The sequence below is a fragment of the Rutidosis leptorrhynchoides genome, chromosome 5 (genome assembly GCF_046630445.1).
Source record: "Rutidosis leptorrhynchoides isolate AG116_Rl617_1_P2 chromosome 5, CSIRO_AGI_Rlap_v1, whole genome shotgun sequence".
NCBI classification, from domain to species: Eukaryota; Viridiplantae; Streptophyta; class Magnoliopsida; order Asterales; family Asteraceae; genus Rutidosis; species Rutidosis leptorrhynchoides.
This window is the reverse complement of record NC_092337.1, coordinates 363,155,943-363,300,121: the sequence shown is the minus strand read 5'-3', so window position 1 is coordinate 363,300,121 and position 144,179 is coordinate 363,155,943.

The window sequence follows — 144,179 nt, the reverse complement described above, 5'->3', positions numbered from 1 at the left end:
ACTCCTGTTCAGTAGCTTTAGAAACAAAAGCCTGATGGCCTGTAGCTGCCTTAACATGAGCCTTACGCATATCAAGGATATAGAGATCCTTGCATCACGGAGTAGTCATCAGAATCATGTCCTCCGGAATAACGAACTCTTTTCTCAAAATATAACAAAACTTATCATCAAAAGCAATAGTATATTTCTTATCAGCAACTTGTGAAACAGAAAGCAGATTGTTCGACATCTGCTCTACATAATTAACTTTATCAAAGCTGACATTCTCATTAGCAATAACACCCTGAGCAGTAATAAATCCTCCTTCACTACCTGCAAAAGAAACTGGTCCTCCATCCACTGTTTTCACACTAGAAAGCAAAGACAAGTTCCCTGTCATGTTCCTGGACGCCCCACTATCAACAATCCAAGTACTGCAGCGTGGATTGTAGGCGACCTGTACATTAAAATAAGAGGATTAGTTAGAGAGGGCCAACCATGCCCGAATGGCAGTGGGTTTCCCATCAACACCAATAACTGGCAATTCTACCCATTGTCCTTTAGATCCAAAAGGACCTTTAGTACGTTGAACACTCTTTACTTCTGATTTAGGTTTCCAAACTGTGTTATTCGGTAAAGGTTTTCTATAATAGTCATTGGTTTGAAAAATCCTTTTATCATTTGTTTGCACTGAAAAAGAATTAAACTCTGGTGAAGGTGATCTCCTATTAAAGGACCGATTTGGACTAAAATCAACCTTCCTTCTTGGTGTCTGTCGAATGCGTCTACAATTCATAGCCCTGTGTCCCAACCTCCCACAATTAAAGCAGTTAACATTATCAAAATCATGAGAATTAAACACTTTGCGTCTAATTGGTGAAAACTGTCTCCTAGGTGGTTCAGTATATTGTCTAGTAGTAGGGGATGACGATACTTGTTGCGTAACAGTATGTCGACGACCCGGCGGAACATACTTGGACACACCCCCAGATTTGGAACTCGCCTCTGTTGGTGATTGTTCTATCTTAGGACCTGATTCATTTATCCTGCCCTTACTGACAAACTTAGGTGACACTCCCTGGGTGTTCTTCTTCTTATTCTGTTTGGGAGTCACAGTTTTCTTAGACTGAGCCTTTTGACTCTTAGTCATCTTACTTGCCTTAACAGGATTTTTCAGAATGGTAACTGGTTTAGTGACAAGCTCAAATGGTTTGCTGTCTTTCTCAGTGTCGATATCAGTATCTGACTCTGTTTCATAGACAACATCTAAAGATTTCTTCGACGCAACTATCTTAACTGTACTCTCAACAGGTGCTTCTTTAGGCTTACCATATTCTAGTTCTACAACAGCACCCTTACTTTTCTCAACTGGTTTGTTAATATACTCACCTAAAAGTGGAGGGGCAACCTGGTTGTAACCTAAACCCTGCTGTTTAGGAGGATTCAAAGTCTATTTCACATAAGACATCCTCTGCCAATTGTCGATCCTAGCTTTTTCAGACTCGTATTTCAACTTAAATGAATCCCTTTCAGCCTTAAGGGTCTCTACCTGTCCCAAATACATAGTAATCACTTTTCCATCATCTATAACCGTTGATTTTAAGTGACCCACCTGATTTTCTAAAGACTTAATCACATCAACATAGTCTTTCTGTTTATTAAGGTAGAAAAGTGCATCATCATAGTTCTTTTTATTAGTCTGATTCTCCAAACTTAAATTCTTAAGGTCAACTCTAAGCTTAGGACAGGTCTCACATGTAACGGATATCTCATTAAGCTTTGTGATAACACACTCAAGCCTCTCAATTTCCTGTTCATAACCAATGCATTTAGAACAATTAGAAACTGAGTCATTACATACCTTATCGTTACCGGATGTGTTGGCCATAAATGCATATTTGTTGCTTCCAACCTGAGTGTCTTCATCTGATTCTGACTCAGACTCTGAACTTGTACTATCCGCGTAATCAGCTTCATAACCTCCTTTGTTCTCACTGTTGTCTGAACACACTGGACTCCGAACTGTAACAATCTTCTCGTCACCACTCTTAAGATCACAATTGAGCAAGTGTCCCAACTCTTGTCTGAACCAAGTACCAACATGACAACTTCTTTCTTCATCCTCATCGGAAGAATCAGTCGTAAACTCAAAATCTGATAGGTCTCGAGCTTGGCGAAGCTTATCATACAGTCGATCTTTAATCCTCTTTCTGAGGCACAACTTCATAATCTCCTCAGCTCTTTTCATTCTAGCATCACATTTGCACACATAGCAGGTGCAATTCGGATTATCTTTTCCAGTACAACCTGCATTTCTCCTAGCAATTCTTTCTTCTTTAATTTCAGCTTCAGTTCTACCTACAAACACAACATTAGCTTGATGTGTATCTGCCGTGATGGACCAGTCACACACTTCATCAGCATACGTGGTCGTCAAGGCCTTAGATTGAATAGACCCCGAAGATTCTTTCTCAACAATAACATGTTGTGGAGTAACTGAAATGGTTGTATTGTGAAAAGGATCAGAAAAACCAGTCTTGGGTGGCCTCGTGCAAGTCTTCTTAAAATGACCAAGCTCATCACAATTGAAGCATCTAACCTTTGACATATCAAAACCAAACTTCGAATCTCGATTCAAACTCAAAGACCTCTGTCCGGTTTTCTTCAAGTACTTCCTAGCCCGTCTAACAATGCTACCCATGCAATAAAGTATATCCATCCTTTCGATAAAGTCCTCATCAATCTGATCATAGTCTTCATTTTCAAGATGACTATTAATCACTTATCCACTAATCATATCGTTATATGAGTTAACAACAATAGCTGCCAGAGCCATATCTTCCTAAATTGATTCGATGGGCCTCTTCCTGATATTCTCAGTTTGAAACATAGGAGTCTGAGTCTGAGTCTGTTGAGAAGGAGAATTCTGAGTCTGAGCTTGTGATTTAGCATTAAAGTAGCCAGACTGAGATTGTGGAGCAGACATTTGAGAAGCATTTGTTGTAATATAGGCTGTTTGTAATGGAGCATGACCAGAAGATGAAGCTAAAGTGGATGCAGAAGCAACTACCGAACCAAGTCTCTCCCTCTTAGCTTCTACCTGAATATCCTTCTCCATCAACTTAGAAGTAAAAGCTGTCAACGTTAACGTACGACCTGATGTGCTGTACATGTTCTGAATCTTTTCAATCTCATGGTCCCACTTTTCTGGAAGACCATCTTTCAACACCCTGACTGCCTTATCATCAGGTACATCAATCCCATAATCCGCCATCTCTGCTACCAGTAAACGATATCTCTCCAAAGTTTGTCCCAGTGACTCTGATGGAAGAGCAGCAAATGCCCTCCATTCATCCTTCAATACCTTACCTTTTGTTGCCCGATAAGTAGCAGTACCCTCTGTTACGGTTTTTGAACTGCTGGAAAATCTCCTTTGACAATGCTTGCGTTAGTTAAGCATAACATCTACACTCAAGATTATATTGTTCACGCTCTGTAGGACTAAACTGTTGAGTTTCTTTGGGTTTACCATCACCTCCACAAGGCCAAACAAATGGATTCTCAATACATTCCCAAAGTCTAGAGTCAACACCATTTAAGTAAATAACAAACCTAACTTTTCAGTCCAAGAAGTCTTTAAGATTGTCAAGTCGAGGTACTTTATTTGTCGATCCAGATTCGCTTTCATTAAGTAACAGTTTTTGTAGTCCAGGTGCAATTACTAACGCGCTATATTCATTTGTCACTTGTTCATTAGTGTCCGACATGTTAAATGATTAAGTTTGAAAATAAAAGATTAATTAAGATTCTGATTAAGTCACACGGTCGACTATCTCTGACACACGGTCGACTGTATAAGACACACGATCGATTGTACTTATCACACGGTCGATTGTCTAACAAAATTTTGGCAGCACTTCGTTACTATATAAGCCTTGGTTATTGCAAACACACACGGCCGATTGTCTAACTCTCACGGTCGATTGAAACTCTCACATGGTCGAGTGACAAACTCACACGGCCGACTGACTTAGGGAATCTGGCACGGCTCTAGTAAAACTCACACGATCGGTGGAACAATACACACGGTCGATCTTAGGACTCACTCGGTCGGTTGTCAGGACACACACGGCCGAGTGTGTTCTTGACAGAAGCTGGTCGACTATTAGGGTTTTCTAGACAAAAATCGATTTTGCAATCGATTATGGATGGAAAACTCAAAAACAACACGTAGATAACGAAAATAAGCACTCCAGAAACACCTTTTGACAATAAAAACACTAACAATAACGTGTAAACACAGATTAATAGACCAAAAACCTAAAAACACCAAAAACACAAACTTTGACCCAAAAAACGATTTGATCAAGCAAAAACCAGAGACTCCAGCTCTGTTACCACTTTGTAGACGATGATTCTATGGATCTTAGGTCGCTTGAACTCTAAACTAAAGGCGGAACACAATAGAATAGAGGTAAATCGAGATACGGGTCGTTTCGGGATCGAATTGGTCGAACCTAGTGCAAAACCTAGATTAGATCGACACCTAGACGATGTATTTCGGTGGTATTCGGTGGTATTAGATCGAGTAACCTCATCAAAGAAGTCTAAACCCGTATATATACTGCAAGTCAGACACACTCGGTCGAGTGTGTCTGTCAGTCGGTCGACTGACTTACACAGTCGGTCGAGTGTGTACACACACTCGGTCGACTGTGTGCAGTTTAACATATTGATTATTTAATAATCTAAGAACGCACAATCACCATAGTAATCAATAGTCACTAGTAAATAACATTATTACATAACCGAATGTACTAAATGTAAGAATAAACTACGGCTGGGGATTCATGCACCAACAAAATCACATAGAACTCCTTCTGAGTTCTGCAGATCGAATCCGACCAGTATTTCCACCTATAAATATCAAAGGAGTTGACAAATTTTGTCACTAAAAGAATCTTGAACTCCCAATATTTCAATGCTCACATAATTCATATACCTTCAGAATCTTGACTTTTTGAAGATGGTAATTAATTCACCCAAACTTTAGCTTCAACATCTTCTAAACAATTTATAGATGTCAAACAATGTTTAGAATTCTGGATTCTGAATCTAAAAACCATTCATAGCTAGGTACAAGAAGTTTATATCGTAGTTGCTCGACTTCTTGAAATAATAACAATATTAAAGTTAGATTCGGACAGATGAAATGAATAACATTAATTAGTATTGCATGCAGGGTCTAAATTTCAATCTACATTAACGCTAAGGGGGCAATCTTGCCTATGTATCGGTTGGGTTGGGTTTGCGTTGGGTCAAAAATTGGTTTAAATCAAAATGGGTTTGGGTCAAACCGGGTCAGATTTTTGAAGCGGTCTAACACGTTGGGTCGAACCCGGGTCAGGTTGGGTCAGGTCCAGACTCATTTTTACCCTTAAAGTTTTACAAGCTGCTTTCTACTTGCTTCTTCAATCTTCATGATTTGCCCTGTGTACAGTTGTTAACAGTTTACAATGTGATCAAAATTTCAGATTTAAAATGAAATCAGATTACCTCCATGAGTTGCCCAACCAAGATTACCCACTCAGATTATATATTCTTCAGATTTTCAAAAAATGTTTGGATGTTGTAAACTGCAAACATGCAACCACATTGTATAATACAGAATATACATAAAATATATAATGGTCAAATTTACCAACATTACCAGGACCGAAACCTTTTTCACATTTTAGTGAACATCCAAATCCCATTTAGCATAAAAAAAAAAACATTATTTTTACCTGCATTTCCCTCCTACACATTTTAGTATGCCAAAATTTTATAACCAGCTAATAGTATACGTATTAAATTATTCCAAATACAAACATCTTTCTCCTTCATAACATGGATTAATTAAAGTCATGTATAAATTGAACCTTTACACCATTTGCACTCTAAAAGAAAAGAAATAAAAACATAATTTTGCGTACCAAGTTTGAACTCGAGACTCAAATCTGTTAACATCAAAGCAAATTGGATATAACCGCCTTGGCTGAAAATTTTTTTTGGAAATTTTCGATGCCAAGCTATATAGATTGTTAGAAAATAGGAGGTTATGTATATTATTTGTGGAAGAGATGATTGATGATTTAGAAGTTTGATTGATATTGAAAGCTTTTCTTTTATTGCTTATTGAATTGCTTTGTTGCTTGATTACAAATGAGGGGTGAAGCCCTCTATTTATACTACTCAATGGAGTAGTCTAGAATACTTCACAATCTACTAGCATCTAGATATTTCTTAGTATTATGATACTTCTAGACCTAGATATTTTATAAGATCATTCTACACACTTTGTCTACTACATTTTACAAGAAGTTTCTACATAATGGATTATGATCTTGATCCAAAAGACTTGATACTTGCAAGCCCAAATCCAAAACACATAGCCCAAAATCAAGTTTATTTTCCAACAGCCCCCCTTAAACTTGATTTCGTTACTCCGAGCATATTCCGTAATCTCTGAAACGTCTCGTGTTTTAGAGGCTTTGTGAAAATATCAGCAAGCAACTTGGTCAAGTAACTTCGCGTACTTTATCTGCACCTCTTTATTTGTAACACACTCCCTTATGTAATGGTATTTTGTATCGATGTGTTTGCTTCGATCATGAAAGACTGGATTCTTTGCTAGAGCAATCGCAGACTTGTTATCCACATATATCTCCGTAGCTTCCTTTTGAAAAAACTTAAGCTTATTTAGTAACTTCCTGAGCCATATTGCATGACAAGTGCACGATGTTGCTGCTACAAACTCAGCTTCACACGTTGACAGAGTCAAAATGGGTTTCTTCTTCGAGCTCCATGTAAATGTCGTATCTCCCATATAGAACACGAAACCACTCGTACTCTTACGATCATCTATGTCTCCAACCCAATCACTATCACTGTATCCAACTAGCTTGAAGTGATCAGAAGGCGAATAAAACAGGCCATAGTCAATCGTACCTTTGATGTAGCGAAGTATCCTCTTGGCCGCCTTCAAATGATTTATTGTAGGTGCTTCCATGTATCGACTTACTAGTCCAACTCCGTAGAGAATATCTGGCCTCGTGCAGGTTAGGTACCTCAGACTTCCAACCAAACTCTTGTATTGTGTTGGGTCCACCAAGTATCCTTCATCATCTTTTGACAATTTGAGATTGCAATCTACCGGTGTGTTCATTGACTTGCAGTCATTCATCTTAAACTTCTTGAGCACCTCATTCACATAACCTTCTTGGGATATGAATATTCCTTCTTTCTTTTGTTTTACCTCAATCCCAAGATAGTAAGCCATAAGTCCAATGTCGGTCATCTCGAACTCCCGAACCATTGCTTTCTTGAACTCCTCAAACATTTTGGGATTACTATCGGTGAATATCAAGTCATCCACGTATAGGCACACAATCATAACATCTCTATCATTGCTAACTTTGGTGTAGAGGGCATGCTCATGGGGGCATTTCGTAAAGTCATTCTGCTGGAAATACTTGTCTATCCTGCTATTCCATGCCCGAGGCGCTTGCTTTAACCCGTATAAGGCCTTTTTCAATTTTAGCACCTTATTCTCTTGGCCTTTCACGATGTATCCCAAAGGTTGTTCTATATAGACTTCTTCTTCTAAGTGGCCATTAAGGAACGCGGATTTGACATCCATTTGATAAATCTTCCAATTATGTTGAGCCGCAAGTGAGATTATCAATCTCATAGTTTCTAGACGAGCGACGGGAGAAAATACCTCATCATAGTCTATGTCGGCTCGTTGACTATATCCCTTCGCCACCAACCTTTCCTTATATCTTTCAAATTCACCTTTGGAATTCTTCTTAGCCTTGTACACCCATTTTACACCAATAGCCTTATGTCCCTTTGGTAGTGTGGCAAGATCCCACGTATTATTCTTCTCGATTGCTTGAATCTCTTCGTCCATAGCATGTTTCCACTTTTGGATTTTTGCTGCGTCTTCATAACTTATTGGCTCACAATCGGCAAGAAGGCAGAACAATGATAGATCCTCCATAGGCTGGGTTACCTCGTACAACTCCCTAATGCTCCTTGTATGATGTTGTAGCCTACTTGATTCTCCTCCTGATGTTGGTGTCACTTCATTAGGTGTAGTGGTTGGAGTACGTGGAGAGTGCGGAGATGTTGTACTAGAAGGTTCTTGAACTTCTAGATATTCTTCGTTCCTTGCAGTACTTTCGAATGGATAAGGGAGAAAGTCGTAGTTCTCCTCTTCGGGAACATTCCAATCCCATGTTGCTTCTTCATCGAACACACCACATCTCGACTTGAGATTACTTTACCTGTCTTGGGATTGTATAACTTGTAACCCTTCGAACTTGAGTCATAGCCCACGAATATAAGCTTCTCGCTTTTATCATCAAGCTTTGTCCTCTTCTGATCTGGCACATGAGCATATGCCACACTTCCAAACACTCGTAGGTGTGAGACGCCAGGCTTCCTTCCACTCTAAGCTTCAATGAGCGTTTTGTTCTTGACACTCCTAGTGGGCGAGCGATTTGCTAGATAGATCGCACAGTCCACTGCCTCAGCCCAAAACTTCTTAGGCATCCTTTTGCTTTTTAACATACTCCGAGCCATATCAAGAATGGCCCTATTCTTTCTTTCCGCAACACCATTTTGCTGAGGTGAATACGGAAGAGTTAAAGGACGTCGTAAGCCATTGTTATCGCAAAATTCCTTGAATTCCTTGGATGTGAACTCCCCTCCACAATCGGATCTCATCGTCTTTATGGTGAGACCACTTTGATTCTCCACAAATGCTTTAAACTTCTTGAACATTCCAAAAGCTTCCGACTACTCTTTTAGAAAATAGACCCATGTCTTTCGACTAAAATCATCAATGAATAGAAGAAAATATCTATTTTTACCAAAAGACGGTTGGCTTATGGGTCCACACACATCCGTGTGAATAAGCTCTAGAGGTTTCTTCGCTCTACTAGAAGTTTCTGTTGGAAAACTATTTCGGAAGTGCTTTCCTAGAAGGCATCCCTCACATATTTGATCCGGATGATTAATTGGAGGCAAACCCTTCACCATTCCTTTACTTGATAATAATTTTAAGCCTTCAAAATTTAAGTGCCCGTATCTCATGTGCCAAAGCCAAGAATTATCTTTGAAACATGCTTTTAAACATCTTGGAATGTCATGTTGAATATTTAGTATGAACATCCTATTCGTTGACATTGGCACCTTAGCAATCAAACCTCCTTTTTGGTCTCTTAAAGAAAGGGTATGATTTATCATGTGAATATCATAGCCTTTCTCTAAGAGTTGTCCAATACTCAGTATATTCGTCTTCATATTGGGGATATAATACATGTTAGAGATAAATTGATGTCTTCCATTTTTCAAGAAGATGAGAATCTTACCTTTCCCTTTAACCAGGACTTTAGAGGAATCTCTGAAGGTGATATTTCCACTTGTTACCTCGTCTAACTCTACAAACATGATTTTATCACCGCATATATGGTTGCTTGTACCAGTGTCAAGATACCACAAATTCGATTTTCCGTTGTCTTCACCTTTGCATGCTAGTAACAAAGTGTTTTCCATGGCTTCGTTATCTTTTTGTGCAAAATTTACTCTTTTTTGCACGTAATTGTTTGACTTCTCGCATTCCGAAGCATAGTGGCCAAATTTATGACAATTATAGCATTTGGTTTGAAAATTGTCATACCTTGGCCTTCTACTTGTGTAGCCTCTCCCGCGACCTCTTGTCGGGTGAAAATTTTGACTTCTTTCTTCATTTCTGTAAGAACTATAACCTCCACGTTTGATATATCCTTGTCCTCGTCCTCGGCCACGTACTTGACCACGACCTCGTTGACTCGTTTGATGAGTCTTTTCACTGCTCTCTTCGTTGAAAGAGAGATTTTCTTGTAAAGCTTGCTCCAAAGGCTCCTTATTTTTTTATTGAACCTCTCTTCATGGGCTTGTAGTGAACCCATGAGTTCATCGATAGTCATTGATTCTAGATCTTTAGATTCTTCGATGGCTACGACTATATAGTCGAATTTTGAATCTAATGATCTAAGAATCTTCTCAATGACTCTTACGTCACTTAGAGTTTCACCATTCCTCTTTAATTGATTGACAATTGCCAAGACTCTTGTAAAATAATCAGAAATTGATTCTGAGTCTTTCTTATTTAAGGATTCGAACTCACCTCGTAGTGTTTGTAGTCGAACATTTTTCACCTTATCAACTCCCTTAAAAGAATTCTCCAAGATCTCCCATGCTTTCTTGGCGGTGGTTGCACTTGCAATTTTCTCAAAAGCTCCATCATCTACACTTTGTTGGATGATGGAAAGAGCCTTTTGATCGTTGGTCTTCAATAGTTTTTTCTCCTTGCTGAGAGGACCTTTTTCTGCAGGTTCCTCATAGCCTTCTTCCACAATCTCCCGTAAGTCTTGTCCACCTAGAAAGGTCTTCATTTGGATGCTCCATCGATCATAATTATCCTTTGTGAGGTGAGGAAATGTGATGACATTGTTGGCCATCATCTTGTCAAACCAAGCTATGATACCAATTTGTTAGAAAATAGGAGGTTATGTATATTATTTGTGGAAGAGAGGATTGATGATTTAGAAGTTTGATTGATATTGAAAGCTTTTCTTTTATTGCTTATTGAATTGCTTTGTTGCTTGATTACAAATGAGGGGTGAAGCCCTCTATTTATACTACTCAATGGAGTAGTCTAGAATACTTCACAATCTACTAGCATCTAGATATTTCTTAGTATTATTATACTTTTAGACCTAGATATTTTATAAGATCATTCTACACACTTTCTACACACTTTGTCTACTACATTTTATTTTACAAGAAGTTTCTACATAATGGATTATGATCTTGATCCAAAAGACTTGATACTTGCAAGCCCAAATCCAAAACACATAGCCCAAAATCAAGTTTATTTTCCAACATAGATCAACTCATACAACAGAATTTTGTCATTAATACCTCTAACTAAAGTCCCTGATCGAATGAAACCCTAGTAGCCAAAATTAAAGATTTTGATGAAAACTCAATTATTCTGCTCGTTTTCTTTTCTCCGTCGACCCGTTTGATAGACTTATTGGACCTGAAAGAAGGCTAGTGATCAGTCGTATTGGGCCTGGACCCATTATGGATTATACGTATATATTTAGTAGACCCAACAGAATTTATATATTTAGTGAATCCAACAGAATATCCATACTTACCCGCGGGACCTTTTAACTACTTCATCCGTCTCATATTGATAGTCATGTTTTGATTTTAATGATCTTTTCTTTTCAGCTTTGTTTTTAAATTTTTATTTGTATAAAATAGTATTTGATAAAATTTATATCACTTTATTGGTTTTTGATTATATTTTTACTTGTATAACATTCATAAAGTATTATATAACACACACAAAATAATTTTAAGAAAAAGTTGGAAAAAAAACTGGACTATTAAATGGGACGGAGCGAGTATTTTTTTTTCAAGTGTATATATAAAAATAAAAATTAGACGGATAGTCGATTTAATTTGTACTAATTTTAATCCGTAAAATCCCTTTGGTTTGTACCATGCTTTAATTTAGCGTTTCAGTTTCGAGAAACTGAAACGCAAAACTGAAACGAAGAATTGAAAATCAAAATTAAAAACTAAACCGTAAACCATGGAGCTGAATAAATTAATCCCCCTCGTGGCCAAGGAGGTTCACCCGCGATGACTATGGGCTTGCCACAGAGCGGGTACTCGCCCCTAAGATTAGTCGGCTCACAAAGCGGGTCATGAACTCAGATATACCCAAAAAATTAAAACGCAAAAATGAAAGTGATAATGAAATGCGAAACTAAAACACATGTGAACCTTAACCGTGATATCGAAACGTGATACTGAAACGTGAAATCGACTCGCGAAACGGAAACGCAAAACTGAGTCATGAAACTGAAATCTCAAAATTCAAACATGAAATTGAAACGTGAAACATGAGCTTGACATGGTAAATCAAATCATGGGCCGTTTATGAACTGTGAGAGATTTATGGGTGGTGAAGTTGTGTTCCTACTTTTTAGTTAGATAATAGTAATTCTCTTATTTTCCAATTCTTAGTGAAAACGAAAATTTATGTTTTCTTAGTTGTGATTTGTGAAGCTTTTGTAATCTCAGTTTATTATGGTGAAACAATACAGAAAATTGCTCCATCTCCTCTCCAATTTCTCATTCAATTTTGTGATATATTTTCGGCAGTTCATATTGATATCTCTCAGTGACTGCAAATTTCTCTGGAAAATTGCCACGCAAAGCTACTTTCTGATATACTCATAAAACAAACTTTTGTCATCATCACCTCTAAATACTTGAGGGTAACTGAATTTTAAGAGAGAAATAAGGTCCCGACAGAATGAAATCCTAGTAGTCAAAATTGAAGATTTTGATGAAAACTCCGTTATAATTACTTAATAAATATATGTTGTATTAATTGGATTTCCGAGTTTTGTTGTCATAATCAGATTTTGTTATGCTCTGTGTTCTTTTCTCCATCGACCAAAAAACATGCTACTGTAAATTTATTCATATTGGGCCTGGACCAACTTTTGGATTATGTATATTTTTAATTTAATGCTCATTTAAGAACTAACTATAACGATTCACCCTTAAAAGAAAGATATTTTCAAAATGCCCTCGCAAGTCACAAGGTCACCCTGGGATCGTGCGACTCGTGATTTGTGAGTCATGGTGGAGGAAATTCAGTCGCGGACTAGAGTTTACGGTCATGACCAGAAAACAACGAGTCACAAACTCGTAGGGTCTAGTCATGCGAACCTTGCGAGTTGCTGCATTAGTGGATTATTTATTATTACTATGGAAGAAAACAAACATTACGCTCACAAACGTGTTTACTTTTGTTCAACCTACGTTTGTACGACATTGTGTGTCGGTTACAAATGGTTACCAACCAATAACGTTCACAAACCCTTTTATGTCGCAATTTCGTCAATTACTAAACATTAAACATCAAACACAAACCACCACCGTCGTCAACCACCACTACCGCCGTCAAATACCACCACCGCCGTCAAAAACCTACAATTTCAAGAATTCTTTAAACAATCAATGTGAAAACTTAAAGATTCATCGACTCTAAAGAACAAGCTCAGAGATATTGATCTTGTGAAAAACACCTTGAGAAAAGAATAAAAGATTATATTTAGACAGACGAGCTTTGGTTTGTGATTAGATCTTAGTTGTTCGGGTAACGATCAGGGTCTCGTACATCGTATGCTTCAGTTAGGTTGTGACAGACCAAGGGGTGTTGATAAACACGTAGAGGAGCTGATTTATGGTTCAGTGTCAGTAGTAGGTATTGTATTCGGTTTAGCCGATAAGAGTTCTGTCTGGTTACACGTATCAAATTCGGCCAAAATACAGACTTTTCAGACTTTATTACGCCTACACTGAAGGGAAAAACCCAACCTATTAGGGTTCGTTGTTTCGCTACCCTTCCACCCCAACAGTCGATAACGATACAGGACGTTGCCAACCGTTTGACTAACGTCGCAGCTGATACCAGCGACGATGATCAAGTGCGGCTGACACTTATACTGGGTTTTGAAACGAACATCGACATTTATTCGAAAAACGACACATTTTTCTAAATTTACTGACTGACATCATCTACCGTTGTACTGTGCGGTGCCCCAAGAATTTGCAAGGCGCAGTACAATTGAAAACAGACCAAACAAAAGTTTCAACTATTCGTCCTAGATCATGCTTTACTGCGCGATGCGCTTAGCCGATTACAACCTCCACGACGCGCACTAACACATGCAGCATACATGCACTTTTAAAACAAGTTTAATTAATTCCGGATTATAAACAATAATGCACAAGTCATACAATAATCCAAACCCCGTTTTAATGCCATCAAGATGTTATAATAACAATATCAATCAATAGTCGAGTTCATGTAACAACCCAACTCAAGAATCGACACGAAATAATTTTTTTTTTTTTAATATAGGTCAGGCTGGCCTGACAGGCTTAACCCGCGGCGCGGTCAGCCCAGCCATGGCGCGGCTTAACTCAAATTCAGAAAGTCAGAACCAGCAAAACTCTCGACATCCAAAACATGTCTTAGCCTGAGGCGCGCCCATAAGGGTCGCGACGCGGCTCATCTCTGTTGCTTATTCTTACTTAACAAAATCACAAAAGTGCCAATTTCCACAAGTGCAAGATCCAACATTTCAAATGGCTTCATGCCACATCAATAAGCAAAGTTTACATGTTTTAAGACTCCCATTCAAATATTTGACCACTTTAGCGACCCGTCAAAGTACACTTGACGACCATCGTTATCTTGGTCCCACAGCTTGATCATAACTCTATATGAATTTAATAAATAACCTTGCATTCTTTATTTAAAAATGATTTCATATAAAGAAAACCTATCAAAATATGTAAGTTTAGAAAAACCATACATTATTACTTAACCAAAAGTTGACCAAAACAAAGTCAACAGCATCCACTATTAAATGTATCAAAAGAGAATGCAAGTTATTGTTTAACAAAAGCTACCATCATAAATATGCAGACTCTCTAAACACAGCGGAAGCAATCAATCATGAACCTGAGAATAAAACATGCGAGTAACTGTCAACAAAAAATGTTGAGTGAATTATAGGTTTAATATTGCAAACAATATTTAATTTAAACCGTAAAAATTTATGTTTGAAAACATAAAAACTCCTTTTTGGACCACAAAATTATATGCTAGAAAACATATAAAAACATTATTCCATTTACTGTGAGCCACCTGGTAACCACTTAACCATTTATTTACCCTTGCCAAACACAATAAATAATATACACCGAACAAGTGTATCTACAACAAAATACGAAGTACTAAACATTCCGATTATAAATTGCTAGCGCGACTAGCTCGAAATGGGGTTGTCAAACCCGATAGATCTATCCGTAGGATTCGCGTTCACCAGTAGAACCCAGTGATTACAGTTACCAGACTAGGGAATATTTTTGTTCAACTCACAATGAATAATTTAAACCAACTTCCACTTGTGTCCAAAATATAAAATAAATTGCATGTATTCTCATCCCAAAAGATTTAAAATAGAAAAATGGGACTATAACTCACCTTAATAGCAACGAAGTAACCACACAAATATGCGAACAGCAAATGAAGTAAAGTGATCAGGAATGATCACAACGCCGACCTATAAATAAAGCAGGTCGATATAAATAACTAACTTAGGTCAAGTCTTAGTATGATAGCTATTGTACATGTTGCAAGTAGACATAGAACAACACTCAACATGCATCGGTTTGATCGGAACAGCGTACGGACACACACTTTCTATTTTTAGAAAGTTTCTATTTTTAGCAGGTTTCCATTTTTGGAAAGTTTCTATTTTAGGAAAGTTTCTATTTTAGGAAAGTTTCTATTTTTGGAAAGTTTACAAATTTAGAAAGTTGCTATTTTTAGAAAGTTTTTAAGTTAGGAAAGTTTCCTTATTTAGAAAGTCAACAAAAGTCAACTGAAAGTCAAAGTCAACCGAAAGTCAACTCAAAAGTCAACCTTGGTCAAACATAGTCAACATTAATTTTTAAAGTGTAAGTTGTAATAATAATATAAGTTATAATGTTAATTAAAGTTAAATATGTATAATTATGTCATAACATAAGTTTAATTAGATTAAAATGAATTATTAAAGTTAACATAAGTTTAAATGATATAATTAATATAACATAAGTATTTAATTAATTAATTAAATATTAATCATAATATAATTATTATTAATTAATAATAAATTTTAAATCATATCATAAGTATTATTAATTAATAATGAATTATTAATCATATCATAAGTTTCTAATTTTAATTATTAAATCATAAATATTTAATAATTAAATTATAATTAAATAATAACTAAGCCTTATAATAATTAAATAATTAATTAATCCTTATTATAAGTCTCATTATAATAATCTCATAATATAAGTTTAATACTTATCATAAGTATTTTTCATTAATAATAAAAGTATTATTAATCATAAGTTTAATTAAAAGTTTAATTAAATCATAAGTAATAATTAAATGATATAATAAATATATATCATAAGTCTTAAATTATAATAATTAATTTTTATATCATAAGTAATTTAATAATAATGAAAATCATTATTTATATCATAAGTCATAATTAATAACCATAAGTTTTAATTAAAAGTTCATCGGGTCATAACTTAAGCCCCGGGAATCAGTTTTCGGCGAGTCTTATATATATCTTCGCCTAACCAACCCACTCAACACATTAGTGTGCTCAAGAACAGTCACCAAGTCGTGACTTACAGCCCTTAATCAGTTTGGACCTTTAATCCGCTCAAAAACGTGTTTTAGTCATAACGGGTGATCCGTGGCTCGGATTAAGATGACCCGAACATGAAAGTTCATCCCATCATCAATCCTAACACACAAGTACACCCTAAAGACTCCAAAAATGGTCACAAAGTCGGACCAAAACTGATTCAATTCGTTTTCATAAATTTATCTCAACAAAACACCATTTTAATAATATCTAGAGTTCCGGGAATCGAAATGACATGAATCCGGATTCTAAAATTAATGTCTTGATGAGAGGAACTCATCTAGATACTTTAATTTCACTTTTAAATCAGTTGCATAATCAGAAATGAACGAAAAAAGAAATGAACGAAAAAGCTGCTGTCCCAAATTAATCAAACCGAAAACATGTATAATCGAGCAATTCTACGCATACAATCAGCAATACAATAACATGTAAGCATCATACTATCAATATAACATCAAAATACAGAAAAATAAAGAAAAATTAAAAATCTAGGGTTAGGGTTTATACCCTAATCAAGAATCAAATGGTATAGATGTGTAAAGGAGATCGCGTAGAATCCGATTATACTAAAAGCCCTAAATTCCAAGCTAATATTTGATTGAAGATGATGATGATATGGTGAGTGTGGGTGATGGCAAAGAAACAAAAAAAAGAGGAGAGAAAAGCTTGCTAGGTTAAGAAACAAAATAAGGGAATGAATTAATTTGAGATTAAAATGGAACTAGTCACAAAATTGCAAAAACACCCCTCCCTTAAAGGGTTCAGCCGAAATATACATGAGGGTGGGCCCCACTAGCCCAAAATGCTATAAAGTCAAGAAGCTTGTGGCCTGAACGCCCGACCGAAGCCCGAAACGCGAAAACGCTACTACGCGATTGATTTTTCGGAGAGATAACAAATACACGACAAAGAAAATATATAAAAACTATATATATTCATATGACATCAAAATATCATATTTAAAATAATTAGGATTTAAAAATCCCAAAAGCTCGACCGTTGGTTTGAAAACCGAAAAGATTCGCCGGATAGAAATCCGCGACACGTAGAAACGTATAACTTAAAATATGAATACAAATATTCATTTAACACATAATAATTAATATATAGACAAAATTGCTGAAATAGTCCCTGTCGTTTGTACCAAAACGCTGGTTTAGTCCCTGTGCTTTTTTTTTGATGGATTTGGTCCCGGTGGTTGGTAAAAGTTGCTGATTTAGTCCCTCTGACCGACGGCCGTCAAAAAATGCCGTTAACTTCAGTCATGTGCCAGACATGTGAGGGTATTTTAGTCAGTTTCTTTCCTTTATTAGTAACATTGCTGAAATGGTCCCTGTAGTTTGTACCAAAATTGCTGAATTTATCCCTGTGATTTGTACAAAAATTGTTGAATTTGTTGAATCTTCATCTTCCCCAATTTTTGTTAAATCTTCTCTTCCCCAATTTGTTAATCTAAAACCAACACCAATTTATATCTCAACAATTAAATTCATAACCCACTTATTTTGTATTAACAAAAAATTTATCAAAAATCATAAAGTGAGTTCGCTGTTCTTTTCAATGAAACTAATATACCCATTCCCCATCCATTACACCTGTTACATTTTCTCCATCTACCTTTTATTTCCTAATAAAAATAATATCAAAGCTATGAAGACCAACTGAAACCCCAATTAAAATTCATAAATTACAATCACAAATACAATTTTACAGTTACAGTTTACAAAAGGCTATTTGTTCTTATTAATATAAAGAAGGCCATCGGTTGATGTTTGTAATCACCACCGACACTTGCGGATTTGAAGATATAATTATGTTTACCATCGTTCAGAACCACCATAGTTCAAATCGTTCAGAACCACCATCGTTCACTATCATTCAGACCCACAATTTGTTTTAGATCTTGTACTGCTCTACCAGATTTGTCTAGACCTCACCGGATCTTGTCAAAACCACCATCACTTCATCTTGTAGGATCTATTTCTCGATATCCTCCTCCGGTACTAGTAGCTTAGAGATCTGGAAATCGACCACAGCTACCGGCGCACCACCTTCGCCGGAGAAGAAAAGGAAATGGTGCGTTTGTGATTTTTGGTATACTCCATTGAATGAATGAATTTTTGTGTTCTTGAATTTGCTTCCAAAAGTTTTGGATCTAAGATGGGTTATTTTGATTTTCAAGTTTAAGGTATTTGTGTTTAAGCTTTATTGTAATTTTAATTTGATACACACTTATTTGATGTAGTTCGTGAGGATCTGCACATGAACGTGATTTTAAATTGATGAACACATTTAAATTTATTAGTTTGTATACATCTTAAATTTGTTCCTGGTTCTTTATTCAAGTAATCGATAGAGTTTACTCCGTATTACTTATGAGATTATGGCTAGTTTTAGTTTGAGGTTGAGGTTGATTTTGTTTTTGATATTAATTTTAATTTTAATAGTTCCAGATTCAAACACTGATAAAAGATAATAAAAACAGGGTTGAGTAAGGGATCTTAATTGAAGTGATTTGAATTTAGCGATGGATCAATTCAGCAACTTTGTTACAAACCACAGGGACCATTTCAGCAATATAGTAAATAAAAGAAAGAAACTGACTAAAATACCCTCACATGTCTGGCACATGACTGAAGTTAACGGCATTTTTTGACGGCCGTCGGTCAGAGGGACTAAATCAGCAACTTTTACCAACCACCGGGACCAAATCCATCAAAAAAAAGCACAGGGACTAAACCAGCGTTTTGGTACAAACCACAGGAACTATTTCAGCAATTTTGTCTAATATATATATTATTACAAAAATAAAAATATAGGTCATAGAAATGGCGTGGCACGAACAATAGTTAACGGTCGTTAAATAATTAACGGTAAAAGATAACCGAAAAAGTAGGGTCGTTACAACCACCGAGCATCATTTGCTCATTACAATTCAAAATATAAGTTTCGACCACACAAAAAAAAGTTTAACTTCCAAACGACACTTAGAGCATGGTGTTTGGGGTTTAAACTACCCGTATCTTGGTCGAACTTCCAAAAGCTAAATCCCCCGAGAGTCACTATTTCAACCGAATACCTTTGCCCTTATCCACGCCGGAGCCTAAAAAGGTAAACAACGAGAGGGTAAGCTATCGCATAGTGAGTGCAATAATTATACATACACATATATAACTCATCTATTTGCAATCGCACCCACCAAATACCTCATACGAAAATATAACTCAAATAGCATGCCATCATACTCATAATGTTAACAACTCGTACACTATCACAACACCACATTAGCATATACTCAACACAATATATATATATATATATATATATATATATATATATATATATATATATATATATATATATATATATATATATATATATATATATATATATATATATATATATATATATATAGCATGCTAAACAATACCCAACAACTTAATATGGTTAACCATAAACGCTATGGTGCTACCGGCTCATGGTTTACACCATACGTAATGCTATGACGCTACCGGCTCGTGGTTCACACCACTACGCATTTGAGTCTCACTCCTTTATAGTGCTACCGGCTCATGGGTCACACTTTGGCGCTACCGGCTCATGGTTTACGCCTCATTTTATAGTGCTACCGGCTCGTGGTTCACACTTGATGCTACCGGCTTGTGGTTTACATCATGACACTCATCACATACATGCTATGTTACTACCGGCTCGTGGTTCATACCATAACATTCACAAATAAATACGCCATATACATATACGCATAATTACTCCACTCACCTTAACGCCTTTGGTGAGATAATCAAGCTCGCAACCTTCAATGCGACGTACCTATTACATTATGCATATAATCAATCATACAATCAAGTTGGTCAACCAACTCACTCGCCATTCTAGTGTCATTTTGACCCATTTCAAGGTCAACACACCCATTTGGGTCATCAACATACCCAAATAACACCCAAAGACTCAACAACAAAGTATGCTAGTGCTTTCACTACACATTTAAGACCCATAAACACATTTAACATTTCAAAACCCTAAGTTAGTCATCTTTGAGTCCTCATGACCCAAACTTACCCAAAAACCCCCAATTCACTAGCAAATGGGTTTTATGTTCATCACTAACCCAAACCCTAACCCTCAACTAATTAAAGTAAGGAAATCGAGGTTAAAACTTACTACCACAATCAAAACGTAGCTATTTACGAGATGCACGACTTTAACACTTGCACTTTAACCCGAAACAAGCTTCCGCCTTCCTTGATTGAGCATTTCTCACACTAGAACCTTCTCTCTCTCTAGAATTTATGTGGAAAGGAAGAGGTGGTTGAAAATGGAGTAAATGATGGTCTAAATCTGATCTTGGGGCTTTAAATTCGTCCCCCAAGTCAAATTACCAAAAAGCCCCTTTTTAAATATCTTCAAAAAGGAAGCTGGCCCATCAGACACCAGCCGCGCCGCGGGCCTTTAGGCCGCGCTGAGGGCCTTTAGGCCGCGCCACGGCCCAAAACAGAAAAACTAGGACGCCAGCATTTATATATATAATTTTACGAAACGGTTTCGGGTCTTACAGTTCAAGTAACCATCGGGGCCTTGATGACCCATTCCAACAACACAAGGTGTAACAATGACCCAATAAAAAGTTTTGACGCAAAACGCAAGACTAGAGCGTGGGTTTTAGGAATAGCTACCCAAACTAAGAAAATTCTCAAAATACAAGTCTTGTTAGCCCGCCAAAACCTCCAAGTAAGCTAAACATCCATCTTACCCTTGTCTTTCTTTAGCCCGAATCTAAAAATAAGATAAACAATAACGGGTAAACTTACGCTTTATGCTAAAAACGAACATATATTTCATAGCATTATTCCCCAAGAAAGACAAGCTTTTAGTTGCAATTGTTCTATTTAAAAGTGATATCCGTTTAAATAATAAAAGGTGAAGACAAAAGACAGATTCGACGAATTGAAGACGCAAACGACCAAAAAGCTCAAAAGTACAAAATACAATCAAAGAGGTTCCAATTATTGATAAGAAACGTCTCGAAATTACAAGAGTACAAGATTCAAAACGCAAAGTACAAGATATTAAATTGTACGCAAGGACGTTCGAAAATCCAGAACCGGGACATGAGTCAACTCTCAACGCTCGACGCAATGGACTAAAAATTACGAGTCAACTATGCACATAAATATAATATAATATATAATTAATTCTTAAAATTAATATATATATTATAATATATTTATAAATCGTCGGTAAGAAAGAAGCCAAAGGAGGGTGAGCTGTATTTTCAAACTCCGCGACTCGCGGAGTTTGAAGGCAAAAGTTGCCGCGAGTCGCGGAGTACCCCTGAACTCAATTCCCTATAAAGCCAACCGAATTCTGATCATTTTGAATATCCATAATCTATCTCTCTCTCAATATATACGTAAATATATATATATATATAATTTATATTTTAATTTTAATTTTAATTTTAATTTTAAATCCTAATAATAAGGGTATGTTAGCAAATGTTGTAAGGGTGTAAGTCGAAATTTTGTCCGTGTAACGCTACGCTATTTTTAATCATTGTAAGTTATGTTCAACCTTTTTAATTTAATGTCTCGTAGCTAAGTTATTATTATGCTAATTTAAAACGAAGTAATCATGATGTTGGGCTAATTACTAAAATTGGGTAATTGGGCTTTGTACCATAATTGAGGTTTGGACAAAAGAACGACACTTGTGGAAATTAGACTATGGGCTATTAATGGGCTTTATAATTGTTTAACTAAATGATAGTTTGTTAATGTTAATATAAAGATTTACAATTGGGCATCCCTATAAATTACCATATACACTCGATCGGATACGATGGGCGGGGTATTTATATGTACGAATAATCGTTCATTTAACCGGACACGGGAATGGATTAATAGCCACTAGAATAATTAAAACAGGGGTGAAATTATGTACAAGGACACTTGGTATAATTGATAACAAAATATTAAAACCTTGGGTTACACTCAGTCGACATCATGGTGTAATTATTAAACAAAGTATTAAAATCTTGTTACAGTTTAAGTCCCCAATTAGTTGGAATATTTAACTTCGGGTATAAGGATAATTTGACGAGGACACTCGCACTTTATATTTTTGACTGATAGACTGTTATGGACAAAAACCTGACGGACATATTAAATAATCCAGGACAAAGGACAATTAACCCATGTGCATAAAACTAAAATTAACACGTCAAACATCATGGTTACGGAAGTTTAAATAAGCATAATTCTTTTATTTCATATTTAATTTCCTTTATTTTATATTTAATTGCACTTCTAATTATCGCATTTTTATTGTTATTGTATTTAATTGCACTTTTAATTATCGTACTTTTTAATTATCGCAGGTTTATTTTATCGCACTTTTATTATTCGCAATTTCATTATCGTTATTTACTTTACGCTTTAAATTAAGTCTTGTATTTATTTATTATTTTACATTTGGTTTTAACTGCGACTAAAGTTTTAAAATTGACAAACCGGTCATTAAACGGTAAAAACCCCCCTTTATAATAATAATATTACTTATATATATATTTGTATTTTTATAAAAGTAAACTAATATAGCGTTAAGCTTTGTTTAAAGATTTTCCCTGTGGAACGAACCGAACTTACTAAAAACTACACTACTGTACGATTAGGTACACTGCCTATAAGTGTTGTAGCAAGGTTTAAGTATATCCATTCTCTAAATAAATAAATATCTTGTGTAAAATTGTATCGTATTTAATAGTATTTCCTGCTAAAAATTAATAGTATTTTATACCACTTAGCTTTAACCATCAAGTATTTTTGGCGCAGCTACCGGGGAATCGCTTAAAAGCCGGAAGCGCAACGCTAATAAAAAAAAGATTTTTATTTTTAGTTTACTTTTATAAAAATACGTTTTTGTAAAAAAAAATACGTTTTTAATTATTCGAAAATATAAAAAGAAAACAAAAATATAAATATTTTTAAGAGTTTGTTAAATATTTAAAGTTTTATAAAGTTTCTTTATTTTTATTTTATAAAAATATAAGTTTTATTTAAATATTTTGTTTTTATTTAAAACATAAAAAAAACCGAAAAAATATATATATATATAAATCTAGTTTTAAGATTTTTATTTATAAAATTAAAAAGTAGTTCTATTTTTATTCTAGTTTTTAAAATATAAGTTTTTATTATATAAATATTTTAGATTTTAAAACAGAAAATATAAAACAGAAAATATAAAATAAAAAAATAAAAAAGAAAAACGCGTCGAATTTCAAAACTGTACCTGAGTTGAATTTTGAAACCCCGCGACTCGCGGAGTTTGAAGCATCGAATACCGCGACTCGCGGAGCAGACCTGACACGGGTACACAGGAACCCTAATTCGCATTAATTATGGGTTTTATTAATTTTAATTAATTTTAAACCCTAATTAGTTTATTTATATTATATTGTTTAGTTTAGTTTTTATTTATTTGTTTTATTTAGTTAAATTAGTTTAAATAAAATATAAAATTAATAGTTTTAATAAATAAATAATATAAAAATAATATTTTTATAAAAATTTGTAACTTTTTACAACTTTTTGTATATTTTTATATTTTGTCCCTTTTTAATTGTTTTAGCGTAATATTTGTATTTTTCGCTCATATTTAGTTTTAAACTTAGTTTTTGCCATAGTTATTTTTATTTCTAGATATTTAGGCTTTGCCGTAGAATTCCTTAAGTGTTTTTCTTTAGACTAAGATTTAGGTACTTTAGAATTTTGCGACGCCTTTTTAAGTTTTAGTTTCTTTTTAAGTTATTTACATTTGGGATATAGTTTTTCCTGTAAGCTTTAATATTTTTAGACGACTTTTACCTATGTATCAATTATCATTCCAATTAGTAATCTCAATTTGCGATTATAATTTTAAGTTAGTTGTAGTAATAAGGTTAGGTTAGTCAAGTGTTTTTAAGTGTTATAAGTTTCTTTTATTTTTCCATCACCTTTTATTTTTCAACCATTTTTCTTTTTCGACCTTTTTCGACGAACTCTTTTTCTTTCTTGTTTCTCGCTATTCTAGTTTTAGGACATAGATTTTTATTCTACTTCTTATCTAAATTTCTTAAAATTATGAAAATTTATTTTAAGTGGTTAAATTGATAGACATCAAAATTTTCTGGTTCGTAGTAATAGTTGGATTTGTACGTGGACCGGGTTATTGGAGCCAAACAGTCCTCAATTATATTGAGACCAAACGAATCCTGCCCCTCTGCTGCATCTTTTGGCTATTCGAAACGTGGGCAAAATCAGAAAAGTCTATTGATTGGATAACTTATTATAATTTTTCTTTCCTTTTAAAAACTAATAGGATATTCAGTGAATGCACCGAGCAAGACGTTCACCACCTTTTGTACGTTCACCACCTGTAACTAGATCAAGACATTTAGCAAATATTACCGCCGTTGATTTTTCTTTAGAATCGTCATCCAGTCGACCAAGTACTCCAGTTCAAATTTCCGATAATCCATTTTTTGAACCCGACCTCACAATTGAGAATCCGGAGAATATTCAGGGACGATTCATAGATCCTGAACCATTAAATTTTCCTCCGGAACTACCAATCATTCAAACAGAGATTGTTGAGGAACGAACCATTAAATCAGAATCCTCTAGTGATTCCGATTCAACAAATTCAATTATGGAAGTAACAGAACCTTTAAGTATGGAAGACCGAATAAGAGCTAAACGCACTGGCCAAGGTCACGCAATTACTCATCCAGACATTAATGCGCCAGATTATGAAATCAAAGGGCAAATTCTACACATGGTGACTAATCAATGCCAATTTAGTGGTGCGCCTAAGGAAGATCCAAATGAACATCTACGTACCTTTAATAGGATCTGCACACTATTTAAAATAAGAGAAGTTGAGGATGAACAGATATATCTTATGTTATTTCCCTGAACTTTAAAGGGAGAAGCCAAAGATTGGTTGGAATCATTACCTGAAGGGGCGATTGATACATGGGATGTTTTAGTTGAAAAATTTCTTAAACAATTCTTTCCTGCATCTAAAGCCGTAAGACTTCAAGCAGAAATTGTTACGTTTACACAGAAGCCGAATGAAACTCTATATGAGGCGTGGACAAGATTTGGAAAGTTATTAAGAGGATGTCCGCAACATGGTTTAGACACCTGTCAAATAGTACAAATATTCTACCAAGGATGCGACATCACTACAAGGAAAGACATAGATATAGCAGCTGGTGGTTCTATTATGAAGAAAACTGAAACTGATGCTTACAAAATTATTGATAACACTGCTTCCCACTCACATGAGTGGCACCAAGAAAAAGATATCGTTAGATCATCTAAAGCAGCTAGAGCCGATTCTAGCCATGACTTAGATTCCATTTCCGCAAAGATAGATGCTGTGGAGAGACGAATGGAAAAGATGACTAAAGATATTCACTCGATACGAATTAGTTATGAGTAGTGTGGAGGACCACATTTGACAAAAGATTGTCTCAGTATTGAATTAACAATGGAACAAAGAGAGAATATTTCATACATAAACCAAAGGCCTGGAAATAATTATCAGAATAATTATCAACCGCCAAGACCGATTTACAATCAAAATCAGAATTATAACAGAAATATTCCATACAACAACCAACAAGGTCCTAGCAATCAACAATTATCCAATAATAATTACAATCAGCAAAGACGTAATTTTCAAAACAAACCACCACAACAAACCAATGATAAAAAGCCGAATTTAGAAGATATGATGACGAAGCTAGTTGAAACTCAAACGCAGTTTTTCACATCTCAGAAACAAACTAATGAACAAAATGCTCAAGCATTTAGAAAATCAACAAGCTTCTATTCAAAATCTGGAACAAGAAGTAAGTAACCTAGCAAGGTTAATAGGTGAAAGAAAACCAGGAAGTTTACCTAGTGATACAAATGCTAACCCCCGGAATGAAACAGCTAAAGCCATTACCACAAGAAGTGGTACAACACTTAAACCACCTGAAATACCTGTAACTTCTGATGAAGCTATTCCTACTCCACAAGAACCACAACCTGATCAAGATAAGGAAAAAGAACCGGTAGTTGAGAAGGATAATGAAGATAACACAGTTAAGGCTAAACCTTATGTTAAACCATACCAACCACCACTTCCTTACCCGAGTAAAATGAAGAAAGAGAAACTTGAAACCGAGCAATCCAAATTCTTGGATATGTTTAAACAGATAAATGTAAATCTTCCTTTCATTGATGTGATTTCAGGAATGCCTAGATATGCTAAATTCTTGAAAGATCTAATCTCAAATAGAAAGAAAATGAAAGAACTCTCGGCTGTTACTATGAACGCTAATTGTTCAGCAGTATTGTTGAATAAGATACCAGAAAAACTATCTGATCCAGGAAGTTTCACAATTCCATGTTTTCTGGGTAGTCTTAGTTCAATAGAAACATTGGCAGATAGGTGCTAGTATAAATCTAATGCCGTATTCACTATACGCTAAACTAGACCTTGGAGAATTGAAACCAACCAGAATAAGCATACAACTAGCCGATAGATCAATAAAATATCCTAGAGGGATAATGGAGAACATGCTAGTTAAAGTTGGTACTTTAGTATTTCCAGTAGATTTTGTTGTTCTGGACATGGAAGAAGATTCTCAAGTTCCTCTCATATTAGGAAGACCATTCTTAAATACGGCTAAAGCAATGATAGACGTGTTCGGTAAGAAATTGACCCTAAGTATAGAGGACGAGAGTGTTACCTTTTCAGTTGATAGAGCAATGCAATAACCACAATCTGCAGATGATACATGTTATTATATTCAAACTATAGATGCACATGCAGAATTATTAGAAGAATTTTCAGAATTACAAGGAACAGGAGAATGTTCTTTAGGAGAAAGTAATGAACCAATTGATGAAGCTGAAATGTTAGCTACACTTATAGCTGATGGATATGAACCAACAACAGAAGAAATTCAAATGCTAAAAGAAGAAGACAGATATCGATAAATATCATCGATAGAAGAACCTCCGAAATTAGAGTTAAAGCCACTTCCAAACCATTTGGAATACGCTTATTTACATGGTGAATCTGAATTACCTGTAATAATATCGTCTTCTCTTACTGAAAATGAGAAATCACAACTCATTTCTGTGTTGAAAGCTCATAAACCAGCCATTGCATGGAAGAATCATGATATTAAAGGAATAAGTCCTTCATATTGCACACATAAAATCCTTATGGAAGAAGGTCATAAAACGTATGTGCAACGCCAACGAAGACTAAATCCTAATATGCAAGATGTAGTTAAAAAAGAAATTATTAAACTGCTAGACGCAGGTCTAATTTATCCAATCTCTGATAGTCCATGGGTAAGCCCAGTTCAATGCGTGCCTAAGAAGGGTGGCATGACTGTCATTACAAATGAGGAAAATGAGCTTATTCCTACTAGGACTGTAACAGGATGGCGTGTGTGTATTGATTATAGAAAATTAAATGACGCCACCAGAAAAGATCACTTTCCCTTACCTTTCATTGATCAAATGTTGGAAAGATTAGCCGGAAATAGTTACTATTGTTTTCTAGATGGATTTTCCGGATATTTTCAAATTCCAATAGCACCCGAAGATCAAGAGAAAACCACATTCACGTACCCTTATGGTACTTTTGCTTACAAACGCATGCCATTTGGACTTTGTAATGCCCCTGCAACCTTTCAAAGGTGTACGATGGCGACTTTTCACGACATGATAGAAGAATGCATGGAAGTTTTCATGGATGACTTTTCAGTCTTCGGTGATACATTTGAATCATGTCTAGTTAATCTGGAACGAATGCTTATTAGATGCGAACAATCAAATCTAGTTCTTAATTGGGAGAAATGCCATTTTATGGTTAAAGAAGGCATCGTTCTTGGTCATAAAATTTCAAAAGAAGGAATTGAAGTGGATAGAGCTAAAGTAGATGTAATTGCTAAACTTCCACATCCCACCAATGTTAGAGGAGTTAGGAGTTTTCTAGGGCATGCCGGTTTTTACCGACGTTTCATAAAAGATTTTTCTAAAATTGCCACTCCTATGAATAAACTCCTAGAAAAGGATGCTCCATTCATCTTTTCAGATGAATGTATCAAATCTTTTAATATTCTTAAAGAGAAACTCACTAATGCGCCGATCATGATAACACCAAATTGGAATCTACCATTTGAACTAATGTGCGATGCAAGTGATTTTGCAATGGGAGACGTTTTAGGACAAAGGATTGAAAAACGATTTCAACCTATATATTATGCTAGTAAGACGTTACAAGGAGCACAAACGAACTATACAACTACTGAAAAAGAACTCCTTGCTATTGACTTTGCTTTTGACAAATTTCGATCATATCTCGTTCTAGCAAAAACGGTGGTCTATACCGACCATTCTGCTCTTAGATACCTATTTTCAAAACAAGATGCTAAACCAAGATTAATCCATTGGATCTTACTCTTACAAGAGTTTGATATTGAAATCCGAGATAAAAGAGGAGCAGAAAATCTCGCCGCTGATCATCTTTCTCGTCTTGAAAATCCCGAATTAGAAGTTCTAAATGAATCGGCCATACAAGACAACTTTCCTGATGAATATCTATTGAAGATAGATTATAAAGAAATTCCATGGTTTGCAGACTATGCAAACTACTTAGTATGTGGATTCCTTGAAAAAGGATTATCGTACCAAAAACGAAAGAAATTCTTCAGTGATATAAAACACTATTTTTGGGAAGATCCACATCTTTTCAAAAGTTGTCCCGATGGAATAATACGCCGATGTGTATTTGGAGATGAAGCCAGTAAAATTTTAAACCATTGTCACACAGGACCAACAGGAGGGCATTATGGGCCTCAACTAACAGCAATAAAAGTTTATGATGCTGGATTCTATTGGCCTACAATTTACAAAGACGCACACCTTCTTTGCAAATCCTGTGATGCTTGTCAAAGGGCCGAAAAAATAAGTCAACGTGATGAAATGCCACAAAATTTCATACAAGTATGTGAAGTATTTGACATTTGGGGTATTGACTTTATGGGTCCATTTCCAAAATCTCATAATAATCTATATATACTCGTAGCCATTGATTATGTATCTAAATGGGCAGAAGCACAAGCTCTCCCAACTAACGATGCACGAGTTGTAGTCAACTTTTTAAAACGTCTTTTTGCAAGGTTTGGAACACCGGAAGCTTTAATAAGTGATCGGGGTACTCATTTCTGTAATAATCAACTTAAGAAAGTTCTTAAAAGATATGGAGTAACTCATAAAATCTCCACCGCATATCATCCACAAACAAGTGGACAAGTTGAAAATACCAACCGAGCTTTAAAACGTATTCTAGAGAAAACCGTAGGATCAAATCCGAAGTAATGGTCCATTAAATTGGAGGATGCACTCTGGGCTTTTAGAACAGCCTACAAAACTCCAATTGGAACCACACCTTTTAGACTTGTTTATGGAAAAGCATGTCATCTTCCAGTAGAAATTGAACACAAAGCATTTTGGGCTTTGAAGACATGTAATCTTGATTTACATGAAGCCGAACGTCTACGATTAAGTCAACTAAATGAATTAGAAGAATTAAGACATGAAGCATACGAAAATTCGTTAATCTATAAAGAAAGAACGAAGAAATGGCATGATAAAAGAATCAGAAGTTCAAAAGAATTTAAAGAAGGAGACAGAGTTCTTCTTTTCAATTCACGATTCAAGCTATTTCCTGGAAAATTGAAATCAAGATGGTCTGGACCATTCATAGTCAAAAGAGTTTTCCCATACGGAACGATAGAATTAATAAATTCAAATGGGATTGAATTTAAAGTTAATGGTCACAGAGTTAAACATTACATACATGGTCCGATGGAAGAAGACAATGAAGTTAATCACAATTTCGATACCACAGCTAACTAAGTATAGGGGGTTTATGTATTTCTGTTAGAGTTAGATTGTCTGTTTTCGTGTAGTTCTCGAAAATGGAACCCGAATGGTCTTTCCCTAGCAGACCCTAAAGAACTAGTCTTCTCCCCCCATTCTGAATTTTTATATTTTTTAGGTTTTTACAAAATGAAGACTACCTGTGAACTAAACCATGGTCTAATGCTACACGCTTTGATCACTAAACGTAATAATGACACACTACCAAGTGAAATAGTATCAGTAATCAGAGAAAGATTGGACGGAGTTAGAAAAGAATCCAGATGCGAAGATAATAAGTTACAATTTGGTAAAGGAAAATCAAAATCCGCAGCGAAAAGAAGAGCACGACACCTAGAAAGATGTCACAAATGCGGAAAATGGTCACATGGAGGTAAATGTTCAAATAATCAAACCTATTCAAATACCGAATTTGTTACTTTATGCAGAGACGGACCGTTCATATGTTTAGAAGAAAAAACACTGAATGCTCGAGGTTACGCCTATGTAGCCATGGAAAACCAATTAAACCGACTATCTTATGAATTGGATAGATCATATAACTAAGAAATCTATTTCACAGGTATGTTCGTATAGTTTTTTTTTATTTTTATTTTTATTTTTAACCTTTTGATAATAAACGCTAATTTGTTCGCTATAAAGTATTAAATTGGTATTGTAAAATTAGGTTTGGCGACCGAAATTATTGATATCATTCAAAAATTTATTACATCACTGCGAAATTTAACGTTTATTCTTAAGGTATAAATATCTTTAATCAATCAACCCAAAATATTCCAAAAATTCGTCATGAGTTAAATTAGGTCATGGAACCGAAATTACTTTACCGAAAAGAGGGGCGCATATTTTTGATAATATTTGATTGATTAAAGTGGGATAAAAAGCCAAAAAGATTTTTAATTTTATTTTTACCATGTTTTTAAAATTAATATATAAATCTTAAATTAATATTGTAAACTTTGTAAAAACAATATATTTAAAATTGTAAATATTTGAAAAATTAATATAAGTTTGGTTTGAATTTATAATATGAATTTTTAAATTAAGTTTGGTGTGAATTTTTAATTTTTAAAATATGAATTTTATTTTTATGCATTTTAAATTGTAAGTTTGGTGTGAATTTTTAATATTAATTTTGAATTTTATATTTAAATTGTGTGAATTTAAAAACAAAAATTTACTTTATCTCATTAAGTTAAAAATATGATTTTTAAAATTCGTCGTAAGTTGAAGACTAGGTCTTTGAACCGAAATTGCTTTACCCAAGGGAGGGACGAGAACTTTTATTATCATTATTTTTAATCTTATTGAATTAAAGTATGCCAAAAACATTAAAAAAAAACAAAAAAAAATCTAAGCTTTTAAAACAATCGCTTGAAAAAGACAAATTTTAAAATTTTGTTGAGGGACGGACTAGGACATCGATTCGAAACGACCGCGTCCTAAATAACAAGGGAAACAAAATTTTAAAATTAATTACTTAATTGTTTTAAATAGTATAAGATGTTAAAAAAAAAATAAAAAAAAATATAAACAAACTCAGCGATTCGCGGAGTTTGAAGGTTCAAACACCGCGACTCGCGGAGGGACCGAATTACAAAAAAAAATAAAACGCAAGAACAGCTCAGTTGCACACCACAAAAACGAAAATACTGCGAAAATAACCCGAAAAAACCCGAAAAAGACCTCCCATATTCACAATTTTTCACCGTTAATCATCAAATCTTTTACTAAAATCATGTTGAGAAGGATGCTATCAAGGAATTACTCAAGAAAAACGGTAAATTTCTACACCTAAACACCATTTAATTCGAAAATTAGTGTTCTTGAGCAATTTTATACCCAATTTGATTTTGATGCTTTTTAGTGTAATTATGCTTAAATTGTTTATGTATTATGCTTGTATAACCTAGATTGATGCTATTTAACATGATTAGAAGCCTTAAACTTCAAATTTTGAGTAATCTAGGGTTTGTGTTCTTGACCAATTTGGGGCTTTTTGATATAAACAGATTATGGCCGATTTTTGTCATGAATTGTTGCTAAATTAAATAGTGTAACATGTTTAGGTAGTTAAATGATCCAAACTTTGAGCCTAAACATGATTTTGAGAATTAAAGTGGACTTTTTCAAGTCTAAAATTCATGAACTTGATTTTTGAGAGATAATGCCATTTGAAACTTGTTTAATTGCTAGTGATGATTATTTTGACATGTTATTTGAGTTGAATGCTTATGAACTTGGTAAACATTTTCGTATATGCTTATTTGAAAAAGTGTAGATTTGATGAAAATATGAAAATGAGCTTAAGTTTGATATAAATTGATCATGTCATTGTAATTATTTTGATTGATGATTTTTCTGACATTAATGCATATTTGGATGCACAAAAATTGTGTTTGATGTGTTTTGCAGACTGAAAGGGGTGAATCTTCATCCCAAGCTCGCAATGCTCCTGCTGAGAATGCGGAACAACAGGAGGTGGATAACTACTACAAACAAGATATACCTCATCCAGTCATGACATTTTCTGATATGCACTTGGAAGATTTGCACCCGAACCTGAGATTTGACAGACTTTGGATAGATTATCCAAAATACCAAAGGGGTTTGCATACTCTTCATTCTAAAGTTGTTGAAGTACCTAGGGTCATAGAATGGGGACCATTAGAAGCTGTAGAATTGGCCGGGCCAATTAGGGAATTACTTGCACAGAGGTATGGTAATTCTACTTTTAACGACTGGGTACGTTTATTCACCATGCGTAGACCTGTATATAAAGTATGGTGTGAAGAATTATTGTGTAGTATAGAATTAAATGATCGGGTAGCTAGTTTAACCGGTCGATCTTTTATTAGATTTTTGTTAGGAGGTTCGATGCGCCACATGTCTTTACTAGACATGGCTCAGGCTTTACGTATATATACGCCTGAGGAGTTAGCATCTGCCGATTGTAGAGGGTTGATACTAAATGTGTAACACCCTAGGCAAATCCCACATCGCCCACGAACATGAGTGATCATGGGATTATAAGGTAATACTCACGCTTAAATGACACAACGCGTTTTGGGATCACAGGCTGAGTAGAAGTGCGAGTACATTGTGGTTAAGCGTGCTCGGGCGAGAGCACTACCAGGATGGGTGACCTCCTGGGAAAGTGCTTCTCGTGTGTGGTCGCTAAGAAAAAGCCGTGCGCCTGCGGGCAAAGCGGACAATATTGTGGTCATGAAAAGCTGGGGTGTTACAGAATGGTATCAGAGCCACTCATGTGCCGTTGGGGGTGGTGGGGCAAACCTCATCGAGGACGATGAGTCCCTAAGGGGGGGTGAATGTAACACCCTAGGCAAATCCCACATCGCCCACGAACATGAGTGATCATGGGATTATAAGGTAATACTCACGCTTAAATGACACAACGCGTTTTGGGATCACAGGCTGAGTAGAAGTGCGAGTACATTGTGGTTAAGCGTGCTCGGGCGAGAGCACTACCAGGATGGGTGACCTCCTGGGAAAGTGCTTCTCGTGTGTGGTCGCTAAGAAAAAGCCGTGCGCCTGCGGGCAAAGCGAACAATATTGTGGTCATGAAAAGCTGGGGTGTTACAAAATGGTAGAAAGATAGATGAAAATTTTGATACACATGGTGTATGGAGTCAAATGACAAGCCATCACCGATTCAAAGGGGGAAATTACTCTTATTTGGATATAGATAGAGCTGAATTAAGAGTAATTCATAGGTTTTTAGCTAATTCGATTACATAAAGAGGTAAGAACAAGGAAAAGGTAAATGAACAGGATTTGTTTTACCATATGTGTATTCGAGACCCACAAAGCGCTGTAAGTATACCTTATTGTGTGGGTTATTATTTATCAGCTATGGTTAGGGGGATGAGACCGCATAGCATAATAGGAGGTGGTATATTTATTACTTTGATTGCTGAATATCTCGGTGTGGATATAAGTCGGGGGGGATTATTAGTCGAAGAACCAGAACCCCGCGATACAATAGGTTTAAATGTATACCATGGTGCGAAAGTTTTGAAGAGGCGATATAACGCTGCAGTACAATACCATGGTAGACATCCAAAGGTTGAGAGAAACCAACAGCAAGGTAATGTAGGAGGGGGAAATGAAATGCAAGAAATGCAAAGGTTTATAGCTTCACAGGAGTACGAAAATGCTAGACATAGAGCATTTGAAGATTGGCAAGTTCATCAAAACCAAATCATAGCTTATTGCCAACATATAGGTAGAAACTATATTCCTACTACAAAGCCCATATTCCCTCCCTGGTCTATAGAGATTCAACCACCGTATCCTACGTATAACCCAGCCGATGCATTTTATAGCACCTATGGTTATGCATGGAACCCCTTCTGGTATCAGTATCATCCCTAGTCTACTTAGTTTTTATTTTATTTTATTATTTGTAATGTTGCTACATTTAATACTTATGTTGGATTTGTAATAGTTTTATTATTTTCTAACTTTTATTCTTAGATTTTAATAATTTTTGAATGTGGGGTAATATACCAAACTTTAAAAATATGTATATATGTTTGCAGTTTATCTTATGTACACAACAGGGTAAAACAACGCATTTTCAAAGACTGGCATTAAGTTCAGCAAAAGCAACTAATTTTGACGACAAGATGCAAAATATATGTGAAATAACAACAAGACGGAATGAACAAATGATATGCACCATTTATCATTCAGCAAGCAAACACAAATATGTTTGGAAACTTTGGTAAAATTTAATCATTTTCACACAAATCACCCTCAATAATTTAAATTGTTACTGATTTCTTGCAAATGAGGGCATTGCAAGATCTTAAGTGTGGGAAGGGGTTAAATTCTTTCGGATTTTAAAATTTTTATCTTAAACACTGGGTTACCATTAAAAATACTAGTAAAGCAGTAGTTGTATTAGAATCTAGTGCTCTCTGATAATAAAGAACAGCCCTAGTCTTATATACTGACTACCCAATTCTAGTAAAATTTTTCAAAATTTTCAATTAAATGAACTCAAAATCATGTTTATACATATTTATGAACGATAAAACTAGGTTTTAACACCGAAATTATTGTTACCTCGGAAAGGACATAAATTGAGAAACAAACCAAAATGTTAAAATTCATTTAAAATGGAATAGAGGACAATAAAAAGGAAAATAAAAGCCAAGTGTGGGAAAATTTACCAAGTTATCTTAAACATATGTCACATATATCTGTAACAAATAACTGAAAATACTTTTGCTTTGGACTAAACTAAACTGTTTTACCCAAATGAAAGAAAAGAAGAGATGGATCTACACGATGAATCAATTCCATCATTAAAAGGAAGTAAAGTCTTCCGAAAAAGACATGCGCTTCTTGATTTAGGTCAAGAAGTTGTCGTCCAGACCAGCTGTAGTTTGACGAAAAATCTAGAAAAGCCATCACTAAAATCAGCAGGAAATCCACGGACCTCAGCATTAAACAGGGTCGCCAAGTGGTCAGATTTATCCTAACTATGAGAAGGATTTATCTCGTACAATGGGGGGGCACCATGCAAATTAGCTGGATAAGACTAATGAATCAGATCCCCAGAAAGGATAATCTCCTTAAAAGATCAAAAATCAGCTTTTAAGCCTGATATTACTCAATCCTTGAGATTGACCTTAAAGATTGAGAATTACAAACTCATGGAATTCAATGATATCTAAACTCGAGCCTGAACGAGAAAATATTTTGATCAAAATTACAAACCGATTTGTTTTCTAAAAACCCATTTTCAATGCGTTCATTACCATTGAACGTAAAATCCTAGGAATTCACCTGGAATTCATTAGGTCACCTGAACTAAATCGGGTGTCAACCGTAAGAACGGTGGTTGCATAGCATGGTCAAGGACAGGACCTTGTGCCAGATCGAAAAATTATAAGGGTGAGCTTTATTATTGCTCCTACCAAGGATAGTAATTGCGTCCGACACATTATAGACCATAATTAAAAGCATGTCAGGGGACATTGCCTTAACAGTTGCTTGTTCAATGCTTTCCTTTACAACCGGACGGTAGTTTACCGAAAGGTAATATACGGGACAAGTAAATTGGACGTGTTGCTTTCCAAATACAAGGTTAGCAAGTGGGTGACACAAAACCATAAGTTTTGAGCTAAAATTTTCAAATCTGAAACCCACCAAACCTACAAAAATATTTTGCAAACACCGGTGAAGGGTTATTCCGGAAAACTTATCTAGGGTAAAAACTAGATTTAATTTTCAAAATATCAAATGTTTTCATAAAGATCCAATTTCCTTAATGGATCTAAATTTTTATAGTCATGTGGGACTGTAAACCATATCGTTACTACCATTGTTTATACCGCCGTATAGAAATCACTGATGTACAAAGTGTGAAGAATAAAGAAGTGATTCTAGTATTTCAAGACGATATTGCTTGAGGACAAGCAACACTCAAGTGTGAGAATATTTGATAATGCTAAAAACGAACATATATTTCATAGCATTATTCCCCAAGAAAGACAAGCTTTTAGTTGCAATTGTTCTATTTAAAAGTGATATTCGTTTAAATAATAAAAGGTGAAGACAAAAGACAGATTCGACGAATTAAAGTCGCAAACGACCAAAAAGCTCAAAAGTACAAAATACAATCAAAGAGGTTCCAATTATTGATAAGAAACGTCTCGAAATTACAAGAGTACAAGATTCAAAACGCAAAGTACAAGATATTAAATTGTACACAAGGACGTTCGAAAATCCGGAACCGGGACATGAGTCAACTCTCAACGCTCGACGCAATGGACTAAAAATTACGAGTCAACTATTCACATAAATATAATATAATATATAATTAATTCTTAAAATTAATATATATATTATAATATATTTATAAATCGTCGGTAAGAAAGAAGCCAAAGGAGGGTGAGCTGTATTTTCAAACTCCGCGACTCGCGGAGTTTGAAGGCAAAAGTTGCCGCGAGTCGCGGAGTACCCCTGAACTCAATTCCCTATAAAGCCAACCGAATTCTGATCATTTTGAATATCCATAATCTATCTCTCTCTCAATATATACGTAAATATATATATATAATTTATATTTTAATTTTAATTTTAATTTTAATTTTAAATCCTAATAATAAGGGTATGTTAGCAAATGTTGTAAGGGTGTAAGTCGAAATTCTGTCCGTGTAACGCTACGCTATTTTTAATCATTGTAAATTATGTTCAACCTTTTTAATTTAATGTCTCGTAGCTAAGTTATTATTATGCTTATTTAAAACGAAGTAATCATGATGTTGGGCTAATTACTAAAATTGGGTAATTGGGCTTTGTACCATAATTGGGGTTTGGACAAAAGAACGACACTTGTGGAAATTAGACTATGGGCTATTAATGGGCTTTATAATTGTTTAACTAAATGATAGTTTGTTAATGTTAATATAAAGATTTACAATTGGGCGTCCCTATAAATTACCATATACACTCGATCGGATACGATGGGCGGGGTATTTATATGTACGAATAATCGTTCATTTAACCGGACACGGGAATGGATTAATAGCCACTAGAATAATTAAAACAGGGGTGAAATTATGTACAAGGACACTTGGTATAATTGATAACAAAATATTAAAACCTTGGGTTACACTCAGTCGACATCATGGTGTAATTATTAAACAAAGTATTAAAATCTTGTTACAGTTTAAGTCCCCAATTAGTTGGAATATTTAACTTCGGGTATAAGGATAATTTGACGAGGACACTCGCACTTTATATTTATGACTGATGGACTGTTATGGACAAAAACCTGACGGACATATTAAATAATCCAGGACAAAGGACAATTAACCCATGGGCATAAAACTAAAATTAACACGTCAAACATCATGGTTACGGAAGTTTAAATAAGCATAATTCTTTTATTTCATATTTAATTTCCTTTATTTTATATTTAATTGCACTTCTAATTATCACATTTTTATTGTTATTGTATTTAATTGCACTTTTAATTATCGTACTTTTTAATTATCGTAAGTTTATTTTATCGCACTTTTATTATTCGCAATTTCATTATCGTTATTTACTTTACGCTTTAAATTAAGTCTTGTATTTATTTATTATTTTACATTTGGTTTTAACTGCGACTAAAGTTTTAAAATCGACAAACCGGTCATTAAACGGTAAAAACCCCCCTTTATAATAATAATATTACTTATATATATATTTGTATTTTTATAAAAGTAAACTAATATAGCGTTAAGCTTTGTTTAAAGATTTTCCCTGTGGAACGAACCGGACTTACTAAAAACTACACTACTGTATGATTAGGTACACTGCCTATAAGTGTTGTAGCAAGGTTTAAGTATATCCATTCTCTAAATAAATAAATATCTTGTGTAAAATTGTATCGTATTTAATAGTATTTCCTGCTAAAAATTAATAGTATTTTATACCCCTTAGCTTTAACCATCAACGCTTAGTAAATGTAATAGTTACATGTAAATAAACACAAACCACAATACACCATACATAAAACGAGTATCAAATTGCACCAACTAGCATGATGATTTCCTCAATCGAATACTAACTCATTCATAACGATTTTGAATGCCATGTCACCGGGTGGGCGCCCAAACGTCATTCAGTGACTAACACATAGTCTCATGACATCAAGTGGTCTAACACATAGTATAACAACCCTCATTTTTCCACTCTGTAATGACTATAACGCCCCTAGGGTTCCATTGTTGTTTCGTAAATTTTTATTAGGGTTGTTATCCGGACATATTAAATGAAGTAATTAATACTCGTAATTAATGAACTAAACCCTAAACCTAATTATTTAATGTAAACCCTAACCCTAATAATAATAATAATAATATTATTATTATTATTAAATGTATATACTACGTATTAAAATGTATATAATATATATTTGATATTGCTCCAAACGAACATATATTTAGCAGCAATATCATTCCAATATATAAAATTTTTAGTTGTAATTGTTCTGTTTTTAAGTTGTAATCGTTTAAATAAATAAGTGCGAAGACAAAAGGCGAAAACGAAGATTTGAAGACGCAAACGTCCAAAATGCGTAAACGTACAAGTTAAACTCCAAGTGGTTCAATTTATTGATGATTATCGTCTAAATATTGATAAAAGTACAAGTCGTGGAATGCAAAGTGAAATGTCCCGTTCTTATTGATTAAAAACGTTCCATATTAATTGATTTCGTTGCGAGGTTTTGACCTCTATATGAGACGTTTTTCAAAGACTGCATTTATTTTAAAACAAACCATAACCTTTATTTCATCAATAAAGGTTTAAAAGCTTTACGTAGATTATCAAATAATGATAATCTAAAATATCCTGTTTACACACGACCATTACATAATGGTTTACAATACAAATATGTTACAACAAAATAAGTTTCTTGAATGCAGTTTTTACACAATATCATACAAGCATGGACTCCAAATCTCGTCCTTATTTAAGTATGCGACAGCGGAAGCTCTTAATAATCACCTGAGAATAAACATGCTTAAAACGTCAACAAAAATGTTGGTGAGTTATAGGTTTAACCTATATATATCAAATCGTAACAATAGACCACAAGATTTCATATTTCAATACACATCCCATACATAGAGATAAAAATCATTCATATGGTGAACACCTGGTAACCGGCATTAACAAGATGCATATATAAGAATATCCCCATCATTCCGGGACACCCTTCGGATATGATATAAATTTCGAAGTACTAAAGCATCCGGTACTTTGGATGGGGTTTGTTAGGCCCAATAGATCTATCTTTAGGATTCGCGTCAATTAGGGTGTCTGTTCCCTAATTCTTAGATTACCAGACTTAATAAAAAGGGGCATATTCGATTTTGATAATTCAACCATAGAATGTAATTTCACGTACTTGTGTCTATTTTGTAAATCATTTATAAAACCTGCATGTATTCTCATCCCAAAAATATTAGATTTTAAAAGTGGGACTATAACTCACTTTCACAGATTTTTACTTCGTCGGGAAGTAAGACTTGGCCACTGTTGATTCACGAACCTATAACAATATATACATATATATTAAAGTATGTTCAAAATATATTTACAACACTTTTAATATATTTTGATGTTTTAAGTTTATTAAGTCAGCTGTCCTCGTTAGTAACCTACAACTAGTTGTCCACAGTTAGATGTACAGAAATAAATCGATAAATATTATCTTGAATCAATCCACGACCCAGTGTATACGTATCTCAGTATTGATCACAACTCAAACTATATATATTTTGGAATCAACCTCAACCCTGTATAGCTAACTCCAACATTCACATATAGAGTGTCTATGGTTGTTCCGAAATATATATAGATGTGTCGACATGATAGGTCGAAACATTGTATACGTGTCTATGGTATCTCAAGATTACATAATATACAATACAAGTTGATTAAGTTATGGTTGGAATAGATTTGTTACCAATTTTCACGTAGCTAAAATGAGAAAAATTATCCAATCTTGTTTTACCCATAACTTCTTCATTTTAAATCCGTTTTGAGTGAATCAAATTGCTATGATTTCATATTGAACTCTATTTTATGAATCTAAACAGAAAAAGTATAGGTTTATAGTCGGAAAAATAAGTTACAAGTCGTTTTTGTAAAGGTAGTCATTTCAGTCGAAAGAACGACGTCTAGATGACCATTTTAGAAAACATACTTCCACTTTGAGTTTAACCATAATTTTTGGATATAGTTTCATGTTCATAATAAAAATCATTTTCTCAGAATAACAACTTTTAAATCAAAGTTTATCATAGTTTTTAATTAACTAACCCAAAACAGCCCGCGGTGTTACTACGACGGCGTAAATCCGGTTTTACGGTGTTTTTCGTGTTTCCAGGTTTTAAATCATTAAGTTAGCATATCATATAGATATAGAACATGTGTTTAGTTGATTTTAAAAGTCAAGTTAGAAGGATTAACTTTTGTTTGCGAACAAGTTTAGAATTAACTAAACTATGTTCTAGTGATTACAAGTTTAAACCTTCGAATAAGATAGCTTTATATGTATGAATCGAATGATGTTATGAACATCATTACTACCTTAATTTCCTTGGATAAACCTACTGGAAAAGAGAAAAAATGGATCTAGCTTCAATGGATCCTTGGATGGCTCGAAGTTCTTGAAGCAGAATCATGACACGAAAACAAGTTCAAGTAAGATCATCACTTGAAATAAGATTGTTATAGTTATAGAAATTGAACCAAAGTTTGAATATGATTATTACCTTGTATTAGAATGATAACCTACTGTAAGAAACAAAGATTTCTTGAGGTTGGATGATCACCTTACAAGATTGGAAGTGAGCTAGCAAACTTGAAAGTATTCTTGATTTTATGAAACTAGAACTTTTGGAATTTATGAAGAACACTTAGAACTTGAAGATAGAACTTGAGAGAGATCAATTAGATGAAGAAAATTGAAGAATGAAAGTGTTTGTAGGTGTTTTTGGTCGTTGGTGTATGGATTAGATATAAAGGATATGTAATTTTGTTTTCATGTAAATAAGTCATGAATGATTACTCATATTTTTGTAATTTTATGAGATATTTCATGCTAGTTGCCAAATGATGGTTCCCACATGTGTTAGGTGACTCACATGGGCTGCTAAGAGCTGATCATTGGAGTGTATATACCAATAGTACATACATCTAAAAGCTGTGTATTGTACGAGTACGAATACGGGTGCATACGAGTAGAATTGTTGATGAAACTGAACGAGGATGTAATTGTAAGCATTTTTGTTAAGTAGAAGTATTTTGATAAGTGTATTGAAGTCTTTCAAAAGTGTATAAATACATATTAAAACACTACAGGTATATACATTTTAACTGAGTCGTTAAGTCATCGTTAGTCGTTACATGTAAGTGTTGTTTTGAAACCTTTAGGTTAACGATCTTGTTAAATGTTGTTAACTCAATGTTTATAATATCAAATGAGATTTTAAATTATTATATTATCATGATATTATCATGTATGAATATCTCTTAATATGATATATATACATTAAATGTCTTTACAACGATAATCGTTACATATATGTCTCGTTTAAAAATCATTAAGTTAGTAGTCTTGTTTTTACATATGTAGTTCATTGTTAATATACTTTATGATATGTTTTCTTATCATAGTATCATGTTAACTATATATATATATATATATATATATATATATATATATATATATATATATATATATATATATATATATATATATATATATATATATATATATATATATATATATATATATATATATATATATATATATATCCATATATATGTCATCATATAGTTTTTACAAGTTTTAACGTTCGTGAATCACCGATCAACTTGGGTGGTCAATTGTCTATATGAAACATATTTCAATTAATCAAGTCTTAACAAGTTTGATTGCTTAACATGTTGGAAACATTTAATCATATAAATATCAATCTCAGTTAATATATATAAACATGGAAAAGTTCGGGTCACTACAGTACCTACCCGTTAAATAAATTTCGTCCCGAAATTTTAAGCTGTTGAAGGTGTTGACGAATCTTCTGGAAATAGATGCGGGTATTTCTTCTTCATCTGATCTTCACGCTCCCAGGTGAACTCGGGTCCTCTACGAGCATTCCATCGAACCTTAACAATTGGTATCTTGTTTTGCTTAAGTCTTTTAACCTCACGATCCATTATTTCGACGGGTTCTTCGATGAATTGAAGTTTTTCGTTGATTTGGATTTCATCTAACGGAATAGTGAGATCTTCTTTAGCAAAACATTTCTTTAAATTCGAGACGTGGAAAGTGTTATGTACAGCCGCGAGTTGTTGAGGTAACTCTAGTCGGTAAGCTACTGGTCCGACACGATCAATAATCTTGAATGGTCCAATATACCTTGGATTTAATTTCCCTCGTTTACCAAATCGAACAACGCCTTTCCAAGGTGCAACTTTAAGCATGACCATCTCTCCAATTTCAAATTCTATATCTTTTCTTTTAATGTCAGCGTAGCTCTTTTGTCGACTTTGGGCGGTTTTCAACCGTTGTTGAATTTGGATGATCTTCTCGGTAGTTTCTTGTATAATCTCCGGACCCGTAATCTGTCTATCCCCCACATCACTCCAACAAATCGGAGACCTGCACTTTCTACCATAAAGTGCTTCAAACAGCGCCATCTCAATGCTTGAATGGTAGCTGTTGTTGTAGGAAAATTCTGCTAACGGTAGATGTCGATCCCAACTGTTTCCGAAATCAATAACACATGCTCGTAGCATGTCTTCAAGCGTTTGTATCGTCCTTTCGCTCTGCCCATCAGTTTGTGGATGATAGGCAGTACTCATGTCTAGACGAGTTCCTAATGCTTGCTGTAATGTCTGCCAGAATCTTGAAATAAATCTGCCATCCCTATCAGAGATAATAGAGATTGGTATTCCATGTCTGGAGACGACTTCCTTCAAATACAGTCGTGCTAACTTCTCCATCTTGTCATCTTCTCTTATTGGTAGGAAGTGTGCTGATTTGGTGAGACGATCAACTATTACCCAAATAGTATCAAAACCACTTGCAGTCCTTGGCAATTTAGTGATGAAATCCATGGTAATGTTTTCCCATTTCCATTCTGGGATTTCGGGTTGTTGAAGTAGACCTGATGGTTTCTGATGCTCAGCTTTGACCTTAGAACACGTCAAACATTCTCCTACGTATTTAGCAACATCGGCTTTCATACCCGGCCACCAAAAATGTTTCTTGAGATCCTTGTACATCTTCCCCGTTCCAGGATGTATTGAGTATCTGGTTTTATGAGCTTCTCTAAGTACCATTTCTCTCATATCTCCAAATTTTGGTACCCAAATCCTTTCAGCCCTATACCGGGTTCCGTCTTCCCGAATATTAAGATGCTGCTCCGATCCTTTGGGTATTTCATCCTTTAAATTTCCTTCTTTTAAAACTCCTTGTTGCGCCTCCTTTATTTGAGTAGTAAGGTTATTATGAATCATTATATTCATAGATTTTACTCGAATGGGTTCTCTGTCCTTCCTGCTCAAGGCATCGGCTACCACATTTGCCTTTCCCGGGTGGTAACGAATCTCAAAGTCGTAATCATTTAACAATTCAATCCACCTACGCTGCCTCATATTCAGTTGTTTCTGATTAAATATGTGTTGAAGAGTTTTGTGGTCGGTATATATAATACTTTTGACCCCATATAAGTAGTGCCTCCAAGTCTTTAATGCAAAAACAACCGCGCCTAATTCCAAATCATGCGTCCTATAATTTTGCTCGTGAATCTTCAATTGTCTAGACGCATAAGCAATCACCTTCGTTCGTTGCATTAATACACAACCGAGACCTTGCTTTGATGCGTTACAATAAATCACAAAATCATCATTCCCTTCAGGCAATGACAATATAGGTGCCGTAGTTAGCTTTTTCTTCAATAACTGAAACGCTTTCTCTTATTCATCATTCCATTCAAATTTCTTCCCTTTATGCGTTAATGCAGTCAAGGGTTTTGCTATTCTGGAAAAGTCTTGGATGAACCTTCTGTAGTAACCAGCTAGTCCTAAAAAATGGCGTATGTGTTTCGGAGTTTTCGGGGTTTCCCACTTTTCAACAGTTTCTATCTTTGCCGGATCCATCTTAATACCTTCTTTGTTCACTATGTGACCGAGGAATTGAACTTCTTCCAACCAAAATGCACACTTCGAAAACTTAGCGTACAATTCTTCCTTCCTCAATACTTCTAACACTTTTCTCAAATGTTCACCGTGTTCTTGGTCATTCTTTGAGTAAATAAGTATGTCATCAATGAAAACAATGACAAACTTGTCAAGGTATGGTCCACACACTCGGTTCATAAGGTCCATGAACACAGCTGGTGCTTTAGTTAAACCAAACGGCATAACCATAAACTCGTAATGACCGTAACGTGTTCTGAAAGCAGTCTTTGGAATATCATCTTCTTTCACCCGCATTTGATGATACCCGGAACGTAAGTCAATCTTTGAATAAACAGACGAGCCTTGTAGCTGATCAAATAAGTCGTCGATTCTCGGTAGTGGGTAGCGGTTCTTGATGGTAAGTTTGTTCAACTCTCGGTAGTCGATACACAACCTGAATGTACCATCTTTCTTCTTGACAAACAAAACAGGAGCTCCCCACGGTGATGTGCTTGCTCGAATGAAACCACGCTCTAAAAGTTCTTGTAATTAGCTTTGCAGTTCTTTCATCTCGCTGGGTGCGAGTCTGTAAGGAGCACGAGCTATTGGTGCAGCTCCTGGTACAAGATCTATTTGAAATTCAACGGATCGATGTGGGGGTAATCCCGGTAATTCTTTCGGAAATACATCGGGAAATTCTTTTGCGACGGAAACATCATTGATGCTCTTTTCTTCAGTTTGTACTTTCTCGACGTGTGCTAGAACAGCATAGCAACCTTTTCTTATTAATTTTTGTGCCTTCAAATTACTAATAAGATGTAGCTTCGTGTTGCCCTTTTCTCCGTACACCATTAAGGGTTTTCCTTTTTCTCGTATAATGCGAATTGCATTTTTGTAACAAACGATCTCTGCTTTCACTTCTTTCAACCAGTCTATACCGATTATCACATCAAAACTCCCTAACTCTACTGGTATCAAATCAATCTTAAATGTTTCGCTAACCAGTTTAATTTCTCGATTCCGACATATATTATCTGCTGAAATTAATTTACCATTTGCTAATTCGAGTAAAAATTTACTATCCAAAGGTGTCAATGGACAACTTAATTTAGCACAAAAATCTCTACTCATATAGCTTCTATCCGCACCCGAATCAAATAAAACGTAAGCAGATTTATTGTCAATAAGAAACGTACCCGTAACAAGCTCCGGGTCTTCCTGTGCCTCTGCCGCATTAATATTGAAAACTCTTCCGCGGCCTTGTCCATTCGTGTTCTCCTGGTTCGGGCAATTTCTAATAATGTGGCCCGGTTTTCCACATTTATAACAAACTACATTGGCATAACTTGCTCCGACACTACTTGCTCCGCCATTACTCGTTCCGACACCATTTGTTCCTTTCGTTCTGTTAACCCCTGGTCCATAGACATCACACTTCGCCGCGCTATGACCATTTCTTTTACACTTGTTGCAAAATTTGGTGCAGAACCCCGAGTGATACTTTTCACACCTTTGGCATAGCTGCTTCTGATTGTTGTTGTTGTTGCGGTTATTATTGTTGTTAAGATGATTGTTGTGGTTGCTGTTGTTGTTGTTGTTGTTGTTGTTGTTGTTGTTGGGCCGTTTGTTGTAGTTGCGATTGATGTTGCGATTGTTAGGATAGTTGTTGCGATTATTGTTATAATTGCTGTTGTTGTTGTATTGGTGATTCTTATCACCGTTTTCCTCCCACTTTCTTTTGACTTGCTTCACATTGGCCTCTTCAGCAGTCTGTTCTTTAATTCTTTCTTCAATCTGGTTCACTAGTTTGTGAGCCATTCTACATGCCTGTTGTATGGAGGCGGGCTCGTGTGAACTTATATCTTCTTGGATTCTTTCCGGTAATCCTTTCACAAACGCATCGATCTTCTCTTCCTCATCTTCGAATGCTCCCGGACACAATAGGCACAATTCTGTGAATCGTCTTTCGTACGTGGTAATATCAAATCCTTGGGTTCGTAACCCTCTAAGTTCTGTCTTGAGCTTATTGACCTCGGTTCTGGGACGGTACTTCTCGTTCATCAAGTGCTTGAATGCTGACCACGGTAGTGCGTACGCATCGTCTTGTCCCACTTGCTCTAGATAGGTATTCCACCATGTTAACGCAGAACCTGTGAAGGTATGCGTAGCGTACTTTACTTTGTCCTCTTCAGTACACTTACTTATAGCAAACACCGATTCGACCTTCTCGGTCCACCGTTTCAATCCGATCGGTCCTTCGGTTCCATCAAATTCCAAAGGTTTGCAGGCAGTGAATTCTTTGTAGGTGCATCCTACACGATTTCCTGTACTGCTAGATCCAAGGTTATTGTTGGTATGTAGCGCAGCCTGTACTGCGGCTATGTTTGAAGCTAGAAAAGTATGGAATTCCTCTTCATTCATATTCACGGTGTGTCGAGTAGTCGGTGCCATTTCCTTCAAAATAGTCAAATGGAACAAGTTAATCATACAGAATATCAAGAGTAGTTAATAGTATTTCGTAGCATAATATGAACTCATTTATAAAAGCTTTTTCTTCATATTAGCTTTTTATAAGTTTAAATTCGGGTAGTACCTACCCGTTAAGTTCATACTTAGTAGCTAATATACAATTCAACTACTACAATTCTATATGAAAAACTGATTATAATAATATTTCGCGTTCAAACTTTTATACAATATTTTACAAACTTACAATACCGCTTATTTTACATAAAGCATGAAATATAGCACACAATAACTTTGATACAAGATAGTTGTGAAGATAATTCTAGCTAGTACACAAGTCGTTCAGCAAAGGCAATAAAGACACGTAATTCATACGTCCAGAAACAAGTCATGCATTCTGGTTTTACTAGGACTACTTCCCATCCTTGGTCTTGTGGAACATAACCGTTATGGCCGTTGATAAGACAGCGTGTTGTAACGTCGTCAAAGGGACGAGGGTTACGTAATGTCCAACAGTCCCGTAACAATCTAAAAACCTCATTTCTTACCCCAATTACCGACTCCGTCACTTGTGGAAACATTTTGTTTAATAGTTGTAGGCCGATGTTCTTGTTCTCACTTTGGTGAGAAGTGAACATTACTAATCCGTAAGCATAACATGCTTCTTTATGTTGCATGTTAGCCGCTTTTTCTAAATCACGAAGTCCAATATTCGGATATATTGAGTCAAAATAATTTCTTAACCCATTGCGTAAAATCGCATTTGGGTTCCCCGCAATATATGCGTCAAAATAAACACATCGTAACTTATGGATTTCCCAATGTGATATCCCCCATCTTTCGAATGAAAGCCTTTTATAAACCAAGGCATTCTTGGAACGTTCTTCGAATGTCTTACAAACTGATCTCGCCTTAAATAGATGTGCCGAAGAATTCTGACCGACTCTAGACAAGATTTCATCAATCATGTCTCCGGGTAGGTCTCTTAAAATATTGGGTTGTCTATCCATTTTGTGTTTTTATACTGTAAAATAGACAAGAGTTAGATTCATAAAAAAAATACTTATTAATACAAGCAATTTTTACATATATCATAAAGCATAAGCACACTATATTACATATATTACACCACACGAATACAACTATCTTATTCCAACTCGCTTGTTTCTTCTTCTTTGGTTTTGGTTCGTTTTGCCAAGTTTCTAGGGATATATGATGTTCCCCTAATACGAGCCGTCGTTTTCCACATTGGTTTAGAAAAACCTGGTGGTTTAGAGGTTCCCGGGTCATTGTTACAACTTAAGGACTTCGGGGGTTGACGATACATATAAAGTTCATCGGGGTTGGAATTAGATTTCTCTATTTTTATACCCTTTCCCTTATTATTTTCTTTTGCCTTTATAAATTCAGTTGGGGTAATTTCTATAACATCATCGAAATTCTCGTCGGAATCCGATTCATCGGAGAATTGGTAATCCTCCCAATATTTTGCTTCCTTGGCGAAAACACCATTGACCATAATTAACCTTGGTCGGTTGGTTGAGGATTTTCTTTTACTTAACCGTTTTATTATTTTCCCCACCGGTTCTATTTCTTCATCCGGTTCCGATTCTTCTTCTGGTTCCGATTCTTCTTCCGGTTCCGACTCTTCTTTCGGTTCCTCTTCGGGAACTTGTGAATCAGTCCACGAATCATTCCAATTTACATTTGACTCTTCATTATTATTAGGTGAGTCAATGGGAATTGTTCTAGAGGTAGACATCTATCACATAATATCAAACGCGTTAAGAGATTAATATATCACATAATATTCATATGTTAAAAATATATAGTTTCCAACAAAATTTGTTAAGCAATCATTTTTCAAGTAAACACGGTCGAAGTCCAGACTCACTAATGCATCCTAACAAACTCGATAAGACACACTAATGCAAAATTCTGGTTCTCTAAGACCAACGCTCGGATACCAACTGAAATGTCCCGTTCTTATTGATTAAAAACGTTCCATATTAATTGATTTCGTTGCGAGGTTTTGACCTCTATATGAGACGTTTTTCAAAGACTGCATTTATTTTAAAACAAACCATAACCTTTATTTCATCAATAAAGGTTTAAAAGCTTTACGTAGATTATCAAATAATGATAATCTAAAATATCCTGTTTACACACGACCATTACATAATGGTTTACAATACAAATATGTTACAACAAAATAAGTTTCTTGAATGCAGTTTTTACACAATATCATACAAGCATGGACTCCAAATCTCGTCCTTATTTAAGTATGCGACAGCGGAAGCTCTTAATAATCACCTGAGAATAAACATGCTTAAAACGTCAACAAAAATGTTGGTGAGTTATAGGTTTAACCTATATATATCAAATCGTAACAATAGACCACAAGATTTCATATTTCAATACACATCCCATACATAGAGATAAAAATCATTCATATGGTGAACACCTGGTAACCGGCATTAACAAGATGCATATATAAGAATATCCCCATCATTCCGGGACACCCTTCGGATATGATATAAATTTCGAAGTACTAAAGCATCCGGTACTTTGGATGGGGTTTGTTAGGCCCAATAGATCTATCTTTAGGATTCGCGTCAATTAGGGTGTCTGTTCCCTAATTCTTAGATTACCAGACTTAATAAAAAGGGGCATATTCGATTTTGATAATTCAACCATAGAATGTAATTTCACGTACTTGTGTCTATTTTGTAAATCATTTATAAAACCTGCATGTATTCTCATCCCAAAAATATTAGATTTTAAAAGTGGGACTATAACTCACTTTCACAGATTTTTACTTCGTCGGGAAGTAAGACTTGGCCACTGTTGATTCACGAACCTATAACAATATATACATATATATTAAAGTATGTTCAAAATATATTTACAACACTTTTAATATATTTTGATGTTTTAAGTTTATTAAGTCAGCTGTCCTCGTTAGTAACCTACAACTAGTTGTCCACAGTTAGATGTACAGAAATAAATCGATAAATATTATCTTGAATCAATCCACGACCCAGTGTATACGTATCTCAGTATTGATCACAACTCAAACTATATATATTTTGGAATCAACCTCAACCCTGTATAGCTAACTCCAACATTCACATATAGAGTGTCTATGGTTGTTCCGAAATATATATAGATGTGTCGACATGATAGGTCGAAACATTGTATACGTGTCTATGGTATCTCAAGATTACATAATATACAATACAAGTTGATTAAGTTATGGTTGGAAATGATTTGTTACCAATTTTCACGTAGCTAAAATGAGAAAAATTATCCAATCTTGTTTTACCCATAACTTCTTCATTTTAAATCCGTTTTGAGTGAATCAAATTGCTATGATTTCATATTGAACTCTATTTTATGAATCTAAACAGAAAAAGTATAGGTTTATAGTCGGAAAAATAAGTTACAAGTCGTTTTTGTAAAGGTAGTCATTTCAGTCGAAAGAACGACGTCTAGATGACCATTTTAGAAAACATACTTCCACTTTGAGTTTAACCATAATTTTTGGATATAGTTTCATGTTCATAATAAAAATCATTTTCTCAGAATAACAACTTTTAAATCAAAGTTTATCATAGTTTTTAATTAACTAACCCAAAACAGCCCGCGGTGTTACTACGACGGCGTAAATCCGGTTTTACGGTGTTTTTCGTGTTTCCAGGTTTTAAATCATTAAGTTAGCATATCATATAGATATAGAACATGTGTTTAGTTGATTTTAAAAGTCAAGTTAGAAGGATTAACTTTTGTTTGCGAACAAGTTTAGAATTAACTAAACTATGTTCTAGTGATTACAAGTTTAAACCTTCGAATAAGATAGCTTTATATGTATGAATCGAATGATGTTATGAACATCATTACTACCTTAATTTCCTTGGATAAACCTACTGGAAAAGAGAAAAAATGGATCTAGCTTCAATGGATCCTTGGATGGCTCGAAGTTCTTGAAGCAGAATCATGACACGAAAACAAGTTCAAGTAAGATCATCACTTGAAATAAGATTGTTATAGTTATAGAAATTGAACCAAAGTTTGAATATGATTATTACCTTGTATTAGAATGATAACCTACTGTAAGAAACAAAGATTTCTTGAGGTTGGATGATCACCTTACAAGATTGGAAGTGAGCTAGCAAACTTGAAAGTATTCTTGATTTTATGAAACTAGAACTTTTGGAATTTATGAAGAACACTTAGAACTTGAAGATAGAACTTGAGAGAGATCAATTAGATGAAGAAAATTGAAGAATGAAAGTGTTTGTAGGTGTTTTTGGTCGTTGGTGTATGGATTAGATATAAAGGATATGTAATTTTGTTTTCATGTAAATAAGTCATGAATGATTACTCATATTTTTGTAATTTTATGAGATATTTCATGCTAGTTGCCAAATGATGGTTCCCACATGTGTTAGGTGACTCACATGGGCTGCTAAGAGCTGATCATTGGAGTGTATATACCAATAGTACATACATCTAAAAGCTGTGTATTGTACGAGTACGAATACGGGTGCATACGAGTAGAATTGTTGATGAAACTGAACGAGGATGTAATTGTAAGCATTTTTGTTAAGTAGAAGTATTTTGATAAGTGTATTGAAGTCTTTCAAAAGTGTATAAATACATATTAAAACACTACATGTATATACATTTTAACTGAGTCGTTAAGTCATCGTTAGTCGTTACATGTAAGTGTTGTTTTGAAACCTTTAGGTTAACGATCTTGTTAAATGTTGTTAACTCAATGTTTATAATATCAAATGAGATTTTAAATTATTATATTATCATGATATTATCATGTATGAATATCTCTTAATATGATATATATACATTAAATGTCTTTACAACGATAATCGTTACATATATGTCTCATTTAAAAATCATTAAGTTAGTAGTCTTGTTTTTACATATGTAGTTCATTGTTAATATACTTTATGATATGTTTTCTTATCATAGTATCATGTTAACTATATATATATATATATATATATATATATATCCATATATATGTCATCATATAGTTTTTACAAGTTTTAACGTTCGTGAATCACCGATCAACTTGGGTGGTCAATTGTCTATATGAAACATATTTCAATTAATCAAGTCTTAACAAGTTTGATTGCTTAACATGTTGGAAACATTTAATCATATAAATATCAATCTCAGTTAATATATATAAACATGGAAAAGTTCGGGTCACTACAGTACCTACCCGTTAAATAAATTTCGTCCCGAAATTTTAAGCTGTTGAAGGTGTTGACGAATCTTCTGGAAATAGATGCGGGTATTTCTTCTTCATCTGATCTTCACGCTCCCAGGTGAACTCGGGTCCTCTACGAGCATTCCATCGAACCTTAACAATTGGTATCTTGTTTTGCTTAAGTCTTTTAACCTCACGATCCATTATTTCGACGGGTTCTTCGATGAATTGAAGTTTTTCGTTGATTTGGATTTCATCTAACGGAATAGTGAGATCTTCTTTAGCAAAACATTTCTTTAAATTCGAGACGTGGAAAGTGTTATGTACAGCCGCGAGTTGTTGAGGTAACTCTAGTCGGTAAGCTACTGGTCCGACACGATCAATAATCTTGAATGGTCCAATATACCTTGGATTTAATTTCCCTCGTTTACCAAATCGAACAACGCCTTTCCAAGGTGCAACTTTAAGCATGACCATCTCTCCAATTTCAAATTCTATATCTTTTCTTTTAATGTCAGCGTAGCTCTTTTGTCGACTTTGGGCGGTTTTCAACCGTTGTTGAATTTGGATGATCTTCTCGGTAGTTTCTTGTATAATCTCCGGACCCGTAATCTGTCTATCCCCCACATCACTCCAACAAATCGGAGACCTGCACTTTCTACCATAAAGTGCTTCAAACAGCGCCATCTCAATGCTTGAATGGTAGCTGTTGTTGTAGGAAAATTCTGCTAACGGTAGATGTCGATCCCAACTGTTTCCGAAATCAATAACACATGCTCGTAGCATGTCTTCAAGCGTTTGTATCGTCCTTTCGCTCTGCCCATCAGTTTGTGGATGATAGGCAGTACTCATGTCTAGACGAGTTCCTAATGCTTGCTGTAATGTCTGCCAGAATCTTGAAATAAATCTGCCATCCCTATCAGAGATAATAGAGATTGGTATTCCATGTCTGGAGACGACTTCCTTCAAATACAGTCGTGCTAACTTCTCCATCTTGTCATCTTCTCTTATTGGTAGGAAGTGTGCTGATTTGGTGAGACGATCAACTATTACCCAAATAGTATCAAAACCACTTGCAGTCCTTGGCAATTTAGTGATGAAATCCATGGTAATGTTTTCCCATTTCCATTCTGGGATTTCGGGTTGTTGAAGTAGACCTGATGGTTTCTGATGCTCAGCTTTGACCTTAGAACACGTCAAACATTCTCCTACGTATTTAGCAACATCGGCTTTCATACCCGGCCACCAAAAATGTTTCTTGAGATCCTTGTACATCTTCCCCGTTCCAGGATGTATTGAGTATCTGGTTTTATGAGCTTCTCTAAGTACCATTTCTCTCATATCTCCAAATTTTGGTACCCAAATCCTTTCAGCCCTATACCGGGTTCCGTCTTCCCGAATATTAAGATGCTGCTCCGATCCTTTGGGTATTTCATCCTTTAAATTTCCTTCTTTTAAAACTCCTTGTTGCGCCTCCTTTATTTGAGTAGTAAGGTTATTATGAATCATTATATTCATAGATTTTACTCGAATGGGTTCTCTGTCCTTCCTGCTCAAGGCATCGGCTACCACATTTGCCTTTCCCGGGTGGTAACGAATCTCAAAGTCGTAATCATTTAACAATTCAATCCACCTACGCTGCCTCATATTCAGTTGTTTCTGATTAAATATGTGTTGAAGAGTTTTGTGGTCGGTATATATAATACTTTTGACCCCATATAAGTAGTGCCTCCAAGTCTTTAATGCAAAAACAACCGCGCCTAATTCCAAATCATGCGTCCTATAATTTTGCTCGTGAATCTTCAATTGTCTAGACGCATAAGCAATCACCTTCGTTCGTTGCATTAATACACAACCGAGACCTTGCTTTGATGCGTTACAATAAATCACAAAATCATCATTCCCTTCAGGCAATGACAATATAGGTGCCGTAGTTAGCTTTTTCTTCAATAACTGAAACGCTTTCTCTTATTCATCATTCCATTCAAATTTCTTCCCTTTATGCGTTAATGCAGTCAAGGGTTTTGCTATTCTGGAAAAGTCTTGGATGAACCTTCTGTAGTAACCAGCTAGTCCTAAAAAATGGCGTATGTGTTTCGGAGTTTTCGGGGTTTCCCACTTTTCAACAGTTTCTATCTTTGCCGGATCCATCTTAATACCTTCTTTGTTCACTATGTGACCGAGGAATTGAACTTCTTCCAACCAAAATGCACACTTCGAAAACTTAGCGTACAATTCTTCCTTCCTCAATACTTCTAACACTTTTCTCAAATGTTCACCGTGTTCTTGGTCATTCTTTGAGTAAATAAGTATGTCATCAATGAAAACAATGACAAACTTGTCAAGGTATGGTCCACACACTCGGTTCATAAGGTCCATGAACACAGCTGGTGCTTTAGTTAAACCAAACGGCATAACCATAAACTCGTAATGACCGTAACGTGTTCTGAAAGCAGTCTTTGGAATATCATCTTCTTTCACCCGCATTTGATGATACCCGGAACGTAAGTCAATCTTTGAATAAACAGACGAGCCTTGTAGCTGATCAAATAAGTCGTCGATTCTCGGTAGTGGGTAGCGGTTCTTGATGGTAAGTTTGTTCAACTCTCGGTAGTCGATACACAACCTGAATGTACCATCTTTCTTCTTGACAAACAAAACAGGAGCTCCCCACGGTGATGTGCTTGCTCGAATGAAACCACGCTCTAAAAGTTCTTGTAATTAGCTTTGCAGTTCTTTCATCTCGCTGGGTGCGAGCCTGTAAGGAGCACGAGCTATTGGTGCAGCTCCTGGTACAAGATCTATTTGAAATTCAACGGATCGATGTGGGGGTAATCCCGGTAATTCTTTCGGAAATACATCGGGAAATTCTTTTGCGACGGAAACATCATTGATGCTCTTTTCTTCAGTTTGTACTTTCTCGACGTGTGCTAGAACAGCATAGCAACCTTTTCTTATTAATTTTTGTGCCTTCAAATTACTAATAAGATGTAGCTTCGTGTTGCCCTTTTCTCCGTACACCATTAAGGGTTTTCCTTTTTCTCGTATAATGCAAATTGCATTTTTGTAACAAACGATCTCTGCTTTCACTTCTTTCAACCAGTCTATACCGATTATCACATCAAAACTCCCTAACTCTACTGGTATCAAATCAATCTTAAATGTTTCGCTAACCAGTTTAATTTCTCGATTCCGACATATATTATCTGCTGAAATTAATTTACCATTTGCTAATTCGAGTAAAAATTTACTATCCAAAGGTGTCAATGGACAACTTAATTTAGCACAAAAATCTCTACTCATATAGCTTCTATCCGCACCCGAATCAAATAAAACGTAAGCAGATTTATTGTCAATAAGAAACGTACCCGTAACAAGCTCCGGGTCTTCCTGTGCCTCTGCCGCATTAATATTGAAAACTCTTCCGCGGCCTTGTCCATTCGTGTTCTCCTGGTTCGGGCAATTTCTAATAATGTGGCCCGGTTTTCCACATTTATAACAAACTACATTGGCATAACTTGCTCCGACACTACTTGCTCCGCCATTACTCGTTCCGACACCATTTGTTCCTTTCGTTCTGTTAACCCCTGGTCCATAGACATCACACTTCGCCGCGCTATGACCATTTCTTTTACACTTGTTGCAAAATTTGGTGCAGAACCCCGAGTGATACTTTTCACACCTTTGGCATAGCTGCTTCTGATTGTTGTTGTTGTTGCGGTTATTATTGTTGTTAAGATGATTGTTGTGGTTGCTGTTGTTGTTGTTGTTGTTGTTGTTGTTGTTGTTGGGCCGTTTGTTGTAGTTGCGATTGATGTTGCGATTGTTAGGATAGTTGTTGCGATTATTGTTATAATTGCTGTTGTTGTTGTATTGGTGATTCTTATCACCGTTTTCCTCCCACTTTCTTTTGACTTGCTTCACATTGGCCTCTTCAGCAGTCTGTTCTTTAATTCTTTCTTCAATCTGGTTCACTAGTTTGTGAGCCATTCTACATGCCTGTTGTATGGAGGCGGGCTCGTGTGAACTTATATCTTCTTGGATTCTTTCCGGTAATCCTTTCACAAACGCATCGATCTTCTCTTCCTCATCTTCGAATGCTCCCGGACACAATAGGCACAATTCTGTGAATCGTCTTTCGTACGTGGTAATATCAAATCCTTGGGTTCGTAACCCTCTAAGTTCTGTCTTGAGCTTATTGACCTCGGTTCTGGGACGGTACTTCTCGTTCATCAAGTGCTTGAATGCTGACCACGGTAGTGCGTACGCATCGTCTTGTCCCACTTGCTCTAGATAGGTATTCCACCATGTTAACGCAGAACCTGTGAAGGTATGCGTAGCGTACTTTACTTTGTCCTCTTCAGTACACTTACTTATAGCAAACACCGATTCGACCTTCTCGGTCCACCGTTTCAATCCGATCGGTCCTTCGGTTCCATCAAATTCCAAAGGTTTGCAGGCAGTGAATTCTTTGTAGGTGCATCCTACACGATTTCCTGTACTGCTAGATCCAAGGTTATTGTTGGTATGTAGCGCAGCCTGTACTGCGGCTATGTTTGAAGCTAGAAAAGTATGGAATTCCTCTTCATTCATATTCACGGTGTGTCGAGTAGTCGGTGCCATTTCCTTCAAAATAGTCAAATGGAACAAGTTAATCATACAGAATATCAAGAGTAGTTAATAGTATTTCGTAGCATAATATGAACTCATTTATAAAAGCTTTTTCTTCATATTAGCTTTTTATAAGTTTAAATTCGGGTAGTACCTACCCGTTAAGTTCATACTTAGTAGCTAATATACAATTCAACTACTACAATTCTATATGAAAAACTGATTATAATAATATTTCGCGTTCAAACTTTTATACAATATTTTACAAACTTACAATACCGCTTATTTTACATAAAGCATGAAATATAGCACACAATAACTTTGATACAAGATAGTTGTGAAGATAATTCTAGCTAGTACACAAGTCGTTCAGCAAAGGCAATAAAGACACGTAATTCATACGTCCAGAAACAAGTCATGCATTCTGGTTTTACTAGGACTACTTCCCATCCTTGGTCTTGTGGAACATAACCGTTATGGCCGTTGATAAGACAGCGTGTTGTAACGTCGTCAAAGGGACGAGGGTTACGTAATGTCCAACAGTCCCGTAACAATCTAAAAACCTCATTTCTTACCCCAATTACCGACTCCGTCACTTGTGGAAACATTTTGTTTAATAGTTGTAGGCCGATGTTCTTGTTCTCACTTTGGTGAGAAGTGAACATTACTAATCCGTAAGCATAACATGCTTCTTTATGTTGCATGTTAGCCGCTTTTTCTAAATCACGAAGTCCAATATTCGGATATATTGAGTCAAAATAATTTCTTAACCCATTGCGTAAAATCGCATTTGGGTTCCCCGCAATATATGCGTCAAAATAAACACATCGTAACTTATGGATTTCCCAATGTGATATCCCCCATCTTTCGAACGAAAGCCTTTTATAAACCAAGGCATTCTTGGAACGTTCTTCGAATGTCTTACAAACTGATCTCGCCTTAAATAGATGTGCCGAAGAATTCTGACCGACTCTAGACAAGATTTCATCAATCATGTCTCCGGGTAGGTCTCTTAAAATATTGGGTTGTCTATCCATTTTGTGTTTTTATACTGTAAAATAGACAAGAGTTAGATTCATAAAAAAAATACTTATTAATACAAGCAATTTTTACATATATCATAAAGCATAAGCACACTATATTACATATATTACACCACACGAATACAACTATCTTATTCCAACTCGCTTGTTTCTTCTTCTTTGGTTTTGGTTCGTTTTGCCAAGTTTCTAGGGATATATGATGTTCCCCTAATACGAGCCGTCGTTTTCCACATTGGTTTAGAAAAACCTGGTGGTTTAGAGGTTCCCGGGTCATTGTTACAACTTAAGGACTTCGGGGGTTGACGATACATATAAAGTTCATCGGGGTTGGAATTAGATTTCTCTATTTTTATACCCTTTCCCTTATTATTTTCTTTTGCCTTTATAAATTCAGTTGGGGTAATTTCTATAACATCATCGAAATTCTCGTCGGAATCCGATTCATCGGAGAATTGGTAATCCTCCCAATATTTTGCTTCCTTGGCGAAAACACCATTGACCATAATTAACCTTGGTCGGTTGGTTGAGGATTTTCTTTTACTTAACCGTTTTATTATTTTCCCCACCGGTTCTATTTCTTCATCCGGTTCCGATTCTTCTTCTGGTTCCGATTCTTCTTCCGGTTCCGACTCTTCTTCCGGTTCCTCTTCGGGAACTTGTGAATCAGTCCACGAATCATTCCAATTTACATTTGACTCTTCATTATTATTAGGTGAGTCAATGGGAATTGTTCTAGAGGTAGACATCTATCACATAATATCAAACGCGTTAAGAGATTAATATATCACATAATATTCATATGTTAAAAATATATAGTTTCCAACAAAATTTGTTAAGCAATCATTTTTCAAGTAAACACGGTCGAAGTCCAGACTCACTAATGCATCCTAACAAACTCGATAAGACACACTAATGCAAAATTCTGGTTCTCTAAGACCAACGCTCGGATACCAACTGAAATGTCCCGTTCTTATTGATTAAAAACGTTCCATATTAATTGATTTCGTTGCGAGGTTTTGACCTCTATATGAGACGTTTTTCAAAGACTGCATTTATTTTAAAACAAACCATAACCTTTATTTCATCAATAAAGGTTTAAAAGCTTTACGTAGATTATCAAATAATGATAATCTAAAATATCCTGTTTACACACGACCATTACATAATGGTTTACAATACAAATATGTTACAACAAAATAAGTTTCTTGAATGCAGTTTTTACACAATATCATACAAGCATGGACTCCAAATCTCGTCCTTATTTAAGTATGCGACAGCGGAAGCTCTTAATAATCACCTGAGAATAAACATGCTTAAAACGTCAACAAAAATGTTGGTGAGTTATAGGTTTAACCTATATATATCAAATCGTAACAATAGACCACAAGATTTCATATTTCAATACACATCCCATACATAGAGATAAAAATCATTCATATGGTGAACACCTGGTAACCGGCATTAACAAGATGCATATATAAGAATATCCCCATCATTCCGGGACACCCTTCGGATATGATATAAATTTCGAAGTACTAAAGCATCCGGTACTTTGGATGGGGTTTGTTAGGCCCAATAGATCTATCTTTAGGATTCGCGTCAATTAGGGTGTCTGTTCCCTAATTCTTAGATTACCAGACTTAATAAAAAGGGGCATATTCGATTTTGATAATTCAACCATAGAATGTAATTTCACGTACTTGTGTCTATTTTGTAAATCATTTATAAAACCTGCATGTATTCTCATCCCAAAAATATTAGATTTTAAAAGTGGGACTATAACTCACTTTCACAGATTTTTACTTCGTCGGGAAGTAAGACTTGGCCACTGTTGATTCACGAACCTATAACAATATATACATATATATTAAAGTATGTTCAAAATATATTTACAACACTTTTAATATATTTTGATGTTTTAAGTTTATTAAGTCAGCTGTCCTCGTTAGTAACCTACAACTAGTTGTCCACAGTTAGATGTACAGAAATAAATCGATAAATATTATCTTGAATCAATCCACGACCCAGTGTATACGTATCTCAGTATTGATCACAACTCAAACTATATATATTTTGGAATCAACCTCAACCCTGTATAGCTAACTCCAACATTCACATATAGAGTGTCTATGGTTGTTCCGAAATATATATAGATGTGTCGACATGATAGGTCGAAACATTGTATACGTGTCTATGGTATCTCAAGATTACATAATATACAATACAAGTTGATTAAGTTATGGTTGGAATAGATTTGTTACCAATTTTCACGTAGCTAAAATGAGAAAAATTATCCAATCTTGTTTTACCCATAACTTCTTCATTTTAAATCCGTTTTGAGTGAATCAAATTGCTATGATTTCATATTGAACTCTATTTTATGAATCTAAACAGAAAAATTATAGGTTTATAGTCGGAAAAATAAGTTACAAGTCGTTTTTGTAAAGGTAGTCATTTCAGTCGAAAGAACGACGTCTAGATGACCATTTTAGAAAACATACTTCCACTTTGAGTTTAACCATAATTTTTGGATATAGTTTCATGTTCATAATAAAAATCATTTTCTCAGAATAACAACTTTTAAATCAAAGTTTATCATAGTTTTTAATTAACTAACCCAAAACAGCCCGCGGTGTTACTACGACGGCGTAAATCCGGTTTTACGGTGTTTTTCGTGTTTCCAGGTTTTAAATCATTAAGTTAGCATATCATATAGATATAGAAAATGTGTTTAGTTGATTTTAAAAGTCAAGTTAGAAGGATTAACTTTTGTTTGCGAACAAGTTTAGAATTAACTAAACTATGTTCTAGTGATTACAAGTTTAAACCTTCGAATAAGATAGCTTTATATGTATGAATCGAATGATGTTATGAACATCATTACTACCTTAATTTCCTTGGATAAACCTACTGAAAAAGAGAAAAAATGGATCTAGCTTCAATGGATCCTTGGATGGCTCGAAGTTCTTGAAGCAGAATCATGACACGAAAACAAGTTCAAGTAAGATCATCACTTGAAATAAGATTGTTATAGTTATAGAAATTGAACCAAAGTTTGAATATGATTATTACCTTGTATTAGAATGATAACCTACTGTAAGAAACAAAGATTTCTTGAGGTTGGATGATCACCTTACAAGATTGGAAGTGAGCTAGCAAACTTGAAAGTATTCTTGATTTTATGAAACTAGAACTTTTGGAATTTATGAAGAACACTTAGAACTTGAAGATAGAACTTGAGAGAGATCAATTAGATGAAAAAAATTGAAGAATGAAAGTGTTTGTAGGTGTTTTTGGTCGTTGGTGTATGGATTAGATATAAAGGATATGTAATTTTGTTTTCATGTAAATAAGTCATGAATGATTACTCATATTTTTGTAATTTTATGAGATATTTCATGCTAGTTGCCAAATGATGGTTCCCACATGTGTTAGGTGACTCACATGGGCTGCTAAGAGCTGATCATTGGAGTGTATATACCAATAGTACATACATCTAAAAGCTGTGTATTGTACGAGTACGAATACGGGTGCATACGAGTAGAATTGTTGATGAAACTGAACGAGGATGTAATTGTAAGCATTTTTGTTAAGTAGAAGTATTTTGATAAGTCTATTGAAGTCTTTCAAAAGTGTATAAATACATATTAAAACACTACATGTATATACATTTTAACTGAGTCGTTAAGTCATCGTTAGTCGTTACATGTAAGTGTTGTTTTGAAACCTTTAGGTTAACGATCTTGTTAAATGTTGTTAACTCAATGTTTATAATATCAAATGAGATTTTAAATTATTATATTATCATGATATTATCATGTATGAATATCTCTTAATATGATATATATACATTAAATGTCTTTACAACGATAATCGTTACATATATGTCTCGTTTAAAAATCATTAAGTTAGTAGTCTTGTTTTTACATATGTAGTTCATTGTTAATATACTTTATGATATGTTTTCTTATCATAGTATCATGTTAACTATATATATATATATATATCCATATATATGTCATCATATAGTTTTTACAAGTTTTAACGTTCGTGAATCACCGATCAACTTGGGTGGTCAATTGTCTATATGAAACATATTTCAATTAATCAAGTCTTAACAAGTTTGATTGCTTAACATGTTGGAAACATTTAATCATATAAATATCAATCTCAGTTAATATATATAAACATGGAAAAGTTCGGGTCACTACACAAAGTACAACATATCTAAGCATACGAAAAGACGTTCAAAAATCCGGAAAACCGAGCATCAACGCGCGAGTCAACAGACCTACTATTACAAGTCAACTATGCACAAGAATATAATATAATATATATATAATTAATATAAATTATATATATTTAAATAATATGTCGACAAGCTAGTGTACAAAAATAATTGGAGCTGGACAGCCTGGCCATGCGAGTGCATGAGAAATGCACTAAAACCCCATGCACTTGCATGAGTCCATGCGAGTGCATGGGAAATACACTAAAATCTCATACGAGTGCATGGGCTTCAGGATCACAAATTCTTCTATAAATTGGCTAGTTTCTGCTCGAGTAAACACTTACACCATCCAACTTACTCTCCCTCTGTAATATATATATATATATATATATATATATATTTTATTTATATATATATATATAATAGTATAATATATATATATATATATATATATATATATATATATATATATATATATATATATAATAGTTTAGTTTTATATTAGTTAGTTTGGGTAATGTAAACGGTTATTTTACGGGTTTAAAGTCGAAATTCTGTCCGTGTAAAGCTACGCGATAAATAATCATTATAAGTTAAATTCTCCTTTTTAAATTAATGTCTCGCAACTAAGTTATTATTATGCTTATTTGAGCCGAAGTAATCATGATGTTGGACTAAATATTAAGACGGGGTTATTGGGCTTTGGACCATAATTGAGGTTTGGACAAAAGACCGACACTTGTAAAAATTGGAATATGGGTTATTAATGGACTTTATATTTGATTAATATAGAGATTTACAATTTGATATATTTATAAATAGCCACATACGCTCGATCGGGTACGGTGAGAGGGATATTTATAAATACTAATAATTGTTCATTTGACCGGAGACGGGGATGGATTAATAGTCAATGGACTCATTAAAACAGGGGTGGATTACATACAAGAGTAATTGGTGTAATTGTTAACAAAGTATTAAAACCTTGGATTACACGCAGTTAATAACCTGGTGTAATTATTAACAAAGTATTAAGACCTTGTTACAGTTTAAATCCCTAATTAGTTGGAATATTTGACTTCGGGTATAAGGGTAATAGGATGGGGACACTCGCACTTTATAATTATGACCGATGAAAATAATCCCGGACAAAGGACAATTAACCCAGGGTAATAAATTAAAATTAAAACGTCAAATATCATGATTACGGAAGTTTAAATAAGCATAATTATTTTATTTTATTTCTTATCGCAATTTTAATTATCGTCATTTAAATATCGTTATTTATTTTACGCACTTTGATTATAGTCATTTATCTTTTCGCTTAAAATATAAAATCGATAAACCAGTCATTAAACGGTAAAACCCCCTTTTATAATAATAATAATTGTAATATATATATTTATATTTTGTACAAATATAGTTGTTTAAAATATAGTGTAAAATAAGCCGTCTCCCTGTGGAACGAACTGGACTTACTAAAAACTATACTACTTTACGATTAGGTACACTGTCTATAGTGTTGTAGCAGAGTTTGGGTATATCCATTCTATAAATAAATAAATAACTTGTGTAAAATTGTATCGTATTTAATATTATTTGGTAATAAACTATAATAGTATTTCGTACTACACCTCGCACACATCAAGTTTTTGGCGCCGCTGCCGGGGAATCGGCGAAACGCTATATTTTTAATTTATATTTGTAAAAATATAATTATAAAAAAAAGAAAAAAATAAAAAAAAAATTATTTTTAAGATTTTGTTTAAAATATATAAAATTAAAAAGTATTTTTATTTTTATTCTTGAAAAGTATTAAAAAGTCTTTATAATATTTTGTGAAAAAAAATCAAATAAATATAAAAACTGATATTGGGCCAAGCCTGATTTAAGCCCATAACAAACCTGGACTGCTATGCCATGCGATCGCATGAGAGTGAGGCAGGAAACCCATGCGATCGCATGGGTAATCTGACAGTCAAAACCTTAAATCATTTATTACTGGCAGTAGGTTTTTATTAATTATTATTATTATTATTATTATCTAACCTAATTAGGGTTTTAATTAATTAATATATATTTATATCTAGTTTTAATATAATTTGTAATTTTAGGTTTCATTATTATTATTAATTATATAGATTAATATTTTTATATATAAAAATTATATTTTTATTTAAAGTTTATTTTTATCACTTTCTTTTCTTTAAAATTTTAGACGCTACATTTTTAGTTTTTCGACTTTAGTTTTTGACAAGTTATTATATTTTTGTACAAGCGATTAAATTGATAGACACCAATTTTCTGATTCGTAGTAATAGTTGGATTTTTTAGCGGCGAGTTGTGGACTTCCGATTTAAAGGGTCCTAGCTACCTGCTGCATCTATTGGCTATTCGAAACGTGGGCAAAAGCAAAAAAGTCTATTAATTTGATAACTTATATAAATTTTAGTTTTATAACTAATAGAATAATTAGTAAATGCACCACATTGTAGCTAAAATTTGGTAATAAGTGCATTATGGAAAATCTCGAAAATATTTTGGAAACTCTTTCTGATAACCAAAATCAATTAAATCGATACTCTCACACGGGTGTTGATGACAATTCGTTCGGTCAATCTTGGATTGTCACGACCCCATTTCGATCCCGAAATGTGATGTGATAGGTGTCCCAGTTATAGTTAACGATTTCTAAAGACGACAGCGGAAACGTTTTTATTTCAACACACAAGTACAAGTTTTGAGTTACATGTCGGGACTTAAAAGTAAAGTACAACAATTACAACCATAACATAACAAAGTACAACACTTAAACATAGTGCATGATGATTTATTTTTAAAACGACGTCTCGACATCCTGACGACATCCCAAAAGCCAACCTGAATGTATGCGGACTCCTGCTTAAGGACCTGAGAAAACACATGCTTAAAAACGTCAACAATAATGTTGGTGAGATCATAGGTTTAATGTATATAAATGTATGGACCATAAGATTTTCAAGTATAAACAGTTGTAAATATATTCTAAATAAACATGAGCTCCCGATATCGAACTTAACAATCAAGAACCCGAAATCATGTAGTCTCACTTAGCTAGAGCTACAAAGTCGAAGGTTATGAATTCACTAGCCTGAAGACTATGCCGGATGTGAGGAGTCACCCTCAAATAGATCTATCCACATTATTCGCGTTTACCATAAACAAGTAATTAACGATATCAGAATCCGGGTTTATGCTAAGTCACAAACTCAACACAATAGAATATAGTTTTAAGCACTTATATCCATAATGTAATACATAAAAGAAGCATGTTTCTCATCCCAAAATAGTAAGTTTGCTAAAAGCAAGTAAAATGGGACTATGATACTCACAGATGATGTTATGCGGTACAAAGCTTGGATTTGTTGTTTAAGTACTTTGATGTACTTCGAGCTCGGGACCTAAATACATAAGTTAAGGTCAGAGGTGTGTTATTACTAATATTAGTAATACTAATGATTTGATTTATGTTCAAATGTAACATAGTGTACTCGGCTTTTAAAAGACGGTTTCTCGGTTTACAAGTTAAGGTTTCTATGTGGACTGATTTTACAAGTAGTTTTAGAAGTTGATTTCTTATTTAAAAAGTAGTGATATATGGTAATTCTTATTTTATATGTGAAGGTATATGTGTTGGAGGTCTAAAAATATAAGATTTGTAATTTATATCATAAAAATGAATTTTATAGAATTATTTTACTACAAGTGGACTGTTTTGACTAGTTTAAAGTTTAATATCACTAAAAATAGTAAATTAATTTATTTAGACTTATCCTTTTGAAGTCTTACTCCAATATAGTTATATTTTAGTTCAAAAATTCGTTTTGCTCAGAAAACATAAGTTGTGTACGTTTTCTTTATATTCTAAGTGGTGACAGTTTCAACAAGTTTAAAACCCATTATTTAAATGTACAAGACCATATCCTAATCATTTCTTAAGCTTTTTATATGATTCCAAAGCCTAACATGTTCTATTTTTAGTCTATTTTATAATAAAAATCTCCTAAGTTTTCATATCTAAACGTTGGTACCTCATTTTTGGTGATACATGTGTGTTGGACAGATTCTGTCCAAATCAGTACCCATAAAAAGTAAAAATACAAAAGAAATACTTAAACTACTTTATAAATCATGGGATTTTTACAGAAGGTCTAGGACTCATAAAAGTTTTAGAATCTAAAAAATTCCAGTAGCAAAAGTGAGTGTAAGTATTTTCTAAAAATTCTACCAAATGAAGACTGATTTGGTTTCTTTGTAAGTTAAGAACTAACTAGTAATCTTAATACATTTTAGCTATATCCATTTTCATTTTAAGTTTATTTTAGGTTGTTAAACATATGTAAAACATATTTTTAGTTACTTATGATCAAGATTAGAGTTAGCCCTGTAATCATCATTGAGTGTTTTTAACACTCTAGATTAAGCTTTTACACCCATTTCTCTTGAAAGTAACTTGGTAAGAAATAAAAGAAGTGTTCTTAGTAATTATACCTTGAGTAATGATGATGTATGAGTTGGTGAAGATGAACAAAGAAGAAAGAAATGGCTGTAACTTAGAGAGGATTTAGTGAATGATTAAGATTAGTAAGTGAGTTCAAGAGTTACCAATTTGATCTTATGGGAATGATGATGATGGCATGTAACATGGAGAAGAAAAAGAGGTTAAATGACTAAGCACACTTACTAGCTAATCATGCATGGAAGTGACATGTGTATGTAACGGGACCTAATTAATCATGCTACAATCTAATTAATATAGTATTGCTCTGATACCATCTGTGGCGACCCGACCAAATCATGTTTGACGCCGCCAACTACTTAGGTCCCGTTGCGTGGTCGTTGTCCCTATATGAGACTCGTTTGACCAAAATTATGTCGCGTTCAATTGAAATGTATCATGCTTGCACAGTTTAGTTTACAAAATGGTTCGACGACAAGTTTAAGTTTACAAAGGTATAAAGCATAAATGAAATAACTTGCGACATAATTAGTTGAAAATCACGGTTTCTATAAATAGCGTAAGTATGTAGACAAAAGTTTGAATCCAAAGTTGCTATCACTAGCGTATGTATGTATGTATGCTTGACTCCAAACAAGTATGAGTGTACGCGGAAGCATGTATCAAATAGCCAAGTATGAACCTGAGAAACATATAGAAAACTCTCAACGAAAAACGTTGGTGAAATCATAGGTGTTTTAGTAAACGTTGCATTTGAACCACAAGATTTAATATAAGATGATTATCAAAATCATTTGCATTCCAAAGTTGTTGTTTGTATCGCGGGCACCCAATTATCAAACTTAACTGTTTTGCACCCTTTGCATAGTGTTAGAACATACACTAGCCCGAAAATATATTTCATCCGCTAACGGTAGCGAACCGTCCGAATGTGGTAACAAAAACTCACCATTCGGAGGTAAGTCTATGATTCTCGGTGGTGACTTTAAACAAACATTACCCGTTCATAAAAAAGGAAAAAAATTGACTATAGTCTGTTCTTGCATTACATCTTCATATTTGTGGCAGGAATTCAAGGTGTTCGTCCTTACTGAAAATATGCGCTTAATGCAGCCAGGGCTGACGCCCTCGGAAAAGGAGAGAAACACTACTTTCTCCGCCTGGTTACTGGATATTGGGAATGGCGAGGTTGGTACACGTGATTTGGAAGACCCGGTTAATAGTAGTTGGGTACAAATTCCTGCCACCTGCTGTGTTCCAGATGATGATAATGGGTTGGCCAATCTAATTTCGTTTATCTACCCCCAGAAACGTTACAGAATCCAAGTGCTGCATAGTTACAACAAAAAGCGATTGTTTGCCCGAAAAACGATGCAGTAGACACCATAAATAAGCTGGTGGTCGATATGGTTGGTGGCCCTGTTACAACCTACGCAAGTTATGATACTGCTACACCGCAAGGGAATGAAGGTGGCGAGTCGGAACTATTATATCCAACAGAATACTTGAACACGCTAAATTACCCTGGCCTGCCACCGCACCTGCTCGAACTAAAAATAGGGGTGCCCGCTATTTTGTTGCGGAATATTAGCGTCGCAGGCGGCCTCTGTAATGGTACCAGGATGATAGTAACTCAACACCTAACAAAAACAGTTGAAGCGGAGATTATCACGGGGACAAGGGTTGGTGAAAAAATTGTAACATCCCGCGTTTTTCTGTTAAATTTATTTTTAACACTATCTTTTTTTTAAATAATATCTTTCGTTATTTATATTCGTAGATTCCGTTGACAAACGTTCATAATATTCTCGTTATTTAATTATAACATCACTCGTTTACTTGAGCGTTTTTAAAATATTCGTTTGGTTAATTCCCGCACCCGCTTTGAAACTTGAGGTACCGAGGTTGCCAAGTGGGCAAACTAGTTGACTAGGTCAATTAGTCAACCCACCTCATCCACCCATTCACTTCCACTCACCTCCTCATCTCTTTCTCTCCTTTCTCATCTTCCATTTTTGAACTTAAACACCCAACTCACAAAAATAATCATCTAATACTTGTGTGGCAATAATCATGGATCTCCAACATAGGATTGCTTTAGATACTAAGATATGGTAAGGGCATGTGTTATTGATTTTGGTAATGGATGGGATAAATATCTAACATTAGCAGAATTTTCATATAACAACAGTTATCACGCGAGTATTAAAGCCGCACCATTTGAAGCTCTCTATGGTAGAAAATGTAGATCACCTCTATGTTGGAGTCAAGTGGGTGATAGATAACTCACTGGTCCAGAAATCATACATGAGACTACAGAGAAAATCTTTCAGATTCAAGAGATATTGAAGACTGCCATGAGCCGACAAAAGAGCTATGCTGATGTTCGAAGAAAATCCTTAGAATTTCAGGTAGGAGATAAAGTCATGCTTAAAGTGTCTCCCTGGAAGGGTGTGATTCGATTTGGGAAACGAGGAAAACTAAGCCCGAGATATGTTAGACCTTTCAAGATAATTGAAAGGATTGGTCCTGTGGCGTATCATTTGAAACTACCTCAAGAATTGAGTGGTATCCATGATGCTTTTCATATCTCAAACTTAAAGAAGTGTTTGTCCGATGACACTCTCGTTATTCCATTGGAAGAGATTCGTATAGACAATAAACTTCATTTTATCCAGGAACCAGCTGAGATCATGGATCGCGAAGTTAAGCGCTTAAAGCATAGTAGTATTCCGATTGTCAAAGTTCGTTGAAATGCTCGTAGAGGACCAGAGTTTACTTGGGAACGGGAGGACCACATGAGGCAGAAGTATCCACATCTTTTCACCGATATCATACAAACGTCAAGTACCACCTAAATTTCAAGGACGAAATTTTTATTAACGGGTGGGTAATGTCATAACCCTAACTTTTTCTACTAGGTTATTTAATCTAACCTTTCAAAATTAGAATTTTTTTTTTCTTGACTAGTATATTTAATAAAATACGTCTTGATTTATTTTAGGGTTTGTATAACCCTAGTCTTACATTTAAGTCTTGATTGATTGAGGATTGTTATACATATACACAATTCCTAGAAACCCTAGTTTACCACCATAAATCCTAAGACTTGAAAAAAAAAACTACACACTTGTATACTTGTGAAATTAAGTATATAACATGATCAAGTATTATTGATTAAGTAATCATCCTTAATCCACCTAGTTAGTAAAATACTACAACATTAGTCATTAACTAAGTCTTACTCAAGATTATAACACCTAATTATATACTTACATCTAAACTTAAAACTAATCTAAGATTAACCAAAAGACTACATGTAATTAACATTACTTAATTAGCACTAATTACATGCAAATATAACAAACACTTGTCATTTCCATGCATAATTAACTAAGTAAAGATTGATTATTCATCTTCTCATTTCTTCTCCTTATGCCACATTACATACACATGTCACTTCCATGCATGATTAGCTAGTAAATATATATATATATATATATATATATATATATATATATATATATATATATATATATATATATATATATATGTTTAGTCATTTAACCTCTTTTTCTTCTCCATGTTACATGCCATCATCATCATTCCCATAAGATCAAATTGGTTACTCTTGAACTCACTTACTAATCTTAATCATTCACTAAATCCTCTCTAAGTTACAGCCACTTCTTTCTTCTTTGTTCATCTTCACCAACTCATACATCATCATTACTCAAGGTATAATTACTAAGAACACTTTTTTTATTTCTTACCAAGTTACTTTCAAGAGAAATGGGTGTAAAAGCTTAATCTAGAGTGTTAAAAACACTCAATGATGATTACAGGGCTAACTCTAATCTTGATCATAAGTAACTAAAAATATGTTTTACATATGTTTAACAACCTAAAATAAACTTAAAATGAAAATGGATATAGCTAAAATGTATTAAGATTACTAGTTAGTTCTTAACTTACAAAGAAACTAAATCAGTCTTCATTTGGTAGAATTTTTAGAAAATACTTACACTCACTTTTGCTACTGGAATTTTTTAGATTCTAAAACTTTTATGAGTCCTAGACCTTCTGTAAAAATCCCATGATTTATAAAGTAGTTTAAGTATTTCTTTTGTATTTTTACTTTTTATGGGTACTGATTTGGACAGAATCTGTCCAACACACATGTATCACCAAAAATGAGGTACCAACGTTTAGATATGAAAACTTAGGAGATTTTTATTATAAAATAGACTAAAAATAGAACATGTTAGGCTTTGGAATCATATAAAAAGCTTAAGAAATGATTAGGATATGGTCTTGTACATTTAAATAATGGGTTTTAAACTTGTTGAAACTGTCACCACTTAGAATATAAAGAAAACGTACACAACTTATGTTTTCTGAGCAAAACGAATTTTTGAACTAAAATATAACTATATTGGAGTAAGACTTCAAAAGGATAAGTCTAAATAAATTAATTTACTATTTTTAGTGATATTAAACTTTAAACTAGTCAAAACAGTCCACTTGTAGTAAAATAATTCTATAAAATTCATTTTTATGATATAAATTACAAATCTTATATTTTTAGACCTCCAACACATATACCTTCACATATAAAATAAGAATTACCATATATCACTACTTTTTAAATAAGAAATCAACTTCTAAAACTACTTGTAAAATCAGTCCACATAGAAACCTTAACTTGTAAACCGAGAAACCGTCTTTTAAAAGCCGAGTACACTATGTTACATTTGAACATAAATCAAATCATTAGTATTACTAATATTAGTAATAACACACCTCTGACCTTAACTTATGTATTTAGGTCCCGAGCTCGAAGTACATCAAAGTACTTAAACAACAAATCTAAGCTTTGTACCGCATAACATCATCTGTGAGTATCATAGTCCCATTTTACTTGCTTTTAGCAAACTTACTATTTTGGGATGAGAAACATGCTTCTTTTATGTTTTACATTATGGACATAAGTGCTTAAAACTATATTCTATTGTGTTGAGTTTGTGACTTAGCTTAAACCCCGATTCTGATATCGTTAATTACTTGTTTATGGTAAACGCGAATAATGTGGATAGATCTATTTGAGGGTGACTCCTCACATCTGGCATAGTCTTCAGGCTAGCGAATGCATAACCTTCGACTTTGTAGCTCTAGCTAAGTGAGACTACATGATTTCGGGTTCTTGATTGTTAAGTTCGATATCGGGAGCTCATGTTTATTTAGAATATATTTACAACTGTTTATACTTGAAAATCTTATGGTCCATACATTTATATACATTAAACCTATGATCTCACCAACATTATTGTTGACGTTTTTAAGCATGTGTTTTCTCAGGTCCTTAAGCAGGAGTCCGCATACATTCAGGTTGGCTTTTGGGATGTCGTAAGGATGTCGGGACGTCGTTTTAAAAATAAATCATCATGCACTATGTTTAAGTGTTGTACTTTGTTATGTTATGGTTGTAATTGTTGTACTTTACTTTTAAGTCCGACATGTAACTCAAAACTTGTACTTGTGTGTTGAAATAAAAACGTTTCCGCTGTCGTCTTTAGAAATCGTTAACTATAACTGGGACACCTATCACGTCACATTTCGGGATCGAAATGGGGTCGTGACAGACAAATGTCATAACCCTAACTTTTTCTACTAGGTTATTTAATCTAACCTTTCAAAATTAGAATTTTTTTTTCTTGACTAGTATATTTAATAAAATACGTCTTGATTTATTTTAGGGTTTGTATAACCCTGGTCTTACATTTAAGTCTTGATTGATCGAGGATTGTTATACATATACACAATTCCTAGAAACCCTAGTTTACCACCATAAATCCTAAGACTTGAAAAAAAACTACACACTTGTATACTTGTGAAATTAAGTATATAACATGATCAAGTATTATTGATTAAGTAATCATCCTTAATCCACCTAGTTAGTAAAATACTACAACATTAGTCATTAACTAAGTCTTACTCAAGATTATAACACCTAATTATATACTTACATCTAAACTTAAAACTAATCTAAGATTAACCAAAAGACTACATGTAATTAACATTACTTAATTAGCACTAATTACATGCAAATATAACAAACACTTGTCATTTCCATGCATAATTAACTAAGTAAAGATTGATTATTCATCTTCTCTTTTCTTCTCCTTATGCCACATTACATACACATGTCACTTCCATGCATGATTAGCTAGTAAGTGTGCTTAGTCATTTAACCACTTTTTCTTCTCCATGTTACATGCCATCATCATCATTCCCATAAGATCAAATTGGTAACTCTTGAACTCACTTACTAATCTTAATCATTCACTAAATCCTCTCTAAGTTACAGCCATTTCTTTCTTCTTTGTTCATCTTCATCAACTCATACATCATCATTACTCAAGGTATAATTACCAAGAACACTTCTTTTATTTCTTACCAAGTTACTTTCAAGAGAAATGGGTGTAAAAGCTTAATCTAGAGTGTTAAAAACACTCAATGATGATTACATGGCTAACTCTAATCTTGATCATAAGTAACTAAAAATATGTTTTACATATGTTTAATGACCTAAAATAAACTTAAAATGAAAAGGGATATAGCTAAAATGTATTAAGATTACTAGTTAGTTCTTAACTTACAAAGAAACCAAATCAGTCTTCATTTGGTGGAATTTTTAGAAAATACTTACACTCACTTTTGCTACTAGAATTTTTTTAGATTCTAAAACTTTTATGAGTCCTAGACCTTCTGTAAAAATCCCATGATTTATAAAGTAGTTTAAGTATTTCTTTTGTATTTTTACTTTTTATGGGTACTGATTTGGACAGAATCTGTCCAACACACATGTATCACCAAAAATGAGGTACCAACGTTTAGATATGAAAACTTAGGAGATTTTCATTATAAAATAGACTAAAAATAGAACATGATAGGCTTTTTAATCATATAAAAAGCTTAAGAAATGATTAGGATATGGTCTTGTACATTTAAATAATGAGTTTTAAACTTGTTGAAACTGTCACCACTTAGATTATAAAAAAAACGTACACAACTTATGTTTTCTGAGCAAAAAGAATTTTTCAACTAAAATATAACTATATTGGAGTAAGACTTCAAAAGGATAAGTCTAAATAAATTAATTTACTATTTTTAGTGATATTAAACTTTAAACTAGTCAAAACAGTCCACTTGTAGTAAAATAATTCTATAAAATTCATTTTTATGATATAAATTACAAATCTTATATTTTTAGACCTCCAACACATATACCTTCACATATAAAATAAGAATTACCTTATATCACTACTTTTTAAATAAGAAATCAACTTCTAAAACTACTTGTAAAATCAGTTCACATAGAAACCTTAACTTGTAAACCGAGAAACCGTCTTTTAAAAGCCGAGTACACTATGTTACATTTGAACATAAATCAAATCATTAGTATTACTAATATTAGTAATAACACACCTCTGACCTTAACTTATGTATTTAGGTCCCGAGCTCGAAGTACATCAAAGTACTTAAACCACAAATCCAAGCTTTATACCGCATAACATCACCTGTGAGTATCATAGTCCCATTTTACTTGCTTTTAGCAAACTTACTATTTTGGGATGAGAAACATGCTTCTTTTATGTTTTACATTATGGACATAAGTGCTTAAAACTATATTCTATTGTGTTGAGTTTGTGACTTAGCTTAAACCCCGATTCTGATATCGTTAATTACTTGTTTATGGTAAACGCGAATAATGTGGATAGTTCTATTTGAGGGTGACTCCTCACATCCAGCATAGTCTTCAGGCTAGCGAATGCATAACCTTCGACTTTGTAGCTCTAGCTAAGTGAGACTACATGATTTCGGGTTCTTGATTGTTAAGTTCGATATCGGGAGCTCATGCTTATTTAGAATATATTTACAACTGTTTATACTTGAAAATCTTATTGTCCATACATTTATATACATTAAACCTATGATCTCACCAACATTATTGTTGACGTTTTTAAGCATGTGTTTTCTCAGGTCCTTAAGCAGGAGTCCGCATACATTCAGGTTGGCTTTTGGGATGTCGTCAGGATGTCGGGACGTCGTTTTAAAAATAAATCATCATGCACTATGTTTAAGTGTTGTACTTTGTTATGTTATGGTTGTAATTGTTGTACTTTACTTTTAAGTCCTGACATGTAACTCAAAACTTGTACTTGTGTGTTGAAATAAAAACGTTTCCGCTGTCGTCTTTAGAAATCGTTAACTATAACTGGGACACCTATCACGTCACATTTCGGGATCGAAATGGGGTCGTGACAGACATCGTATCAGAGCCCACGTTATAGGGAACCAGGACTGCATTAGTGTGTCTAAGATTCTAGGATGCATTAGTGAGTCGGGTCTATAACGGAGTCATTTTCGTCTTTCACGTATTTTAGTCTTTTGTTGTCATTTTGTTTATCGAAACTTCTATATGTTAACTTGTATGTTTTTGTGTGATGACTTAAGATGGCCGCCTCACAAAGCTCTATGTCTTCCAACTACTATCCCGACCCGATAGTGAACTCAAGCTCAACTGGTGATGATAGCTCCGACGAAGACGCGAATGTTTACCAGTCATTTTGGAGATGTTGGGGTTGGGTTAGAACCATGATTTCCTCTTGGGTACATGAGGAAGGTACACCTTATCATGAGGTGCACGTTCCACCATCCCGAGGAGGTGTTGATGTCTTGACTGGCCAAACTGTTAGGGACACTCTTTTTATCGTTATTTCCCGAATTTGCCGTCTTGATAACCGTATCTCTAGGGTTTTTGAATCTGTTTATGCGTTATATGATTCCGATAAGCAAGAGGCATTAGAGGATTCTATTAAGGATCTTAAGGATGACTATGATGACCTTTATGCTAGGGTAGAGCTCAATAAGTAGTGGATGGAGCGACATGCAGATATTGTTGATAGTATGGAGCGATATGCGGGTAATATTGATAGGATGGAGCATAACATGATTGATTTTGATTCGAGGTTGGGTGCTATGGAGGCGATGCGTTTAGCAGACTTGCAAATGTTCGCTCAAGATCGCCATTGGAGATCTTAGATTGCTTTGGGAGATTGTGGTGATCCATACTAGTGTTCTATGACATTAGTATATTTTGACTATCTATCACCTAATCGGATATATATAAGAATAGTAGTAGTGACTTAACTTGTACTAGCAAATTATCTAAGTGAACTGTAATGGGTAGATATTACCCAAGTTTTGTAATTATAAAATGCTAATGGAAAAGGCTTTTATTATTATGAAGTTTAGTTCATTTCCTTAATTGTGCCATTTTGTACAATCACTACTATTTATTTTGTATATATTACTCTAAGTAATTGATGTCTCTTTTTGATTATCATGAAGGATAATGCAAACACGAAGGACTTTTACTGACGCTCAAGTTGACGAGATGATTAGTCAAAGGGTTAATGAAGCTTTAGCCGCTGCTGAGGCACGGAGAGTGCAAGCTAATGCGAGTCAAGCTGGAGGTTCAAGTGGAAATAATGTTCCACAAAGATGTACCTACAAGGAGTTTTCCAACTGCAAACCTCAAACTTTCACTGGAATAGAAGGACCGGTTGGTTTGATGAGGTGGTTTGAGAGGCTCGAGTCAGTCTTTCGAATAAGAAACTGTGCAAATACAGATACAGTAAAGTTTGCTACTTGTACTCTTCAAGATGGTGCCCTGACATGGTGGAACAATTATGCTCAGCCTGCAGGAATGGACGCGTCGTATGTAATGCCATGGGAAGAATTCAAACAAGCAATGATCAGTGAGTATTGTCCAAGAAACGAAATTCAGAAACTAGAAATGGAATTGTGGAATTTGAAAATTCAGGGGAATGACATTACGGGATATACAAAACGATTCCTAGAACTTGCCCTATTGTGTCCGGAGTTAGTTACTACTGAAGCAAAGAAGATCGAAAGGTATGTGTGGGGACTTTCGAAAGAAATCCAAGGTAATGTAACGTCATCCAAACCAGAAACACTCCAAAGTGCTATTCGAATGGCACACAACCTAATGGATCAGATTACACGTCATGAAAACCCAGAAGCAACAACAGATACAAAAACTCAAGGCGGTAAGCGTAAGTGGAACGAGAACCAAGGAAATAGTTCTCACCAGAAGAAACAAGATACCACCAAGTTTGAGAATGCTAATGCCAAGAAGAATTATAATGGCAAGAAACCTTAATGCAATCGATGTTATAAGCATCATTATGGAGCTTGTACTATTGTTTGTGATAGGTGCAAAAAGGTGGGGCATATGTCCAAAGATTGTACAGTCAATCTCGCACAGCCAACTGGAAACAAACCTAAAACTTGTTATGGATGTGGACAAGTGGGACACATGAAGAATCAGTGTCCGAATGCCAAGAAGGATGGAAATGCAAAAGGTAGAGCATTTAATATCTCGGCAAAAGGAGCTCGTGAAAATCCTGATTTAGTCACGGGTACATTTCTTCTAAACAACTGCATTGCTTATGTACTATTTGATAGTGGTGCTGATAGAAGTTTTATTTCTAAGGACTTTAGTACCGTAATTAACGTACCTCCAACTGCTTTAGATACTAAGTATATCATAGAATTGGCTAATGGCAAAACTTTGAAAGTAGATAAGATCTTTCAAGGTTGTGCTCTAACGTTAGCTGATAAACTATTTGAAGTCGATCTTATGCCTGTTGAGTTAGGTAGTTTTGATGTTATTATTGGTATGGATTGGTTATCTAAGAACCATGCGAACATTGCTTGCACGGAGAAATCCATTCGTATTCCTCTCGCAAATGGTGAAACTTTGGTAGTTCAAGGAGAAAAGAGTGGCACGAAACTCAACATCATTTCTTGCATGAAGGCTCGAAAATATTTAAGAAAAGGATGTCAAGCCATCCTCGCGCACGTAAAGGCGATGGAGTCGGAGAAGAAGCGACTTGAGGATGTACCGGTAGTAAAGGATTTTCCTGGAGTTTTTCCTGAAGATTTACCTGGTCTTCCTCCACATAGGCAAGTTGAATTTCAAATTGACTTAATTATGGGAGCTGCACCTGTTGCTCGACCACCGTATCGATTAGCACCTTCAGAATTGCAAGAGTTGTCGAACCAATTACAAGAACTGTTGGATAAGGGATTTATTCGACCTAGTTCATCGCCCTGGGGTGCTCATATCTTGTTCGTAAAGAAGAAAGATGGATCTATGAGGATGTGCATAGATTATTGAGAGTTGAATAAATTGACGATTAAGAATCGGTATCCACTTCCGAGAATCGATGATTTGTTTGATCAACTACAAGGATCTAGTATATATTCGAAGATTGATTTGAGATCTGGTTATCATCAGTTAAGAGTCAAGGAGGATGATATTCCTAAGACAGCTTTTAGGACGCGACATGGCCATTACGAATTCTTAGTCATGTCATTTGGTTTGACTAATGCACCTGCGGTAATCATGGATCTCATGAACCGTGTGTGTAAGCAATATTTGGACAAGTTTGTTATCGTATTCATCGACGATATTTTGATCTACTCTAAAAGTAAAGAAGAACATGAAGAACACTTGAAGATAATTCTTGGATTGCTAGAGAAAGAGCAATTATACGCCAAGTTTTCAAAGTGTGATTTTTGGTTGCAGTCGGTACAATTTTTGGGTCACGTGGTTAGTAGCCAAGGTATTCATGTTGATCCTGCCAAGATCGAGGCTATTAGCAACTGGGAAGTTCCTAAGACTCCAACTCAAGTGAGACAATTTTTAGGTCTTGCTGGATATTACCGAAGGTTTATCCAAGATTTTTCAAAGATTGCGCGACCTTTAACTACACTGACTCACAAAGGAAAGAAGTTTGAATGGTTAAAGGAACAAGAGTCTGCATTTCAACAATTGAAGCATAAACTAACTACTGCACCCATATTATCTTTACCTGAGGGAAATGAAGATTTTGTGGTTTATTGTGACGCCTCGCGTCAAGGACTTGGATGTGTTTTGATGCAGCGACAGAAGGTCATTGCTTATGCATCACGATAGCTGAAGGTGCACGAACAGAACTATACAACTCATGATTTAGAATTGGGAGCTGTTGTCTTTGCCCTTAAAATGTGGAGACATTATTTGTATGGAACTAAATGCACTATATTTACAGATCACAAGAGTCTTCAACATATTTTTGATCAGAAACAATTAAATATGCGACAACGGCGTTGGGTTGAATTGTTGAATGATTATGACTGCGAAATTCGTTATCATCCTTGGAAGGCTAACGCGGTTGCCGATGCGTTGAGTCGAAAGGAAAAGATTAAACTGAAATGTCCCGTTCTTATTGATTAAAAACGTTCCATATTAATTGATTTCGTTGCGAGGTTTTGACCTCTATATGTGACGTTTTTCAAAGACTGCATTCATTTTTAAAAAAACCATAACCTTTATTTCATCAATAAAGGTTTAAAAAGCTTTACGTAGATTATCAAATAATGATAATCTAAAATATCCTGTTTACACACGACCATTACATAATGGTTTACAATACAAATATGTTACAACAAAATAAGTTTCTTGAATGCAGTTTTTACACAATATCATACAAGCATGGACTCCAAATCTCGTCCTTATTTAAGTATGCAACAGCGGAAGCTCTTAATAATCACCTGAGAATAAACATGCTTAAAACGTCAACAAAAATGTTGGTGAGTTATAGGTTTAACCTATATATATATCAAATCATAATAATAGACCACAAGATTTCATATTTCAATACACATCCCATACATAGAGATAAAAATCATTCATATGGTGAATACCTGGTAACTGACATTAACAAGATGCATATATAAGAATATCCCCATCATTCCGGGACACCCTTCGGATATGATATAAATTTCGAAGTACTAAAGCATCCGGTACTTTGGATGGGGTTTGTTAGGCCCAATAGATCTATCTTTAGGATTCGCGTCAATTAGGGTGTCTGTTCCCTAATTCTTAGATTACCAGACTTAATAAAAAGGGGCATATTCGATTTCGATAATTCAACCATAGAATGTAGTTTCACGTACTTGTGTCCATTTTGTAAATCATTTATAAAACCTGCATGTATTCTCATCCCAAAAATATTAGATTTTAAAAGTGGGACTATAACTCACTTTCACAGATTTTTACTTCGTCGGGAAGTAAGACTTGGCCACTGGTTGATTCACGAACCTATAACAATATATACATATATATCAAAGTATGTTCAAAATATATTTACAACACTTTTAATATATTTTGATGTTTTAAGTTTATTAAGTCAGCTGTCCTCGTTAGTAACCTACAACTAGTTGTCCACAGTTAGATGTACAGAAATAAATCGATAAATATTATCTTGAATCAATCCACGACCCAGTGTATACGTATCTCAGTATTGATCACAACTCAAACTATATATATTTTGGAATCAACCTCAACCCTGTATAGCTAACTCCAACATTCACATATAGAGTGTCTATGGTTGTTCCGAAATATATATAGATGTGTCGACATGATAGGTCGAAACATTGTATACGTGTCTATGGTATCTCAACATTACATAATATACAATACAAGTTGATTAAGTTATGGTTGGAATAGATTTGTTACCAATTTTCACGTAGCTAAAATGAGAAAAATTATCCAATCTTGTTTTACCCATAACTTCTTCATTTTAAATCCGTTTTGAGTGAATCAAATTGCTATGGTTTCATATTGAACTCTATTTTATGAATCTAAACAGAAAAAGTATAGGTTTATAGTCGGAAAAATAAGTTACAAGTCGTTTTTGTAAAGGTAGTCATTTCAGTCGAAAGAACGACGTCTAGATGACCATTTTAGAAAATATACTTCCACTTTGAGTTTAACCATAATTTTTGGATATAGTTTCATGTTCATAATAAAAATAATTTTCTCAGAATAACAACTTTTAAATCAAAGTTTATCATAGTTTTTAATTAACTAACCCAAAACAGCCCGCGGTGTTACTACGACGACGTAAATCCGGTTTTACGGTATTTTTCGTGTTTCCAGGTTTTAAATCATTAAGTTAGCATATCATATAGATATATAACATGTGTTTAGTTGATTTTAAAAGTCAAGTTAGAAGGATTAACTTTTGTTTGCGAACAAGTTTAGAATTAACTAAACTATGTTCTAGTGATTACAAGTTTAAACCTTCGAATAAGATAGCTTTATATGTATGAATCGAATGATGTTATGAACATCATTACTACCTTAAGTTCCTTGGATAAACCTACTGGAAAAGAGAAAAATGGATCTAGCTTCAACGGATCCTTGGATGGCTCGAAGTTCTTGAAGCAGAATCATGACACGAAAACAAGTTCAAGTAAGATCATCACTTGAAATAAGATTGTTATAGTTATAGAAATTGAACCAAAGTTTGAATATGATTATTACCTTGTATTAGAATGATAACCTACTGTAAGAAACAAAGATTTCTTGAGGTTGGATGATCACCTTACAAGATTGGAAGTGAGCAAGCAAACTTGAAAGTATTCTTGATTTTATGTAACTAGAACTTGTAGAATTTATGAAGAACACTTAGAACTTGAAGATAGAACTTGAGAGAGATCAATTAGATGAATAAAATTGAAGAATGAAAGTGTTTGTAGGTGTTTTTGGTCGTTGGTGTATGGATTATATATAAAGGATATGTAATTTTGTTTTCATGTAAATAAGTCATGAATGATTACTCATATTTTTGTAATTTTATGAGATATTTCATGCTAGTTGCCAAATGATGGTTCCCACATGTGTTAGGTGACTCACATGGGCTGCTAAGAACTGATCATTGGAGTGTATACACCAATAGTACATACATCTAAAACTTGTGTATTGTATGAGTACGAATACCGGTGCATACGAGTAGAATTGTTGATGAAACTGAACGAGGATGTAATTGTAAGCATTTTTGTTAAGTAGAAGTATTTTGATAAGTGTATTGAAGTCTTTCAAAAGTGTATAAATACATATTAAAACACTACATGTATATACATTTTAACTGAGTCGTTAAGTCATCGTTAGTCGTTACATGTAAGTGTTGTTTTGAAACCTTTAGGTTAACGATCTTGTTAAATGTTGTTAACCCAATGTTTATAATATCAAATGAGATTTTAAATTATTATATTATCATGATATTATCATGTATGAATATCTCTTAATATGATATATATACATTAAATGTCTTTACAACGATAATCGTTACATATATGTCTCGTTTAAAAATCATTAAGTTAGTAGTCTTGTTTTTACATATGTAGTTCATTGTTAATATACTTAATGATATGTTTACTTATCATAGTATCATGTTAACTATATATTTATCCATATATATGTCATCATATAGTTTTTACAAGTTTTAACGTTCGTGAATCACCGGTCAACTTGGGTGGTCAATTGTTTATATGAAACATAATTCAATTAATCAAGTCTTAACAAGTTTGATTGCTTAACATGTTGGAAACATTTAATCATGTAAATATCAATATCAATTAATATATATAAACATGGAAAAGTTCGGGTCACTACAGTACCTACCCGTTAAATAAATTTCGTCCCGAAATTTTAAGCTGTTGAAGGTGTTGACGAATCTTCTGGAAATAGATGCGGGTATTTCTTCTTCATCTGATCTTCATGCTCCCAGGTGAACTCGGGTCCTCTACGAGCATTCCATCGAACCTTAACAATTGGTATCTTGTTTTGCTTAAGTCTTTTAACCTCACGATCCATTATTTCGACGGGTTCTTCGATGAATTGGAGTTTTTCGTTGATTTGGATTTCATCTAACGGAATAGTGAGATCTTCTTTAGCAAAACATTTCTTCAAATTCGAGACGTGGAAAGTGTTATGTACAGCCGCGAGTTGTTGAGGTAACTCAAGTCGGTAAGCTACTGGTCCGACACGATCAATAATCTTGAATGGTCCAATATACCTTGGATTTAATTTCCCTCGTTTACCAAATCGAACAACGCCTTTCCAAGGTGCAACTTTAAGCATGACCATCTCTCCAATTTCAAATTCTATATCTTTTCTTTTAATGTCAGTGTAGCTCTTTTGTCGACTTTGGGCGGTTTTCAACCATTGTTGAATTTGGATAATCTTCTCGGTAGTTTCTTGTATAATCTCCGGACCCGTAATCTGTCTATCCCCCACTTCACTCCAACAAATTGGAGACCTGCACTTTCTACCATAAAGTGCTTCAAACGGCGCCATCTCAATGCTTGAACGGTAGCTGTTGTTGTAGGAAAATTCTGCTAACGGTAGATGTCGATCCCAACTGTTTCCGAAATCAATAACACATGCTCGTAGCATGTCTTCAAGCGTTTGTATCGTCCTTTCGTTCTGCCCATCAGTTTGTGGATGATAGGCAGTACTCATGTCTAGACGAGTTCCTAATGCTTGCTGTAATGTTTGCCAGAATCTTGAAATAAATCTGTCATCCCTATCAGAGATAATAGAGATTGGTATTCCATGTCTGGAGACGACTTCCTTCAAATACAGTCGTGCTAACTTCTCCATCTTGTCATCTTCTCTTATTGGCAGGAAGTGTGCTGATTTGGTGAGACGATCAACTATTACCCAAATAGTATCAAAACCACTTGCAGTCCTTGGCAATTTAGTGATGAAATCCATGGTAATGTTTTCCCATTTCCATTCCGGGATTTTGGGTTGTTGAAGTAGACCTGATGGTTTCTGATGCTCAGCTTTGACCTTAGAACACGTCAAACATTCTCCTACGTATTTAGCAACATCGGCTTTCATACCCGGCCACCAAAAATGTTTCTTGAGATCCTTGTACATCTTCCCCGTTCCAGGATGTATTGAGTATCTGGTTTTATGAGCTTCTCTAAGTACCATTTCTCTCATATCTCTAAATTTTGGTACCCAAATCCTTTCAGCCCTATACCGGGTTCCGTCTTCCCGAATATTAAGATGCTTCTCCGATCCTTTGGGTATTTCATCCTTTAAATTTCCCTCTTTTAAAACTCCTTGTTGCGCCTCCTTTATTTGAGTAGTAAGGTTATTATGAATCATTATATTCATAGATTTTACTCGAATGGGTTCTCTGTCCTTCCTGCTCAAGGCATCAGCTACCACATTTGCCTTCCCCGGGTGGTAACGAATCTCAAAGTCGTAATCATTCAACAATTCAATCCACGTACGCTGCCTCATATTCAGTTGTTTCTGATTAAATATGTGTTGAAGACTTTTGTGGTCGGTATATATAATACTTTTGACCCCATATAAGTAGTGCCTTCAAGTCTTTAATGCAAAAACAACCGCGCCTAATTCTAAATCATGCGTCGTATAATTTTGTTCGTGAATCTTCAATTGTCTAGACGCATAAGCAATCACCTTCGTTCGTTGCATTAATACACAACCGAGACCTTGCTTTGATGCGTCACAATAAATCACAAAATCATCATTCCCATCAGGCAATGACAATATAGGTGCCGTAGTTAGCTTTTTCTTCAATAACTGAAACGCTTTCTCTTGTTCATCATTCCATTCAAATTTCTTCCCTTTATGCGTTAATGCAGTCAAGGGTTTTGCTATTCTGGAAAAGTCTTGGATGAACCTTCTGTAGTAACCAGCTAGTCCTAAAAACTGGCGTATGTGTTTCGGAGTTTTTGGGGTTTCCCACTTTTCAACAGTTTCTATCTTTGCCGTATCCACCTTAATACCTTCTTTGTTCACTATGTGACCGAGGAATTGAACTTCTTCCAACCAAAATGCACACTTTGAAAACTTAGCGTATAATTCTTCCTTCCTCAATACTTCTAACACCTTTCTCAAATGTTCACCGTGTTCTTGGTCATTCTTTGAGAAAATAAGTATGTCATCAATGAAAACAATGACAAACTTGTCAAGGTATGGTCCACACACTCGGTTCATAAGGTCCATGAACACAGCTGGTGCATTAGTTAAACCAAACGGCATGACCATAAACTCGTAATGACCGTAACGTGTTCTGAAAGCAGTCTTTGGAATATCATCTTCTTTCACCCGCATTTGATGATACCCGGAACGTAAGTCAATCTTTGAATAAACAGACGAGCCTTGTAGTTGATCAAATAAGTCGTCGATTCTCGGTAGTGGGTAGCGGTTCTTGATGGTAAGTTTGTTCAACTCTCGGTAGTCGATACACAACCTGAATGTACCATCTTTCTTCTTGACAAACAAAACAGGAGCTCCCCACGGTGATGTGCTTGGTCGAATGAAACCACGCTCTAAAAGTTCTTGTAATTGGCTTTGCAGTTCTTTCATCTCGCTGGGTGCGAGTCTGTAAGGAGCACGAGCTATTGGTGCAGCTCCTGGTACAAGATCTATTTGAAATTCAACGGATCGATGTGGGGGTAATCCCGGTAATTCTTTCGGAAATACATCGGGAAATTCTTTTGCAATGGGAACATCATTGATGCTCTTTTCTTCAGTTTGTACTTTCTCGACGTGTGCTAGAACAGCATAGCAACCTTTTCTTATTAGTTTTTGTGCCTTCAAATTACTAATAAGATGTAGCTTCGTGTTGCCCTTTTCTCCGTACACCATTAAGGGTTTTCCTTTTTCTCGTATAATGCGAATTGAATTTTTGTAACAAACGATCTCTGCTTTCACTTCTTTCAACCAGTCCATACCGATTATCACATCAAAACTCCCTAACTCTACTGGTATCAAGTCAATCTTAAATGTTTCGCTAACCAGTTTAATTTCTCGATTCCGACATATATTATCTGCTGAAATTAATTTACCATTTGCTAATTCGAGTAAAAATTTACTATCCAAAGGCGTCAATGGACAACTTAATTTAGCACAAAAATCTCTACTCATATAGCTTCTATCCGCACCCGAATCAAATAAAACGTAAGCAGATTTATTGTCAATAAGAAACGTACCCGTAACAAGCTCCGGGTCTTCCTGTGCCTCTGCCGCATTAATATTGAAAAGTCTTCCGCGGCCTTGTCCATTCGTGTTCTCCTGGTTCGGGCAATTTCTAATAATGTGGCCCGGTTTTCCACATTTATAACAAACTACATTGGCATAACTTGCTCTGACACTACTTGCTCTGCCATTACTCGTTCCGACACCATTTGTTCCTTTCGTTCTATTAACCCCTGGTCTGTAGACCTCACACTTCGCCGCGCTATGAGCATTTCTTTTACACTTGTTGCAAAATTTGGTGCAGAACCCCGAGTGATACTTTTCACACCTTTGGCATAGCTGCTTCTGATTGTTGTTGTTGCGGTTATTATTGTTGTTGGGATGATTGTTGTAGTTGCTGTTGTTGTTGTTGTTGTTGTTGTTGGGCCGTTTGTTGTAGTTGCGATTGATGTTGCGATTGTTGAGATAATTGTTGCGATTATTGTTGTAATTGCTGTTATTGTTGTATTGGTGATTCTTATCACCGTTTTCCTCCCACTTTCTTTTGACTTGCTTCACATTGGCCTCTTCAGCAGTCTGTTCTTTAATTCTTTCTTCAATCTGGTTCACTAGTTTGTGAGCCATTCTACATGCCTGTTGTATGGAGGCGGGCTCGTGTGAACTTATATCTTCTTGGATTCTTTCCGGTAATCCTTTCACAAACGCGTCGATCTTCTCTTCCTCATCTTCGAATGCTCCCAGACACAATAGGCACAATTCTGTGAATCGTCTTTCATACGTGGTAATATCAAATCCTTGGGTTCGTAACCCTCTAAGTTCTGTCTTGAGCTTATTGACCTCAGTTCTGGGACGGTACTTCTCGTTCATCAAGTGCTTGAATGCTGACCACGGTAGTGCGTACGCATCGTCTTGTCCCACTTGCTCTAGATAGGTATTCCACCATGTTAACGCAGAACCTGTGAAGGTATGCGTAGCGTACTTCACTTTGTCCTCTTCAGTACACTTACTTATGGCAAACACCGATTCGACCTTCTCGGTCCACCGTTTCAATCCGATCGGTCCTTCGGTTCCATCAAATTCCAAAGGTTTGCAGGCAGTGAATTCTTTGTAGGTGCATCCTACACGATTTCCTGTACTGCTAGATCCAAGGTTATTGTTGGTATGTAGCGTAGCCTGTACTGCGGCTATGTTTGAAGCTAGAAAAGTACGGAATTCCTCTTCATTCATATTCACGGTGTGTCGAGTAGTCGGTGCCATTTCCTTCAAAATAGTCAAATGGAACAAGTTAATCATACAGAATATTAAGAGTAGTTAATAGTATTTCGTAGCATAATATGAACTCATTTATAAAAGCTTTTTCTTCATATTAGCATTTTATAAGTTTAAATTCGGGTAGTACCTACCCGTTAAGTTCATACTTAGTAGCTAATATACAATTCAACTACTACAATTCTATATGAAAAACTGATTATAATAATATTTCGCGTTCAAACTTTTACACAATATTTTACATACTTACAATACCGCTTATTTTACATATAGCATGAAATATAGCACACAATAAATTTGATACAAGATGGTTGTGAAGATAATTCTAGCTAGTACACAAGTCGTTCAGCAAAGGCAATAAAGACACGTAATTCATACGTCCAGAAACAAGTCATGCATTCTGGTTTTACTAGGATTACTTCCCATCCTTGGTCTTGTGGAACATAACCGTTATGGCCGTTGATAAGATAGCGTATTGTAACGTCGTCAAAGGGACGAGGGTTACGTAATGTCCAACAGTCCCGTAACAATCTAAAAACCTCATTTCTTACCCCAATTACCGACTCCGTCACTTGTGGGAACGTTTTGTTTAATAGTTGTAGCCCGATTTTCTTGTTCTCACTTTGGTGAGAAGCGAACATTACTAATCCGTAAGCATAACATGCTTCTTTATGTTGCATGTTAGCCGCTTTTTCTAAATCACGAAGTCCAATATTCGGATATATTGAGTCAAAATAATTTCTTAACCCATTGCGTAAAATAGCATTTGGGTTCCCCGCAATATATGCGTCAAAGTAAACACATCGTAACTTATGGATTTCCCAATGTGATATCTCCCATCTTTCGAACGAAAGCCTTTTATAAACCAAGGCATTCTTGGAACGTTCTTCGAATGTCTTACAAACTGATCTCGCCTTAAATAGTTGTGCCGAAGAATTCTGACCGACTCTAGACAAGATTTCATCAATCATGTCTCCGGGTAGGTCTCTTAAAATATTGGGTTGTCTATCCATTTTGTGTTTTTAAACTGTAAAATAGACAAGAGTTAGATTCATAAAAAAAAAATACTTATTAATACAAACAATTTTTACATATATCATAAAGCATAAGCACACTATATTACATATATTACACCACACGAATACAACTATCTTATTCCGACTCGCTTGTTTCTTCTTCTTCGGTTTTGGTTCGTTTTGCCAAGTTTCTAGGGATATATGATGTTCCCCTAATACGAGCCGTCGTTTTCCACATTGGTTTAGAAAAACCTGGTGGTTTAGAGGTTCCCGGGTCATTGTTACAACTTAAGGACTTCGGGGGTTGACGATACATATAAAGTTCATCGGGGTTGGAATTAGATTTCACTATTTTTATGCCCTTTCCCTTATTATTTTCTTTTGCCTTTTTAAATTCAGTTGGGGTAATTTCTATAACATCATCGGAATTCTCGTCGGAATCCGATTCATCGGAGAATTGGTAATCCTCCCAATATTTTGCTTCCTTGGCGGAAACACCATTGACCATAATTAACCTTGGTCGGTTGGTTGAGGATTTTCTTTTACTTAACCGTTTTATTATTTCCCCCACCGGTTCTATTCCTTCATCCGGTTCCGATTCTTCTTCCGGTTCGATTCTTCTTCCGGTTCCGACTCTTCTTCCGGTTCCTCTTCGGGAACTTGTGAATCAGTCCACGAATCATTCCAATTTACATTTGACTCTTCATTATTATTAGGTGAGTCAATGGGACTTGTTCTAGAGGTAGACATCTATCACATAATATCAAACGCGTTAAAAGATTAATATATCACATAATATTCACATGTTAAAAATATATAGTTTCCAACAAAATTTGTTAAGCAATCATTTTTCAAGTAAACACGGTCGAAGTCCAGACTCACTAATGCATCCTAACAAACTCGATAAGACACACTAATGCAAAATTCTGGTTCTCTAAGACCAACGCTCGGATACCAACTGAAATGTCCCGTTCTTATTGATTAAAAACGTTCCATATTAATTGATTTCGTTGCGAGGTTTTGACCTCTATATGAGACGTTTTTCAAAGACTGCATTCATTTTTAAAACAAACCATAACCTTTATTTCATCAATAAAGGTTTAAAAAGCTTTACGTAGATTATCAAATAATGATAATCTAAAATATCCTGTTTACACACGACCATTACATAATGGTTTACAATACAAATATGTTACAACAAAATAAGTTTCTTGAATGCAGTTTTTACACAATATCATACAAGCATGGACTCCAAATCTCGTCCTTATTTAAGTATGCAACAGCGGAAGCTCTTAATAATCACCTGAGAATAAACATGCTTAAAACGTCAACAAAAATGTTGGTGAGTTATGAAATGTCCCGTTCTTATTGATTAAAAACGTTCCATATTAATTGATTTCGTTGCGAGGTTTTGACCTCTATATGAGACGTTTTTCAAAGACTGCATTCATTTTTAAACAAACCATAACCTTTATTTCATCAATAAAGGTTTAAAAAGCTTTACGTAGATTATCAAATAATGATAATCTAAAATATCCTGTTTACACACGACCATTACATAATGGTTTACAATACAAATATGTTACAACAAAATAAGTTTCTTGAATGCAGTTTTTACACAATATCATACAAGCATGGACTCCAAATCTTGTCCTTATTTAAGTATGCGACAGCGGAAGCTCTTAATAATCACCTGAGAATAAACATGCTTAAAACGTCAACAAAAATGTTGGTGAGTTATAGGTTTAACCTATATATATCAAATCGTAACAATAGACCACAAGATTTCATATTTCAATACACATCCCATACATAGAGATAAAAATCATTCATATGGTGAACACCTGGTAACCGACAATAACAAGATGCATATATAAGAATATCCCCATCATTCCGGGACACCCTTCGGATATGATATAAATTTCGAAGTACTAAAGCATCCGGTACTTTGGATGGGGTTTGTTAGGCCCAATAGATCTATCTTTAGGATTCGCGTCAATTAGGGTGTCTGTTCCCTAATTCTTAGATTACCAGACTTAATAAAAAGGGGCATATTCGATTTCGATAATTCAACCATAGAATGTAGTTTCACGTACTTGTGTCTATTTTGTAAATCATTTATAAAACCTGCATGTATTCTCATCCCAAAAATATTAGATTTTAAAAGTGGGACTATAACTCACTTTCACAGATTTTTACTTCGTCGGGAAGTAAGACTTGGCCACTGGTTGATTCACGAACCTATAACAATATATACATATATATCAAAGTATGTTCAAAATATATTTACAACACTTTTAATATATTTTGATGTTTTAAGTTTATTAAGTCAGCTGTCCTCGTTAGTAACCTACAACTAGTTGTCCACAGTTAGATGTACATAAATAAATCGATAAATATTATCTTGAATCAATCCACGACCCAGTGTATACGTATCTCAGTATTGATCACAACTCAAACTATATATATTTTGGAATCAACCTCAACCCTGTATAGCTAACTCCAACATTCACATATAGAGTGTCTATGGTTGTTCCGAAATATATATAGATGTGTCGACATGATAGGTCGAAACATTGTATACGTGTCTATGGTATCTCAAGATTACATAATATATAATACAAGTTGATTAAGTTATGGTTGGAATAGATTTGTTACCAATTTTCACGTAGCTAAAATGAGAAAAATTATCCAATCTTGTTTTACCCATAACTTCTTCATTTTAAATCCGTTTTGAGTGAATCAAATTGCTATGGTTTCATATTGAACTCTATTTTATGAATCTAAACAAAAAAAGTATAGGTTTCTAGTCGGAAAAATAAGTTACAAGTCGTTTTTGTAAAGGTAGTCATTTCAGTCGAAAGAACGACGTCTAGATGACCATTTTAGAAAACATACTTCCACTTTGAGTTTAACCATAATTTTTGGATATAGTTTCATGTTCATAATAAAAATCATTTTCTCAGAATAACAACTTTTAAATCAAAGTTTATCATAGTTTTTAATTAACTAACCCAAAACAGCCCGCGGTGTTACTACGACGGCGTAAATCCGGTTTTACGGTGTTTTTCGTGTTTCCAGGTTTTAAATCATTAAGTTAGCATATCATATAGATATAGAACATGTGTTTAGTTGATTTTAAAAGTCAAGTTAGAAGGATTAACTTTTGTTTGCGAACAAGTTTAGAATTAACTAAACTATGTTCTAGTGATTACAAGTTTAAACCTTCGAATAAGATAGCTTTATATGTATGAATCGAATGATGTTATGAACATCATTACTACCTTAAGTTCCTTGGATGAACCTACTGAAAAAGAGAAAAATGGATCTAGCTTCAATGGATCCTTGGATGGCTCAAAGTTCTTGAAGCAAAATCATGACACGAAAACAAGTTCAAGTAAGATCATCACTTGAAATAAGATTGTTATAGTTATAGAAATTGAACCAAAGTTTGAATATGATTATTACCTTGTATTAGAATGATAACCTACTGTAAGAAACAAAGATTTCTTGAGGTTGGATGATCACCTTACAAGATTGGAAGTGAGCTAGCAAACTTGAAAGTATTCTTGATTTTTTGAAACTAGAACTTTTGGAATTTATGAAGAACACTTAGAACTTGAAGATAGAACTTGAGAGAGTTCAATTAGATGAAGAAAATTGAAGAATGAAAGTGTTTGTAGGTGTTTTTGGTCGTTGGTGTATGGATTAGATATAAAGGATATGTAATTTTGTTTTCATGTAAATAAGTCATGAATGATTACTCATATTTTTGTAATCTTATGAGATATTTCATGCTAGTTGCCAAATGATGGTTCCTACATGTGTTAGGTGACTCACATGGGCTGCTAAGAGCTGATCATTGGAGTGTATATACCAATAGTACATACATCTAAAAGCTGTGTATTGTACGAGTACGAATACGGGTGCATACGAGTAGAATTGTTGATGAAACTGAACGAAAATGTAATTGTAAGCATTTTTGTTAAGTAGAAGTATTTTGATAAGTGTATTGAAGTCTTTCAAAAGTGTATAAATACATATTAAAACACTACATGTATATACATTTTAACTGAGTCGTTAAGTCATCGTTAGTCGTTACATGTAAGTGTTGTTTTGAAACCTTTAGGTTAACGATCTTGTTAAATGTTGTTAACCCAATGTTTATAATATCAAAAGAGATTTTAAATTATTATATTATCATGATATTATGATGTACGAATATCTCTTAATATGATATATATACATTAAATGTCGTTACAACGATAAACGTTACATATATGTCTCGTTTCAAAATCATTAAGTTAGTAGTCTTGTTTTTACATATGTAGTTCATTGTTAATATAATTAATGATATGTTTACTTATCATAATATCATGTTAACTATATATATAACCATATATATGTCATCATATAGTTTTTTACAAGTTTTAACGTTCGTGAATCACCGGTCAACTTGGGTGGTCAATTGTCTATATGAAACCTATTTCAATTAATCAAGTCTTAACAAGTTTGATTGCTTAACATGTTGGAAACATTTAATCATGTAAACATCAATCTCAATTAATATATATAAACATGGAAAAGTTCGGGTCACTACAGTACCTACCCGTTAATTAAATTTCGTCCCGAAATTTTAAGCTGTTGAAGGTGTTGACGAATCTTCTGGAAATAGATGCGGGTATTTCTTCTTTATCTGATCTTCACGCTCCCAGGTGAACTCGGGTCCTCTACGAGCATTCCATCGAACCTTAACAATTGGTATCTTGTTTTGCTTAAGTCTTTTAACCTCACGATCCATTATTTCGACGGGTTCTTCGATGAATTGGAGTTTTTCGTTGATTTGGATTTCATCTAACGGAATAGTGAGATCTTCTTTAGCAAAACATTTCTTCAAATTCGAGACGTGGAAAGTGTTATGTACAGCCGCGAGTTGTTGAGGTAACTCAAGTCGGTAAGCTACTGGTCCGACACGATCAATAATCTTGAATGGTCCAATATACCTTGGATTTAATTTCCCTCGTTTACCAAATCGAACAACGCCTTTCCAAGGTGAAACTTTAAGCATGACCATCTCTCCAATTTCAAATTCTATATCTTTTCTTTTAATGTCAGCGTAGCTCTTTTGTCGACTTTGGGCGGTTTTCAACCGTTGTTGAATTTGGATGATCTTCTCGGTAGTTTCTTGTATAATCTCCGGACCCGTAATCTGTCTATCCCCCACCTCACTCCAACAAATCGGAGACCTGCACTTTCTACCATAAAGTGCTTCAAACGGCGCCATCTCAATGCTTGAATGGTAGCTGTTGTTGTAGGAAAATTCTGCTAACGGTAGATGTCGATCCCAACTGTTTCCGAAATCAATAACACATGCTCGTAGCATGTCTTCAAGCGTTTGTATCGTCCTTTCGCTCTGCCCATCAGTTTGTGGATGATAGGCAGTACTCATGTCTAGACGAGTTCCTAATGCTTGCTGTAATGTCTGCCAGAATCTTGAAATAAATCTGCCATCCCTATCAGAGATAATAGAGATTGGTATTCCATGTCTGGAGACGACTTCCTTCAAATACAGTCGTGCTAACTTCTCCATCTTGTCATCTTCTCTTATTGGTAGGAAGTGTGCTGATTTGGTGAGACGATCAACTATTACCCAAATAGTATCAAAACCACTTGCAGTCCTTGGCAATTTAGTGATGAAATCCATGGTAATGTTTTCCCATTTCCATTCCGGGATTTCGGGTTGTTGAAGTAGACCTGATGGTTTCTGATGCTCAGCTTTGACCTTAGAACACGTCAAACATTCTCCTACGTATTTAGCAACATCGGCTTTCATACCCGGCCACCAAAAATGTTTCTTGAGATCCTTGTACATCTTCCCCGTTCCAGGATGTATTGAGTATCTGGTTTTATGAGCTTCTCTAAGTACCATTTCTCTCATATCTCCAAATTTTGGTACCCAAATCCTTTCAGCCCTATACCGGGTTCCGTCTTCCCGAATATTAAGATGCTTCTCCGATCCTTTGGGTATTTCATCCTTTAAATTTCCCTCTTTTAAAACTCCTTGTTGCGCCTCCTTTATTTGAGTAGTAATGTTATTATGAATCATTATATTCATAGATTTTACTCGAATGGGTTCTCTATCCTTCCTGCTCAAGGCATCGGCTACCACATTTGCCTTCCCCGGGTGGTAACGAATCTCAAAATCGTAATCATTCAATAATTCAATCCACCTACGCTGCCTCATATTCAGTTGTTTCTGATTAAATATGTGTTGAAGACTTTTGTGGTCGGTATATATAATACTTTTGACCCCATATAAGTAGTGCCTCCAAGTCTTTAATGCAAAAACAACCGCGCCTAATTCCAAATCATGCGTCGTATAATTTTGTTCGTGAATCTTCAATTGTCTAGACGCATAAGCAATCACCTTCGTTCGTTGCATTAATACACAACCGAGACCTTGCTTTGATGCGTCACAATAAATCACAAAATCATCATTCCCTTCAGGCAATGACAATATAGGTGCCGTAGTTAGCTTTTTCTTCAATAACTGAAACGCTTTCTCTTGTTCATCATTCCATTCAAATTTCTTCCCTTTATGCGTTAATGCAGTCAAGGGTTTTGCTATTCTGGAAAAGTCTTGGATGAACCTTCTGTAGTAACCAGCTAGTCCTAAAAACTGGCGTATGTGTTTCGGAGTTTTCGGGGTTTCCCACTTTTCAACAGTTTCTATCTTTGCCGGATCCACCTTAATACCTTCTTTGTTCACTATGTGACCGAGGAATTGAACTTCTTCCAACCAAAATGCACACTTTGAAAACTTAGCGTACAATTCTTCCTTCCTCAATACTTCTAACACCTTTCTCAAATGTTCACCGTGTTCTTGGTCATTCTTTGAGTAAATAAGTATGTCATCAATGAAAACAATGACAAACTTGTCAAGGTATGGTCCACACACTCGGTTCATAAGGTCCATGAACACAGCTGGTGCATTAGTTAAACCAAACGGCATGACCATAAACTCGTAATGACCGTAACGTGTTCTGAAAGCAGTCTTTGGAATATCATCTTCTTTCACCCGCATTTGATGATACCCGGAACGTAAGTCAATCTTTGAATAAACAGACGAGCCTTGTAGTTGATCAAATAAGTCGTCGATTCTCGGTAGTGGGTAGCGGTTCTTGATGGTAAGTTTGTTCAACTCTCGGTAGTCGATACACAACCTGAATGTACCATCTTTCTTCTTGACAAACAAAACAGGAGCTCCCCACGGTGATGTGCTTGGTCGAATGAAACCACGCTCTAAAAGTTCTTGTAATTGGCTTTGCAGTTCTTTCATCTCGCTAGGTGCGAGTCTGTAAGGAGCACGAGCTATTGGTGCAGCTCCTGGTACAAGATCTATTTGAAATTCAACGGATCGATGTGGGGGTAATCCCGGTAATTCTTTCGGAAATACATCGGGAAATTCTTTTGCAATGGGAACATCATTGATGCTCTTTTCTTCCGTTTGTACTTTCTCGACGTGTGCTAGAACAGCATAGCAACCTTTTCTTATTAGTTTTTGTGCCTTCAAATTACTAATAAGATGTAGCTTCGTGTTGCCCTTTTCTCCGTACACCATTAAGGGTTTTCCTTTTTCTCGTATAATGCGAATTGCATTTTTGTAACAAACGATCTCCGCTTTCACTTCTTTCAACCAGTCCATACCGATTATCACATCAAAACTCCCTAACTCTACTGGTATCAAATCAATCTTAAATGTTTCGCTAACCAGTTTAATTTCTCGATTCCGACATATATTATCTGCTGAAATTAATTTACCATTTGCTAATTCGAGTAAAAATTTACTATCCAAAGGCGTCAATGGACAACTTAATTTAGCACAAAAATCTCTACTCATATAGCTTCTATCCGCACCCGAATCAAATAAAACGTAAGCAGATTTATTGTCAATAAGAAACGTACCCGTAACAAGCTCCGGGTCTTCCTGTGCCTCTACCGCATTAATATTGAAAACTCTTCCACGGCCTTGTCCATTCGTGTTCTCCTGGTTCGGGCAATTTCTAATAATGTGGCCTGGTTTTCCACATTTATAACAAACTACATTGGCATAACTTGCTCCGACACTACTTGCTCCGCCATTACTCGTTCCGACACCATTTGTTCCTTTCGTTCTATTAACCCCTGGTCCGTAGACCTCACACTTCGCCGCGCTATGACCATTTCTTTTACACTTGTTGCAAAATTTGGTGCAGAACCCCGAGTGATTCTTTTCACACCTTTGGCATAGTTGCTTCTGATTGTTGTTGTTGTTGCGGTTATTATTGTTGTTGGGATGATTGTTGTAGTTGCTGTTGTTGTTGTTGTTGTTGTTGTTGTTGTTGGGCCGTTTGTTGTAGTTGCGATTGATGTTGCGATTGTTGGGATAATTGTTGCGATTATTGTTGTAATTGCTGTTGTTGTTGTATTGGTGATTCTTATCACCGTTTTCCTCCCACTTTCTTTTGACTTGCTTCACATTGGCCTCTTCAGCAGTCTGTTCTTTAATTCTTTCTTCAATCTGGTTCACTAGTTTGTGAGCCATTCTACATGCCTGTTGTATGGAGGCGGGCTCGTGTGAACTTATATCTTCTTGGATTCTTTCCGGTAATCCTTTCACAAACGCGTCGATCTTCTCTTCCTCATCTTCGAATGCTCCCGGACACAATAGGCACAATTCTGTGAATCGTCTTTCGTACGTGGTAATATCAAATCCTTGGGTTCGTAACCCTCTAAGTTCTGTCTTGAGCTTATTGACCTCGGTTCTGGGACGGTACTTCTCGTTCATCAAGTGCTTGAATGCTGACCACGGTAGTGCGTACGCATCATCTTGTCCCACTTGCTCTAGATAGGTATTCCACCATGTTAACGCAGAACCTGTGAAAGTATGCGTAGCGTACTTCACTTTGTCCTCTTCAGTACACTTACTTATGGCAAACACCGATTCAACCTTCTCGGTCCACCGTTTCAATCCGATCGGTCCTTCGGTTCCATCAAATTCCAAAGGTTTGCAGGCAGTGAATTCTTTGTAGGTGCATCCTACACGATTTCCTGTACTGCTAGATCCAAGGTTATTGTTGGTATGTAGCGCAGCCTGTACTGCGGCTATATTTGAAGCTAGAAAAGTACGGAATTCCTCTTCATTCATATTCACGGTGTGTCGAGTAGTCGGTGCCATTTCCTTCAAAATAGTTAAATGGAACAAGTTAATCATACAGAATATTAAGAGTAGTTAATAGTATTTCGTAGCATAATATGAACTCATTTATAAAAGCTTTTTCTTCATATTAGCGTTTTATAAGTTTAAATTCGGGTAGTACCTACCCGTTAAGTTCATACTTAGTAGCTAATATACAATTCAACTACTACAATTCTATATGAAAAACTGATTGTAATAATATTTCGCGTTCAAACTTTTATACAATATTTTACAAACTTACAATACCGCTTATTTTACATAAAGCATGAAATATAGCACACAATAACTTTGATACAAGATAGTTGTGAAGACAATTCTAGCTAGTACACAAGTCGTTCGGCAAAGGCAATAAAGACACGTAATTCATACGTCCAGAAACAAGTCATGCATTCTGGTTTTACTAGGACTACTTCCCATCCTTGGTCTTGTGCAACATAACCGTTATGGCCGTTGATAAGACAGCGTGTTGTAACGTCATCAAAGGGACGAGGGTTACGTAATGTCCAACAGTCCCGTAATAATCTAAAAACCTCATTTCTTACCCCAATTACCGACTCCGTCACTTGTGGAAACGTTTTGTTTAATAGTTGTAGCCCGATGTTCTTGTTCTCACTTTGGTGAGAAGCGAACATTACTAATCCGTAAGCATAACATGCTTCTTTATGTTGCATGTTAGCCGCTTTTTCTAAATCACGAAGTCCAATATTCGGATATATTGAGTCAAAATAATTTCTTAACCCGTTGCGTAAAATAGCATTTGGGTTCCCCGCAATATATGCGTCAAAGTAAACACATCGTAACTTATGGGTTTCCCAATGTGATATCCCCCATCTTTCAAACGAAAGTCTCTTATAAACCAAGACATTCTTGGAACGTTCTTCGAATGTCTTACAAACTGATCTCGCCTTAAATAGTTGTGCCGAAGAATTCTGGCCGACTCTAGACAAGATTTCATCAATCATGTCTCCGGGTAGGTCTCTTAAAATATTGGGTTGTCTATCCATTTTGTGTTTTTAAACTGTAAAATAGACAAGAGTTAGATTCATAAAAAAATACTTATTAATACAAGCAATTTTTACATATATCATAAAGCATAAGAACACTATATTCCATATATTACACCACACGAATACAACTATCTTATTCCGACTCGCTCGTTTCTTCTTCTTTGGTTTTGGTTCGTTTTGCCAAGTTTCTAGGGATATATGATGTTCCCCTAATACGAGCCGTCGTTGTCCACATTGGTTTAGAAAAACCTGGTGGTTTAGAGGTTCCCGGGTCATTGTTACAACTTAAGGACTTCGGGGGTTGACGATACATATAAAGTTCATCGGGGTTGGAATTAGATTTCTCTATTTTTATGCCCTTTCCCTTATTATTTTCTTTTGCCTTTTTAAATTCAGTTGGGGTAATTTCTATAACATCATCGGAATTCTCGTCGGAATCCGATTCATCGGAGAATTGGTAATCCTCCCAATATTTTGCTTCCTTGGCGGAAACACCATTGACCATAATTAACTTTGGTCGGTTGGTTGAGGATTTTCTTTTACTTAACCGTTTTATTATTTCCCCCACCGGTTCTATTTCTTCATCCGGTTCCGATTCTTCTTCCGGTTCCGATTCTTCTTCCGGTTCCGACTCTTCTTCCGGTTCCTCTTCGGGAACTTGTGAATCAGTCCACAAATCATTCCAATTTACATTTGACTCTTCATTATTATTAGGTGAGTCAATGGGACTTGTTCTAGAGGTAGACATCTATCACATAATATCAAACACGTTAAGAGATTAATATATCACATAATATTCATATGTTAAAAATATATAGTTTCCAACAAAAATGTTAAGCAATCATTTTTAAAGAAAACACGGTCGAAGTCCAGACTCACTAATGCATCCTAACAAACTCGATAAGACACACTAATGCAAATTTTCTGGTTCTCTAAGACCAACGCTCGGATACCAACTGAAATGTCCCGTTCTTATTGATTAAAAACGTTCCATATTAATTGATTTCGTTGCGAGGTTTTGACCTCTATATGAGACGTTTTTCAAAGACTGCATTCATTTTTAAACAAACCATAACCTTTATTTCATCAATAAAGGTTTAAAAAGCTTTACGTAGATTATCAAATAATGATAATCTAAAATATCCTGTTTACACACGACCATTACATAATGGTTTACAATACAAATATGTTACAACAAAATAAGTTTCTTGAATGCAGTTTTTACACAAAATCATACAAGCATGGACTCCAAATCTTGTCCTTATTTAAGTATGCGACAGCGGAAGCTCTTAATAATCACCTGAGAATAAACATGCTTAAAACGTCAACAAAAATGTTGGTGAGTTATAGGTTTAACCTATATATATCAAATCGTAACAATAGACCACAAGATTTCATATTTCAATACACATCCCATACATAGAGATAAAAATCATTCATATGGTGAACACCTGGTAACCGACAATAACAAGATGCATATATAAGAATATCCCCATCATTCCGGGACACCCTTCGGATATGATATAAATTTCGAAGTACTAAAGCATCCGGTACTTTGGATGGGGTTTGTTAGGCCCAATAGATCTATCTTTAGGATTCGCGTCAATTAGGGTGTCTGTTCCCTAATTCTTAGATTACCAGACTTAATAAAAAGGGGCATATTCGATTTCGATAATTCAACCATAGAATGTAGTTTCACGTACTTGTGTCTATTTTGTAAATCATTTATAAAACCTGCATGTATTCTCATCCCAAAAATATTAGATTTTAAAAGTGGGACTATAACTCACTTTCACAGATTTTTACTTCGTCGGGAAGTAAGACTTGGCCACTGGTTGATTCACGAACCTATAACAATATATACATATATATCAAAGTATGTTCAAAATATATTTACAACACTTTTAATATATTTTGATGTTTTAAGTTTATTAAGTCAGCTGTCCTCGTTAGTAACCTACAACTAGTTGTCCACAGTTAGATGTACATAAATAAATCGATAAATATTATCTTGAATCAATCCACGACCCAGTGTATACGTATCTCAGTATTGATCACAACTCAAACTATATATATTTTGGAATCAACCTCAACCCTGTATAGCTAACTCCAACATTCACATATAGAGTGTCTATGGTTGTTCCGAAATATATATAGATGTGTCGACATGATAGGTCGAAACATTGTATACGTGTCTATGGTATCTCAAGATTACATAATATATAATACAAGTTGATTAAGTTATGGTTGGAATAGATTTGTTACCAATTTTCACGTAGCTAAAATGAGAAAAATTATCCAATCTTGTTTTACCCATAACTTCTTCATTTTAAATCCGTTTTGAGTGAATCAAATTGCTATGGTTTCATATTGAACTCTATTTTATGAATCTAAACAAAAAAAGTATAGGTTTCTAGTCGGAAAAATAAGTTACAAGTCGTTTTTGTAAAGGTAGTCATTTCAGTCGAAAGAACGACGTCTAGATGACCATTTTAGAAAACATACTTCCACTTTGAGTTTAACCATAATTTTTGGATATAGTTTCATGTTCATAATAAAAATCATTTTCTCAGAATAACAACTTTTAAATCAAAGTTTATCATAGTTTTTAATTAACTAACCCAAAACAGCCCGCGGTGTTACTACGACGGCGTAAATCCGGTTTTACGGTGTTTTTCGTGTTTCCAGGTTTTAAATCATTAAGTTAGCATATCATATAGATATAGAACATGTGTTTAGTTGATTTTAAAAGTCAAGTTAGAAGGATTAACTTTTGTTTGCGAACAAGTTTAGAATTAACTAAACTATGTTCTAGTGATTACAAGTTTAAACCTTCGAATAAGATAGCTTTATATGTATGAATCGAATGATGTTATGAACATCATTACTACCTTAAGTTCCTTGGATGAACCTACTGAAAAAGAGAAAAATGGATCTAGCTTCAATGGATCCTTGGATGGCTCAAAGTTCTTGAAGCAAAATCATGACACGAAAACAAGTTCAAGTAAGATCATCACTTGAAATAAGATTGTTATAGTTATAGAAATTGAACCAAAGTTTGAATATGATTATTACCTTGTATTAGAATGATAACCTACTGTAAGAAACAAAGATTTCTTGAGGTTGGATGATCACCTTACAAGATTGGAAGTGAGCTAGCAAACTTGAAAGTATTCTTGATTTTATGAAACTAGAACTTTTGGAATTTATGAAGAACACTTAGAACTTGAAGATAGAACTTGAGAGAGTTCAATTAGATGAAGAAAATTGAAGAATGAAAGTGTTTGTAGGTGTTTTTGGTCGTTGGTGTATGGATTAGATATAAAGGATATGTAATTTTGTTTTCATGTAAATAAGTCATGAATGATTACTCATATTTTTGTAATCTTATGAGATATTTCATGCTAGTTGCCAAATGATGGTTCCCACATGTGTTAGGTGACTCACATGGGCTGCTAAGAGCTGATCATTGGAGTGTATATACCAATAGTACATACATCTAAAAGCTGTGTATTGTACGAGTACGAATACGGGTGCATACGAGTAGAATTGTTGATGAAACTGAACGAGAATGTAATTGTAAGCATTTTTGTTAAGTAGAAGTATTTTGATAAGTGTATTGAAGTCTTTCAAAAGTGTATAAATACATATTAAAACACTACATGTATATACATTTTAACTGAGTCGTTAAGTCATCGTTAGTCGTTACATGTAAGTGTTGTTTTGAAACCTTTAGGTTAACGATCTTGTTAAATGTTGTTAACCCAATGTTTATAATATCAAAAGAGATTTTAAATTATTATATTATCATGATATTATGATGTACGAATATCTCTTAATATGATATATATACATTTAATGTCGTTACAACGATAAACGTTACATATATGTCTCGTTTCAAAATCATTAAGTTAGTAGTCTTGTTTTTACATATGTAGTTCATTGTTAATATAATTAATGATATGTTTACTTATCATAATATCATGTTAACTATATATATAACCATATATATGTCATCATATAGTTTTTTACAAGTTTTAACGTTCGTGAATCACCGGTCAACTTGGGTGGTCAATTGTCTATATGAAACCTATTTCAATTAATCAAGTCTTAACAAGTTTGATTGCTTAACATGTTGGAAACATTTAATCATGTAAACATCAATCTCAATTAATATATATAAACATGGAAAAGTTCGGGTCACTACAAGTTATAGGTTTAACCTATATATATCAAATCATAATAATAGACCACAAGATTTCATATTTCAATACACATCCCATACATAGAGATAAAAATCATTCATATGGTGAATACCTGGTAACCGACATTAACAAGATGCATATATAAGAATATCCCCATCATTCCGGGACACCATTCGGATATGATATAAATTTCGAAGTACTAAAGCATCTAGTACTTTGGATGGGGTTTGTTAGGCCCAATAGATCTATCTTTAGGATTCGCGTCAATTAGGGTGTCTGTTCCCTAATTCTTAGATTACCAGAATTAATAAAAAGGGGCATATTCGATTTCGATAATTCAACCATAGAATGTAGTTTCACGTACTTGTGTCTATTTTGTAAATCATTTATAAAACCTGCATGTATTCTCATCCCAAAAATATTAGATTTTAAAAGTGGGACTATAACTCACTTTCACAGATTTTTACTTCGTCGGGAAGTAAGACTTGGCCACTGGTTGATTCACGAACCTATAATAATATATACATATATATCAAAGTATGTTCAAAATATATTTACAACACTTTTAATATATTTTGATGTTTTAAGTTTATTAAGTCAGCTGTCCTCGTTAGTAACCTACAACTAGTTGTCCACAGTTAGATGTACAGAAATAAATCGATAAATATTATCTTGAATCAATCCACGACCCAGTGTATACGTATCTCAGTATTGATCACAACTCAAACTATATATATTTTGGAATCAACCTCAACCCTGTATAGCTAACTCCAACATTCACATATAGAGTGTCTATGGTTGTTCCGAAATATATATAGATGTGTCGACATGATAGGTCGAAACATTGTATACGTGTCTATGGTATCTCAAGATTACATAATATACAATACAAGTTGATTAAGTTATGGTTGGAATAGATTTGTTACCAATTTTCACGTAGCTAAAATGAGAAAAATTATCCAATCTTGTTTTACCCATAACTTCTTCATTTTAAATCCGTTTTGAGTGAATCAAATTGCTATGGTTTCATATTGAACTCTATTTTATGAATCTAAACAGAAAAAGTATAGGTTTATAGTCGGAAAAATAAGTTACAAGTCGTTTTTGTAAAGGTAGTCATTTCAGTCGAAAGAACGACGTCTAGATGACCATTTTAGAAAATATACTTCCACTTTGAGTTTAACCATAATTTTTGGATATAGTTTCATGTTCATAATAAAAATAATTTTCTCAGAAAAACAACTTTTAAATCAAAGTTTTTCATAGTTTTTAATTAACTAACCCAAAACAGCCCGCGGTGTTACTACGACGGCGTAAATCCGGTTTTACGGTATTTTTCGTGTTTCCAGGTTTTAAATCATTAAGTTAGCATATTATATAGATATAGAACATGTGTTTAGTTGATTTTAAAAGTCAAGTTAGAAGGATTAACTTTTGTTTGCGAACAAGTTTAGAATTAACTAAACTATGTTCTAGTGATTACAAGTTTAAACCTTCGAATAAGATAGCTTTATATGTATGAATCGAATGATGTTATGAACATCATTACTACCTTAAGTTCCTTGGATAAACCTACTGGAAAAGAGAAAAATGGATCTAGCTTCAACGGATCCTTGGATGGCTCGAAGTTCTTGAAGCAGAATCATGACACGAAAACAAGTTCAAGTAAGATCATCACTTGAAATAAGATTGTTATAGTTATAGAAATTGAACCAAAGTTTGAATATGATTATTACCTTGTATTAGAATGATAACCTACTGTAAGAAACAAAGATTTCTTGAGGTTGGATGATCACCTTACAAGATTGGAAGTGAGCTAGCAAACTTGAAAGTATTCTTGATTTTATGTAACTAGAACTTGTAGAATTTATGAAGAACACTTAGAACTTGAAGATAGAACTTGAGAGAGATCAATTAGATGAAGAAAATTGAAGAATGAAAGTGTTTGTAGGTGTTTTTGGTCGTTGGTGTATGGATTAGATATAAAGGATATGTAATTTTGTTTTCATGTAAATAAGTCATGAATGATTACTCATATTTTTGTAATTTTATGAGATATTTCATGCTAGTTGCCAAATGATGGTTCCCACATGTGTTAGGTGACTCATATGGGCTGCTAAGAGCTGATCATTAGAGTGTATACACCAATAGTACATACATCTAAAAGTTGTGTATTGTACGAGTACGAATACCGGTGCATACGAGTAGAATTGTTGATGAAACTGAACGAGGATGTAATTGTAAGCATTTTTGTTAAGTAGAAGTATTTTGATAAGTTTATTGAAGTATTTCAAAAGTGTATAAATACATATTAAAACACTACATGTATATACATTTTAACTGAGTCGTTAAGTCATCGTTAGTCGTTACATGTAAGTGTTGTTTTGAAACCTTTAGGTTAACGATCTTGTTAAATGTTGTTAACCCAATGTTTATAATATCAAATGAGATTTTAAATTATTATATTATCATGATATTATCATGTATGAATATCTCTTAATATGATATATATACATTAAATGTCTTTACAACGATAATCGTTACATATATGTCTCGTTTAAAAATCATTAAGTTAGTAGTCTTGTTTTTACATATGTAGTTCATTGTTAATATACTTAATGATATGTTTACTTATCATAGTATCATGTTAACTATATATATATCCATATATATGTCATCATATAGTTTTTACAAGTTTTAACGTTCGTGAATCACCGGTCAACTTGGGTGGTCAATTGTTTATATGAAACATAATTCAATTAATCAAGTCTTAACAAGTTTGATTGCTTAACATGTTGGAAACATTTAATCATGTAAATATCAATCTCAATTAATATATATAAACATGGAAAAGTTCGGGTCACTACATAAACCTCTTCGAGTTAGAGCACTGAATATAACTATTCGTGCAAATCTTGTTTCGCAAATCCGAGATGCTCAGTTAGAAGCTGTGAAGGAGGAACATTGGAAGGATGAGGCGATTAAAGGATTGATTAAGCAAATTGAAGTAAAGGGTGATGGGACCCGATACTTTGCAGGACGTCTATGGGTACCAAAGTATGGTGAATTAAAAAAACTTGTGTTAGATGAAGCGCACAAGACGAGATACTCAATTCACCCTGGAACTGGGAAAATGTATCACGATATCAAGGAATTTTATTGGTGGCCTAACATGAAAGCTGACGTTGCCACTTATGTGAGCTAATGTCTGACTTGTGCGAAAGTCAAAGTGGAGAATCAAAAACCGTCAAGGTTGTTACAACAACCGAAAATCCCACAGTGGAAATGGGAAAGAATAACCATGGATTTTATAACGAAGCTACCAAGAACCGTGAGTGGTTACGACACTATTTGGGTGATTGTCGATCGTCTCACTAAGTCTGCACATTACCTACCTATGAAAGAGACGGATAGGATGGAGAAATTGGCACAATTATATTTGAAAGAAGTTATTTCAAGACACGGAGTGCCTGTCTCTATTATATCCGACCGTGATAGTCGATTCACGTCAAGATTTTGGCAATCTTTACAAGAAGCTTTAGGAACTTGTGTGGACATGAGTACCGCCTACCATCCGCAAACTGACGAACAAAGTGAAAGGACCATCCAAACCCTAGAATATATGCTACGGGCATGTGTTATTGATTTTGGTAATGGATGGGATAAATATCTACCATTAGTAGAATTTTCATATAACAACAGTTATCACGCGAGTATTAAAGCCGCACCATTTGAAGCTCTCTATGGTAGAAAATGTAGATCACCTCTATGTTGGAGTCAAGTGGGTGATAGACAACTCACTGGTCCAGAAATCATACATGAGACTACAGAGAAAATCTTTCAGATTCAAGAGAGATTGAAGACTGCCATGAGCCGACAAAAGAGCTATGCTGATGTTCGAAGAAAATCCTTAGAATTTCAGGTAGGAGATAAAGTCATGCTTAAAGTGTCTCCCTGGAAGGGTGTGATTCGATTTGGGAAACGAGGAAAACTAAGCCCGAGATATGTTGGACCTTTCGAGATAATTGAAAGGATTGGTCCTGTGGCGTATCGTTTGAAACTACCTCAAGAATTGAGTGGTATCCATGATGCTTTTCATATCTCAAACTTAAAGAAGTGTTTGTCCGATGACATTCTCGTTATTCCATTGGAAGAGATTCGTATAGACAATAAACTTCATTTTATCGAGGAACCAGCTGAGATCATGGATCGCGAAGTTAAGCGCTTAAAGCATAGTAGTATTCCGATTGTCAAAGTTCGTTGGAATGCTCGTAGAGGACCGGAGTTTACTTGGGAACAGGAGGACCACATGAGGCAGAAGTATCCACATCTTTTCACCGATATCACACAAACGTCAAGTACCACCTAAATTTCGAGGATGAAATTTTTATTAACGGGTGGGTAATGTCATAACCCTAACTTTTTCTACTAGGTTATTTAATATAACCTTTCAAAATTAGAATTTTTTTTTCTTGACTAGTATATTTAATAAAATACGTCTTGATTTATTTTAGGGTTTGTATAACCCTGGTCTTACATTTAAGTCTTGATTGATCGAGGATTGTTATACATATACACAATTCCTAGAAACCCTAGTTTACCACCATAAATCCTAAGACTTTAAAAAAAACTACACACTTGTATACTTGTGAAATTAAGTATATAACATGATCAAGTATTATTGATTAAGTAATCATCCTTAATCCACCTAGTTAGTAAAATACTACAACATTAGTCATTAACTAAGTCTTACTCAAGATTATAACACCTAATTATATACTTACATCTAAACTTAAAACTAATCTAAGATTAACCAAAAGACTACATGTAATTAACATTACTTAATTAGCACTAATTACATGCAAATATAACAAACACTTGTCATTTCCATGCATAATTAACTAAGTAAAGATTGATTATTCATCTTCTCATTTCTTCTCCTTATGCCACATTACATACACATGTCACTTCCATGCATGATTAGCTAGTAAGTGTGCTTAGTCATTCAACCTCTTTTTCTTCTCCATGTTACATGCCATCATCATCATTCCCATAAGATCAAATTCGTAACTCTTGAACTCACTTACTAATCTTAATCATTCACTAAATCCTCTCTAAGTTACAGCCATTTCTTTCTTCTTTGTTCATCTTCATCAACTCATACATCATCATTACTCAAGGTATAATTACCAAGAACACTTCTTTTATTTCTTACCAAGTTACTTTCAAGAGAAATGGGTGTAAAAGCTTAATCTAGAGTGTTAAAAACACTCAATGATGATTACATGGCTAACTCTAATCTTGATCATAAGTAACTAAAAATATGTTTTACATATGTTTAACGACCTAAAATAAACTTAAAATGAAAAGGGATATAGCTAAAATGTATTAAGATTACTAGTTAGTTCTTAACTTACAAAGAAACCAAATCAGTCTTCATTTGGTGGAATTTTTAGAAAATACTTACACTCACTTTTGCTACTGGAATTTTTTTAAATTCTAAAACTTTTATGAGTCCTAGACCTTCTGTAAAAAAATTCAATGATTTATAAAGTAGTTTAAGTATTTCTTTTGTATTTTTACTTTTTATGGGTACTGATTTGGACAGAATCTGTCCAACACACATGTATCACCAAAAATGAGGTACCAACGTTTAGATATGAAAACTTAGAAGATTTTCATTATAAAATAGACTAAAAATAGAACATGTTAGGCTTTGTAATCATATAAAAAGCTTAAGAAATGATTAGGATATGGTCTTGTACATTTAAATAATGGGTTTTAAACTTGTTGAAACTGTCACCACTTAGAATATAAAGAAAACGTACACAACTTATGTTTTCTGAGCAAAACGAATTTTTGAACTAAAATATAACTATATTGGAGTAAGACTTCAAAAGGATAAGTCTAAATAAATTAATTTACTATTTTTAGTGATATTAAACTTTAAACTAGTCAAAACAGTCCACTTGTAGTAAAATAATTCTATAAAATTCATTTTTATGATATAAATTACAAATCTTATATTTTTAGACCTCCAACACATATACCTTCACATATAAAATAAGAATTACCTTATATCACTACTTTTTAAATAAGAAATCAACTTCTAAAACTACTTGTAAAATCAGTCCACATAGAAACCTTAACTTGTAAACCGAGAAACCGTCTTTTAAAAGCCGAGTACACTATGTTACATTTGAACATAAATCAAATCATTAGTATTACTAATATTAGTAATAACACACCTCTGACTTTAACTTATGTATTTAGGTCCTGAGCTCGAAGTACATCAAAGTACTTAAACCACAAATCCAAGCTTTATGCCGCATAACATCACCTGTGAGTATCATAGTCCCATTTTACTTGCTTTTAGAAAACTTACTATTTTGGAATGAGAAACATGCTTCTTTTATGTTTTACATTATGGACATAAGTGCTTAAAACTATATTCTATTGTGTTGAGTTTGTGACTTAGCTTAAACCCCGATTATGATATCGTTAATTACTTGTTTATGGTAAATGCGAATAATGTGGATAGATCTATTTGAGGGTGACTCCTCACATCCGGCATAGTCTTCAGGCTATCGAATGCATAACCTTCGACTTTGTAGCTCTAGCTAAGTGAGACTACATGATTTTGGGTTCTTGATTGTTAAGTTCGATATCGGGAGCTCATGTTTATTTAGAATATATTTACAACTGTTTATACTTGAAAATCTTATGGTCCATACATTTATATACATTAAACCTATGATCTCACCAACATTATTGTTGACGTTTTTAAGCATGTGTTTTCTCAGGTCCTTAAGCAGGAGTCCGCATATATTCAGGTTGGCTTTTGGGATGTCGTCAGGATGTCGGGATGTCGTTTTAAAAATAAATCATCATGCACTATGTTTAAGTGTTGTACTTTGTTATGTTATGGTTGTAATTGTTGTACTTTACTTTTAAGTCCTGACATGTAACTCAAAACTTGTACTTGTGTGTTGAAAGAAAAACGTTTCCGCTGTCGTCTTTAGAAATCGTTAACTATAACTGGGACACCTATCACGTCACATTTCGGGATCGAAATGGGGTCGTGACAGACATTTTTTCACCGATATCACACAAACGTCAAGTACCACCTAAATTTTCAAGTCTTAGGATTTATGGTGGTAAACTAGGGTTTCTAGGAATTGTGTATATGTATAACAATCCTCGATCAATCAAGACTTAAATGTAAGACCAGGGTTATACAAACCCTAAAATAAATCAAGACGTATTTTATTAAATATACTAGTCAAGAAAAAAAAATTCTAATTTTGAAAGGTTAGATTAAATAATGTGACGACCCAGAAATTTTCGACTAAATTTAAACTTTATCTTTATATTATTCTGACACGATAAGCAATGCTTGTTAAGTTAAATCTCAAGGATTTTAAACTATGTTTATACATTCATTTAAACCTCGACCAAATTCCAATGATTCACGAACCATTAAATGAACATATATGAATATGTATGTATATGTGTATATGTTATAAATTGAAAATGTCAACAAAGTATTTAAAAGTATAATGCTTTATATGAACGTATTTGTTTCAATATGATTATCGAAGAAATTAAAAAAAATATATTAAATGATTGAATTATCAGAAACATTGAATTATGATTACAAGTCTCTGTTGAGAGGTCCACTATGATTTGAGAAATCTATTCCTCTTAACGATATTCGGAATAATTTGTAAAGCTATTTATAAATAAAAATAAAAAGTGTCATTTACGAAAGTTAGACAAAAGCTAGTGGAGAATTGGTTTCCATAATATTCTATTAATCTATTTTCAAACGTACAAAAAAGTTTTTAGTTTAAAAGGAACTTTATTATTATAACGTATATAACTTTTATAAATATCTAGAATCACTTTTGACAACTCATTACTTAACCAGTATAATAAATATAACGATATTTATATTTTATTTCATTAAATATATATAACGATTTAAATTAATATTATATATATTTATACGCGTATTATACATACATAGTTTTTATACTTTTACTATACTTTAACTTTACCTTTACTTTACTTTTACTTTACTTTAACTTTAATAATTCATACTTTAATAATTCACTTTAATAATTCGTAGTTTAATAATTCACTTTAATAATTCATACGTTAATAATTCACTTTAATAATTCATACTTTAATAATTCACTTTAATAATTCATACTTTAATAATTCACTTTAATAATTCAAAAATCTATTATAAATAGAATTCAATAGGTTTCATTATTTCATAGAAACTTGAAAATATATTTCTCTAAACTCTCTCAATCGATTTACATATATATATATATTTGCTCTATATTATTTCAAGATATTATTAGTATACATAAAATATTACGACGGAGTGATGTTCGAGTGATTTCAAAATAGTTTTTTGAATGAGTCGAAGCTAAGGAAATTATGGGTTATAGCTATGGAGGTGATGGGTATGGTTTATGGGTATGCTCGTGAGGTCAATCTAGTGTTTATCATCTCCGTTGCGTCTACGTACTTTCCTGCAATATTGAATCTCAATATTGATACGTTAGCACTCATAACTTAACTTTTATATATCAATAGTGTATCCCTGACTAGTGCTCGAGTATATAGGATTATGCATGCTTGTACATTCGATATTGTCCTTAGATAGGTTTGTTGAATCTTGAATTAGATACATATGCTACTGAGATAGGGTATATGATATGCATGTCATTGGAAAGCTAGCGAAAAATTAAGAACTTTTCATTTAGATATCGAATGGTTTCGATGAACGGATTTGAAGTTATAGTCAACTGAATTTTAGTATTATTGTTAAAATGATTATTATTACTATCGTCGTTATTATTTTAATAGAAATATCATTGTTATTATAAAATATCATTATTACTATTATGTTAGTATTATCATTTTATCATAATAACATTTTTAGTAAATATAAATATTGTTATTTTTTTTATAGAATAATAATAATTATTATTACAAAATAATACAACTTTTACTTATTATTATTATGATCAATATTATTTTATCAAATAAATAGGGGATACAAAGATATTTTTCACCACGCGTAATATAATTACATTAATAATACTTACCACTATAGTTTTAAGATATTAAGTGAACTTTATAAATTTTACTACTTAAGATATATAAAAGTATATTTTATCATATATAAACGTTAATATAAATTTTTATTAATAAATGACTTTTATTATTATAAAATCTAATAAATATATTTAAACATATAAAACGACTATAGTTAAGTTATATAATAAACACGTATAAATTTTAGAAGTCATTTTGGGTCAAGTTGACTTTTGTTGACTTTTGCATATTAGTTTCGAGCATTAGGATTGTGGTACACTATGACTTGACCAAAAATTGTTAGACAAATATTGACCAACATATAAATATATATAATTAATATAGGTTCGTGAATCCGAGGCCAACCTTGCACTTGTTAAACGACGTTATATGTATTTTTACTACGAAATACAGTATGGTGAGTTTCATTTGCTCCCTTTTATATATATTTTTGGGACTGAGAATACATGCGCTGTTTTTATAAATATTTTACGAAATAGGCACAAGTACTAAAACTAATTCTACGTGGGTTTAAACCAAAAATATACCCTTAGCTTGGTAACATTAAACTACTTGTCTATGTTCGAGGTTATTTTAAACACACCTGATCTGGTGTACTTTAGAGGGTAAAACATGAACGTTAAGGCTTGTTACCGGGTGCCTACAACTTATAGAATACTTTTATACACTTGCGAGTGTACATATATTTATAAACGGAAATCTTGTGGTCTATTAATATATTGAAATGATTGTTATGATAAACCTATGAACTCACCAACCTTTTGGTTGACACTTTAAAGCATGTTTATTCTCAGGTATTAAAGAAATCTTCCGCTGTGCATTAACTCATTTTAAGAATATTACTTGGAGTCATTCATGGCATATTTTGAAAGACATTGCATTCGAGTTATTGAGTTCGTCAAGATTATTATTATGTCAATTATAGTTGGATGTATTATCAAATGGTGTGCATGCCGTCAACTTTTGTTGTAAAGAAAGTTTGTCTTTTAAAAACGAATGCAATGTTTGTAAAATGTATCATATAGAGGTCAAATACCTCGCGATGTAATCAACTATTGTGAATCGTTTATAATGTATATGAACAGGTCCTTTCAGTTGGTATCAGAGCGGTGGTCTTAGCGAACTAGGTCTGCATTAGTGTGTCTAACTGATAGTCGTTAGGATGCATTAATGAGTCTGGACTTTGACCGTGTCTGCATGTCAAAAGTTTTGCTTATCATTTTTGTCGGAAATTTCCTGCTTATCATTCTTAGTCTAGACACGTCTTACTGCATTGATTGCATGAATAGTGTATAGACAAAATTCATATCTTAGCGTATCTGCTAATCCATATCTTAGCATATCTGTTACTGTAAACTTTGCCTGACATATCCCGTAATTTCCTCCGTAATCTACGAAATCTTTTGCGCTATATATATAGATATTCTATGTAATTAGAATACTACCCGATAGCCGAAAAATCATTTCATATCGAAAAATTCTTTATTCAATCGAACGAAATGAAATTCGTCATTAGTTCAAGTCCCTCGAATTCTGATATGGAATCCCACTCAAGCTCCGAAAGCAGTGTGACCGGAATGGATCAACCAATTAGCCATCATCTATTATGAATGAATTGGGGATAGGTTCGTAGCCTCCTCAATAATTGGAGACAAGAAGAAGGTGATCCCTTCCATCCACCACATTGCCCTCTTGGCGATGGACCTGAAGCACTTACCGGCGAACCGGTCCGAAACACCATTTTCTCTCTCATTTTCAGAGTATCTCGTCACGATTATATACTACATCAAATTCTAGATTTTATTTATCCGCTCTTCCGATCCGACAATCACCCCGGTGTAATAGAAGAAGTCAACGAGCTTCGCGCTCGAGTAGTGGCTTTAGAGAATATGGTGCAAGGGTTACAAACACCAACAAATAACGAAGTATTAATTCATAATTTCAATTTTATTGAATAAATACTCCGTAAAAGTTATGTAATTTCTAAAGTCTTTAGGGATTATTCAGTTCTAGTTTCAACCGTAAATCAAATGAGTTTAATTTAATATTAACTCATTAAATCTATGTTACATCTGAAGAAAATATGCACATATATATTTTCATAAAGACTGTAATAAAATTCTGTTGTACAAAATATTAATTGTGAAATTTTTTTTTAACGGGTAGGTAATACCCGAGAGATATATAAATTCACAATTAATATGTTACATTTTTCGAATCTGATTAAGCAAATCATCAACTATACTCCCAAAATCTCACAACAATATACATTCTTGTATAGTAATCAAAACAACCATTCTCACCCAAATTTGACTACGCATTCTGATTTTGACAAATCAAAATCCAAGTCATGATTTAACAGAAGACATCACTCTTAGATTCCTACATCTTTCAAAGCTATACTTTGACTTCAAAACAGTGTTAGAACATCATATGTATATTAACGATTACAAACTGTGTTCAAACTCTCCGAAGTTTTCGAAGACACTTCAAACAATGAACAATCGAGATGATGATCTAACTACATATTACCCACATTTATGTACCTAAAAAGCTCTCGAATCCAATGTCATAGTTCGATGCATATCCGTGTCAGACCCTTTGGCATTTATTAGCTAAAATGACTTTTCAATTCCTTTTCAAAGTAGACAGTTTTGTCACAGCTCCAGCAAGTCAACTTCGACTTTTCAGTCGGACTAGTCTTATTATAACCTCGATAGATACGTTGCCCTTTCTTCATCGTTACTGGGGACCTTTCATATCTCGCCACCTTAGCAATAAACTTACCAACAACTTCAATTATCTTTGACTTTTCGAAAAATCATTATATTTATTGAAATCACATCATTTACTCATTCGCATCTTGTAATGTGACAACCCGGAAATTTCCAACCAAATTTAAACTTTATCTTTATATTATTCCGACACGAAAAGCAAAGTTTGTTAAGTTAAATCTTAAGAATTTTAAATTGTGTTCATACATTCATTATAACCTCGACCAAATTCTGACGATTCACGAACCGTTATATATAAATAAATATGTATATATATGTATATATATATATTATAACTTGAGAATATTAATAAAGTATTAAATGTATAATACTTTATATGAACGTATTTGTTTCAATATGTTTATCGATGGAATTAGAAGATAATATCAAATGATTGAATTATTAGATACATTGAATTTATGGCCACGAGTCCCTGTTAGGAGGTCCACTTTGATTTAGGAAACCTTTCCCTTTTAACCATATTCGGAAAATGGTAAAGTAATTTTACATATAAGAACAAGGTGTCAACTAACGAGAACTAGACAAGAGTTAGTGAAGATTGCTATTTGATTTTCAATTCATACCTTACAACATTTTTCTCGTGATGTTAATAAGATAACTATTATGACTATCATTTTAAAGTTGAAATGTGGAATGTAAATAACTTAGATATTGGGTATCAACATTTTTCATTAAAATGATTTCATACGTTTATTTAACCTTTGAACTTTATCTCATGCTTCACCAACAGACTGTAATTTAAAAACTTGAAACCTATTATGAATGTATATGATTCTACTTTTCTAAAACGTTTTATGATATAACGATTTCCATTATTTTAACCTTTAAACAAAATGATTCTTAAATATATTTAGTTTTGAAAAACAAAATTATCATATTTATTTGATTTAGTTTCAAACGTATAAAAACGTTTTCAGTTTAAAAAGAACTTTATTATTAAAACGTATATAACTTTTATAAATATCTAAAACCACTTTTGACAACTCATTACTTAACCAGTATGATAAAGATAACGATATTTATATTTTATTTTATTAAATATATATAACGATTTAAATTAATATTATATATATATATGCGTATTATACGTACATAGTTTTATACTTTTACTATACTTAAACTTTATCTTTACTTTATTTTTACTTTACTTTAACTTTAATAATTAACTTTAATAATTCATACTTTAATAATTTACTTTAATAATTCATACTTTAATAATTCACTTTAATAATTCATACTTTAATAATTCACTTTAATAATTCATACTTTAATAATTCACTTTAATAATTCATACTTTAATAATTCACTTTAATAATTAAAAAATCTATTATAAATAGAATTCAAAAGGTTTCATTATTTCATAGAAACTTGAAAATATTTTTCTCTAAACTCTCTCAATCGATTTACATATATATATTTACTCCGTATTATTTCAAGATATTATTAGTATACATAAAATATTACGACAGAGTGCTGTCCGAGTGATTTCGAAATTGTTTTTCGAGCGGGATAAGGCTAAGGAAATTATGGGTTATAGCTATGGAGGTTATGGGTATGGTTCGGGAGTATTGCTCGTGAGTCAAACTAGTGTTTATCATCTCCGTTGCGTCTACGTACTTTTCCTGCAATATTGAATCTCAATATTGATACGTTCGTGAATCCGAGGCCAACCTTGCACTTGTTCAATGATGTTATATGTATTTTTACAACGAAATACAGTATGGTGAGTTTTCATAGCTCCCTTTTTAAATGCTTTTGCATTATATATTTTTGGGCTGAGAATACATGCATATTTTATAACTGTTTTACGAAATAGGCACAAGTACTAAAACTAATTCTACGTGGGTTTAAACCAGAAATATCCCCTTAGCTTGGTAACTATAACTACTGGTGTATGACTGGTAGGCGCGAATCCTAAAGATAGATCTATTGGGCCTGACAAACCCCATCCGGACTATGGGATGCTTTAGTACTTCGAGGTTATTTTAAACACACCTGATCTGGTGTACTTCAGAGGGTAAAACATGAACGTTAAGGCTTGTTACCGGGTGCCTACAACTTATAGAATACTTTTTATACACTTGCGAGTGTATGGTTATTTATGAAACTGAAATCTTGTGGTCTATTACAACTATTGAAAATCATTATTTATGATAAAACTATGAACTCACCAACCTTTTGGTTGACACTTTAAAGCATGTTTATTCTCAGGTGTTAAAGAAATCTTCCGCTGTGCATTTGCTCATTTTAAAGATATTACTTGCAGTCATTCATGGCATATTTCAAAAGATGTTGCATTCAAGTCGTTGAGTTCAATAGAGATTATTATTAAGTAAATGACAGATTAGGTCATTTATAGTTGAATCTTATGAAATGGTATGCATGTCTATCAATTTTTGATGTAAAGAGCGTTTATCTTTTAAAAACGAATGCAATGTTTGAAAAATGTATCATATAGAGGTCAAATACCTCGCGATGTAATCAACTATTGAGAATCGTTTATAATGTATATGAACGGGTCCTTTCAGTTAGTATCAGAGCGGTGGTCTTAGCGAACCAGGTCTGCATTAGTGTGTCTTACTGATAAGTCGTTAGGATGCATTAGTGAGTCTGGACTTCGACCGTGTCTGCATTGTCAAAACTTTTGCTTATCATTTTTGTCAGAAATTGCCTGCTTATCATTCTTAGTCTAGTCACGTCTTACTGCATTGATTGCATGAATATTGTATAGACAAAATTCATATCTTAGCGTATCTGTTACTATAAACTTTTCCTGACATATCCCGTAAATTCCTCCGTAATCTACGAAATCTTTTGCTCTATATATATAGATATTCTATGTAATTGGAACACCACCCGATAGCCGAAAAATCATTTCATATAAAAAAAAATCCTTTATTCAATCGAACAATATGGAATTCGTCATTAGTTCAAGTCCCTCGAATTCCGATATGGAATCCCACTCAAGCTCTGAAAGTAGTGTGACTGGAATGGATCAACCAATCAGCCATCATCTATTTTGGATGAATTGGGGATGGGTTCGTAGTCTCCTCAATCATTGGAGACAAGAAGAAGGTGATCCTTTCCATCCACCACATTGCCCTCTTGGCGAAGAACCTGAAGCACTTACCGACGAACCTGTCCGAAACACCATTTTCTCTCTCATTTCCAGAGTATCTCGTCACGATTATATACTATATCAAATTCTAGATTTTATTTATCCGCTCGTCCGAACCGACAATCACCCCGGTGTAATAGAAGAAGTCAACGAGCTTCGCGTTCGGGTAGTGGCTTTGGAGAATATGGTACAAAGATTACAAACACCATCAGCAGCATAACCAGTACCACCATCATCAGCGCCAACAGTACCATTACCACCTCCAACCACAACCGCGTCGTAACCCTCAACTTCACAATCTGTCCCACGAGCATCAACGTCATACACACCATAGATACCAAGGAATACCAACAACAATAACTAACGAAGTATTAATTCATAACTTCATTGGAGAAGCATTCCGCGGAGATTATGTAATCTCTAAAGTCTTAGAGATTATCTAATCTAGTCCTAACCATAAAGTAGTTAAGCAAACCGAAATGATAGAAGGAAGAGTAGACACCCTGACAAAAATGGTGTGTGATTAACCAGCTAAACTTGTTTTACCAACAGCATCATTAGTACCATCAGTGTCACCAGCATCGTCAGTGCAGTCAGCATCAGAATCAACAACATCTATAACATCACAAACTCCGTCAATTCAAGAATCACTGTGGACATCATTACGAATCAATAATGCGTATATTGTATTAGCGAGTTATGAAGAATTAACTCATTCCCTCTGAAGAAATTATATGTATATTTTACATATATATATTTTGAAAAAAAAAAAATAATAAATAAATAAATAAATCTTTCCGTGCTAAGCTATTGTGTATGAATCTTAATTACTTGGTTAATTCATATTACAAATATGTAATAACGTAAGTATTTCGCCCGCAACTTAACCAGCGTTAACTACAATCTCTGTCTCAATTCAACAAATTCCAATTCATAATAAATCAAGTATATATTTGATTTTTCACTTTCATCATCGATGTACCCGAAACTTTTCAGATAACATCATTCGTACTTTGCGAAGTTCACAAGAATTTAACGAAAACCAACATCACGCCTCAACAAATAACGAAGTATTGATTCATAATTTCAATATTATTGAAGAAATACTTATGTAATCTCTAAAGCCTTCAAGGGATTATTCAATTCTAGTTCCAACCGTAAATCGAATGAGTTTAATTTAGTATTAACTCATTAAAATCTATGTTACATCTGAAGAGAATACATATACATATATATTTTCATAAAGACTGTAATAAAATTATTTTGTACAAAATATTAATTGTGAATTTTTTTTAACGGGTAGGTAATACCCGAGAGATATATATATATATTCACAATTAATATGTTACATTCTTTGAATTTGATTAAGCAAATTATCAACTATAATTCCTACTTTCACAATAATATACATTATTTCATAGAAATCAAAACAACCATACTCATTCAAACTCAATTACATATTCTGATTTTGAAAAACTCAGAATTCAATTTGAGATATACCGGTACCATCACTTTTAGATTCCTACATCTTTCAAAGCTATACTTTGACTTCAAAACTGTGTTAGAACATCAAATGTATATTAACGATTACAATCTGTGTTCAAACCTTTAGAAAATTTCTGAAGACACTTCAAATATTGAGCAATCGAGATAATGATCCAACCACATATTACCCACAGTTATGTACTTAAAAAGCTCTCGAAACCAAAGTCATAATTCAACACATATATGTGTCAGATCCTTTGGCATTTATTAGCAAAAAAAAAATAACTTTGCAATTCCTTTGTAAAGTAGCAAATTATATCACAGCTCCAACAAGACAACTTCGATTTTTCATTCGGAGTAGCCTTATCATATCTCGATATATATGATTACCCTTTTGTTACCGGAGAACCTTTCATGTTTCACCACATTAGCAATAAACTTAATCACAACTTCACTAATATTTGACCTTCCGAAGAATCATTATAATTACCGAAACCCCATCATTTACTCATTCGCATCTTGTAACGAGAATTGCCATACAAATCATCGGGAATTAGCAATCAGTATTTTGAAATCTCGCAGCATGTCTACGCCAACAGTTATATGTGTATATATAACGTCTATCTCCTGGACTTACATACTTGAATGTGAAGTTTCTGAAAAACACCCTGAACTGCGAAATAGTTCTCGAAATGTTGATGAAGCAGCAAAAACTATAAACGACTTTAACAATAAAAGTTTGATGATAATGAATAGTGTGCTGGCAAAGCGCAGAAAAAAAAAAGTTTTGGAACTGGAAAACGAATTGAGCAAAGTATGAAGGAGGCTGTGGACAAATCTCAAAGACTGAATCTGCCTTCAAAGAATCCAAATGATTCAGTATCTGCTGAATTCATTAACAAATACCTTGCTCCTGACTCTAAACCCCTGCTGACAATATTCTTCATCATCCTCTGATATTAGAAATCCTAAGATATCATCATATCTTTCATTATAAATATCCTCCATATTTCTGAAGATATTTTCATAATTATTCTTATCCGAAATCATTTATCTCTTCGCGCTATCTATATTACATCATAAAAGAAACTATTTTAGTTTCTAAATTCTGAAACATTCGAGTTTAAAATAGGAATATTTTTGAAGTAGTGTTGGGAGCTGAAGCATGAGTTAGTATAATATAATGACACTTGATCAACGTGAATATATTACAGTAATTCATGCTGAGTTTCTAAATAGAACGTGATGATTCACAGATCATAACGTCATCATGTGTCATGTTACACGACTTTTATATTCTCTTTAACCTCTAAAATATCAAGAAAATATTTCTTGATGATTCGGTCTTTTTCGAGGTATTCTAGTAATTTGACAAGTCAAGATCGTGCCATTACAATTTCCTTCTTACAACATTAACAATGTTCATTCTGAAATTCATATCTGCGAATTATGGACCATTATAAGCGGTACTTACTCACAAGAAGAAGAAACGAAAGGACAAAAACTCCGAAACAGAAATTGGGGTATAAATCGCAGCAAATAAAAGAAAGCATTAACTGAAGATGACAATGATTATAGAAGACAGAAACAGGGACATAAAAATATAAGGGAAGATATAAAACTCAACAACAACCCAGAAACTATAAACCATATATATCGATGCATATAGCAATATAAAGACATGGGAGAACTAAAAACACTATAAAACCAAGTGTATAGTAAAAGTAAATAGATTCTTCCGGAGGCAGGTGAAAAAGAAGAATAACAGATATGAAAGTTAGAAGTATATCAAGAATTAGAACCGGATGGAGCATATTGACGAATAATTCAAAGTATGAATTAAAGAAGAAAGAATAGAAGTTGTGAATTGTAAGGAAACGAAGGAGGTGGATATATAGTAAAATATCCGACAGAGCAATCAAAATAGATTATCACATTTAATCAAAGCGGATCCTAACTTCCTTAATTACCGAAGAACCAAATCTTATTACGAAGATTTTCTCTAAATTCCTTGAATTCCGGAAATCAACCGTGACTATGTCATTGGCTAAAAAGAACGTGCATTTACCCATTTCATTCTTTTGTGATAACTTCACTCGTACTCTTCACAAAAATCAAATTGCTTTATCAATATTACTTGATGATAATAAAACTATAATTTCCAACTCGTATACGTCATGAAAACATACTTATTGTCAGCCATGACCATCCCATTCAAATTTCAGGACGAAATTTCTTTAACGGGTAGGTACTGTGACAACCCGGAAATTTCCAACCAAATTTAAACTTTATCTTTATATTATTTCGACACGATAAGCAAAGTTTGTTAAGTTAAATCTCAAGAATTTTAAATTGTGTTCATACATTCATTATAACCTCGACCAAATTCTGACGATTCACGAACCGTTATATATAAATAAATATGTATATATATGTATATATATATATTATAACTTGAGAATATTAATAAAGTATTAAACGTATAATACTTTATATGAACGTATTTGTTTCAATATGTTTATCGATGGAATTAGAAGATAATATCAAATGATTGAATTATTAGATACATTGAATTTATGGCTACGAGTCCCTGTTAGGAGGTCCACTTTGATTTAGGAAACCTTTCCCTTTTAACCATATTCGGAAAATGGTAAAGTAATTTTACATATAAGAACAAGGTGTCAACTAACGAGAACTAGACAAGAGTTAGTGAAGATTGCTATTTGATTTTCAATTCATACCTTACAACATTTTTCTCGTGATGTTAATAAGATAACTATTATGACTATCATTTTAAAGTTGAAATGTGGAATGTAAATAACTTAGATATTGGGTATCAACATTTTTCATTAAAATGATTTCATACATTTATTTAACCTTTGAACTTTATCTCATGCTTCACCAACAGACTGTAATTTAAAAACTTGAAACCTATTATGAATGTATATGATTCTACTTTTCTAAAACGTTTTATGATATAACGATTTCCATTATTTTAACCTTTAAACAAAATGATTCTTAAATATATTTAGTTTTGAAAAACAAAATTATCATATTTATTTGATTTAGTTTCAAACGTATAAAAACGTTTTCAGTTTAAAAAGAACTTTATTATTAAAACGTATATAACTTTTATAAATATCTAGAACCACTTTTGACAACTCATTACTTAACCAGTATGATAAAGATAACGATATTTATATTTTATTTTATTAAATATATATAACGATTTAAATTAATATTATATATATACGCGTATTATACGTACATAGTTTTATACTTTTACTATACTTAAACTTTACCTTTACTTTATTTTTACTTTACTTTAACTTTAATAATTCACTTTAATAATTCATACTTTAATAATTTACTTTAATAATTCATACTTTAATAATTCACTTTAATAATTCATACTTTAATAATTCACTTTAATAATTCATACTTTAATAATTCACTTTAATAATTCATACTTTAATAATTCACTTTAATAATTCAAAAATCTATTATAAATAGAATTCAAAAGGTTTCATTATTTCATAGAAACTTGAAAATATTTTTCTCTAAACTCTCTCAATCGATTTACATATATATATTTACTCCGTATTATTTCAAGATATTATTAGTATACATAAAATATTACGACAGAGTGCTGTCCGAGTGATTTCGAAATTGTTTTTCGAGCGGGATAAGGCTAAGGAAATTATGGGTTATAGCTATGGAGGTTATGGGTATGGTTCGGGAGTATTGCTCGTGAGTCAAACTAGTGTTTATCATCTCCGTTGCGTCTACGTACTTTTCCTGCAATATTGAATCTCAATATTGATACGTTCGTGAATCCGAGGCCAACCTTGCACTTGTTCAATGATGTTATATGTATTTTTACAACGAAATACAGTATGGTGAGTTTTCATAGCTCCCTTTTTAAATGCTTTTGCATTATATATTTTTGGGCTGAGAATACATGCATATTTTATAACTGTTTTACGAAATAGGCACAAGTACTAAAACTAATTCTACGTGGGTTTAAACCAGAAATATCCCCTTAGCTTGGTAACTATAACTACTGGTGTATGACTGGTAGGCGCGAATCCTAAAGATAGATCTATTGGGCCTGACAAACCCCATCCTGACTATGGGATGCTTTAGTACTTCGAGGTTATTTTAAACACACCTGATCTGGTGTACTTCAGAGGGTAAAACATGAACGTTAAGGCTTGTTACCGGGTACCTACAACTTATAGAATACTTTTTATACACTTGCGAGTGTATGGTTATTTATGAAACTGAAATCTTGTGGTCTATTACAACTATTGAAAATCATTATTTATGATAAAACTATGAACTCACCAACCTTTTGGTTGACACTTTAAAGCATGTTTATTCTCAGGTGTTAAAGAAATCTTCCGCTGTGCATTTGCTCATTTTAAAGATATTACTTGGAGTCATTCATGGCATATTTCAAAAGACGTTGCATTCAAGTCGTTGAGTTCAATAGAGATTATTATTAAGTAAATGACAGATTAGGTCATTTATAGTTGAATCTTATGAAATGGTATGCATGTCTGTCAATTTTTGATGTAAAGAGCGTTTATCTTTTAAAAACGAATGCAATGTTTGAAAAATATATCATATAGAGGTCAAATACCTCGCGATGTAATCAACTATTGAGAATCGTTTATAATGTATATGAACGGGTCCTTTCATGTAACGAGAATTATCATACGAATCATCGAAAAACAGTAACCAGTATTTTGAAATCTCGCAGCATGTCTACGCCAACAATTATATGTGTACGTAAAACGTCTATCTCCTGGACTTACATACTTTGAATGTGAAGTTCTGAAAAATATTTTGAACTGCAAACTAGTTCTTGAAATGCTGACGAAGCATCAAAAACTGTAAACGATCTTAACAGTAAAAAGTTTGATGACAAAGAATAGTAAGGTGGTAAAGCTTAGAAAAAGAGAAGGTTTGGAACTGGAAAACGGATTGAACAGACTATGAAGGAGGCTGTGGACAAATCACAAAGACTAAATTTGCCTTCAAAGAATCCAAATGATTCAATGCCTGCTAAAGTCATTAACGAATACCTTACTCTTTATTCTAAACCTTTACAGAAAAATCTTCATCATCATCCATCAATATTAGAAATTCTAAGATATTATCATATCTTTCATTATAAATATCCGCGATATTTCTGAAGATATTTTCATAACTAATCTTATCTGAAGTCATTTATCTCTTTGCGCTATCAGTGTTACATCATAAAAGAAACTATTAGTTTCTATATTCTATAAACTTTCGAGTTTAAATTATGAATGTTTTGAAGTAGTGTTGGGAACTGAAGCATGAGTTAGTATAATATAATAACACTTGATCAACGTGATTATATTGCAGTAAGTCATGCTGAGTTTCTAATGGGACATGACGATTCACAGACCATGCCGTCATCATGTTCCATGTTACACGACTCTTGTATTCTATTTAATCTCTAAAAATATCAAGAATATATTTTCTTGATGATTCGGTCTTTTCAGGGTATTCTGGTAAATTAACAAATCAAGATCGTGCCATTACCATTTCCTTCTTAGAACATTAACTATGTTCATTCTGAAATTCATATCTGCGAATACTGGACCATTACAAACGTTGCTTAATCGCAAGAAGAAGAAACGAAAGGACAAAACTCCAAAATAGAAATTGGAGTATAAATCGCAGCAAATAGAAGGGAGCATTAACTGTGGATTTCAATGATTATAGAAGACAAAAGCAGGGGCTTTGAAATATAAGGGAAGATATAAAACCCAACAACCACCCAAAAATTATAAACCGTATATATTGATGCATATAGCAATATAAAGACACAGAAGAACTAAAAACACTATAAAACCGAGAGTATAGTAGAAGTAAATAGATTCTTCCGGAGGAAGATGAAAAAGAAGAACGACAGATATGAAAGTGAGGAGTATATCAAGAATCAGTACTGGATGAAGCATATTGACAAATACTTTAAAATATGAGTTGAGGGAGAAAGAATAGAAGGTGTGAGTTGTAAGGAAACGAAGGAGGTGGATTTATAGTGAAATACCCGACAGAGAAATCAAGATGGATTATCGTATTAATTCGAAGAGAATAATAATCTCCTTAATCACCGAAGCATCAAATCTAACATAGATTACAAAGATTTTCTTTAAATTCGGAGATCAATTGTGATGACGTCAAAAGATATGACGAATCACTATAATCTTATTTCCTTCATTTACGATAACTTCCCTCATACGCTTTGAGTAATCGAATTATTTTATCCATACTTCTTAGACATGATAAAACTTCATAATCGTCATAATAACATTCTCATTGTTAGCCATAACGACCTCTATCAAATTTCGAGGACGAAATTTCTTTAACGGATAGGTACTGTGACGACCCAGAAATTTTCGACTAAATTTAAACTTTATCTTTATATTATTCTGACACGATAAGCAATGCTTGTTAAGTTAAATCTCAAGGATTTTAAATTATGTTTATACATTCATTTAAACCTCGACCAAATTCCAATGATTCACGAACCATTAAATGAACATATATGAATATGTATGTATATGTGTATATGTTATAAATTGAAAATGTCAACAAAGTATTTAAAAGTATAATGCTTTATATGAACGTATTTGTTTCAATATGATTATCGAAGAAATTAAAAAAAATATATTAAATGATTGAATTATCAGAAACATTGAATTATGATTACAAGTCTCTGTTGAGAGGTCCACTATGATTTGAGAAATCTATTCCTCTTAACGATATTAGGAATAATTTGTAAAGCTATTTATAAATAAAAATAAAAAGTGTCATTTACGAAAGTTAGACAAAAGCTAGTGGAGAATTGGTTTCCATAATATTCTATTAATCTATTTTCAAACGTACAAAAACGTTTTTAGTTTAAAAGGAACTTTATTATTAAAACGTATATAACTTTTATAAATATCTAGAATCACTTTTGACAACTCATTACTTAACCAGTATAATAAATATAACGATATTTATATTTTATTTCATTAAATATATATAACGATTTAAATTAATATTATATATATTTATACGCGTATTATACATACATAGTTTTTATACTTTTACTATACTTTAACTTTACCTTTACTTTACTTTTACTTTACTTTAACTTTAATAATTCATACTTTAATAATTCACTTTAATAATTCATACTTTAATAATTCACTTTAATAATTCATACTTTAATAATTCATACTTTAATAATTCATACTTTAATAATTCACTTTAATAATTCAAAAATCTATTATAAATAGAATTCAATAGGTTTCATTATTTCATAGAAACTTAAAAATATATTTCTCTAAACTCTCTCAATCGATTTACATATATATATATATATTTGCTCTATATTATTTCAAGATATTATTAGTATACATAAAATATTACGACGGAGTGATGTCCGAGTGATTTCAAAATAGTTTTTTGAATGAGTCGAAGCTAAGGAAATTATGGGTTATAGCTATGGAGGTGATGGGTATGGTTCATGGGTATGCTCGTGAGGTCAATCTAGTGTTTATCATCTCCGTTGCGTCTACGTACTTTCCTTCAATATTGAATCTCAATATTGATACGTGAGCACTCATAACTTAACTTTTATATATCAATAGTGTATCCCTGACTAGTGCTCGAGTATATAGGATTATGCATGCTTGTACATTCGATATTGTCCTTAGATAGGTTTGTTGAATCTTGAATTAGATACATATGCTATTGAGATAGGGTATATGATATGCATGTCATTGGAAAGCTAGCAAAAAATTAAGAACTTTTCATTTAGATATCGAATGGTTTCGATGAACGGATTTGAAGTTATAGTCAACTGAATTTTAGTATTATTGTTAAAATGATTATTATTACTATCGTCGTTATTATTTTAATAGAAATATCATTGTTATTATAAAATATCATTATTACTATTATGTTAGTATTATCATTTTATCATAATAGCATTTTTAGTAAATATAAATATTGTTATTTTTTTTATAGAATAATAATAATTATTATTACAAAATAATACAACTTTTACTTATTATTATTATGATCAATATTATTTTATCAAATAAATAGGGGATACAAAGATATTTTTCACCACGCGTAATATAATTACATTAATAATACTTACCACTATAGTTTTAAGATATTAAGTGAACTTTATAAATTTTACTACTTAAGATATATAAAAGTATATTTTATCATATATAAACGTTAATATAAATTTTTATTAATAAATGACTTTTATTATTATAAAATCTAATAAATATATTTAAACATATAAAACGACTATAGTTAAGTTATATAATAAACACGTATAAATTTTAGAAGTCATTTTGGGTCAAGTTGACTTTTGCATATTAGTTTCGAGCATTAGGATTGTGGTACACTATGACTTGACCAAAAATTGTTAGACAAATATTGACCAACATATAAATATATATAATTAATATAGGTTCGTGAATCCGAGGCCAACCTTGCACTTGTTAAATGACGTTATATGTATTTTTACTACGAAATACAGTATGGTGAGTTTCATTTGCTCCCTTTTATATATATTTTTGGGACTGAGAATACATGCGCTGTTTTTATAAATATTTTACGAAATAGGCACAAGTACTAAAACTAATTCTACGTGGGTTTAAACCAAAAATATACCCTTAGCTTGGTAACATTAAACTACTTGTCTATGTTCGAGGTTATTTTAAACACACCTGATCTGGTGTACTTCAGAGGGTAAAACATGAACGTTAAGGCTTGTTACCGGGTGCCTACAACTTATAGAATACTTTTATACACTTGCGAGTGTACATATATTTATAAACAGAAATCTTGTGGTCTATTAATATATTGAAATGATTGTTATGATAAACCTATGAACTCACCAACCTTTTGGTTGACACTTTAAAGCATGTTTATTCTCAGGTATTAAAGAAATCTTCCGCTGTGCATTAACTCATTTTAATAATATTACTTGGAGTCATTCATGGCATATTTTGAAAGACGTTGCATTCGAGTTATTGAGTTCATCAAGATTATTATTATGTCAATTATAGTTGGATGTATTATCAAATGGTGTGCATGCCGTCAACTTTCGTTGTAAAGAAAGTTTGTCTTTTAAAAACGAATGCAATGTTTGTAAAATGTATCATATAGAGGTCAAATACCTCGCGATGTAATCAACTATTGAGAATCGTTTATAATGTATATGAACGGGTCCTTTCAGTTGGTATCAGAGCGGTGGTCTTAGCGAACTAGGTCTGCATTAGTGTGTCTAACTGATAGTCGTTAGGATGCATTAATGAGTCTGGACTTCGACCGTGTCTGCATGTCAAAAGTTTTGCTTATCATTTTTGTCGGAAATTTCCTGCTTATCATTCTTAGTCTAGACACGTCTTACTGCATTGATTGCATGAATAGTGTATAGACAAAATTCATATCTTAGCGTATCTGCTAATCCATATCTTAGCGTATCTGTTACTGTAAACTTTGCCTGACATATCCCGTAATTTCCTCCGTAATCTACGAAATCTTTTGCGCTATATATATAGATATTCTATGTAATTAGAATACTACCCGATAGCCGAAAAATCATTTCATATCGAAAAATTCTTTATTCAATCGAACGAAATGAAATTCGTCATTAGTTCAAGTCCCTCGAATTCTGATATGGAATCCCACTCAAGCTCCGAAAGCAGTGTGACCAGAATGGATCAACCAATTAGCCATCATCTATTATGAATGAATTGGGGATAGGTTCGTAGCCTCCTCAATAATTGGAGACAAGAAGAAGGTGATCCCTTCCATCCACCACATTGCCCTCTTGGCGATGAACCTGAAGCACTTACCGGCGAACCGGTCCGAAACACCATTTTCTCTCTCATTTTCAGAGTATCTCGTCACGATTATATACTACATCAAATTCTAGATTTTATTTATCCGCTCGTCCGAAACGACAATCACCCCGGTGTAATAGAAGAAGTCAACGAGCTTCGCGCTCGAGTAGTGGCTTTAGAGAATATGGTGCAAGGGTTACAAACACCAACAAATAACGAAGTATTAATTCATAATTTCAATTTTATTGAATAAATACTCCGTAAAAGTTATGTAATTTCTAAAGTCTTTAGGGATTATTCAGTTCTAGTTTCAACCGTAAATCAAATGAGTTTAATTTAATATTAACTCATTAAATCTATGTTACATCTGAAGAAAATATGCACATATATATTTTCATAAAGACTGTAATAAAATTCTGTTGTACAAAATATTAATTGTGAAATTTTTTTTTAACGGGTAGGTAATACCCGAGAGATATAAAAATTCACAATTAATATGTTACATTTTTCGAATCTGATTAAGCAAATCATCAACTATACTCCCAAAATCTCACAACAATATACATTCTTGTATAGTAATCAAAACAACCATTCTCACCCAAATTTGACTACGCATTCTGATTTTGACAAATCAAAATCCAAGTCATGATTTAACAGAAGACATCACTCTTAGATTCCTACATCTTTCAAAGCTATACTTTGACTTCAAAACAGTGTTAGAACATCATATGTATATTAACGATTACAAACTGTGTTCAAACTCTCCGAAGTTTTCGAAGACACTTCAAACAATGAACAATCGAGATGATGATCTAACTACATATTACCCACATTTATGTACCTAAAAAGCTCTCGAATCCAATGTCATAGTTTGATGCATATCCGTGTCAGACCCTTTGGCATTTATTAGCTAAAATGACTTTTCAATTCCTTTTCAAAGTAGACAGTTTTGTCACAGCTCCAGCAAGTCAACTTCGACTTTTCAGTCGGACTAGTCTTATTATAACCTCGATAGATACGTTGCCCTTTCGTCATCGTTACTGGGGACCTTTCATATCTCGCCACCTTAGCAATAAACTTACCAACAACTTCAATTATCTTTGACTTTTTGAAAAATCATTATATTTATTGAAATCACATCATTTACTCATTCGCATCTTGTAATGTGACAACCCGGAAATTTCCAACCAAATTTAAACTTTATCTTTATATTATTCCGACACGATAAGCAAAGTTTGTTAAGTTAAATCTCAAGAATTTTAAATTGTGTTCATACATTCATTATAACCTCGACCAAATTCTGACGATTCACGAACCGTTATATATAAATAAATATGTATATATATGTATATATATATATTATAACTTGAGAATATTAATAAAGTATTAAACGTATAATACTTTATATGAACGTATTTGTTTCAATATGTTTATCGATGGAATTAGAAGATAATATCAAATGATTGAATTATTAGATACATTGAATTTATGGCTACGAGTCCCTGTTAGGAGGTCCACTTTGATTTAGGAAACCTTTCCCTTTTAACCATATTCGGAAAATGGTAAAGTAATTTTACATATAAGAACAAGGTGTCAACTAACGAGAACTAGACAAGAGTTAGTGAAGATTACTATTTGATTTTCAATTCATACCTTACAACATTTTTCTCGTGATGTTAATAAGATAACTATTATGACTATCATTTTAAAGTTGAAATGTGGAATGTAAATAACTTAGATATTGGGTATCAACATTTTTCATTAAAATGATTTCATACGTTTATTTAACCTTTGAACTTTATCTCATGCTTCACCAACAGACTGTAATTTAAAAACTTGAAACCTATTATGAATGTATATGATTCTACTTTTCTAAAACGTTTTATGATATAACGATTTCCATTATTTTAACCTTTAAACAAAATGATTCTTAAATATATTTAGTTTTGAAAAACAAAATTATCATATTTATTTGATTTAGTTTCAAACGTATAAAAGCGTTTTCAGTTTAAAAAGAACTTTATTATTAAAACGTATATAACTTTTATAAATATCTAGAACCACTTTTGACAACTCATTACTTAACCAGTATGATAAAGATAACGATATTTATATTTTATTTTATTAAATATATATAACGATTTAAATTAATATTATATATATACGCGTATTATACGTACATAGTTTTATACTTTTACTATACTTAAACTTTACCTTTACTTTATTTTTACTTTACTTTAACTTTAATAATTCACTTTAATAATTCATACTTTAATAATTTACTTTAATAATTCATACTTTAATAATTCACTTTAATAATTCACTTTAATAATTCATACTTTAATAATTCACTTTAATAATTCATACTTTAATAATTCACTTTAATAATTCAAAAATCTATTATAAATAGAATTCAAAAGGTTTCATTATTTCATAGAAACTTGAAAATATTTTTCTCTAAACTCTCTCAATCGATTTACATATATATATTTACTCCGTATTATTTCAAGATATTATTAGTATACATAAAATATTACGACAGAGTGCTGTCCGAGTGATTTCGAAATTGTTTTTCGAGCGGGATAAGGCTAAGGAAATTATGGGTTATAGCTATGGAGGTTATGGCTATGGTTCGGGAGTATTGCTCGTGAGTCAAACTAGTGTTTATCATCTCCGTTGCGTCTACGTACTTTTCCTGCAATATTAAATCTCAATATTGATACGTTCGTGAATCCGAGGCCAACCTTGCACTTGTTCAATGATGTTATATGTATTTTTACAACGAAATACAGTATGGTGAGTTTTCATAGCTCCCCTTTTAAATGCTTTTGCATTATATATTTTTGGGCTGAGAATACATGCATATTTTATAACTGTTTTACGAAATAGGCACAAGTACTAAAACTAATTCTACGTGGGTTTAAACCAGAAATATCCCCTTAGCTTGGTAACTATAACTACTGGTGTATGACTGGTAGGCGCGAATCCTAAAGATAGATCTATTGGGCCTGACAAACCCCATTCTGACTATGGGATGCTTTAGTACTTCGAGGTTATTTTAAACACACCTGATCTGGTGTACTTCAGAGGGTAAAACATGAACGTTAAGGCTTGTTACCGGGTGCCTACAACTTATAGAATACTTCTTATACACTTGCGAGTGTATGGTTATTTATGAAACTGAAATCTTGTGGTCTATTACAACTATTGAAAATCATTATTTATGATAAAACTATGAACTCACCAACCTTTTGGTTGACACTTTAAAGCATGTTTATTCTCAGGTGTTAAAGAAATCTTCCGCTGTGCATTTGCTCATTTTAAAGATATTACTTGCAGTCATTCATGGCATATTTCAAAAGACGTTGCATTCAAGTCGTTGAGTTCAATAGAGATTATTATTAAGTAAATGACAGATTAGGTCATTTATAGTTGAATCTTATGAAATGGTATGCATGTCTGTCAATTTTTGATGTAAAGAGCGTTTATCTTTTAAAAACGAATGCAATGTTTGAAAAATGTATCATATAGAGGTCAAATACCTCGCGATGTAATCAACTATTGAGAATCGTTTATAATGTATATGAACGGGTCCTTTCAGTTGGTATCAGAGCGGTGGTCTTAGCGAACCAGGTCTGCATTAGTGTGTCTTACTGATAAGTCGTTAGGATGCATTAGTGAGTCTGGACTTCGACCGTGTCTGCATTGTCAAAACTTTTGCTTATCATTTTTGTCAGAAATTGCCTGCTTATCATTCTTAGTCTAGTCACGTCTTACTGCATTGATTGCATGAATATTGTATAGACAAAATTCATATCTTAGCGTATCTGTTACTATAAACTTTTCCTGACATATCCCGTAAATTCCTCCGTAATCTACGAAATCTTTTGCTCTATATATATAGATATTCTATGTAATTGGAACACCACCCGATAGCCGAAAAATCATTTCATATCAAAAAAAATCCTTTATTCAATCGAACAATATGGAATTCGTCATTAGTTCAAGTCCCTCGAATTCCGATATGGAATCCCACTCAAGCTCCGAAAGTAGTGTGACTGGAATGGATCAACCAATCAGCCATCATCTATTTTGGATGAATTGGGGATGGGTTCGTAGCCTCCTCAATCATTGGAGACAAGAAGAAGGTGATCCTTTCCATCCACCACATTGCCCTCTTGGCGAAGAACCTGAAGCACTTACCGGCGAACCTGTCCGAAACACCATTTTCTTTCTCATTTCCAGAGTATCTCATCACGATTATATACTATATCAAATTCTAGATTTTATTTATCCGCTCGTCCGAACCGACAATCACCCCGGTGTAATAGAAGAAGTCAACGAGCTTCGCGTTCGGGTAGTGGCTTTGGAGAATATGGTACAAAGATTACAAACACCATCAGCAGCATAACCAGTACCACCATCATCAGCGCCAACAGTACCATTACCACCTCCAACCACAACCGCGTCGTAACCCTCAACTTCACAATCTGTCCCACGAGCATCAACGTCATACACACCATAGATACCAAGGAATACCAACAACAATAACTGACGAAGTATTAATTCATAACTTCATTGGAGAAGCATTCCGCGGAGATTATGTAATCTCTAAAGTCTTAGAGATTATCTAATCTAGTCCTAACCATAAATCAGTTAAGCAAACCGAAATGATAGAAGGAAGAGTAGACACCCTGACAAAAATGGTGTGTGATTAACCAGCTAAACTTGTTTTACCAACAGCATCATTAGTACCATCAGTGTCACCAGCATCGTCAGTGCAGTCAGCATCAGAATCAACAACATCTATAACATCACAAACTCCGTCAATTCAAGAATCACTGTGGACATCATTACGAATCAATAATGCGTATATTGTATTAGCGAGTTATGAAGAATTAACTCATTCCCTCTGAAGAAATTATATGTATATTTTACATATATATATATATATTTTGAAAAAAAATAAATAATAAATAAATAAATAAATCTTTCCGTACTAAGCTATTGTGTATGAATCTTAATTACTTGGTTAATTCATATTACAAATATGTAATAATGTACGTATTTCGCCCGCAACTTAACCAGCGTTAACTACAATCTCTGTCTCAATTCAACAAATTCCAATTCATAATAAATCAAGTATATATTTGATTTTACACTTTCATCATCGATGTACCCGAAACTTTTCAGATAACATCATTCGTACTTTGCGAAGTTCACAAGAATTTAACGAAAACCAACATCACGCCTCAACAAATAACGAAGTATTGATTCATAATTTCAATATTATTGAAGAAATACTTATGTAATCTCTAAAGCCTTCAAGGGATTATTCAATTCTAGTTCCAACCATAAATCGAATGAGTTTAATTTAGTATTAACTCATTAAAATCTATGTTACATCTGAAGAGAATATATATACATATATATTTTCATAAAGACTGTAATAAAATTATTTTGTACAAAATATTAATTGTGAATTTTTTTAACGGGTAGGTAATACCCGAGAGATATATATATATTCACAATTAATATGTTACATTCTTTGAATTTGATTAAGCAAATTATCAACTATAATTCCTACTTTCACAATAATATACATTCTTTCATAGAAATCAAAACAACCATACTCATTCAAACTCAATTACATATTCTGATTTTGAAAAACTCAGAATTCAATTTGAGATATACCGGTACCATCACTTTTAGATTCCTACATCTTTCAAAGCTATACTTTGACTTCAAAACTGTGTTAGAACATCAAATGTATATTAACGATTACAATCTGTGTTCAAACCTTTCGAAAATTTCTGAAGACACTTCAAATATTGAGCAATCGAGATAATGATCCAACCACATATTACCCACAGTTATGTACTTAAAAAGCTCTCGAAACCAAAGTCATAATTCAACACATATATGTGTCAGATCCTTTGGCATTTATTAGCAAAAAAAAAATAACTTTGCAATTCCTTTGTAAAGTAGCAAATTATATCACAGCTCCAACAAGACAACTTCGATTTTTCATTCGGAGTAGCCTTATCATATCTCGATATATATGATTACCCTTTTGTTACCGGAGAACCTTTCATGTTTCACCACATTAGCAATAAACTTAATCACAACTTCACTGATCTTTGACCTTCCGAAGAATCATTATAATTACCGAAACCCCATCATTTACTCATTCACATCTTGTAACGAGAATTGCCATACGAATCATCAGGAATTAGCAATCAGTATTTTGAAATCTCGCAGCATGTCTACGCCAACAGTTATATGTGTATATATAACGTCTATCTCCTGGACTTACATACTTGAATGTGAAGTTTCTGAAAAACACCCTGAACTGCGAAATAGTTCTCGAAATGTTGATGAAGCAGCAAAAACTATAAACGACTTTAACAATAAAAGTTTGATGATAATGAATAGTGTGCTGGCAAAGCGCAGAAAAAAAAAAAGTTTTGGAACTGGAAAACGAATTGAGCAAAGTATGAAGGAGGCTGTGGACAAATCACAAAGACTGAATCTGCCTTCAAAGAATCCAAATGATTCAGTATCTGCTGAATTCATTAACAAATACCTTGCTCCTGACTCTAAACCCCTGCTGACAATATTCTTCATCATCCTCTGATATTAGAAATCCTAAGATATCATCATATCTTTCATTATAAATATCCTCCATATTTCTGAAGATATTTTCATAATTATTCTTATCCGAAATCATTTATCTCTTCGCGCTATCTATATTACATCATAAAAGAAACTATTTTAGTTTCTAAATTCTGAAACATTCGAGTTTAAAATAGGAATATTTTTGAAGTAGTGTTGGGAGCTGAAGTATGAGTTAGTATAATATAATGACACTTGATCAACGTGAATATATTACAGTAATTCATGCTGAGTTTCTAAATAGAACGTGATGATTCACAGATCATAACGTCATCATGTGTCATGTTACACGACTTTTATATTCTCTTTAACCTCTAAAATATCAAGAAAATATTTCTTGATGATTCGGTCTTTTCCGAGGTATTCTAGTAATTTGACAAGTCAAGATCGTGCCATTACAATTTCCTTCTTACAACATTAACAATGTTCATTCTGAAATTCATATCTGCGAATTATGGACCATTATAAGCGGTACTTACTCACAAGAAGAAGAAACGAAAGGACAAAAACTCCGAAACAGAAATTGGGGTATAAATCGCAGCAAATAAAAGAAAGCATTAACTGGAGATGACAATAATTATAGAAGACAGAAACAGGGACATAAAAATATAAGGGAAGATATAAAACTCAACAACAACCCAGAAACTATAAACCATATATATCGATGCATATAGCAATAATTCATACTTTAATAATTCACTTTAATAATTCATACTTTAATAATTCACTTTAATAATTCATACTTTAATAATTCACTTTAATAATTCATACTTTAATAATTCACTTTAATAATTCATACTTTAATAATTCACTTTAATAATTCAAAAATCTATTATAAATAGAATTCAATAGGTTTCATTATTTCATAGAAACTTGAAAATATATTTCTCTAAACTCTCTCAATCGATTTATATATATATATATATATTTGCTCTATATTATTTCAAGATATTATTAGTATACATAAAATATTACGACGGAGTGATGTCCGAGTGATTTCAAAATAGTTTTTTGAATGAGTCGAAGCTAAGGAAATTATGGGTTATAGCTATGGAGGTGATGTGTATGGTTCATGGGTATGCTCGTGAGGTCAATCTAGTGTTTATCATCTCCGTTGCGTCTACGTACTTTCCTGCAATATTGAATCTCAATATTGATACGTGAGCACTCATAACTTAACTTTTATATATCAATAGTGTATCCCTGACTAGTGCTCAAGTATATAGGATTATGCATGCTTGTACATTCGATATTGTCCTTAGATAGGTTTGTTGAATCTTGAATTAGATACATATGCTACTGAGATAGGGTATATGATATGCATGTCATTGGAAAGCTAGTGAAAAATTAAGAACTTTTCATTTAGATATCGAATGGTTTCGATGAACGGATTTGAAGTTATAGTCAACTGAATTTTAATATTATTGTTAAAATGATTATTATTACTATCGTCGTTATTATTTTAATAGAAATATCATTGTTATTATAAAATATCATTATTACTATTATGTTAGTATTATCATTTTATCATAATAACATTTTTAGTAAATATAAATATTGTTATTTTTTTATAGAATAATAATAATTATTATTACAAAATAATACAACTTTTACTTATTATTATTATGATCAATATTATTTTATCAAATAAATAGGGGATACAAAGATATTTTTCACCACGCGTAATATAATTACATTAATAATACTTACCACTATAGTTTTAAGATATTAAGTGAACTTTATAAATTTTACTACTTAAGATATATAAAAGTATATTTTATCATATATAAACGTTAATATAAATTTTTATTAATAAATGACTTTTATTATTATAAAATCTAATAAATATATTTAAACATATAAAACGACTATAGTTAAGTTATATAATAAACACGTATAAATTTTAGAAGTCATTTTGGGTCAAGTTGACTTTTGTTGACTTTTGCATATTAGTTTCGAGCATTAGGATTGTGGTACACTATGACTTGACCAAAAATTGTTAGACAAATATTGACCAACATATAAATATATATAATTAATATAGGTTCGTGAATCCGAGGCCAACCTTGCACTTATTAAACGACGTTATATGTATTTTTACTACGAAATACAGTATGGTGAGTTTCATTTGCTCCCTTTTATATATATTTTTGGGACTGAGAATACATGCGCTGTTTTTATAAATATTTTACGAAATAGGCACAAGTACTAAAACTAATTCTACGTGGGTTTAAATCAAAAATATACCCTTAGCTTGGTAACATTAAACTACTTGTCTATGTACGGTAGGCGCGAATCCTAAAGATAGATCTATTGGGCCTGACAAACCCCATCCTGACTATGGGATGCTTTAGTACTTCGAGGTTATTTTAAACTCACCTGATCTGGTGTACTTCAGAGGGTAAAACATGAACGTTAAGGCTTGTTACCGGGTGCCTACAACTTATAGAATACTTTTATACACTTGCGAGTGTACATATATTTATAAACGGAAATCTTGTGGTCTATTAATATATTGAAATGATTGTTATGATAAACCTATGAACTCACCAACCTTTTGGTTGACACTTTAAAGCATGTTTATTCTCAGGTATTAAAGAAATCTTCCGCTGTGCATTAACTCATTTTAAGAATATTACTTGGAGTCATTCATGGCATATTTTGAAAGACGTTGCATTCGAGTTATTGAGTTCGTCAAGATTATTATTATGTCAATTATAGTTGGATGTATTATCAAATGGTGTGCATGCCGTCAACTTTCGTTGTAAAGAAAGTTTGTCTTTTAAAAACGAATGCAATGTTTGTAAAATGTATCATATAGAGGTCAAATACCTCGCGATGTAATCAACTATTGTGAATCGTTTATAATGTATATGAATGGGTCCTTTCAAATAACCTAGTAGAAAAAGTTAGGGTTATGACATTACCCACCCGTTAATAAAAATTTCGTCCTCGAAATTTAGGTGGTACTTGACGTTTGTGTGATATCGGTGAAAAGATGTGGATACTTCTGCCTCATGTGGTCCTCCCGTTCCCAAGTAAACTCCGGTCCTCTACGAGCATTCCAACGAACTTTGACAATCGGAATACTACTATGCTTTAAGCGCTTAACTTCGCCATACATGATCTCAGCTGGTTCCTCGATACAATGAAGTTTATTGTCTATACGAATCTCTTCCAATGGAATAACGAGAGTGTCATCGGACAAACACTTCTTTAAGTTTGAGATATGAAAAGCATCATGGATACTACTCAATTCTTGAGGTAGTTTCAAACGATACGCCACAGGACCAATCCTTTCAATTATCTCGAAAGGTCCAACATATCTCGGGCTTAGTTTTCCTCGTTTCCCAAATCGAATCACACCCTTCCAGGGAGACACTTTAAGCATGACTTTATCTCCTACATGAAATTCTAAGGATTTTCTTCGAACATCAGCATAGCTCTTTTGTCGGCTCATGGCAGTCTTCAATCTCTCTTGAATCTGAAAGATTTTCTCTGTAGTTTCATGTATGATTTCTGGACCATTGAGTTGTCTATCACCCACTTGACTCCAACATAGAGGTGATCTACATTTTCTACCATAGAGAGCTTCAAATGGTGCGGCTTTAATACTCGCGTGATAACTGTTGTTATATGAAAATTCTGCTAATGGTAGATATTTATCCCATCCATTACCAAAATCAATAACACATGCCCGTAGCATATCTTCTAGGGTTTGGATGGTCCTTTCACTTTGTCCGTCAGTTTGCGGATGGTAGGCGGTACTCATGTCCACACGAGTTCCTAAAGCTTCTTGTAAAGATTGCCAAAATCTTGACGTGAATCGGCTATCACGGTCGGATATAATAGAGACAGGCACTCCTTGTCTTGAAATAACTTCTTTCAAATATAATTGTGCCAATTTCTCCATCCTATCCGTCTCTTTCATAGGTAGGAAATGTGCAGACTTAGTGAGACGATCGACAATCACCCAAATAGTGTCGTAACCACTCACGGTTCTTGGTAGCTTCGTTATAAAATCCATGGTTATTCTTTCCCATTTCCACTGTGGGATTTCCGGTTGTTGTAACAACCCTGACGGTTTTTCATTCTCCACTTTGACTTTCGCACAAGTCAGACATTGGCTCACATAAGTGGCAACGTCAGCTTTCATGTTAGGCCACCAATAAAATTCCTTGATATCGTGATACATTTTCTCAGTTCCAGGGTGAATTGAGTATCTCGTCTTATGCGCTTCATCTAACACAAGTTTTTTTAATTCACCATACTTTAGTACCCATAGACGTCCTGCAAAGTATCGGGTCCCATCACCCTTTACTTCAATTTGCTTAATCAATCCTTTAATCGCCTCATCCTTCCAATGTTTCTCCTTCACAGCTTCTAACTGAGCATCTCGGATTTGCGAAACAAGATTTGCACGAATAGTTATATTCAGTGCTCTAACTCGAAGAGGTTTAATCTTTTCCTTTCGACTCAACGCAGCGGCAACCACGTTAGCCTTCCCAGGATGATAACGGATTTCGCAGTCATAATCATTCAACAATTCAACCCAAAGCCGTTGTCGCATATTTAATTGTTTCTGATCAAAAATATGTTGAAGACTCTTGTGATCCGTAAATATAGTGCATTTAGTTCCATATAAATAATGTCTCCACATTTTAAGGGCAAAGACAACAGCTCCCAATTCTAAATCATGAGTTGTATAGTTCTGTTCGTGCACCTTCAGCTGTCGTGATGCATAAGCAATGACCTTCTGTCGCTGCATCAAAACACATCCAAGTCCTTGACGCGAGGCGTCACAATAAACCACGAAATCTTCATTTCCCTCAGGTAAAGATAATATGGGTGCAGTAGTTAGTTTATGCTTCAATTGTTGAAATGCAGACTCTTGTTCCTTTAACCATTCAAACTTCTTTCCTTTGTGAGTCAGTGTAGTTAAAGGTCGCGCAATCTTTGAAAAATCTTGGATAAACCTTCGGTAATGTCCAGCAAGACCTAAAAATTGTCTCACTTGAGTTGGAGTCTTAGGAACTTCCCAGTTGCTAATAGCCTCGATCTTGGCAGGATCAACATGAATACCTTGGCTACTAACCACGTGACCCAAAATTTGTACCGACTGCAACCAAAAAACACACTTTGAAAACTTGGCGTATAATTGCTCTTTCTCTAGCAATCTAAGAATTATCTTCTAGTGTTCTTCATGTTCTTCTTTACTTTTAGAGTAGATCAAAATATCATCGATGAATACGATAACAAACTTGTCCAAATACGGCTTACACACACGGTTCATGAGATCCATGAATACCGCAGGTGCATTAGTCAAACCAAATGACATGACTAAGAATTCGTAATGGCCATATCGCGTCCTAAAAGCTGTCTTTGGAATATCATCCTCCTTGACTCTTAACTGATGATAACCAGATCTCAAATCAATCTTCGAATATAAACTAGATCCTTGTAGTTGATCAAACAAATCATCGATTCTCGGTAGTGGATACTGAATCTTAATCGTCAATTTATTCAACTCTCGATAATCTATGCACATCCTCATAGATCCATCTTTCTTCTTTACGAACAAGATAGGAGCACCCCAGGGCGATGAACTAGGTCGAATAAATCCCTTATCCAACAGTTCTTGTAATTGATTCAACAACTCTTGCAATTCTGAAGGTGCTAATCGATACAGTGGTCGAGCAACAGGTGCAGCTCCCGGAATTAAGTCAATTTCAAATTCAACTTGCCTATGTGGAGGAAGACCAGGTAAATCTTCAGGAAAAACTCCAGGAAAATCCTTTACTACCGGTACATCCTCAAGTCGCTTCTTCTCTGACTCCATCGCCTTTACGTGCGCGAGGATGGCTTGACATCCTTTTCTTAAATATTTTCGAGCCTTCATGCAAGAAATGATGTTGAGTTTCGCGCCACTCTTTTCTCCTTGAACTACCAAAGTTTCACCATTCGCGAGAGGAATACGAATGGATTTCTCCGTGCAAGCAATGTTCGCATGGTTCCTAGATAACCAATCCATACCAATAATAACATCAAAACTACCTAACTCAACAGGTATAAGATCGACTTCAAATAGTTTATCAGCTAATGTTAGAGCACAACCTTGAAAGATCTTATCTACTTTCAAAGTTTTGCCATTAGCCAATTCTATGATATACTTAGTATCTAAAGCAGTTGGAGGTACGTTAATTACGGTACTAAAGTCCTTAGAAATAAAACTTCTATCAGCACCACTATCAAATAGTACATAAGCAATGCAGTTGTTTAGAAGAAATGTACCCGTGACTAAATCAGGATTTTCACGAGCTCCTTTTGCCGAGATATTAAATGCTCTACCTTTTGCATTTCCATCCTTCTTGGCATTCAGACACTGATTCTTCATGTGTCCCACTTGTCCACATCCATAACAAGTTTTAGGTTTGTTTCCAGTTGGCTGTGCGAGATTGACTGTACAATCTTTGGACATATGCCCCACCTTTTTGCACCTATCACAAACAATAGTACACGCTCCATAATGATGCTTATAACATCGATTGCAATAAAGTTTCTTGCCATTATAATTCTTCTTGGCATTAGCATTCTCAAACTTGGTGGTATCTTGTTTCTTCTGGTGAGAACTATTTCCTTGGTTCTCGTTCCACTTACGCTTACCGCCTTGAGTTTTTGTATCTGTTGGTTTTCATGACTTGTAATTTGATCCATTAGGTTGTGTGCCATTCGAATAGCACTTTGGAGTGTTTCTGGTTTGGATGACGTTACATTACCTTGGATTTCTTTCAAAAGTCCCCACACATACCTTTCGATCTTCTTTGCTTCAGTAGTAACTAACTCCGGATACAATAGGGCAAGTTATAGGAATCGTTTTGTATATCCCATAATGTCATTCCCCTGAATTTTCAAATTCCACAATTCCATTTCTAGTTTCTGAATTTCGTTTCTTGGACAATACTCACTGATCATTGCTTGTTTGAATTCTTCCCATGGCATTGCATACGACGCGTCCATTCCTGCAGGCTGGCATAATTGTTCCACCATGTCAGGGCACCATCTTGAAGAGTACAAGTAGCAAACTTTACTCTATCCGTATTTGAACAGTTGCTTATTCGAAAGACTGACTCGAGCCTCTCAAACCACCTCATCAAACTAACCGGTCCTTCTATTCCAGTGAAAGTTTGAGGTTTGCAGTTGGAGAACTCCTTGTAGGTACATCTTTGTGGAACATTATTTCCACTTGAACCTCCAGCTTGACTCGCATTAGCTTGCACTCTCCGTGCCTTAGCAGCGGCTAAAGCTTCATTAACCCTTTGACTAATCATCTCGTCAACTTGAGCGTCAGTAAAAGTCCTTCGTGTTTGCATTATCCTTCATGATAATCAAAAAGAGACATCAATTACTTAGAGTAATATATAAAAAATAAATAGTAGTGATTGTACATAATGGCACAATTAAGGAAATGAACTAAACTTCATAATAATAAAAGCCTTTTCCATTAGCATTTTATAATTACAAAACTTGGGTAATATCTACCCATTACAGTTCACTTAGATAATTTGTTAGTACAAGTTAAGTCACTACTACTATTCCTATATATATCCGATTAGGTGATAGATAGTCAAAATATACTAATGTCATAGAACACTAGTAGGGATCACCACAATCTCCCAAAGCAATCTAAGATCTCCATTGGCGATCTTGAGCGAACATTTGCAAGTCTGCTAAATGCATCACCTCCATAGCACCCAACCTCGAATCAAAATCAATCATGTTACGCTCCATCCTATCAATATTACCCGCATATCGCTCCATACTATCAACACTATCTGCATGTCGCTCCATCCACTGCTTATTGAGCTCTACCCAAGCATAAAGGTCATCATAGTCATCCTTAAGATCCTTAATAGAAGCCTCTAATGCCTCTTGCTTATCGGAATCATATAACGCATAAACAGATTCAAAAACCCTAGAGATACGGTTATCAAGATGGCGAATTCGGGAAATAACGGTAAAAAGAGTGTCCCTAACAGTTTGGCCAGTCAAGACATCAACACCTCCTCGTGATGGTGGAACGTGCACCTCATGATAAGGTGTACCTTCCTCATGTACCCAAGAGGAAATCATGGTTCTAACCCAACCCCAACGTCTCCAAAATGACTGGTAAACA